The following is a 125,601-nucleotide window of genomic DNA, read 5'->3' as shown; positions in this document are numbered from 1 at the left end:
GCGCCGAACACCATGGAGACGAGCCGGTGCGGGAGATACGCGCCGCCTCCCCCTGCAGAGATGCAGCTCCAGATTAGCGCGCTCCCGGCTCGGCGGCTGCCTCCCCTCCCGCCCACCCCCGCCAGCCCCGCGCCGGGCCCCTGCGCCGGTCCCGGCGGGCTGCGAGCCCTTCTTCCCTCGCTTTGAGCCCTGAAGAAACCTTGTCATAGGCTCTTGTTCCCCGCCCCCGCCCCGGCCCTCGGCGACAGCCCCTGGATCCCCGATGCCAATGGGGCCAAATGGGGAGACTGTCCTCTCGCCCCAGCCTCCCTCCCAGGCTCAGGCCGACCGTTTGAAAACGCAGGAACAGGGGGATGGTGCCACCTGCTGGCCTCTGGGAAGAGGCCAGGGGAGGAAGGACCGTTGTGAGGCTCCTGCAGCTTCCCCCTCCATCTTCCATCCAGAGGGGTTGAGAATGGTCTGGGCGCTGGCGCCCAGCTGCCACCTTGGAGACTGCTTATAGCAGCAGCTGATAAGGAGAGGCAGGGACCAAAGTTCTCCCCTGCCCCCGGTAATTCCTGCCCCATCTTTTCCCAAGACCTCAAGTTCTCTAGTCTGAGAGGCACCGAAAGTATTGGGGTGGGGATGGCACCCTTAAAACCACAGAAATGGGAGCCGACTGGCAACTTCAAGCTACACCTTACAGCACCAGCTGCGCGGGAGGAGAGGAACAAAACGACTCCAGCGGTCCCCACGACCCAGGAGCCATTCCAGCAAATTTATGAAAAAAAATATTTTATTCAAAAACACTGTTTACACAAATGTGTAGCCTTTGTACAAATGCTTCCCGTCCCCACCTTCCTTGAGAGACGTTTCAACCTGGGACTCGTTCTGGGACTCCTTCCACTGTCAGCTGCCCTGGCTGCGTGTGGCAGCTTCAGAGGGAGGAGCATGTGAGGTTGGGAGCGAGGCCTTCGCAGACCACAGCCAGTTATGCAACTGCGATGAGGCCTATTCCAGGTTCCACCTCCCAGCAGAGTGGGCCTCGAACAGCTTTTACCCCGCCCTCCAAACTCCACAGGTGAGCTGCAAGCCCCTGGTGCTGCCTCTTGCTGCAGGGATTTTCCAGGAGGGGTTAGGGGACCAACACTGCAAGTCCTGGGCCTCCTGTTCACCACATCCTCGACCAGTCCCTCCCCCACTCCCCACCCCCACCTCTTCCATAAGTAAGCAAGGTTGCAGATAGAGAGGTGAGGAAAGAAGGCTGGGGCCAGATGGAGGGAAGGGGATATGGGATGGAAAGAGCAGGAATGTGGGCAGCAGCATTATACACTTGAAGCTGGAGCCCCCTGGCTGGGGACCAAGAGGCCAAGAAACTCCATCCTCACAGCAGCTCTGATAGGCCCGACGCAAAAGACCCGTTTCTGCCGTGTTAGGGACATGACCGCGGATGGCCTAGATTAGCTCTCAGTTCACAAAAAGCCTGGAGTCCATAGTCATTAGATAAAGTATAAAATATCACTCAGAACTGGTCTCTTGATTCTTCCAACCTCCATCCTGAGGGGAAGAACCAAGAGACCAACACGTATGTTGCTCTGTACGAGAGCAGATGCACGTATATATATATATGCACACACACTTGGGAGGCAAAGCATCTAACTCAGGAGTAAAACTTGAGCTTAGAGACGTTACCTGTCTCCTTTCCCTTCTTGAATCATTCCATTCAAATAGCTACTGAGCAGACAAAGGCTCTGGCAGGAATAGGTTTGCCTGCCCCGCATACCTGCAACTACAGAAGCAGCTCAGTCTCTTCCACAACAGACAGACCCAGTGGGCTCTTGGAATGCCTCCATCTGAAGAAAAAGGCAGCCACATACCTAGGACTGCAAAGGCGAGGCAGGCACACCTTGTACACAAACGTGCGCATATGCATGTGGACACGTGCTGCCGGCAAAGGCATCAATATGCACAGCGATACAGAAACAAAATCACAATGAATATGAACCCTGCACGCTTCCAAAGAGAAGTGCAGGGTTCAAACAAACATTCACGAGAGCGAGCCTCTGGCAGAGGTGAAGAGCCCAGTAGGCGGGGAGAGGCGGGGGTCCAGACTGTCCATAGGGCGTCGTAAGAGTTCCTCCACATGCCGGGCCACATCCATGGTCTCATCCAGGTCGAATTCTCCATCCTGGTCGAGGACGGGGTCAGGGCTGGTAGAGAGAGAGGGACGTCAGAGGGAGCTGGCATGCCTCACAGCCCCAAGCTCCTGGGGGACAGCGTCCAGCCTGCTCCCCACTCAGACCAGAGGCTCATGGGAGCAGGACCCGCTCTGGCTAGACTCTCACACCCCAAGTTGAATAAGTCAGTCACTGGCTTGTCGGGAGACACCCCAGTTCTAGTCTCGTCGCTGACAACCTCATCGAGCGATCTCAGGGGAATGAGGTAGTTGGGTGAATGAGCTGCCCGTGAAACCCCAGGCACCATTCACTGAGCACCTATGAAGGCTTGGGCCTTCCAACCACGTTACACCAACCCTCACAGCCACCCATAAGGCAGGTATTTACTCCACTTTATAGAGGAAGAAACTGAGACTCAATCATGCTAGGAAACTTGTTCAGGGCCACCTGGTTGGCTGGTGGAGTCAGGATTGGAATTCCGGTCTTTGTGACTCCCAAGCCTGCGGTCGTCCTACGGCAGCAGGCCACCCACAGCTTGGAAGAGAATTAATTCTCTTCTCTGGGAACTCCAGAGAGGAGCAATTGACACCCTGTTCCCACACAGCTCCTAAGAACAACTACCCCATCCGTAGCTACCCTGTATCAAGCCCTTATAACAGTCTCATCTGTGCTAAATACTCTACCCGCACTCTCTCACTTAATCCTGACCCCAGTCCCACGTAGTAGGTCTTTTTGACTCCATTTTACAGATGAGGAGACTGAGCATCAGAGAGGCTCAGTAATTTCCCCAAGGTCACACAGCTAGTCAGCACCAGGGCAAGGACCCTGCTACGTGTAGTTTCAAAATGCTCTATGCTTTTCATTGGCTGATCTCACCCACCCTGCACCTGGGCATGTGCCAGAGCCCGGCCTGGCCTGGGTGGTCTCAGACCTAGAGGAGCTCTGGGTTCCTTGCCCACCAGCCCTCTGGTGCCCAGCCTGAGGCCAAGTGCCCAGTTCCTCCCCACGGAGCCCCAGGAGAACACAACCTACTTCTGTGGGTACATGTTATAATGAGCCTGGGGGCACACGGCTGGGGAGGGGGCCTGGTCCATGTAGGTGGCACTGCTCCCGGCAGAGTCCGCAGAGGCGCTCACAAACCTGCGAGAGGAAGCAGAGCACAGCCTCAGCGGCGAGGGGCTCGGGGGCCACCTTCGTGTCTTTTTCAGGTGCGGAAGGACAGAGTGCCCGCTGAGCCTGGGGCCCTGGCTGCAGGAGCGGGGCCCTGGGTACCGACGCCCTGGTGACCAAGCCCAGCTCCCTCCCCAGGAGGGGCGGCGGTGAGGGGTGAGGAGAGCCAGGTGCGGGGCGGGGGGGCGGGTGGTGAGAGGAGAAGAGAAGCAGCAGGAGACCAGAGCTGGACCCGGGACACTTACTCAGGGACCACTTGCTTGATCTGTGGCTTCACGTATCCGTCCACTGCTTTAGCTGCAGAGGGCGGGGGGAGAACAGTGATGAGAACTGAAGTCTCTGGGAGCTCCCAGGGGAGTGGAAACCCACCTATGCAGTCTGCCTCCCCCTACATTGCCATGCGGCCTCAGCAGGGATGAAATTTCCCACAGATTCCCAATAAACACCCGCTGACAATAAACACCACCCAGGCCCTGGCTTGTCTCATTTTGCTTCCTACCCTCAACTTGAGGGTAGGTTTGAGGGTGGAGAGTAGTGAGGGCAGCTGATCAAGATGGGAGTCATGCACTATCTGTGGGTTTGCATTACGGCTCCTCCCCCAGCACTGCAGCCTCTTCCTCCAAGGGCACAGAAGTGAGTCCCACTCAGTGTTTTGCTTTGCAGGGAAGAAAGCTGGGTCAGAGGTTTTGCTTTCCTTTTCTTCAGTTGTGAGCCCTGAAATCCTCTGCACGTGCCTTGCACCATCCCACCGACAAACACCCACAGGGGAAACGGCCCCTCGGCTCTTCTTGGGGCGTCCCCACTGCCTAGCCCCGGGAGTGTCTGGGCAGTACGCACCGAGCACAGGAGTATAGTACTTGGAGAAGACCTCATCCTTGGGCCGGTCAGGAAACACGTAGATGAGATAGCTCAGGTCCCCCAGCCGGTCGGCCAGGGACCGGATGGAGAAATCCCGCGTGGTGAACGGCTTCAGATTCCACAGGTTACGGTCAGCTGTGAAAAGGCCAAGCTCATTCCCACAACCCACCACCCTGGGGAGGAGGATCAGAGCTGTGGGGCTTCAGGGCAGGCTTGCAGAGACATCAGGACTTTTACTAGCCTGCACGGCGACCCCACCCCTGTGCTCCTCGGCATAGGGCAATGAAATGACCACGGGCAAGCAGATACCAACAAGGCTGGGTCAGGGCAGAGAAGGACTCGCCCGGCAGTTCTGGAGTCCAGGAGGCCAATGATTTTAGGTTCTCCCCAGTGGAAAACAACAGAGAGGGAAAGTGCTTCTGAGCAACACTCCTCCCACCCTCCAAGCTCAGTTCCCGTGTCTCCCACCGGATACCTTCTAAGGATGCAGGCCTGATGGAGGATAGGCAACGAGGAAATGGAAGACAGGGCCACTGGGGCTAGAGTGTGGGCACGTAGGGAACTCACGAGAGTCAAACTTCCAGGCAATGGTGATGCCCCCTATTTCTGAGTCGCTAAAGCGCAACAAGAAGGTGCCGTCGGGCTTGTTGATGAGCAGGTCATGGGCCTGTTGCTTATTCACAAAACCTAGGATGGCCCTGGGTGCATCAAGCATACAGTGTCACTGCTGGCAGCAGCCACTGTCCCCTGAGCCCATGACCTCCCAGACCCCATTCCTCTCACCCGTCATTCCAATGGGGCTTGTGATGTTTCTTCAGCACCTCCATGACCCCATCGAACCACTGCCAGAAGGTGTAGTTCCAGCCTGGCAAGTTCTCCTGAGAGTCCCCAGGAAACCCCCAGTCAGGGCTTGTGCCCCCGTCGTCACGGGTGGTTCAGGGAACACTCAGTGCCCTCTTGTCCTCACCCAGACCTTCTCCCAGTTCCTCATCCGACTTGCCCCACACTCCAGCAAACTGCCACAGCCCCTGCTCATATCCTAGGGAACCAGAGAGTACACTGGCCTCTTGCCTCGCAGACACAGGGGTCCGGGACAACCCCACGGGGTGGGGGCTGGAGGTGCAAAGAATTGTCCAAGCTGGGTGAGACCTCCAAAGTGATTCCTGCCCGGCCCCTTCACTTTACAGATGGGCAAAGCGCAGCACAGAGGAGGGAAGGGGCCTGGCCAGTTAGGTAACACATCGAAGGCTAGAGCCCAGGGACCCTGACGCCCAGCTCCGGGTTCCTTCCATCGTCCTGCTTCGGCTCTCATGGCTGCCTGCGTTCCTTGGGGTACTAGCCCCCGTCTCTCCTGGTTGTAGAAGAGGGGGGATGGGGGTAGAGGGGGGCCACTGACCAGGGGCAGTAACCTGTGCGTGAGGTGGGGGAAGGGTGGCAGGGTGGTCCCAGGCAGGCAGCGGGCGGCGTCCCTCACCCTGTTGAACTGGGACCAGGACACGGACATGCCGTTGTAGTCCTCGAGGTGGCTGCTACCGCTGTTGAAGAGCTTCTGCGCCAGGAACACGAGGTTCTCCTTGGTCAGGCCCCGGTTGCTCTGCACTTCGGCCTTGAATTTCATGTTGAGCGCCTCGCACAGCTGCGGCCACAGGACTTTGTCAGGCACTGCAAACGGCACCCTGCCCTGAAGGGGAGAGAAGAAAGGAAAAAAAGGCAGATTGAGGGAGTAGGAGATATTTACACACACACAGACACAGATACCAAGAGATAGAGGGGACTGAGAAAGGTCCAGAAAAGGGGACAAAAATGCAAGGGAAAGAAAGGCTGGGGGCAGGGGCAGAGGGGTGGGCATACAGGGATGGAGACCCAGACCAGGACCCTGGGGAGAGAGATCAGGGACCAGAACCCCAAGACCACGCTCACAGACCTAGGAGACCCCAGTCCCTTGACCCAGAGCCCAGACAGAGCCTAGGACATGCCGAGGGCAGGCTGTTCACACCAGCTGCCCCCGACCTCTGGTCTGGCCCTAGGGTTGGGGAAGACCACTCAGCAGGGGCCCTGGGGTTGGGGCTGACCCTGGGAAGCTCCGAGGGGCCGAGGTGAGGGTCTCATGGGGACTCACCGGCTCAGCAAAGGCATTGTCCCATAGCACGGTGGCAGTAGCATTGTGGTCCTGGCTGCCATGAACAATGACAACCACAGGAAGGGACAGGGTCTACGGGAATCCAGGGAATGAGGGGTGAGGGCATATGACCACCGTCTTGCCCTCCTCTTGGGGGAGACCCCCAACCCTCATTCCTCAAGCCCCTCCCAGCAAAACTAAACCAAAAACAAACAAAAAACACAACACACTTCTTCTTGGCCCATTGCCTAAACTCTGCGGGCTGGTGCGGGCTTAAAACCTCGCAAATGGACACCAGCAGGGTGACATTAGGTTTTCTGAGAGCATCACGGGGTAACTGGACTGAGCCTGTGTGAGGATTCAAGTCTCTGGCTTTCCCAAGCCAGCCGGGCAGCCCGCAAGGAGACGGGGAGCCGGGTCTCACCTTCACCTGAAACACAAGCTCATTGCTGCCAACACTGAACTGAGACTCAAACAGGACCGTGAACTTCTCCTCTGTCACGGACTCCGCGCCTCGCCGGTCAGCGCGCTTGATCCTCTTCAGCGACTGCCGGAGGTCAGAGGGGAACGAGGAGAAAGCCGCCGGTTAGAGGACTCGGCTCTGGGCAGGCCTCCCTCCGTGGGCGGGGCCCAGTCCTCACCATGTTCCTGAAGTGAGCGCTGAGGGTGCCTGTGGCCTGGTGATACTCCATCACACAACAGTTGTTCAAGATCTCTCCGCTGCACTCACTGCGAAGCAGGGAAGAACCCATCTCTACTGGGCCCAGGCCAGGAGCACCACCCTGTCTGCACCCTGGGCCCAGACTTCTCCAGAAAGCCCTGCCAGCAGCCCCTGCCCCTCCCCTAAGAGCATTTCTCCGAGTGTCCCCGGGCTCACTTTCTCATCAATCTGAGAGCACCTGAGCAAGGTCTCCAAGGGTGGGGCCTGTGTCTCTATCACTAAAACTCCTTGGGTATCAAGATTGATGTGGGGACTACTGAGCCCCCGAGCCACAGCTACTGAGCCCACGTGCCACGACTACTGAAGCAACGTGCCTAGAGCCCATGCTCCGCAGCAAAGAGAAGCCACCGCAATGAGAGGCCTGCGCACCGCAGCGAAGAGCAGCCCCTGCTCGCAGCGACAAGAGAAAGCCTGCGGGCAGCAACAAAGACCCAACGCAGCCAATAAATAAATAAATGAATGAATAAACAAATAAATAAATTTAAGATTGATGTGGGGGCCTTCGGCAGTTTCTAGCGCACCTGAGATAAAAATCATGACCACAGCCTACAAAGATTCCCGAGATCAACCCCTGCCCACCTCCCTGGCCTCACTCAGGACAAGCGAGCCCACTGCCTTGTCTGTTTGCTGAACACGTACGCTCAGTGCCTGCCTCGGGACTTCTGTACTTGCCCTTCCTATCTCCACAAACACTCTTTTTTTATTTTTTTTGCGGTACGCGGGCCTCTCATTGTTGTGGCCTCTCCCGTTGCGGAGCACAGGCTCCGGACGTGCAGGCTCAGCGGCCATGGCTCACGGGCCCAGCCGCTCTGCGGCACGCAGGATCCTCCCGGACTGGGGCACGAACCCGCATCCCCTGCATCGGCAGGCGGACTCTCAACCACTGCCCCACCAGGGAAGCCCTCCCCAAACACTCTTGACCTTCTCATTCAGGTCTCCACTCAAATATATCCTCAGAAAGGCCCTCCTTGACTACCCATGTACTGCAGGCGCTGTGATATTGCTTTATTTTAATTTTCTGTCTCGAGGTTGGGCAGGGACAGGACCAAGTTCTGTGTGGATCACAGCTGTGTCTCAGTGCTCAGCACAGGTCCTGGGACACCCAGCAGCGAAATCCTTTTTGATTTACTATGTGTGCGAAGTGTACGCCAGGACAGACAGAGTGAACTGGAGCGACACGGGGCCACATCGCAATGCAGGACAAAGGGTTTCGGAGGGGGAGGCCATGCTGTCCCCATCACCCAGGACGCCTGCTGTAGAACAGAGGCTGAGCTGAGGGAGGGGCAGACGGGAGCAGGGCAACGTACTTGCGGGTGTTCTCGTTCTTGAGCAGCGACTTGGCCTGCTGCTCACTGATGATGGTTGCCTTCACCTGGGGGGGGTTCATGTGCACGTTCAGCTTCCCGCCCACCAGCAGGCGCACGGTGGCTGCGAACTTGGTCTGGGTCTTCAGGACCTGAGGGGGCTGCTTCTCGATGATGAACGTGCTGCGGGGACACAAGTGACCAGGTGACGCCTCAGGGGACGGCGCTCCAGTCCCTCCCTCCGCGTGGCGAGGCCGCCTTGCGCGGGGCACAGCAGGCGAAGGAAGGGCTTGTGGCACAGCCCCCGGTCCCGGGGGGGCCACTGCGAGTCGGGGGAGCTGGCAGGAGGGGAGGCAGTGAGATGAACTCAACAGCTGAAATGGGGGGAACAAGCCCATACAGCGTCCACGAGAGAAACTGGGCAAGGTGAACCGCAAGAGGCCACAGCAACAGGCGACAGAGGGGGATGGGATGAGGGTGTGAGGCACAAACGGAAGGGTTCAAGCCAGAGCGCCCTGTCTGTAAAGACCCTGCTGCCCGCGACCCAGGCCAACCGGATGGGGCCTGGGCGAGGCCAAGAGGCAGCAATCACCTGGTCACCAGGGCTGAGATGATGTCTGTGATGGTGGCGTTGACCTCAGCCAGCATCTCCTCCACGGGGCCGGGGATGGGCAGCTGCTGGCAGAGGTGCTCAGCTCTGCGGATCTGCTGCCGGTTCTGCCAGATGATCTCCGCCAACTTCTCACACCTGCACGGGAGCCCCGAGGCCAAAGGGAAGGACAAAGCCTTCACCCCCTTCCTCCAGGCCAGGAGCCAGAAGGCTCCCAGGCTGCGGAGAAGGCCCAGACCCAGCTCCACCCCAGGAAGCCTCGGCGCCTTAGCCGCCCGGCCTGTCCACTGAGCAGAGCACGGCTGCCCTGCCTTCCAGAAACACAAAGAAACTCACAGGAGGAGCGACCCTGACTTGGATCCAACCAGCCTGAGCGTCGCTCTGCACACCTGGCCCCACCCCACTCCCTCACCCAGGGACGCCCCTCCCGGGGAAGGTGGCACAGGACGGGGGCACCAAAGTCTGCATCAGGAACCAGACCACTGGTGAAATGAGACCTGTGCCCCGACAGAGGGAGCCGGCTGCTCACGGAAACACAGGAGCAGGACAGCAGCCGGTGGCGCCACGCTGAGCCCCTGCCGCCCCCGCCTGGCCCCCCACACCCACTACCAGGATTGTAGCACGTCCAGGCTGCCCTCGGGGGGCCCTCCGTTCCCCGCCAGCTGCTGCCGCCGCTTCCACTGGATCAGCTCGTCATCCAGAATGATGGTCTGCTGCTTCCGCAGCAGCTGCAGGGTCTTCTGGTGCTTCTCGGCCAGCTCCTGCAGGGCGGGTGAGGGGAGCGGCCCTTCTGGGCTCTCAGAACACCCCGCAGGGCCTCCCCTCACCCCTTGCCGACCCGCTCTGCCCTGCGTGCCCACACAGAGGGGAAGGCTCTGGCCTCCTGCTCTGCTGGGTCCCGCTCTCCTCCTGGCTCTCTCCCTCCCTAAGGTCCACACCCGGGAGGGGAGGGATGCAGAGCCCACTCACCACGCGGTACTGCTGCAGTGTCTGGGCCTCGCGCTGCAGCCAGGCCTCCAGGGACACCTGCTTCTGCTGGAGGGCCGTCTCCCGGCTCAGACGCTCCTGGGGGTTCAGCTGGGCCAGCTGGGCAAACTGAGCTGGAGGAGGGGACAGGACACCCACGACCATGACCTCCCCGGGTCCAGCAGGGAGCCCGGCAGAACTGCACTCACCTGTTCTGGAGGCAAAACCCTGGAGGGGACACAGCTGACAAGTGGCCAGTCAGGGTTCCACAGCCATGGCGCCCAAAGATGAGTGGGCTCCGTCCCCTGGCCCCCCGACTCTGAGCTCCCCTTGGGGAGTGGGGAGACGGAAGCTAGGAGTACAGCTGAGGAGGAGCCAGCCCATGGCCTCCCTGCCCGCCCAGCCCTCCTCTCCCCACGCGGGGTCCGGCTTAGAGCCACCCTGCCTGGTCTGAAGTGTGTCCTCGCCGTTTAAAAGGCGGGTGAACTCGGACAAATCACCTCACTCTCCCATGCCTCAGCTTCCCCAGGTGTAAAATGGGAGAATCACGGCACCTGCCTCAGTGGCTGCTGTGACGTTAAATAAGCAATGATGCATTAAATACTCAGGAAGCTGCCTGGCACCATCAGCTCCAGGTGAGAGTCAGTCCTCACGGTCAGTGGGTTACAGGACGGGATTAAAGGCTGATGGAGCAGCTCTCAGGACAAAGCCGCATCGGGAAGGCCCTGCTCCGCGGGGCTGAGCGCAGCAGCCTCTCCTCGGGGAAGCGGGGGGGTGGGGGTAGGGGGGTGTTTCTCCAGGTGCTGAAGGGGCCTAACATGTTTGTCCAGGTTGGGTCACTGTGAGCTCAGCAGACCAGCCGGAAGAGGGAGGGAGACAGAGCGTCCAGGGCCACTGGGGACACGAAAGCAGCAAGATTCCCTCAAGAGAGGGAGGCAGCTTCTCTCCACACCAGCTGTCAGGCATCTCATCGATGGCAGGAATAAGGTAACGAGGCCTCACTGACGAGGCCTTTTCAAAAAATCTGTTATATAATACTTAAGACCTAGGCAAGTATTGATAGAAAGGACGATACAAGGAACACCTGTGTATCAAGAAGCCAGCTTAAGAAAGTAAACATTTCCACAGTTAAGCACCTGTACACCCTCCCCTGCCGGCATCCCCATCCCTCCCTCCACAGGCAATCACCATCCTAGATGCTGGCATTCCTACCCCCACCAATAGGCTTTTGGAACGTCCCACGGTCCTTACTGGGGCTGAGTCAAGAAGATGAGAGCGTCAGTCAGCAGGTCTTGGTCAAGTTCCTGGCAGGCCTCTGAGGGCCATGTCACACTGACCGAGGCCCTGCCCTACGGACGCACAAAAGCAACTAAGGACACACTAACGCAACCCTAGACAGCCAGGAAGGCCCAGAACTAGAAGAGAACTTAGAAACATGGCTCTCACATGACTGCGGGGGATGGAGCAGGTAAGGAACACAGCAGAAGAATCTGGAGAGCCACCTCGGGATCCTGCCGCCCACAGGGAGGTGGTGGGGATCCCAACACCAGGCCCAGCCTCCTTATGCAAGTGACCCACTTAGGTCTCTCCTGGCAAATTGGAGAAGCTTCTGGGAAGGACGCCAGGACACTTGAGGCAACTGTCTGCTCCACTGGAGGGAGCTGAGACTTCCCTTGCACACACGGATCAGTAGTCTGTGTTTCTGATGGGTGCACTTGATCAATGAGACTGAACTGACATTGCACGATGGGGACAAACCCAAACCAGAATCGAAACCCAACCTCACAAGTAGGAAACAGAAAACCCCAGAATAGGATCATCAATACTGTCAACCAGTCAACGGCCTTGGGTAGAAAGCATAGCCTGAAATGTCCTGCTCCCTAATGTAGCAGGAGGGCCTTCCTTTCTTTCGGGTCAGTCTGGGATGGATTCAGATCTGAAGAAGAGCTGCTAGAATTGTCCCCCAACATTTACTCAACAGCTGCTATCATTCAGGCAATGTGCTAGTCTCAGGGTACAGAAAACACTGACAGGGCAAGGTAGGAGGAAAGCTTAAGTAGTTAAATTAAAATAGAATCTTAAAAAAATTTAAACAATTAAAAGGAAGAACAGAGGAACAAATACTGAAAAGGGACAAAACAAAATAAATATTAACATGGGGACCTCAATTGCTATTACATTAAATATTAATGGACTAAACACCTTAATTAAAAGCAAAGATTGTCAGAATAAATAAAAAAGCTGGACTCAACTATATGCTGTCTACATTTCAAATTTTAAAAAGCATGGATAAAAATATGTTTCTATTTAAAAATAGAATAAGAAGGCTGGAGGAGTAATACTAGTATCTGATAAAGTAGACTTCAAGGCAAAGAGTGTTACCAGAGCTCAAGAAAGATATTCCATAAGTATTAAGGTGTCAATCAATCAGAATGATATAATAATTCTCAATGTATATGCATCTAATAACAAAGCTTCAAAAATACATAAAAGAAATATTTACATAAATAATTGGAAAATTACACAATACTATAGGAGATTTTGATACCTCTCTTTCAGCATCTGATAGAACAATTAGGCAAAAAAATCAATAAAGATATATCAGTGATTCTTAAAGTGTGAACCAGGGATCCCTGAAGGGTTCCTAAGACCCTTATAGGAGGTCCACCAAGCCAGAACTATTTTCATAAAGTCATAGGACCTTATTTACCTTTTTTTCTCTTATTCACTTATAAGCACACAGCAGAGTTTTCTAGAGGTTACAAGATATGTGATGTTACAACAGATTGAAAGCCAGCTCCAGCTATCTCCTATTAAGCCTAACATTAAAGAGATTTGCAAAAATGTAAAGCAATGCCACTCTACTCACTAAATTTGGTGTGGGTTTTTTTAACTTTATTATGTTAACATCATATATTATGTTATATATGTTAACATTATTGAATTTATTATTGCTATCTTAAAATAAAACAACTTCAGAACATACATTCAAGTCCACAAAATACCTTCACCAACACAGAGCATATGCTGGGGCATAGAACAAGTCTCAATACATTTACAAGAAGAGATCATATAGAGTATGTTCTCTGACAACAGTGGAATTTAACAATGAAATGAAAATGAAATCAATAATGATATGACATCTAGAAAAACACAAAATATTTGGAAATTAAACAATATACTTCTAAATAGTATATGGGTAAAATAATCAGAAGAGAAATTAGATAGTATTTCAAATCGAATGATAATGAGCATACAGCATATCCAAAATGATGAGATGCAGCTAAAGCACTGATGAGAGGGAAATTGATAGCTCTGAATATATACATTAGAAAAGAAGCAAGGTCTAAAATCAATGACCTATGGTTCTACCTTAGGACACCAAAAATAGAAGAGCGAAGGAAAAGGCAGTTTGATACTTCTTGTTCTCACTAGAATGGGGTGGTACAGCTCTGGGGTCAATTTGAAGTGAAGGAAGATGAGCCACATTTCAAGACTCTTAAAAGTGTACCTGGGGTGAATTTCTTCTGAGTTAATTTTTCTTTCCCTACACCCTTATCATGGCAGTCACTAGCAAGTTATAGACCTAGGAGACAGGAGAATTTTCCACTGTCACCTCCTCCTCCCATCTTTACCTCCTATTAGGCTCAAGAAGGGGTATTCCTGGAGTTCCACCTCTCCCCAGCCTGGTTCAACCAGGGGACTCCCAACCTAAGTCCTCCCTTTGACTGGGGAACACTTTGTCCATATTCATTCTTTCATTGATTCATTCATTGAAATATTCACTGAATATTGGTTAAAATATAGTGATTTTATGACATATCTCTAGTTAAGATCCAGTTCTGCAACTTGCAAGAAACCCAGGCCAGGGCTTCTCTGGTGGCACCGTTGTTAAGAATCCGCCTGCCAATGCGGGGGACATGGGTTCAAGCCCAAGCAACTAAGCCCATGCGCCACAACTACTGAACCTGCGCTCTAGAGCCCTTGAGCCACAACTACTGAGCCCGTGTGCCACAACTACTGAAGCCTGTGCACCTACAGCCCGTGCTCCACAACAAGAGAAGCCACTGCAATGAGAAGCCTGCGCACCACAACGAAGAGTAGCCCCACTCTCTGCAACTAGAGAAAAGCCCACGCGCAGCAACGAAGACCCAATGCAGCCAAAAATAAAGAAAATAAATTTAAAGAAACCCAAGCCAAATTACGTGTTCTCTTTGAACATCAGTTTTATCATCTGCAAAACAGGAATAATACAACTACCTATTTTTTAGGGCTGTTGTAAAGGTTGTAGTGAATAATGCATGCAAAGGTTTTAGCCTGGAGCTTGGCCCATAGCACGGGCTCCATCACTGGGAACGTTACTCCTCCCAAGCTTTGGATAAGGTTCTGGGGAGACAGACGTGGATCTAGCCCCAACCCTGCAGGAGTTCACAAAGTGGTCTCACTCCCGTCCCCCAGACACACGCTGCCCTCCTACAGCAGCCTTACCCTGGATCCTTAGGCTCTCTTGATACTGGATGATGAAGTACTCTTGAGTCTGCTGCAGCTTCTTCAGCTCATTCTCTGTGTCCTGTGTGACCAGTCGCAGCTCCTCAAGTGTCTGGTTGATCTGAAGGTGTTTCTGGGACATGGCATCAACCAGGATCCCAGAAGAAGAACTACCCTGGAGACATATCAGGGGAGAGTGTGGGCAGCAGTAAACTGGGCAGTGAGGATGGCAGAAAACCTCAGGCCCTGGGGAACGCCAATACTACAGACACCAGATGCCAGATCTAGAATAAGAAGGAAGGGTACTTTGAGTCAGAAGGAGAGTCATTTGCCAGAATGGGGGTAGAGGAAGAGAAACAGGTGACCTGGCAGACTATGGCATCTTCATAAAGCATGGAAGAAACTTCTATTGCAGTTCTAACCTCCACCAGAGTATCCCACCCAGGGTCCATCTGGGTTCTCTCTGGAGAGACTAGAATTCAACATGTCCCAGGAGTTACCTGGGTTTTCCTACTAATGATGATGACCCCTCATTTCACAGTCACTCATTGACCCAATGCCACCTGTGCTAGGTGCTGGCGACACAGTGGGGGACAAGGCTGTGTGAACACACATCATCTGTGTCCTCACTCGAGACCTTCTTGTGACTGAGGGAAGAGGGTGAACCGCTCACAGGTGGCATCCTGGAGACCCCAAGTGAAGTGACAGGGGAGGCATCCACAAGGGCTTTGTGGATCCAGTCATTGAACTGCCCTGGGTGGATCTATTCCTTCAACCAAGTCTTTAGGGCCTTTCCAATGACCTGCTCTCAGAATAAAATCCAAACTCCTTCCACACCCTCCACAGCCCTAGCCGATAGCCTCTGCCTACCCTACCCGCAGCACCACTGCTGCCCAAGCACACCCGCTGCTTTCTGTTCCTGAATACATAAGCGTGTTCCTGCCTCAGCGCCTTTGTATTTGTTGTTCCATCACCTGGAACATTCCGGCACCAAACCTTCCTGCGGGCGCTTCCACTGGCACCTTTTCAGAGTGACCCTCTCTGACGAGCCAATTTAAAATAGGACCTCCCTTACCGAAGGTGTCTTTTTCTTGCATGTTCTTTCTTTCTTTTTTCTTTTTTTTTTTTTGAGGTACGCGGGCCTCTCACTGTTGTGGCCTCTCCCATTGCGGAGCACAGGCTCCGGACGCGCAGGCTCAGCGGCCATGGCTCACGGGCCTAGCCGCTCCGCGGCATGTGGGATCCTCCCGGAACCGGGGCACGAACCCGCGTCCCCTACATCGGCAGGTGGACTCTCAACCACTGCGCCACCAGGGAAGCCCCTTTCTTTCTTTTTTTAAATTTATTTATTAATTTGTTTTTATTTTTGGCTGTGTTGGATCTTCGTTGCTGCTCATGGGCTTTCTCTAGTTGAGGCAAGCGGGGGCTACTCTTCCTTGCGGTATGCGGGCTTCTCATTGTCGTGGCTTCTCTTGTTGCAGAGCACGGGCTCTAGAGCGCAGGCTCAGTAGTTGTGGCTCACGGGCTTAGTTGTTCCGCGGCAGGTGGGATCTTCCCGGACCAGAGCTCGAACCCGTGTCCCCTGCATTGGCAGGCGGATTCTTAACCACTGCGCCACCAGGGAAGCCTGCATGTTCTTTCTTGTCTGCCTCCCTGTACTAGGATGTGAACTCCTTAAGGCCTAGGACCTTGTCTGTCTTGTGCACCACAAAATCCCCAAGGCCCAGGACACCAGAGGTGTTGAAGAACAGCTTGATGACTGGGAGAACACTTATTTCCCCCCAACCATGACCTGCATCGTAGGCATGTATTTCTTAATTGCAGCCGAACTCATTTGTACATTTACAGATAGCTCTGTAATTGCACCAAGTCAAGAGTTGTACCAGTTGACCCTCTGTGACCTGGCTTCTGCCCAGTTGGCTCCCTTCTCCCCAGTAGCACTGAACACTTAACAGTTCTTCGAATGTCATAAGGTGGCTCGCGCCTTCCTGCCCTCACATATACTGCTGTTATTTTTGACTAGAAAACTCATCCTGCCTCCTTCCTCCCTCTTTCCCCACTGTAGTTCGGGCATCCTTTTCCTCAGGACACCCTCCCCTCCACCAGCCAGCCTGCTCCAGTCTGAGTTGGATCCTTTTTCCAAAGAGGCCCGCTTCGCACTCAGCTGACACCTAAAGAATCTATCATCGCCTGAATTCCCTTTAGGTGGAGACCAGGACTTTATCTGTTTTTCCCGTCCTAGTCCAGTGTCAGATGCACAGCAAGACCTGAATAAATGTTTACTGAATGAACTCTCAAATTCTTGCAATCAGTCTCCACCACAAGTAAATAATAAATATGACTTCGCTCCAGGCACTAGTCTGTGGTCTTTACCTATGGGATATCATTTTATGCAATTCATTTTGCTTTATTGCAGATAATATACCATTTGTACCATTGTCCAAGCAATGTCTGATGCCTTTATGATTTCAGAACATGGGGGACGAGTCCCTGCTCTGCCTCGCTAGGCCTCGCTTCTCTGAGCTTGCCGGGTTACTTCTTCTGACATAGACCTCGGCTCTGCCTCCCCACATAGACCACACCGGAGGATATTTCTTCTTTTGTCTCCAGCCCCATTTATTGAATGACAAATCTTTCCCCTGGTGATGTGTAATGCCATCACTGACTGACATAGATTGCATCTCCTGACGTGTATGTGTGTTTTTAGGGCTTCCTTTTCTGTTTCATTTGTGTTTGTCCATCCTTTGCCCACATAGTATCACACAATAACCCTACAGGGTAGATACTGTGACTGTCCTCATTTATAATAGAAAAAGACAGCGGCTCAGAGAGGTTAAGTAACTTGCTTAAGTCACACAGCTAGTAAGTAGTAGAGCCAGGGACTGAAGCCGGGGAGTGGGGGTCGGGTGTCAGTCTACACCTGCATGGGATACTGCCTCTCACACTTGCCCAAGTCTTTTATTTCTTTGGTGCTTTCTCATGCCAGTGTTTATAAAACATATAAAAGCAGGTAGAAGGACTTCCCAAAACCTCTCCCCAAACCCATGGGACACTCACATTGTTGGCTTCTCGGACCAGCCTCTGTTCATTGTACAGAATATGGCGGATGCAGCGCACCAGCTCCATGGGGCAGTGGTCATACGTGTTCTGAAAGAGTCCAACAGCAGCTGTCAGTGGCCATCCTCTGCTCCCACCATGACCATTGCAGTGCCACACCCACCCCTTCCTCTCCTCCAGCCCCTGCCTCAGCTTCCCCTGGGAAGCCTCAGGAACTGTCACCAGAACCTCTATCTCTCCTGGACTTGATTTCCCCTAGCAGATCTTCATATTTGGTTTGCAGTGCATTAGAAACAGTTTACAAAGCACTTCCAATCTGCCATCGCCTTTGACTTGGACATCATAGAAACCCTATGACATAAGCAGAAACTGTTATCCTCATTTCACAGATGAGAAAACTGATGCTCAGAGAGATTAAGTACTTGTCCAGAGGCAAACGACTGAGCAGATGACTCATTAGGGCATCTAATGCCAAGGTCAAGGTACTTCCACTATAGTCCTGGCCCTGGGTTCCTATTTTGCTCCCCTTTTCCCACCAAGTTTCTCGTGTTTCCTGCCTCTTCTGGGATGGACTTTTTATTCTTCTGGCGCCCTGCTGCTGGTATTTAACAAGGGCTCTCCAAATATTCAAGTGAGTTCCAACAAATGCTCAACTACGATTACCACCCTCACCCCTTTCCTGCTGCCACCAAAACTCCCTCTCTCCCCTATATTCCTTCCCCCCCGCATCCTCAGGTGAAGGAGAAGCTACACCTTACATCCAAAACCTTAATTCAAGGCTCCAGGACAACTCTGTTCCTCTTGCACACGACTTCAGCAGCTCTTTGAAAAGCCTTTAAAAGAGCTGCAAGAGGGATGTGTGGCTGCCTCGTTGCCTCATTTCTAGAACCTGTCAGTATTCCTTTCTCTGACAACAGAATCTTGACTTGCTCTACCCCCATCCCTTCTGCTTGATCTGCCCAGAATGCAGTTTCACCCAGCCCCCTTCTCTTGGGGACAAACACGCCCCACCTCTTGCTTTATAATATGCTAAGGGGAATCTGACAGGTCTGATTTAGAAAGAGGGGGTGGGGGAAATCGAAGCACAGAAAGGTTGCCGATAAGTTCAGGGATATACGGTGAGTCAGTGGCCAAACCAGGAAAAAAACCAGGGGTTCTGGTGCTGGAAAGAGAAGGCGGACACCGCACCCTGCAGATGGCCCAGAGCTCATGCCCACCCGGAGCTTCGTGGCCCCAAGCTCATACCCACCTGGAGCTGCGTGGCGTAGTGCCCCAGCTTGATCTTCAGTAAGAACCCATCTTCCCCTACTTGGTGCTCAGCCTTCTTCTGCAGCTCCTGCACCAGGCCCTCCAGGAGCTGGGTGGCCTGGGGTCGGTCCTGGGGATTGTCCAGGTCGATGGCATCCCTTGGGGCAGGGCAGGAGAGAGAAGCCTACTATGACGCCTCCTTGGGCATGGAGGTCAGGCACCAAGAGGGACGTGGAAATCCAAGGCTCGTGCCCACAAGACTTGTTCCTGGCAGCTCCACAGGCACCAGAGTCTAGAAACATTCCCTCTCCAATCCCAGACCCCCATTTCCCTGTTCCCCTTTCCCAAGGACACCTTCCCTTCTGCACAGAGCGGGACAGACAGGACCAGAATCTCACCAAACCACAAAGAGGAGACCTAAAGGCCGAGGGGCCTGGATGGCGGCAGGCAGGGGCACCTACCACGGCTGGCTCTCGATCCACTGCGCTAAGTAATGCCGGACCTCGATGGGGAAGTGCTGCCCATACAGCACCTGCATCTGGCGAAGCGCATCTCCCTGCAGCTGTTGGGCCTGGATCCAGCCCGCCATGTCCGTTCACCTAGCGCGAGCAGAGGGCTGAAGAGGCGCCTCCTTGTTAGAGGCGAGGGCTGGGCCTGCCCCTGGCCCTGCCATGCCCACCCATCCCTGGACCGCGGTCAGGCCCGGCCCCTCCCCTCCCACAGACACGCTTTCCTGTGCGGGAAGAGAGAGGGTGCGGAGGGGAAGGCCGCCCTTCCCTCCAGCGAGGAACCCGCTGAGGCTTGGGGAGGGGCTCCCGAAAGGCAGGTGCCCTCCCCCTCTTCCTCTCCCCTCGCCCCACCGGGGCTTCCCCGGGGTGGGAACAGCTAGAAACTGAAAGAGAAACTTGATGGCGGAGGCCCACGGGCCCTCTGGGGAGGGCTGCAAGAATCCCCCCACCCTGCTTCGAACCCCGAGTCCCCATTTCTGGGAACGGGGGATATTCCAGCCCAACGTTTGGGCAAGCCACCGACGGTTCCCACCGGACGGCTCTGTCACCGTAAGCACGTGGCTGGGGTTAAGGAGAGAGGGCTGAGGAGACAGACACTCCCTCTCTTGGGCTGCGTCCCCCAGGCTGTGCCCCGAGGTCTCCCACTGTCCAGTCCGACAGCGCCCCCTGCCCTCTGCCGGCGAGGATGGCGTCCACCCTCGGCCCCCTCCCTGCATCAGCGTCCCGCGTCCCTCGTCTCTCGTCTGCGCTGCGCGCTGCGCCGAAACTCCCTCTCGGTCCCGGGGACCGTCCCCTGCACCCCTACGGCCGTCGGGCTCCGGGTCGCGCGGTGAGGGGGCCGGGGCAGCAGCCAGGGGCGCCCTCTGGGCGCGCGCCGCCGGGGACGCGCGGCCGGGCCACCCACCTGGTCGCGCAGAGCCGTCCGGCTGCGGGGCTGACGCTCGCTCCCGGCCCGGGCTCCTGGCGGCGGCGGAGGCGGTGGCGGCGGCTGTTACTACAGGAAGGAGCCGAGAGCAGCGATTTCCTCCTCAAAGGTCAGCTGCCTCTGATAGACCATACACAGCGCGCGAGCTCTCGCCAACACCCCTCCCAGCCTCGGTCGCTCCCTCCCTGCCTCCGCCCTTGGTGGCTAGTTCCCCGGCGAGTGCACAGCGGCGGCGGCCGCGGCCGGGCCCCAGGCAGCGAGGCGGGGCTGGCGCCGAGCACAGGAGCTGCCCCGATGGCCGGGTCACCCGGGAGTCCCAGCCAGCCCTCGCCGGCGGCCCCGCGGAGCTGCCGCGGACCGTGCTGAGCAAGAGGCGCAGGAGTGGCTGGAGGATGAGGGTGGGAGGGCTGGGAAATCCCGGGCTCCGGAAATCCCAAAGCAGGGCCTCAGTTTTCTCATCTGTAAAAAGGGAGGAGGGAAGGGTTGGAGCAGCCTTCCAGCCCGGGCGTTTGTCATCTTTTGAGTCTCTAGATTTAAAAAGTTTAGCGTGTGTGTGCGTGTGTGTTTGTGTGGGTTGGGGACACAACTTTTGTAATCTCAGAGACAAAGCGTATTGAGGGGAAAGACTGGGGATTCCAGAGAAGGCAGCTCACCCAGGGGGCCCCCACCGCCCCTCCTTCCATCACTCCCGCCACTGTGCACCCCCGCCTGCAGTAGAAAAAAGAACGAACCTTGGCAGGCAAATGTTTCAACCCCCTGAAATTATGCAGATAAGAAATGGGGTCCAGAGAGGGGAGGGGGCTCGCGTAGGGTCCCACAGTGGGCACAGGGCCTAGTCCGCAGCCTATGGTCCATACATGATCCTGCCTCTCCACTCACCCCAGCCCAGTCACATCTGAGGCTGGTCCTGTCTTCAGAAAGTCCAGGGAGGGGTGTCTTGAATCGTCACAAGCTTAGGACTGCCTATATGCCTTGACAGAGCAGGGAACACCTTCCCTGAGCCTTGCCTGGGTCCCAGCCCCCTCCCTGAGAGCCCCCCTAAGGGGCCTGTGGAGTTGGGCAAGGCTGCCCTGGAAGCCTTCCATTCCCTTTACCCAGCTTCCCTCTCCTCTGGGGCCACCCCCATGCCTGGCAGCTGGTACTGGCAGCACCAAGGGAGGGGCCAGTCTGGCAGCCCACTCAGGGCCGGCTGGGCCAAGACCTCATGTACTGGGGGCAATCATTCTCCTCTCCCTCCCTCCCTCCCACCCTAATTCCTTCTTGGACCTGCCCTTTTCTCTCCATTCCTTCCCCCCCTTCATGTGCCCCCCATCTTCTTACCGCTCACTACTGCCCCACTTTCATTCTTTCACTTCAGAGAAAACCCGAAGTTTAAGGCTGCAGAAGCTGGATTGTCTCCCCTTCCCACCCCCGACACACTTCCATGTGTGGTCACGGTCTCAGTTGGCAGGATCGCAAGGAAAGGAATTGAAAACTGTAAAGGGGTTCAAGGGATTGGGGAAAACTTGCTCTAGGGCGGAGGAAGCACAATCCTCTTCCTCTTTCCTTCCTCTACTCTGTGCAACGGATCCGGCAGGGGAGGGTCTGACACACAGCTAGGGGCTCACCTGGAGTGACAGCCGAGTGTCAGAGCTGGAAAAAAAAACGTAAAGATGATTTTACAAATGGGGAAACACAGGCTGGAGAGGGGAAGTGACCCGGTCAGTGTCACGAGGACACAGTGGGTGGGCCCGATGTGGCACCTGTGCCCTCCAGCCTCTCACTGTGAGCAGGTGGCTAAGTCAGTCAGTGGGAGCAGATTCCTTGAGTTTCCAAGTCCTCTGAGCCACGTCTGGAAGGCAGAGAACCACCCTTGCCATGCAACCGCATCTGGGCATCTGGAAAGGGTGGGATGGGGATGCCAGCTTCAGCGTGGGGGCCCTGCCTCCCCACTTCCAGGCAGTCGCCTCTCCAGCCTCCTCCCCAGGGCCTGCTGGGGCCTGCTGCTCCAGCTGACAGCCCTGCGCACCAAACATCTGGCTGGATGGGACTGGGCTTGGCTAGGGGGGTGGGTCCTCCTGGGTCCTAAAAAAAAGCTAGCATTGGGGTGCCCCTGAACAAAACTGGAGGGATTGGCCTAAAAGGGTGTGCCCCGGTGCCTTCAGAGCTCTCACATGCCCCCCTCTTCCCCTGTGTCCAGTGGCGACAGTTGTTTCCCTACACCTCTGGATCTCTCCCCATTTGGCCTCTCTGTGAGGCCCTGAATTTGGGTGTCCTTTGTTGCATGTTTCTTCCTCTTGCTTTTTGATTCTCCATTTGATTCTTTCTCTCTAAGTCTCTGTCTGGGTCTCTGTTTGATTCTGCCTGGATTGCTCTCCATTTCTTTGTGCCTCTGTTCTCCTTTTGAGATGCAGCGGGAGGGGAGGAGCTTTGGAGCTTTCCCAGGATGGGCAAAGGCCAACCAAGAGAGTGGGGGAGGGAAGGGTGTCAGCGTTAGGCTGGGGGCAGAGGTGACTGTGGTTAGGGCTCCGGATAACGCAACTACCCGGAACTGTCAAATTTGGGGTTTCTTTTTGCTTTCAGTCCCCTGGTTTGGTCTCTGCTATTTCCCACCACAAAGCAAAGCGCCCTGGTGGTTGGTTTTACGGGCCCAGACTACAGAGGAGAAAACTGAGGCATAGAGAATGGGGGGTTCAGGAAGATCAGAAACCTCCTCGCGTCTAGACTGAGCTGGGGTCCCAGGCTGCTGCCCCTAACTGCCTCTCATCCCCAATTCCAAGTCACAGCATTACATGGGGAATGAAGAAGGATTAAAAAAAATTCTCACAGGAAGACATTCCCCCAAAGAAGACTGGCTGCATTTTAATAGGAATCATAATAATCCCTAGCCTAGTGTGTAGTTCACACTCTATGCACATATCTTGAACTGAATCATGGCATATTCATGTACAAACGTGGTTGAACTCTTCAACTCAATTGATCTTTGCAACAGCCTTGAAGGTGGGCAGAACCAGAATTTTCCCCTTTGATTAGTCCAGGAAAGAGTCCTGTCCTCAGCAGTCTGGCCAGTAAATGCACAGCTGGCACCAGGATCCAAGTTGCCCGGCTCTGTGGGCAGGATCTCCGTCCAACCTCTTGTAATTTTCCCTAGCCCGAGCGCACACCATAGTCTTCACTGTAGCCCATGGTTGTTGTGTGGCACCTCCATCGCTACGCTCGTCCCTGCCCCTGCTCTGTTGAGTGAGGCAGTGTGACCTGTGTGTTACACAGAGGTGGGTTTGAGTTATACAGGAAGGGGACAAGGATCCCAAGTCCTGTTTCTGGCCCTTGGAGACCAGGTTAGCTGTGAAGGAGGCCCTGCTGATGCCCCTACCTTGGGGAGAACGGATTGAGGTCACCTTGATCTAACCGTCCCTGGGGGTGGGGGGAGATAGTACAGAGATGCCTTTGTCTCCTCTGCTCCAAGTCCCTTCTTCAAGGAGAGTTCCTGTTGTGTGGGAGCCAGAGGGGAGGTGGGGGGTGAAGAGCCTTCCCAGGAAAGCTAGAGGTGTTCCAGGAAGTATCTCTGCGCCCCAGCAGAGCGGGGACGGCCAAAGCTGAAGCCCGTGGGCTCCTAAGCGTACTGCTTCACCCCCGCCCTGCCTCTGTGGGGACCTTCCACCTCCTCTCCAGCCCCCACCCTTAAGGCTCCTGGAAGGGGGGACCGCAGGCCTGTGCTCAGCACATACCGCACCTCCGAGACCAGTGTCCCTGCCTCTCCCGGAATCTCCACACCCTGGTACCTCCCTATGGAAATGCCGCCCATTCCTGTCCCTGAAGACAGAGTGGTACCTAGGGAGGGTGTACGTGCGCCGTGAGGAATTCGGTGTGAATTCGGGTCCCGGGGTAGCCTGTCCACCCTTCCTGCCCCATCCCCTGCCCTCTACCACTCTTCAGGGAAGTCAACTTCCAGTGAAGTCACCAAGGGAACACGAGGCCTTCCAGCCTGCGGCATAGCGACTGTCCTCTGTTTCTGGGAACAGAGTGAAGGGAGGGGTGCGGGACTGACCCAGTGAGCGGGAGGGGGAAAGCTGGCCTTCCTTTGCCCAGCTGCCCTGTCCACCTGCCTTGGGAGAGAAGCTTGCAGGACAGGGAGAGGAGGGGGTGAAATGTCTGGGCTGAGCACACGTTCCCTAGTAAGGAAGGCAGAGAGGAGTCCACCTTCCTGGCAGCAGGGGTAGGCCCGGGAGAGAGGAGAGATGGGCCACGAGCACTGAGCTGGGCAGGTGATGGACCTGGTGACTGTCCTGAGCAGCCCTGGATCAGGCCTGGCTCCCATCCTCATTCCCAATAACTACCAGGCCCCTCTTCCCGCTGAGCTAGTTTCTCCTCCTTCCAGCCCAACAAGAAATCTTTTGTGTCTTAGCCTGCCCAGTATGGACCTCAAGCCCTCTGGGCATTATGTGAGAGAGGGGTTGTGCATCTCCTTCCCCCCCATCCCCCATCACTCTGACACTTTTCTTTGTTACGACCTGAGGAGGTTCCTTGCTCTCTAGCCCTCTTTCCCATTGTTCCAGTTTATTGCAGGCACAAACCCACCCACGTCTTCCCTGCCTGCTCCCAGCCTCCAGAATCAGCTCCCCAGCCCCAGAAGCCAGTGGGGTATATGAAGTCAAAATGACTGGCCCAATGCCCCATCCCCTCCTTATTGGCTACTGGCCTGGTCTTCATTTGCTGCTGTGATGGACCCCAAACACCAGCCTTCCCTTCACTCTGTGCTCCAGCCATGCAGTTCCCCCAACGCACTGACCTCTCTCAACTCCAAGCCTTTGCTGCCTCCGTTGCCTCTCCCTGGAAGGCCATTCCTCCCTTAGCCATCCGGTAACATCCTCCTCATCTTTCATAGGGTCAGTGTGGCAGAGGGGAAAACGCAGAGGTTCTGGCCATCAGACACTCAACAGAGAGGAAGGGCCTCAGAACGGAGGTTTGTCACAGCCAGTGGATCAGAGGGGGCTCTGTCGGTGCCAGGGCTTGATTCTGCCAGAGTGGGGGCAGCAAAAAGAGCTGAGTTAGATCACGTTCCAAATCCCAGCTTTGCCAACTTAGCGGCTGTGTGACCTGAAACTACTTTACTTCTTTGAAAGGCAGACCTGGCTCTGCTGTGTGACTCCAGGCCCATGAGTCTGCCTCTCTGAGCTGAGTGGCCTCTTTTGTAGAAGGACAGCAAGACTCACCTCCTCGGATTGCTGTGAAGACTTACTCACAGAGCCGAGTGCATAGTAAGTAGTTGCTCAGGGACCTTAGCCAGTATCTGCCCTCCTGGAGCTCCTCAATCCTGTATTGCAGGCCTCTTCTTATGGCTCTAACTAGTTGCCTAAAGCGCTGTGTCTTACTGCTTGGTTTGTCATAGTGGCTTCATAAATACTGTGGGATTAATGAAGCTCCCTAAAACAGCACAGGGCTTCCCCAAGCTCTGACAGCTCAGGGGTTCCCTTTCTCTAGTGCAGACCCCTGTTTCCCTTTCACACATCCTGACTCACAGCACCCAGAAGGCTCTCTCCTCTGCTGCCCTGGCCTCTGCCTGCTCTGGTCCTCCTGACCTGCTTTCCCACCCATGGCAGCAGTAGCCTCATCTTTGCCCGGTGCTGGGCTGACTTTTGAGTTCCTAACCCACCCGGCAAGTCAGGAAATTACTGGCTGGAGTGACACTCTGCTCCCTCGTATGTGTCAGCCCCACCCTCTCTGGACGCTACAGCATTGCCCCAGGACTCTGGATGGAAAGGGCACGATGACCCCGTCCCAGGAGGCGGGGGTTGGGGGTGGCGGTGCCTCGGGCTTTCCAGAGAGCCCTCCCTTTAACTCTGGCTGGAAGGGAGCCCAGACAGGTGAGGCACACAGGAGCAAGACAGGGAGTGCGAAAGATTCTCCAGGTCTGCAAGGACATTCACATCCCTCACCCACATCCCACATACCAACCACCACACCCGCTGCCAGCTCCCTCCTAGCCCAGCAAGATGGCTGCGGAAAAGAAAGAGAATACTCATTTATCAAGTGCCTTGCACAAGCCAGGCATGATGCTTTCACAAACGCTCTCTCTCTACTTTTTACTTTGAAAAAATGTTCATGTTCCCAGTGTTTTAATAGGTAGCATAAGACATGAGATAAAACTCAGAAGATTTAAAAGGATATACGGTGAATAGTCTCTCTCCTTTCCTGTTCCTCAGGTCCCTTCCACAAGGGCAACTACAGTTACTACAGTCTTGTGTGTACTCCCAGAAAGAGTCTATACGTTTACAAACATAACTTATACCTTCTATGAGTTACACATGAGGGAAACTGAGGCCCTCAGAGAAGTGTAGTACTTTGACTGAGGTCACACAGCAGCTAAAGTGGCAGAGCTGGGATTTGGAACCAGATTTCACTGTAAAACTCGGCTCTTTTCTCTGCCTGCGCTCTGGCAGAAGTAAGCCCTGGTACTGACAGAGCCCCCATGAACCACTAGCTATGACAAACCTCTATTCCGGGGCCTTGGAGATGTCTCTGCTTCCTGTCTGCTGAGAGCCGGCGGCTCCAGGGGCCTGTATTGACTTAATAGGGAGGAAGCACCCACCTATGGAAGAAGGAAAGTTCCCGCAGGTGTCCTTTTGTGGCTGCTGTGTGGTAGGGACCAATCTGATTCCCGAGGTACAGAGAGTTCTGGAGAGAGAAGCCACATGAGTGTCGGTCTCTGGCTAGAGGGGATCGTGGTTGTGGTTTCAGCTACGTTTCCAGAAAATATCCTCATGATCTCCCTGTGGCTGGGCAGGGCTGAGGCAGGATGGGAAGCATGGGGGCTGTTCTCTACGGAAGCCACGTGCTGTGGCATGTGAGCAAGGAGAGGAGGCTGGGGTCAGCCCCTGGTGCAGAGTAGAAGGGACGCCTGGACAGGGCTGCCCACCAGACTTCCAGGCTCTCCCTCAAGCCTCTCTCTCTCATGGGTCAGGCCAGGGTGGGCTAAGAGATGACCCCAACTCTCTGACCAGTGGACATCTCTGCATTTGCAACTATGTCTCTGGCAGCTTCCCATGTGGGCTCTCTGTAGAGTCTTTCTGGATCCTACCTTCCCATTCCGTTTCTTTCTTTCTAGGACTCCTTCTGTGTCACGTCTCAGTCTGCTGTCCCCTCAACTTAGGGGACTATGTCCCTGAGGCCCCGGGAGAGCCAGGAGACCCAGGTAGGGTCTCACCTTACGTGAATTGGAAGTAGGGAGAGGTAGGTGTTGGATGGGCCTTCCTCTCCCAGGTCGACAACATTCCTGTTCTGTGGAGGTAGTCACCAGAACATTCTGTCCTTGGTGTCTATGCACGCAGCCAGCCAGATCTAGCTGGGTGCCTAGTGGTCAGTCACAGATGTGCTATGAGATGTACCTGCCCCGCCCTCCCAGCATTCAGACTCGCACCCTGCTGCCACTGATGACCAGCAGCTAAGGCAACTGGATTGAGTCCTAGACCTGACCAGTCCTAGGAAGAGGGGTGTAAATCTTAGCTGTTACTAAAAACAAAATAATAGTTAACAGCCCTATAGTGCTTTACAGCATTCGAAGCACTTTACATGTACTAACTCACTTAATTTTCACAACAATGCTCTGAGGTAGGTCCTATTAATGTCACTATATTGCAATGAGGAAATCAAGGCAAAAAGCTTGCTCCAGGTTGCATGGCTCAAGGAGCTGACCATGAGTCTGGTTCTAGATTCTGTGCTTTTAATTACTATGCAGTCCTCCTGGTTTCCATTTCTATTCCTAGAGTGTAGGGTTTGTTCTTCAAATATTTATTGAGTGTCTGCTCCGGGCTGGGCACGGGGTGGGAGCATTTAAAGGTGAATGGGATATTGTGTGCCAGTGCGGGTAGAGAGACATGTAAACAAGAAATTGTCCTTCAGCACGAGAGGTGCCATAATAGGGGCATAAATGTGTGGTTGGAAACAGGGAGGGCGAGGTTCGTACTGCCTGGAGCAAGCGTCACCTAAGGGCACACACTGAGTGGCAGGAGGACATTCCAGGCAGAAGGAACGGCATGTGTGCAGGTATGAAAGTTTACAGGAAAGAGAAATGTGGTGTGCCTAAGTGTTGAAACCTCCTGGACAGTAACTGTCAGAGGGGTTGCCAGAGAGCTCAGGGCTGGTGCTTCCGTCCAGCTTCCTGCTCCAGCCTGTCCTCGTGCTCTGGCCTCCAAGCTCCCGGTACCTACTCTGTGCAAAGCACCGTGCCAGGTGTTGGCTCAGAATGTGGGATAAAAGCAGTAGCCTGGGTGGGGGAGAAAGAGTTTGTGATCAGCTGCAGACACAAAGATCTTTGTGGCTGGTGTTATTTTGGAGGTGAAGGGAAGGCTGCTGGGAAGAGCTGCTAAAGGTGGATTATGGGAGAACAAGAGGACTTGCAGATCTTGGTCATCTCTGGACAGGAAGATTTTCAGATTGTAGGGAAGGGACGCTCTGTGTGCATCTGTGGGGTCCTTCTTCTTTTGCCCCTGCAACTGGGTTTCTGGAGATCTGACATGTCTAGCTTTGGTGCTGGCCCTTGGAGGGTTGCCAGGGAAACCATTGGCCAGCTCCACAGATGTAGCGAGAGGAGAGTGGGTGACTCAGGCTGCCTTCTCAGACACTGCACCCCCTCCCCATTACATGGAAAAGGCCCTCAGAGACTCCCTTTCTTCTGGATCCTACAGAGCTGATCCTGCTTATTCTTCTTTCTCCAGATAGAGGAGAGAGTCCCTCCCGTAGCTCCACTGGTGGGAACTAGCAAGATTCCCCAGAGAGGGAAATGGTCTCAGACACCCCTGTCCCCCATAGATTCACTCTGGAACAGTGGATGGATCTACTCGGCAAGGGCCAGTTGTAAACTCCTGCTGTGTCCCTTCAGGCTTTCCTCTTGCTCTTCCGTGTGGTAAGCGGCAGAAGCCCAGGCTGAAACGCCCTCCAGGGAGCAAACCCGGGGCAATTATTGATGGGTCAGCGATGGACTTCTGACCTCAGCCTGGGAGGGACTGGACCCGAAACGCGGACCTCAGCCCGGGCGAAGGGAGGTGGGCGGGCGGCAGAGGGGGATGCCAATCAACAAGACCACAACAGTTGGGCCAGCAGACCCCACCCAAACAAAGCAGCATGTGCTCGCGGCCCGCGGACCCGGCCAGGGAGCCAAGCGGCAAAGCCGCCCCCGCTCCGCGAAGAGGGGCTGCGCGCGGCGCCGGCCCCACAGAGCGCGCTGAGGGGGTTCCGGGCCTCTCCAGGGCGGCCGCGGAGTGAGGCGGGGGGGCGAGGGACCACAGGGCTCGCGAGCGCGCGCCGGGCGGAACCAGGAAGCGGCGCGCGCTGGCGCGGGGCGCGCTCGAGGCTGCGGACGACGCGCGCGGCCGGGCCTCCGCGCGCGAGCGGCGCGCGCGCCCCCGTGGGCCCGGGCGAGAGGAGAGTCGGCGGCCGGAGCCGTCACCCCGGGCTGGACCGAGCGCAGGAAACTAAGCGCGGCGGTCCGGCCGAGGGAGGGAGCGAGCGAGCGAGCGGGCGGGCGACCCAGAGAGCGGACGGGAGGCAGCCGCTGGCGCCCGAGGGGCCAAGCGAGGTAGGAGCTGCGGGGCCAGCCCGGAGCTCGGGGCCCGCGGAGGGAGGCCGGGGAGCCGGCCCGGGCGGGGCCCCGCGCCCCGGCCGCCCAGACGCCCGGCAGGGCCGCGCTGCGCCGCCGCCATCGCTCCCTGGGCCGGGAGGACGGGCGCGGGGACCGCGCCGCTGGGTGAGGGGGGCCACGGGGGGCGAAGGCTGGGGGCGGGCGAGGGGCGTCGTGCGGAGGCTGCGGCGGGCCGGAAGGGGTAGAGGGCAGAGACCGTGCGTGCGCGTGTGTCGGGGTGGGCTGCCGTCGGCCCCCTCACACCTTCGTGTTGCAGTTCGGAATAGCGCCCGCCGGCTCCTCGCTTTTCTCCCTTTTTCAAAGGGAGAAAAGGGTGTCTGCGACTCCTAGGGGTGGGATGAGACCTGTGGTGCCCGGTGGGGTGGGGGGTTTTAGCCAGGCTTCAAGGAACAGCGCCTTATAAGGAGTCCAGACAACAAATACGAACGTTTCGATCAGGCTCGGGGGTGCAGAATCCCTCATCAGGGACCCGCCAGGCCCCGGCTTGTGCGTGTGGCTGTGGACGCAGTGCGTTCTTTTTTTCTAGCCAGGGATAAAGAGTTAAAAAGTGCTCCTGGTGTCGGGGGTAGATACGCAGCGTCGGAAGGGGAGTCGTTGTGTCACCAAAGCTGGTCTGAGGCTAAAGGAATCTGGCAAGATGGTCAGGCAGATCAAAGAGGAGAGAACTTGTGTGGAGCAAGAGGCGTTTGCAGACACTTGTAGCCAGCAGTGATGGAAAAGGCGAGGGAGAAAAACAAGCGCCAGCTTTTAGGAAGAGGAGCTTAATGAGAACCACAAGAATTTTAAGGGCAAAAAGAGATAGCGATCCTCTCTTTCCCAAAGAGCCATGCCAGATCTTTTTCTTCTAGACCCCTCTGATCCTGTCATTGTATGTGATACCGTCGTATCAAATAAATAGTGCTCAAAGTGGGTCGTAGAATGTTAGAGCTGGAAAGGACCGCGGCGGTAATGCTCCATTCTTTTATTGTACAAATGAGGAAACTGAGGCCAGATAGGTGGAGCGATTGGCCTGCTCCATTCACGCAGCTGTTTAGTACTTCAGAAACTGAAATGTCGGTCTGAAGACTCTCAGGTTAGTGCTTTTCCCGAAGCACAGAGAAGCAGTAGACATTTGCCTAAACACAGTTCCATAAATTGTCTCTGGAATGTCCTCGGGGAATGCCCCTTGAAAGGGCTAGTGTGTCACCAAATTATTAAACTGAGCTTAGGTCCTTTTTTCAGTCTTCAAATGGTGTTTATCATCCGCTTGTATCTTAGGTTTCCAAAGGGCTTGGATAGCCGCCTGGGCCATAATAAGCTTTCAGCTGTTGAGTATACTATCTCAATTTTGTTATCGTCCAATTAAGATAATAGAACCTTGCCTCTTTCCTCAACACTTTTCTGTTATTGTTTATTTGTTTATATTATGTTGGTTACATTGTTTATATTCATTGGCTGTAGTTCTTAGAAGAGGATGTATTTTATTTAGTGTGCCAGTCATTTTTTCTAATTTCATAACACTAGGAACATTAGATCAGTTCTGATGATATCAAATGGTGGAATTCTGTTGATTGACTTTATTTCAAGGCTTTGGGGTTTTTTTGTTTGTTTTGGTACCAATTTCCATCTCTTGGAAGATCACAGTTAGAATTGATATTGTAAATGGGAGAAGGGGGCTGCAGATTTTAAGAAAATTTATTATGTGACGGTTTGCGATGTCTGTTGGTCTAACCAAAACAGCACCACACCTTTGGTCAGGTAAGTGTTATCTAGTAGATTACTTGTTTTCTGTAGCCGTCGGAAGATGAAAATTTCAAGCATCTGGTTGAGACACAGGGAAGGAATGGAGAGATCTTTTTTTAAAAAGCAAAACATCAGAAAAAAACACAAGAGTTGATTTCTATCACAAGCAGTTTGGTTATTGCATAACTTGGAGCTAAACTGCACAGAATCTTTGCTGTATACCCGACTAAATAAATTATCCCCCCCTTCTCACTGGTCAGGATTCACATTTTTGCCCACAGGCTATTAGTATGGATTGTGTTAAGAAATTTAAGGTGTCTATGTTTCTTAAATGGATACTTCATGATATATATGATGGAAGGGGGAAAAAGTGTTATCCTTGTTTGGAGTGTTACAACATGTATATTTTGGTCAGCACTTCCTATTGTGCCCCAACTTCTCGTTTCATCTTCATTTTCTTGCTCTCAATTGATTTTTTAAAAAATTTTATTTACATATGCAAAAACCACATCAGGACTAGTAAAAAGCATCACTTGTTGCTCTTTGGGTACTTACGTCCATTTGTTTCAAGTTATATTGTTACGTTAAAATTATTTCAAATTATATTGAAATCATTTGTGATTTGTGTTAAGTATATGTTTATAAATGTGCTTGTGGTGGTTCATTTGGCTTATTTTTGTGTAGGTAATACAGGTAGTCTTATTATAAAAGCAAGGTGTTATAAATAGGTAAATAATACGCTCAAGATTAGATTGCAGGTTAAAGGTAGAATCAGAGGAAGCTTAACTCTTCTAGTGCCCTACAAACATGTATGTATCTCATGAACTATTCACAGATTTCTGGACTACCAGTGACACATATTTCCTCCCTTCTATTAGAGTGTAGATTACCACATTATACCTACAAACGGAAGCAGAAAACCTTCTGTTTTTTCTTAATGTGTTTTGAGCATTTGAAACTTATTCTTTTAAAAAGTTATGACATTCCTAGGTTACTGAGCTCTTCAGAAGAATATCCTTTTACTGCATATGATAAAGCGTCAAAATACCTTGACTCTGGCACTTCTTAATAAAAATAATGTTTAAAAGTTTGTTCGAAAGTATCACTGTCCCCAGTTTTGTGTGGTGTTTAAAGGAAAAGATTTTTCTTTAAATCTGAGCTTTGTTAATAGAACCGTTCTAAAATCAGAAGTATTTTTTTCCTCTGCAGTGTTGGAAACACAACAGTTTTATGCTTATTTCTAGGAATAAGAAAGTCAAATTTAACAATCTAGTTTCCATTGATTAGACAGTTTCTTGTACACTTAAATTGTGAGCGTCACAGTGATTAAATTTTTTAATTGCCTTCTGTTAATTGTCATGTCCTTATTTTAAGTCGCCTGTTTACATTGGATGTTTTCTTATTAGTGATGATCCTTTTACCATTAAAAAACCTAAGCCAGTTTGGAGAGGACTTTACATATCTAATGTGTTCTATTTTTACTAATCAAAGAGAGGAGTAATTTACACGTGTTCAACTTTTAGTTGAAGGAGACCCTCACTTTTGGTGATTTCAGGGTTTTAGATGACGTTTTATTGCTTTTGTTAGTTTGGTCACACCCGTGACTTCCTTGGAAGGTATCTTTGAAGTTTGGTTTCCTTTTTTTTAAAATGGTAATATTGGGGTGGGGGTGCTTCCTGTTTGTATTTTCAAAAGTAGGTCCACATGTTAACCTTCTCGTGGTGTCACATTTTTATCTTAAACATATAAAGACGAGCATCAGATGCCATGTGGTTTGTCTTTGACCCATTGTACTGCTCCATGACAGCTCTACCGAGTACCCAGTTGGAAAGGCAAGACATCCCAAATCTTCCCAGCTCCCTTCAAGGTTTAGCTGCCTTGGAAGGAATCTTAACTACCACGACAAAGGTGCAATTAACAGAAAAATGGGGCTGCTGCTTTCTGTTTTCCTCCCAGGTACCTAGAAAATGCACAGCACTGGGACTTACCTGGTGGTGCGGTGGTTAAGAATCCGCCTGCCAATGCAGGGGACACGGTTTCGAGCCCTGGTCTGGGAAGATCCCACATGCTGTGGAGCAACTAAGCCCGTGCACCACAGCTACTGAGCCTGCACTCTAGAGCCCTCATGCCATAACTACTGAAGTCCGTGCGCCTAGAGCCCGTGCGCCTAGAGCCCGTGCTCCGCAACAAGAGAAGCCATGGCAATGAGAAGCCCACGCACTGCAACGAAGAGTAGCCTCTGCTCGCCGCAACTAGAGAAAGCCCACACACAGCAACGAAGACCTAACACAGCTAAAAATAAATAAATAAAATAAATAATATAAATAAATAATATTTTTTTAAAAAATGCATAGCACTAAGATAGAGCAAAAACGTGTTACGTGTAGCTTGGAATGTCAGTGCCTTCAAGAGGGGTTGCCATAGGTTTATAAGATATAGCATCTATTTAGCAGTGACTATAGCCGTTTTTCTGACCTCACCTAAAAGGCACACAGAATATCATGGAGGAGTCAAATAAGCACAAGGAGAGATTCAGGGTATGGTGGTGGTAGAACTTTGGAGGAATCACCCTCAGCCATGAAACTCTTCCTAGACCCTCCTGGATAATTTTTACGTGGTAGGTCCCTTTTAATACAAATGTTGGGGTGAGAGTTATTTGGAGGCTTGCGGAGAAGAATATCCTTGAAAGGAGTACGGATAGTATTGTTTCAGTGATTGAAGCAAGTGACCTTTTCCTAGCCTTCAGCTAACTTTATTCTAGAAGTGTAATGACTAAATAGACTCCTAATTAAATTGGCATTCAAACATGTTTTCAGTGTAGGGGCAGTTTCTCTCTTGTAAATTTTCTTTTGGATCACATCACTAAAGGCAATACTGCATTAGCATGTTGCATAGTAACGCAGTTTGCAAATGAGGTTAATACGTAGAGTATCTTGACCTCCCATCCCTCCCCCCCCCACCCCATAGTCAAGAAAGGAGAAGTTATATGTCATATACTGGATATTTTCTTCATTGAGTTTATTTATAATAATTACCTCCATTTCTCATGTACTGTAGTACTATTAAGATGAAAAATACATATATTGATTGATAAAGAACATTTATCTTTTGGAAGCTAGCTTGCAAAAGCTAACAGTCATTCTCCATTTGTTCCTCCATTGCCTTTGGCACGCTGATTAACTCTTTAAAAAATTCGTTTCCAGATTTCTGTTATGAAGAGAAATATCTCCATATTCTATTCACTGCTAGTTTTTTGAGGTGCTTATGCTGACTCATTTTTTAATTATACTAAGATATAGAGTATGGTTTGAGAGCAGTAATGAGATTCTCAGAAGATATGAAAACTTCCCTTTCTGACTAGTTAGAGAAAGATTGGGGAAGACAAGGGGAAATACATCAATGAGCCAATCAATTATTGTTATTTGTTGGGATTAATTTGGTGACTAATATTTTCAACGCCCATCAGGCTAGTAAAAGTGGCTTTGGCTTTACCCTGCAATGATAACAGGACAAACTCAAGTTTTCTCTAATACTGCTTGTTTTTCCTAGTAGGGGATTTTTTTTGCATATGGGAAATCAAGCCAAAGCTACCAGTAACGGTCACATCCATGATTTGTATAAAAAACTATTTACCACCCTGGGCTATAGCTGTACTTACCGTAAGCTCATCTGGGAAGGTGTACTAATTATTTATATAATAATTATTATGCCATCTTTAAAAAAGTGATCAGAAAACTAATTTAAAAATACTTCAAATTATGCCCCAAACCTAAAAGTAGAAAGAGAATGAAAATAATACCTAACATCATTCACTTACAGTGTGCCAAGCAGACACTGTTATAAGCTCTTGCCATGTTTTAACTCATGATCCTCAGAGGGGTGGGTATTATCCTCAGTTGAAAGATGAAGAAGTGGCCAAAGAGAAGTTAAGTAATTTGTCCGAGGTCACATTGCTGCTAATGGCAGGGCTGGATCCAGACCCAGGCGGAGCTGATTCCAAAGGCTGCATTGCTACCCACTGCACTGCGAAGGAGAGCAGGCAACTGCAACTTCGCAGTGAGACATTTGATTTCTTTAGGGCTTATAGTTCTTTATTTGTGTTCCAAAATGCGCTCTTGTGTTTTTTTAATAGAAATTTTTTAATGTATATTTGGAAATTTTTTGAAGTTTATGATGGTGATGATAGGTGTTTTTCCAACTTATATATTCCTGACAGAAATTATATTAAAACAGAGAAAGTCTTAATTTAAAAATTTTTTTAATTTTATTTTTAAAATTATTTTATTATTTTTGGCTGTGTTGGGTCTTCATTGCTGCGCACGGGCTTTCTCTAGTTGCGGCAAGTGAGAGCTACTCTGTTGCGGTGTGCAGGCTTCTCGTTGCGGTGGCTTCTCTTGTTGCGGAGCATGGGCTCTAGGCGCGCAGGCTTCAGTAGTTGTGGCATGCAGGCTCAGTAGTTGTGGCTCGTGGGCTCTAGAGCTCAGGCTCAGTAGTTGTGGCGCATGGGCTTAGTTGCTCCGCGGCATGTGGGATCTTCCCGGACCAGGGCTGGAACCCGTGTCCCTTGCATTGGCAGGCGGATTCTTAACCACTGTGCCACCCGGGAAGTCCTGAGAAAGTTTTAATTTTAACTATAAGTTGTCCTTTGTTGTCCTACTAGCGTTACCATGTACATCACAGGAGAAGGGCTCTAAGCTGTCTCTTTGCCTTCTATTTATAAACAAAAGGATCTTCTTTGCCAGTGTGGTTTGAGACCTGCACGTTTGTTGACTGAGAATGCAGGTATCCAGCACATTTTATTTACAACTTTATTTTGAAGGGGTTTATGGTCCTGTTCTTGTTTTAAAGCTAGTAATTGTGATTTTTGAGCTAGAAGGACTTAAGAATTTTAATTTGGGGGGATAATTTTTAAGGCAACTGAATTTATTGTGTGTTTAGAGCCGTGGAAAGACCATTAGAAACTAGTCTCAGAAATGTATTCCTTTTCATATCTGATGCTTGTTTTCTATCAGCACTTTTCTTAGAGGTGGATTGTGACGTTAAGTCTTGGAGACAGAATTCACAACCCTAAAGTGCAGTGATTTGAATTTGAGAGATCAAGTCAGGGATGAAAAAACCTTCAATTTCCTGAGCAGAGAGTATGAACTTGCTCAAATAAACAGAGGATGTTAGCTTCCAGGGTTGTCAAACTGTCACCTTTGACCAGGGTTGAATTTTCTTTGAATGTTGACAAAAGTTACAATGTCAGTGGAAAAAGCTTAATGTGAAGTATCTATAACTCAGAATTTCCTTATGTTTGTGTCACTGAGATCCTATAATTAAAGGTGTTTTTTTTTTTTGTTTTTTAAATATATGTCTGATGAGTTTAAAAAGCCTTCAGTGGGAGTTTCCAGCCTTTAGGTGAGAGTCAATGAGAAAGTTTGTGAAAAAATATTTTGTATTGTCTAAAATTCAGAGCCTATAGCTGGCAGTAAATCGCTATGTTTTTGTAAAGAGTGGGATTTTTAAAAATCCAAACCTGGGGAAATGTTTTAAATAAACTATATTTTAAAATATCACTGTAGAGAAAGAAAGAAGAAGAAAGAAAGAAAGAAAAACTGTTCACTTAATCTGTTAAAGTACTAAAAATTGGGATTTATCAGGTTCGTAATATAGCATTCTACAGTATATTCATTAATGGTTTAAGCTAGGTAAAATATTCTCTCAGAAATAATGCTAATTCTATTTTTCCTTTTGTTTCATGTTTGTAAAAATCTTTTGGTCCTCTTTTAGGCTTGAAAAAAGTAGCAAACTATGTGTCTACAGAAATATATAGCTCTTTACAAAATGAAACAGTCACTTCAGCCTGTGGATTTATGTTTTTAGGATTTGTGATCTGTTTCTGGTAGAAAGTAAGAAAGAATGATAGCGAGAAATGGACTTTGTAGAGTCTTATTCCAAAAGGTATGGAAGGTCTAATACACAGGGATGCAGTGCAAATATTCCTCGTTCTTTTGTTGTTAATTTTTCAATTGTGTAACAGTATTTGGAGACCCTGAATGTGGGCATATTTTAAAGATGAGTTTTTCTTGAAGTGAATTTAAATATCAAGTAAAAATACTAAATTCACTGTAATGTGTATAGAGATTGGCCTTACTCCTTAACCATTGAAGGTATCAAAACAAAATAGAAAATATTTGGCTTCCTGAATGGTATGGCTGCAGTGAACATGCCGAGTTGGTCATGAAGCATAATCCTTTTCTTTTGCAATACCAGAGCAAAACACATAATTTTAAAGGAATGGATCCTTAGGATAACTTATTACCTTAAGCGCACATTTGAAATTTTGTTCCAGAAAAGTGACGTCAAAATTTATGATTTTGAATTTTTACTATCCAAGTGTGAGAGGTCTAGTTGGGACAGAACTGAACATTACATTCCAATTATATTGGTAAATTTGAACAGGAAAAATATAAAAGCAGTAGCTTTTATGAAGTAACTCATAAAAGAAATGTATATGTACATATAGGCATTAAGAATAGGCATTAAAAAAAGACTTCTTCTGGGTTGTGGGATTTTGGATGTATGTATACACTTCTTAGTGTATTCCCATTTTTCTGTAATAAATAGGTAATAATGAATAGGAAATACTTTTGTAATCAAGAAAAAAGTTATTTTTAATGAATGGGTAAAGAAAATGTGAGAGAGATCACATGGAATATTACTGAGCCATAAAAAGAAGGAAATCCATTGTGACAACGTGGATGAACCTTGAGGGCCTTATGCTGAGTGAAATAAGTCAGACGGAAAAAGACAATACCGTATGACCTCACTCACATGTGGAATCTAAAAAAACCCAACTCCAAAAACTGAGCAGATGGGTGGTTTCCAGGGGAGGACAGTGGGGAAATGGATGAGGCTGGTTAAATGGTACAGATTTCCAGTTATTAAGATGAATAAGTTCGGGGGATGTAATTTACAGCATGGTGACCGTAGTTAACAATGCTATTGATACATTGTATATTTTTTTTTTTTTGATACATTGTATATTTTAAGTTGCTAAGAGATAGATCTTTAAAGTTCTCACCAAATGCCAGTTGTAACTGTGTGAGTTGATGGATGTGTTAACTAACCTTATTGAGGTAATCATTTCACAATATATACTTATATCAAATCATTACATCTGCATCTTAAACTTATACAATGTTGTATGTCAACTATATCTCAATAAAGCTGGGGGAAAAGTTATTTTTTAAATGGCTTTTGTATATTGATTTATCTCAGAATGAGAAACCTGTTTTTGTTTTCAGTTAGTGTTTCCTTTTTAGGAGCAGAAAAACAAGTAGTTTGTGACGTTTATGTTAAATATTTGGCATGATATACTATTTTGGTATGATTATATGACATCTTTTTTTGATGAACGGTATTAAAATCATTTAAATTGTATTTAATGTTTTCAGAGTTAAAATAACTTGAGGACTAAGTTATTTCCTATATTTGGTGGAATGTTTCATATTTTTATATATAAGCTGATGGAGAATTATACTGTTTATAAATATAATAAATAAATTATATTATTTTACTTGTGTGTGTGCTCTGCTAGGTTACCATTCATTTCATATTGAAGGTGTTTGTTTTTATTCAACTTCTGGGAAAAAAATGGTCTCATTTAACTTCTTGCAACCCTGAACATTGTTATTTCAATATATTTTCTGCATTTGCTTTATTTATTTATTTATTTATTTATTTATGGCTGCGTTGGGTCTTCGTTGCTGCGTGTGGGCTTTCTCTAGTTGCCGCGAGCGGGGGCTACCCTTCATTGTGGTGCACAGGCTTCTCATTGCTGTGGCTTCTCTTGTTACAGAGCATGGGCTCTAGGCGCGCAGGCTTCAGTAGTTGTGGCATGCAGACTCAGTAGTTGTGGCGCATGGGCTTAGTTGTTCTGCGGCATGTGCGATCTTCCCAGACCAGGGATCAAACCCGTATCCGCTGCATTGGCAAGTGGATTCTTAACCACTGAGCCACCAAGGAAGTCCCTCCACATTTGCTTTTATACTGCTTTCTTGCTCATGATGATACCTACAAAGGTTGCTAGGTTTATAGATTTCTTTTTCTTGTAATTCCATTAGTCATGCTTAATGACTTCTCTGTGTTTATTATGACATTCATTTGGGAATATCTGGTAAAGTAAATCTCTGGTGAAAGACACTTTCTTTTGGGTATATGTCATTGCTAATACAAGAGACTGTGTTTTGCCTTAATTAAATTCAAATTAAATAGTTTCTTTGTAACTAAATCTAGTTTTAAAAGCACTTTAACATTTTAAGGAGTTTAAGGAAGAAAAATGAAAATAAATTACAAGTTGATGCTTTAGGAGAATTGTGGTACATAGCTCTGTAGGTCTTATTACTTTGCAACAAATAAAATTACAATCTTAAAAAAATATGTATTTTTGAGCCCAGCAGAACACCTACATATTTTATGTAAAACTCAACTCAGCAAAAATCTACCTTAACTTCGATTGTGCCTTGTAATTTATTGTAATGGAATTTCCTATAACAGAATTTTATTTTAAGTCAGTTTTGGGAATACTGAAACATAAAAGAGATCATATAGTACCTTTTGGTGTTTTTTAATCCTAAATCCATAAGTAGTTCATTCCAATTCATGAAGATAATAATAATAATTATTATTATTTTATTTATTTATTTTTTAAATAGAAGTTTTTATTTTATCTTTTTGGCCGAGCAGCATGTGGAATCTTAGTTCCCTGACCAGGGATTGAACCCACGCCCCCTGCAGTGGAGCTCAGAGTCTTAACCATTGGACCACCAAGGAAGTCTGATGATTATTATTTTTTGAAGATAATTATTTTTGTGTATTAAAGATAAAACTATAAACGTATATTGCCCAATATGCCTTCATAAATAAATCCTGTTGATTTTATTCTTTTTTGCTTATCACTTCTTACCTCCTCTGCCTCCTGAAAATGTGATAATCTCATTTAATCCAAAAGTATGTTTTCCTTTGGTTTCAGTTCATTTATAGTTGCTGATTTTCCCTGTAATCTCTTTTATCACTGTGATATTATTGTGACCAGTTAGAATAATCCCCTTCTTCCCTTATGTATCTGAATCATCTTCACCAAACCATGAGATATTTTAGAAATTATATAAACTGGGACCTCAAATTTAGCGTTATATATTTCACAATATGGCATCAGTAAATTATAGAATATTTTAAAATTAATATGTGAAATGATTTATTGCTTTCTTCATTTAGAACTAGTTACTTGATAGTGTTCTATCTAGCCTTTATTTGTTTTTGAGAACTTGGCTGTCCTCACAAAGGTAAGGCTTTTTCTAAGTCCATAAATCTTAAAATTATCTCAGTAAAGGAGCTCAAATGTATGTAAGATTCAAATGACTGTAAAAAATGATTACTTCTCTTAAAAGTTAACATTATAATTTTGTTTGAAGCTCTCTAATTCGCTTTTTGTTTCTTAGCTGCTAGAGGGCTTTTGGGGATTGTGAGCGTGTGTGTGTGTGTGTGTGTGTGTGTGTGTGTGTGTGTTTAAAAATACTTCCAAAGTGAGTAAAGAAATTTATTCCAAAATTTTACGGTAATTGGGCTACCAATCAAGGTAAGACTTCGTAAATACTAAGTAAATATTTACTGCTAATGCGCAGAGAGCTAATTAGCTAGTGAGCTAATACGTTTTTTAAGGCAGTTAGACAACAACTTGACCCATTAAATTATATACACCAGTGGTTCTTAACCATTTGTGGACTAAGAGACCTTTTGAGGTACTAATGAAACCATTGACTCTCTTCCCAGTAAAATATGCATACACATAAAAATCTGCATACATTTCAAGAGGTTCGTGGACTCAGGTTACAAACCTCTACTGTAAACAATCTCGCTGTTAACACAGATAATGGAGATGAGGGAGTATGGAGAAGAAATAACAAATAATCCAAATGTACTGTTAAAACGAACCTCTTATTTTGTTATCTGGGGACTCAGAAGGGGCTTGTTTCCCCAGGGAACTAATAAATACCAATTTACTTCAACATTCTTAAGGTGTGTATTCCATTGTGTAACCCTACTGTAATTTAGTTAATCCATTAATAATTGATAGTTGTTTCCAGTTTTTCACTTCTGTAAATAACACGGTAGTACAGATCCTTAGGCTGAGTGGGGTTTTTTCACATTTACCAGACCATCTCCTTAATATTAAGTTGTAGAAGTGGAGTTGCCGAGTCATTTGCATAGATAGTGCCAAACTGCCCTCCAAAAAGCCTATCCCAGTCTGCATGCCCACCAATAACTAGTGCATGAAGGGAATGGTCATTTTCCCACATCTGCCATTACTGAGTGTTGACAACCTTTCTCTCTTTGCTAGTCTCTCATATTTGTTTGTGTTTCTTTGATTTCTAGCAGTGCTTCACAAGTTCGCAGGCCATTTTGTCTCCTCTTTGTGATTTGCCTCTTTATATAATTGGCCTGTTTTTTTTAATTACATATGCTTGAGTTTTCCTCAGAGATCTTTCTGTCTTAACATATTATAAGTAATTTTCTCCGTTTTTTTTTTTGACTTGCAACTTAGTATACTATTTTTTTGCAGTACAAAAATGTTAAATTCTTAGGTAATCTAATTTAATAATCTTTTTTTCTCTGATCTGGCTATTAAGACATACTTAAAAAAACCATACCGACCAAAGATTATAAAATTTTCATTTGTATTTTCTTTTAGAATATTTTATGGTTCTATTTTTTTTTTCATTGTCTCTCAATCCATCTAGAATCTGTTACTGTGTAAGAAGTGAGGTGGGAATGTAGCTTTATTAGTTTTCCTGAAAATAACAATATTATTTATTGATCACTCACTCACTGTGTGCCAGCACTGAGCTAAATGTTTCATAGGTATTAACAGTTTCAACCTAAATCAATTTCAAGTGGCTCGCCAGTTATCTAGAAAAAATCCACCACTTTCCACCAGCTCCCTCTTTTCCCCATTGATAGGAAAATCCATCTTAATGTATACCAAGTCCTCATATATGTTCAGATCTGCTTCTTGTCTGTCCTTTTCCATAGATCAGTATGGCTCTGAATACACCACATTGTTTATTTGGATCACTAAAATTTTTTCAGAGAATAAATCAGAGAGGTCAGAATTCACATGGACTTCCTTTGAAATACGCACTGGGATAGGATCTTAATATGACTCAAAATGAATTTCACATTCTTTGAACAGATGGTGGATAATCACGGGTAGTTACATTAAAGAATCACTAGATTTAATCTTCTTAAACATACCTTTCTATAGAGATTATGTGACAGAATAGTAATTTTTAAAAACAATAAGCTGTATGCTTTCAACTCAAACAGTGTAATTTCATTCTGTTTCAGTAAGTGTAGTAAAACTATATATTTTAAGTTTTTTAATTTAAAAGCTTAGAATTGCTTTCAATATTTTTTCTTCTAAGCAAAGCATAGAAGGAAAGTTACAATTGTTACAGATAAGACACATATGAACTAGAATACTGTAAGAGTTATATAGGAACATGTGAAATATTTATGTTATAGACAAGCAGCTTGTCCAGTATAAATATAAATGTAATTTTCTAGAAGTAACCTTTAAAAAAGGTAAAAAGAAACAGGTGAAATCAATTTGAATAATATATTTTCTTTAACCCAGTATATCCAAAGTATTACCATTTCAACATGTAATCAATATATAAACTTCGGAAACATTTTACATTCCTTTTTTACTGCTGAGTCTTCAAAATCTGGTGTGTGTTTTACGTACACAGCATATCTCAATTTAGATGCAAAATTTTTACCAGAAATACATGAAGTGTTCAGTTTTCATAAAACTTTTAGTTGATAAAGTAGATTCACATACCCAGGTTGTTCCAAACGTACTTGAAAGTTTTCCAATAACCAAATTGAGCATCAATTTTAAGTTTACATTTAAGTTGATTAAAATGAAATAAAAATTTAGTTTCTCAGTCACACTAGCCACATTTCAAGTGCCCAGTAATAGCACGTGTGGCTTATAGCTATCCTATTGGACAGTGCAGTTACAGGGCTTCTAAAGAAGTAAAATAAAATACAGGCTGTCTCCTACTTTTAACATCTAGTTTACCTATAGCTCAAATACAGGTAGGATCTCTTGCCCTCTGGGAACTGCTCTACAAGGGATCAGAAGCTTTTCTTACCTGAAAGAAGATGATACCCCTAAAGCTTCCCACCAGACCCCACTCCCAAAATGCACACAGATGTACACAGACTTCTCTTTTTTTTTGGAAACCGCTGCACTGAGGCCAGTTGAAGCATTATCCACATGCTTGGAGGCCCTTTCTTTCGTTGGGAGTAGAAGAGCTGTTAGTGCTTTGTAGGAGCCGGGATGGGCAGGAGTAGAGGGATTACTTTGTTACTAATGGTATCCCTGACTAGACATTCTAACTTCTTTTCCTTCAGAAACAAAATTATAAAGGGTCATTAGGTTTTGTAGGATTGTAGATCAACTGGGGTTTGGGGGCTTACGTAGGAATTTTTCATCTCTTTATAACTTTGTTTCTGTGGGACAGTGTTTTGTGTCCCAAACAACAAATATGCAAATGCATTTTGGATTATGATTCCATTTGTAAGGTGACCAGGAAGAAGGTGTGGGGAAGAGGTTGGCAGTTGCCTTATTACAGAAGGTGCAGGCGTCTGAGTGTTGAACTTTGATGCATCAGCCTAAATTGTCTCTTGTCACCTATACGACCTTGCTTACTCCTCTGGAACTAAAACAACCCATAGTGTTTTAGGTATACCTGAACTATCAAAACCGCTTTTAGGCAGAGTTTTTTGTTACTTTGGGTTTTTTTTGGGGGGGTGGTGTATGTTGTTTTTGAAACTGAGTTTGCCTGTAAAAGAATCATATTCGTCTTTTGGTCTTAGCTACTATTCATTTTCATGTTGTACATAAAGTTGATGCTTGAAATTTGAGATCTAGTTACAGATGAAATTTTTCCTTTCAAAAGAGATTTCCCCCCTAATGTTAGTTTAACCTTAGGAGATACTTTACGGAGGGGAGTAATATTTAGTTATCATCGTGGGGCGATGGTAACTCCACCTTTATGTGGAAGACTGAACCAACAGCTTCAGAAGGCCAACTCAACCCTCTGATCGTCAGGCCTTCCTACTTAGTTTATCTTTTTTTTTTAAATTTATTTATTTGGCTGTGCCGGGTCTTAGTTGCGGCATACAAGATCTTCGTTGCTGCATGCGTGATATTTTTAGTTGCAGCATGCAGGCTCCTTTAGTTGTGGCATGTGGGATCTTTAGTTGCGGCATGGGGGATCTAGTTCCCTGACCAGGGATCGAACCTGGGCCCCCTGCATTGGGAGCGCGGAGTCTTAATCATTGGACCACCATAAACTACTTAGTTTATCTTAAATGTCTTTTTAGATCCCTGGTTCTAGAAGGAACCTTTGAAGAAATGGATAGAACTTCTGTGCTGCTTTGAATATTGGCAGACTCTAAGCTAAATGCAGTTGGGTTTTTAATGTTAAATAAAGCACTTAGTAGCTTTTACTCCCAGGTAGCCTTTAGGAGCCCCTTTATTTTATTTAATTTATTTATTTATTTATTTATTTGTGGTATGTGGGCCTCTCACTGTTGTGGCCTCTCCCGTTGCGGAGCACAGGCTCCGGACGCGCAGGCTCAGCGGCCATGGCTCACGGGCCCAGCCGCTCCGCGGCATGGGGGATCTTCCCGGACCAGGGCACGAACCTGTGTCCCCTGCATCGGAAGGCGGACTCTCAACCACTGCGCCACCAGGGAAGCCCCGCCCCTTTATTTTAATATGGTGTCCAAAGTAGGTTAATTGTAACTTAACACATCCTGGTATAGTTTACTGATTGTAAATTACTCCTCAATAAAATTGAGAATTATTTCCATAAAGGAAAAGTTCCTTTTTTCTCAAATATAATATGACAGCCTATTTTAGAATATTTAAAATATTTCCTTAAAGGTGAAAATTTAAGAGCGTATATAAAAACCGTTGTGCTCCAAGGGGAAATCTGACTCTTTTGTCTTAAAATTCATTATATTCATTACATTAAACAAAAGATTGTTGTGTTGAGTTGAGAAACAGTCAAGTATTTCAAAATATTTTTGTTATACCTAGGTTTTCACTGCGATGTATTTATTTTAGTAGAATTTGACATATATTTTATTCCATGGGAAAAAGAAGAAACTAAACATTTGCAAGCCATCTGCCACCTTGTGCTGCTATGCATTGGTGGGGAGAAACCTGAGTCCTATTATAAATTTTAAACTCTGTGCTCTATATTTTTAGTACCTTGTGGAAATTGAATCTGCAAATCGTCTCTGAGAGATAAATGATTTGATTTGATTGTGACAAGCATGAAAGTTATCCTCTCTATAAAACTATGTCTCCTGGGAAAAAGCTGGGCTAATACCGCACTGAAATGACCTTAACGGTGGAATCCTTGATTAGACCCGCATTGTTTTGCACGTACTATAGCTCCATAAAGATGATCGACGTCCATCAGGAATGAACAGATGTCCTGGCTTTATCAGAAATTGCTTTCACATTGCCAAGCCTTTCACAAAGCCAGTCATCACCCTTGTTAGTCTGATTTTGTTGAGATGCTTTTAAAACTTTTTTCCAAATATTGGTTTGAATGCACAGACTTTGCTGTTTACTTGTAAGATTCTATGTTAGTCAGGTATGGTGTCCTTCTCCCCTAACAGGGAAAAAAAAAAATTAAAAGCAAAAATAGAAAGTATAGCATAGTCTGTATTTACTTAAACTTTAAAGTATTTCATATCAGGTACTAGCATCTAAGTTCCATAAAAGACACATCTGTTTTGTTCACTGCTATATCCTCAGGAGCTAGAACAGAACCAGGCATATAACAGGTCCTCAACAAGTATTTGTTAAATAAATACGTATAGTTTCTATGAGTGGGTGGATGCACTTACTTTTGTTTATGGCAGGAAGATCCTCATCTCCGATAATACAGATTGGTTGATGTTGAAGATACCTTAATTCCATCTGTTCCCCTTTAATCTCAACATAGAGGGTGTCTCCAGAGACCACTTCAACCCTCAATAGGGCTGAAAGTCTATCTTTTACTGTGGAAGAAAGAAAAGAGAGGGGAAAACCAATTCTCTTTATTTCATTTGGATTTTGGAGTTAAGGAAGGAAGAAATTTGAGTTTACTAGGCAGGAACTGGCCTTTTTTCCCCATTTAAAAAAATTGTGTTTGTGTTACCATTTTAACCATTTTAAAGTGTACAGTTCGGTGACATTACTTAATGTCATCCCACATTGAAATGGTACCTGTTAAACAGTAACCCCCCATCCCCACTCTCCCTCAGACTCTGGTTACCACCATTCTTCTTTCTCTCTATGTAAGTGTGACTACTCTAGGTACTTGATATAAGTGGAATCATATAATATTTGGCCCTTTATTTCTGGCTTATTCTTTTTTAAAAAATTTTATTATTATTTATTTTATTTATTTATCTTTGGCTGCGTTGGGTCTTTGTTGCTGCGCTTGGGCTTTCTCTAGTTGCGGCGAGTGGGGACCACTCCTCGTTGCGGTCGCGGGTCTCTCATTGCAGTGGCCTCTCCTGTTGCAACTCTAGGCGCCCAGGCTTCAGGAGTTGTGGCTCACGTCTCCGGAGCACAGGCTCAGTAGCTGTGGCGCACAGGCCCAGCTGGCTGCTCTGCGGCAGACGGACACTCAACTGCTGCGCCACCAGGGAAGCCCTTTTTTTTTTTTTTTTTTAATATGACCCCTTTGCTTGGAGACTTGGCAATTTTTCTTTCCCCCGTTTTTTTAAGTTTTTCCTTTTGTACCTAGATCTAGCAAGTGATGCATACACAGTAAGTGTCCAAAGACAAGTTAATTCAGCAGCTTGTTGCATGCCACTAGGGGGTTATTAAAGCTTTGAAAATGTGATTCCTAATCTGTATGTCTGTAGGCTTATCTCCTCCAAGTCTTGCTGATAAACCTGCACTGACAATAATATCAGAGATTAGTCTTTCTCCATGTTTCATAAAGCAAATTGTTCTTCTTCTTATAGCCTGATTATGAACTGGAAAATTACTGGCACGTTGTTGTAATTGTTTATACAGGCATGAAGACAAACTACACAAGGACAATAGCTACATGAAAGGTTTTGATTGCAGCTTCATTAGGAAATTACATGCTCCTACTCATTTCTTTTCTCTCTTTTTCTATTCTCATTATATCTTCCTCCCTCCCTCTCTCCATCCCTTTCCTTCCCTTCTAGTCTGTCATCCCTCCTTTCATCTCTTTCTTCCTTTCTTTTTTCTTTCTTTTTCATTCTCATTTTCCTGAGTAGTTACTACAGAGACAACCTGAACCTAGGGTCCAAATATAATTAAAATAATTGTAGCTCTCTATCAGTCTACTTGGAGGGATGGGGGAAAAGAGAGTACGAGAACTAAATTTTTTTTTTTTAAAGATTGGAAACTAACTTGTTGAGGAAAAAGAAATATGCTGGGAGATCTAATTGATAAAGAAGCAAAGAGAAAGAGAGAGGGAGCATCTTGAAGGATGCTTTAAAAAGTAACCTGTGCAATTGAAATTTCAAGCAGAATCGTAATCCATGGACTATTTTAGGTCTATTGAACATAGGGTTGGTTCTCTCACTGTATCCCCTGCTGATTTGCACTGGGCAGATCATTTCTGCCTTCCCTGATTCCATTTCTCAACCTGTAAAATGGAGGGTCAACAATTAGATTCAGAATCACAAGACTTTGAGCCAAAGCCATGAGAACACGAAAGGTTCTTTTTTTTTTTTTTTGCCATATGCGGGCCTCTCACTGTTGTGGCCTCTCCCGTTGCGGAGCACAGGCTCCGGACGCGCAGGCTCAGCGGCCATGGCTCACGGGCGCAGCCGCTCCGCGGCATGTGGGATCTTCCCAGACCGGGGCACGAACCCGTGTCCCCTGCATGGGCAGGCAGACTCTCAACCACTGCGCCACCAGGGGAGCCCCACGAAAGGTACTTTTTAAATTCAGTTTTTATGATGTCTACAAATGCAGGTGTTAGTATGCCAGAGACAGAAGTTTTGGGGGGTTTTTTTGTAAATTTTTTTAAACATCTTTATTGGAGTATAATTGCTTTACAATGTTGTGTTAGTTTCTGCTGTATAACAAAGTGAATCAGCTATATGCACACGTATATCCCCATATCCCCTCCCTCTTGTGTCTCCCTCCCACCCTCCTTATCCCTCCCACCCTTTTAGGTGGTCGCAAAGCACCGAGCTGATCTCCCTGTGCTATGTGGCTGCTTCCCACTAGCTATCTATTTTACATTTGGTAGTGTACATATGTCAGTGCTACTCTCTCACTTCATCCCAGCTTACCTTTCCCCCTCCCCGTGTCCTCAAGTCCATTCTCTATGTCTGTGTCTTTATTCCTGTCCTGCCCCTAGGTTCATCAGAACCTTTTTTTTTTTTAGATTCCATATACATGTGTTAGCATACGGTATTTGTCTTTCTCTTTCTGACTTACTTCATTCTGTATGACAGACTCTAGGTCCATCCACCTCACTACAAATAACTCAATTTCATTTCTTTTTATGGCTGAGTAATATTCCATTGTATATATGTGCCACATCTTCTTTATCCATTCATCTGTCGATGGACACTTAGGTTGCTTCCATGTCCTGGTTATTGTAAATAGTGCTGCAATGAACATTGTGGTACATGACTCTTTCTGAATTATGGTTTTCTCAGGGTATATGCCCAGTAGTGGGATTGCTGGGTCATATGGTAGTTCTATTTTTAGTTTTTTAAGGAACCTCCATACTGTTCTCCATAGTGGCTGTATCAATTTACATTCCCACCAACAGTGCAAGAGAGTTCCCTTTTCTCCACACCCTCCCAGCATTTATTGTTTGCAAATTTTTTTGGTGATGCCATTCTGACTGGTGTGAGGTGATACCTCATTGTAGTTTTGATTTGCATTTCTCTAATGATTAGTGTTGTTGAGCATCCTTTCATGTGTTTGTTGGCAGTCTGTATATCTTTGGAGAAATGTCTATTTAGTTCTTCTGCCCATTTTTGGATTGGGTTGTTTGTTTTTTTGATATTGAGCTGCATGAACTGCTTGTATATTTTGGAGATTAATCTTTTGTCAGTTGCTTCGTTTGCAAATATTTTCTCCCATTCTGAGGGTTGTCTTTTGAGACAGAAGTACTGACAATGAAAAATTATCCAAAGCCAAGATTGGCTCCTGTTGGAGAGGTGGAAATGGTTGTAATGGAATTCAAGTAACCGCAGGACCCTGGGATTTCTGTATTTCAGAACATTAGGAGAATCTTCCAGTCCTTCCTGCTTAAATATGAATGGACGTAGATTGCCATTACTGCCTTGCCCCACTTCTCCTAGATTTAGATCACCGGTATTTATAAAGCTTACCAGTCACGAATAGATTCTTGCATTTCCCATTCCTTGCCATAGGGTCCTCTTTCAGTTCCATATGCTTCTATTGGCACTTACTTTGATTTTCTTTACAGCAGCAGCTGCTAATTAGTGACAGCTTTCGAGTGAGCAGCTTGTCATTTTTGGCAGGGGTAGGGGCCATCCATAGCAATTCAAGGCTATATTTTCATTTGCTAAATTTACTTTGCTACATGGAAATACATCTTGAATTAAAAAATAGTCTGTAGTCAGAGGTGGTTATATTTGCTGAAATATCTTCCTGAGTTGGCATTTGGTCCTGTAGTTGAAGAACTCTCAGGAGATAAAACATAGGTTCAGTGTCTGTCAGACCGATGCAATTAGTCCTGAGTCATCCTTCTAACGTTAATCAACATTCTGGATGTAGAAACTCATCGTCTTGTTTTGGCACAATAGTAAATCACTCTGGATTGTATTTGGTAGTATGCATGGTAACCGAAGGAGTGAATTGTTGGTAGACGTTGTGCTTCCGGTTTATACTCAACTTCTTTCTTGAGACATAATTAAGGGAAAGAAACAGTTTAGTTTGCATAAAGATGCTTTCTGTGGAATTTCAGCTCATATAAGCATCATCACATGTCATGTAATTCTCCTCTTTGAAATTGCTGCAAGGCCCTTTCTCACCTTCTGAGGTGGCCCACACTCTGTCTGTGGCGTGTGTTTCTCCCAAGGCCACTCTCGCCTTCTGAGATGGCCCATACTCTGTCTGTGGAGTATGTTTCTCTCTAAATAAATCCATTTCTTACCTATCACTTTGTCTCTCACTGAATTCTTTCTACAATGAGACATCAAGAACCTGAGCTTCGGGCTTCCCTGGTGGTGCAGCGGTTGAGAGCCCGCCTGCTGATGCAGAGGACACAGGTTCGTGTCCTGGTCCGGGAAGATCCCACCTGCCGCAGAGTGGCTGAGCCCATGAGCCATGGCCGCTGGGCCTGCGCGTCTGGAGCCTGTGCTCCGCAACGGGAGAGGCCACAACAGTGAGAGGCCTGCTTACTGCAAAAAAAAAAAAAAAAAAAGAACCTGAGCTTCATTAAGCCCTGAAACCAGGTGTGTGATCTCAGTTGGAAGACTGTGGGTTTTGGCCAGGTTCAAGTCTCGGCTGTGTGGGTTCAGGTCCCAATCTGAGGTGCACGGTTTCAGAAAGTTTCGTGACACTGTTGTCTGCTGTAATGCCAAAAAGTAGGAAACATACCTCATAAACATGATAAAAAGAAAGAAATTGCTGCAAGGAGGTTGTCAGCTCTGTTTTACAAACTTGTCACGATGTTTATGGAGCGGTACAGCTTGCAATTTGTATTTACCTTGATTAGCACCAATGATGAGTCAAAACCTCCGTCACAGTTTCTATAAAGTGTGATTCAGTACCATTATTCCTGTAATAAGGATTCAAGTTAATGACCTCCGCAGTGTTAAAAATAACATCTTGAAGGAAATAACTGACCTACCATTCATTTCCCCCAATTTAGGTTCTTTTTGTAACACGGAGGTCTACCAAAATTATATTTAATTTAACACACAGTTATTGACTAGCTACCATGTACCTATGCCAAGGAAATCAAAATGAATGAGACATGGTTCCTTCCCTGGTATAAGTTCTAGTCTAGTAGTTGAGCAGCAGCTAAATCAGAAATGCTTTGGTTCTTACACCCAGAATGGAGGATAAATTCTAATTCTAGAGAGGTAAAGAATTCCATCTTTTTAAAAACTGGATGATCAAGATGATAAAAGACATAGGATACAGGTATTGTGTTGATGTGTTATTTTTAGCTAAATGTTTTAAAGATTGTATGAGGCACCTTTCATAGGAGCACGGAATTGCCAGGTGTCCCTGCCCCAGATTTCCCCAAGACATATTGGACAACACTTAAATTCAGACGTCGTCTTCCCCATCAGAGTACCTCTCAGGGGCATGGCTTGGTAAACCCAAATGATCTCCTAACAGTCAACCAATATTTAATGGGCACTGTGCACAGTAACGTAGTTATTTCTGCATTTGTCATATTAGTGTTAGTTATCACAGGAAGTTATCATTTACATCTCTCTAGCTTATAATCACATCAGCATCAGGTAACTTGATGTTTAGTTATTGGTATCATGTGAACAGTTATCAAGATAACTGACTTCAGTGTCTTTTACTATCCTATCTTACCCACTAGAGTAGTTCACAAGTTGTTTTCACATTTGTATTAGTGATATTGTCCCTTTAATGAGAAATGTTTTCTGCCAGCACAAAACCTGAGTTTAGAATGATCTCTGATAAATACTGGTGATAGATAATAATGTATCTAATGGAAACCCAATAAGGAATTTGGGAACAAACATAACAAACGTAACCACTCCCTTCTCATAGGAAGTGTCACTGTGTTAATTCAGAACACAAGTGGTCAGGATCTAGGTTTGGGCCTCACTGGAGAATCACCGACCCCCAGAATGATTCTCGTTTTTCTCCTCCCACTCCCTTTTATAATCTAAAGCTTTTAGCTCATTTCTGATTGACTGAAGGTGAATCACCAAACCCCTAATATGGCTTCCTTTGGTTGTGTTTGAAGGTTTGTCATCTTGACGTGCTCTGACCTTTAGGGAAGGATGTCCCATTTAAAAACATTTTTGGATTGTCAGATAATTTTTGGTATCAGTGAGTTGCACTTTGTTCATTTACTTTGTAGCTTTTATTATAAAGCAGTCTTAAAACCACAGGTATCATGGTCAGGAAAAACTCATTTGGTTAGGTGAGGTTTTTAATAAATAAAGCACGGGGGTTGAGAGTGTGAGCGCTGGAAATGGGCAGCCTGGTGCTAATCCCAGCTCCTTCACTTACTTGCCACAGAACTTTGGGCAAATTTTCTAACTCTTAAGCCTGCTTCCTCTTGTATAGAATGGGGATAATAATCCTACTGCCTCATAGAGTTGTCATGGGGATTAAATGAGGATACATATGACATGCAGGCAACAGTCCATGACGTGTAAGAGTTCCTTGAATGTTTATTGTTACTACTGTTACTATTGTTACTATTACTACTGCTGCTAGTACTCCCTTTTTCTCCTTTCCCATGCTAATTCCTTTGCTGTTATTTAACATTTGGTGATTAAGTGTAGGAAAGGCTTAGAAATTTAATAGTTTGTTTTATTTCCAACATGAAACAGTTTCTGGTGTGGGTAGCAGTAGTTAATTTAGCATATATAACAAACTAATAAGTTTTTCCTTGAAACCCAAACTGTCTTCATTTCAAAGGAGGTATTCTCGGAGTGGGGTTACATACCCTCCATCATCAAAGCCTAGAATCTTTACAAGACTTTGTCTCACAAAAAGCTTTGTGTCTCTGTTGCCACCACAACCTGAAACTAACGAGTTAGAAACCACATAGAGCCCTATGACATGCTTCTGAAGGAGCCCTTACATTTTCTTGTAAGTTGCATGTAGATAGCTAAGCCAGGAACCGATCTGGTTGAGGAAACAAAAAGTTTTTGTTTTTCCTTCCCTCTCCACTTTTAAACTCAAAAGATCTAATTTTGTTGTCTCTGGGAAGATTAAATGCATCGATGCTCACTTAATTTAAAGAAGTCTGCGTGAGAATGCGGTGTTGTTTCTTTGGGGGTTAGGGGTCTTCAATATTGTTCCACAACTATTCAGGGTTACTACCTAAAGAAGATTTAAAATCATATTTTCTGTCTTCTTGCCCTTTTTGTTATAAGTTGTACAGTCTTTAAACCATGTCTAATCTAAGAAAATATATATCCCTGGTATATGTGCTTTTACTGATTGTCAGCCTTGAACCTGGCCAGTGCCTTCGCATGTTGGACAGGTGATTTGACTTTAGTTTGAGAAGAAGAAAGCTAAAGATTTATTTTTATATCAGTCAACTAGGGACCTTATATGTTGCCGTATTTATTATAGCCAAAATGCCACTTTATTTTTAGGTGGAGACTTCTGGAGCAGTAGTATAAAGGCTAGGATGGTTCCAATCCTGTACTTTTCCTCCTGTTTAAGTCCACATTAAATCCGGTAGTTCTTAAGAGTTCCACTGCTGTTTAAAGAGTGTAGTTCCACGTGATCTTATTGTCTTTAATTTAGTCAAGTGAGACACTACATTACACAGGTTCTGGGTCTCACATTTGCTTTGTTTTTCTTTGGAGCTTTACTGGAAACCGAATGCTATTGCGTTCTAGCTACAGAAGCAGGAGGGGAAGTTGGCAAGAATTAACTGCTTTCTGTTTGGTCTGTCTGTGGCAGCTGACCTTTTGGAAGGAAATCGCTGCTCTTTGCTTCTTCCTGTAACAGTGCAGCCTGTGAAAGAACGTCTACACAGAAGGGTTCTGTCGTTATCCTGGCTGGTGTCTTGGGGCATAAGCTGTTAGTTAAGAGGTGGGAGTCTTTCAGTGCAGTGTGTTGTAGGAACATGGACTCAAGTTCACGGAGCTAAGTTGTGTGTAGATATCCCAGTAGATAGATAGTGAGAGAGTATCTGTTTCCAGAAAAAGTAGTTTGTTTTAGCAAAACTAATTGTATTTTCTTGCCAAGTCCCAGTGTTAATGCTATGGGCAATTACTTTGTGTGCAATTTTAATTAATCTTAATGTTGAATGTCCTAATATCAGTATTATTTCTTTTACTAGATCCCCTTTTTTTCCTGAGAGGCCATTTTTGTTTTCCAAGACATGAGCTCTTATTTAAATGTCATTTCATCTCAGAATTAGAATTAACTTCTTACCACACCTGCTACCCATTGTTGGACCCACCTTTTCTGCAGGAGCTGTTTTACTTAGATAGAGTGAGTATTATACCGCACACATTGGCATTTTCTTCAGAAAGCTACAGTTGGGCTTCCAAATTGGAATATCCTCCAGTGAGCAGGCAAAGGAACTAGCTGATGAGCCATTTCTCTCTTAAAAGAAAAGATCTTAGTCTTCCGTTATTTTAACCAAAACATATTTAGGTTTCTTTTGTTTTTCAAAAGGACTTATATTCAAGTAAGTGTCTGTAAGCAAAAGTGAAGTTGATTATGATTATTGGTGAATGCAGAGAACACAGCTACCTGAAAAAGGGGCAAAATACTGTATTCTTCTGCATTTAGTTTGAGTTCAGTTTATAGACATGCTTTTCCAATGTATTATTGGTCTCTTTCCTAGATTTACTGTTAATAGTAAAGATTGTTGGGTGAGCGTTAGCGCTGATGTACATAAAATGTGTAGAGAGTAACCTTGGGCGAATTATCTAAAGTCTTCCCTTAGCAAGGTGGCCCTGTAGTGCTTCTTGTCTGTTCTTGGAACCTGGCCTGATTTGTTCAACCTTCCTGAGAGTACAAACCTTGCTTTGGCTTTAGGTATAGGTTCTGGCACAAAATAAGTTGATATCAACAAAACAGGAAGATTTCCCCCCAGTTCTGTTGGCCTTTGAGTAGGAGCAAAGTTAAGAACGGATGGCTAAGGCTTTCTGGGAGCTGATTTTGTAACCGTATCCTTCTAGAGGTCTTGAATTGTTACCCTTGAACTATCAAGGGCCTTCATCCAGGCCAGTTGTGTCCAGGTGTGTCATTAGGGGTAAGGGAAATACAGTTTTTAAAAAGGAATTCTTAAAAAAAAAATAATAATAAATAAATAAAATAAAAATTAAAAGGAATCCTTGCACTGCTGGGAGTGGTTTTCTGTGTATTTCATTCTATTTACTATCGGAACAAATTTGCAGGGACCGTTGCTTAGTCATGTCAAAGATGAAAAAGAGCCAGACATGAATCTAATAAGTATGTATTATTTCTTGCCTGGAAATATGACTTTCTCAAATATTCTTTTTTGTCTTTTCTATTTTCCATGTTTTTTTCAGAAATCACAAGAAAACCTCCTAGATTCAAACTCTACTCCCTCTGAGATCACTAATCTTCAACCTAGTCTAAGTTCTAGTTTACCCTTTTTTAATTTTTGGTATTCTGAACTTTTTGGTATGAACATCTTCAAACACTCACAAAATAAGAATAGTGTATAATGAATTTCCATAGATTCATCACTCAAGTTCAAAAATTACCAAAATTTTGTTAATTCTTTTTTATGTACTCCACATAAACACCTTTTTGTTTCTTCTGGACTTCAAAAAAATACTTCAAAATATATTTTTGTGCCACTTACTTTTATATTACTTCTAAAACAAGGGTTTATTAAACAAAAAAATAATATGAACAGTTATTGAGTGTAAGACATTGTAAAGGATTTAAATAAAATATAAATAGATGTCAAAATTACAAATTAAGCTTAGCTATTAATAGTCTTGAACCACTACTTGAAAACACATTGTTCTTATGTACCTGAAGGTGATAGAATTGCATTTCTTTCTTTTTTTTTTAAACATTTATAGTTTCTTTTATTTGTTTGTTTATTTATTTTGGCTGCGCTGGGTCTTAGTTGCCGGGTGTTCAGTTGCGGCATGTGGGATCTTTAGTTGTGGCATGCATGTGGGATCTAGTTCCCCGACCAGGGATCAAACCCGGGCCCTCTGCACTGGGAGCGCAGAGTCTTGCCCACTGGACCACCAGGGAAGTCCCGAATTGAATTTCTTTTTTAAGAAATGTATAAATATCTCCTGCGCTAGTTAAATCAAGACTACCTGATTTGTGCCATAAGCTGGATACTGTCATGATGGGAAATATTTCTTCCTACGTCTTTTGCATGTCCCTTTATGCTTTATTCCTGTGGAATAGTGAGCAGTGCCAATTGCCCATGATTATTAAATTTATATTTCAGGTTTTACATTTTAAACAAAATTTAATAAATCAAAAAGCTTTACAAAAAATTATACCAAAACTCCTCCATCTAAATGTAACAGCTGTTTATAGTTCTCTCTGACCTTTCTCTGGTATGTGTCCTCTAGCATACATACTGTGCACACTTTTCATTTAATATTCCTTTATTTATACTTTTGGAAAATATCTGTGGCCTTATATTTCAACATAGCCTTTATATTTCATTTAATTATTGCACAGTATTCCATCAGATTAATATGTTATAGTTTAACAAGCCTCTTATTTTGGACATTTAGGTTATTTCTAGTTTCTCATTATTGTGTTTAATACTGTCTAACTGTTGTCCCTAGGAGTTGACCTAGTGCTAGGTGCTCTTCAAAGCAAATTTTGCTAAGTGGAAATTTAATACTATAATTCTCAGTGATAAGAGGGAGTCTGTGAACTCTAATGAGGAAAATAATAGGAACGTGTGTAGATTTATTAATAAATTGCCTTTTAAACAAAACTTCAGAACAGAAGGGAAGGGATTATCTTTCATCTAAATGGTACAGAAACTCAGTATATTGTAATAGCTGAGGAATTTCTATTTCCTGAACTGTGGGATTCGATCTTTTTGAGAGACACAGTCTAAGATGAGTTGGTCTTAACAGTATAAATGGGTACAGATATAAACCTTCATTAGAGGGACTTCCCTGGCGGTCCAGTGGTTAAGACTCCACGTGTCCACTGCAGGGAACTCGGATTCGACCCCTGGTCAAGGAATTAAGATGCTGCATGCCGCGAGGCACGGCCTAAAAAATAAAAAAATTTCAAAAGGTAGAAAATAAAAACCCTTCATTCGAAATTCTGAGGCTGACATGGGGCTACATGGCAGCCTCAGATCATTTCTTACTTTTCTGTAATGCAGATGGCCATTGTTTGTGGGCTACAGTAAATGTTTTTCCTTCTCTGAAAAATGTTATTGATGTAGCTTCTTTCCAAGTGGGTCGTTCAAGTTGCTTAATAGATTTCAACACAGAGATAATGGTAATGCATACGCATTCAAGCTGCGGGCCAGTGTGTCATGAGGGAGCCCTTCCCCCTCCCCGCCTCCCTCTCCCTCTCCCTCTCCCTTCCTTTTTCCCGAAGTAATATGTAATGATTTTGCTGTGATGTAAAGATTTATGACTGATTGTCTTCCCAGAATGTTATCATCTCTATGTCGCCTGGCAAATTTTTCCTTGCTTGTTTCTTTGTGAGCCAAATACTTTTATTCTTTCTGTTCGCTTCCCATCTGTTTAATAATCTGCTTTTATTACAGAATTGCCTTCCTGATGGCTTATAACGTAGTGTTTAGAAATTTGTTTTTAGAGAGCAGATGGCTCCAGTGTTGACCTACTTCTAGACGGGATAGTTTTACTCTAACCTTACTTGATGTTAGGCCAATTTTACTATGAGCAGAATCTGAATCCTTTATTGCTACTATTTAATATGTTTCTGTCCCTCCAAGTTCCTACTGCTGGGTAATCACCACCACTGAAGAGATGTATTGACAGTAAAGCAGAAAACACAACCAGAGAACTTGCTTCTTTTATTCCATCCGAAGTCCTTTAGTCGTTAAATGGTGCTGATATGATGAACAGTTTTGAATCCTGGTTCCTTGCCAGATCAGATTTCTTTTCAGATCAGAAGCATTGTTTGCACATCTTCTGTTTCATCTGCCAACTAGCCCAAGCCTTGGCCCAAATCAGAGCCCTGCAATATTAGGTTTCTGATTCTAATTTCGTATTCATTTTCTTTCTTTAAGTTATGAAATATAACAGACATGCAGAAAAGTACAGAACATAATATGACAAACCACCACCACAAGTCCTCAAGACAGAGGCAGCATGGTGCAGTGTAGAGTACAGACTGGGGCCAGGGTGCCCAGATCCAGCCCAGATGGTACCCCTCAGCAGTGTGGGACCTGGCACAAATATTTTACCCCCCAAAGAAACCCATACCCATTAAAAGTCACTGCCCATCCCCTAGCCCTTGGCAGCCACCTGGCTGCTTTGTTTCTGTGGGTTTGCCTATGCCTATTCTGGGCATTTCCTATAAATGGAATTTACAATATGTGGCCTTTTATATCTGGCTTCTTTCACTTAGCATCATGTTTTCAAGGTTTACCCATATTGTAGCATGTATCAGTACTTCATGCCTTTTTTATGGCGAAATAATATTCCATTTAATCTATTTTATTTTTCCATTCATGTCCATATTATCCATTCATCCGTTGATGGACATTTGGGTTGTTTCTACCTTTTGGCTATTATGAATAATACTGTTATGAACATTTGTGTACAGGTTTTTGTGGACATATATTTTCAATTCTCTTAAGCATATACCTAGGCGTGGAACTGTTGGGTCATATAGTAACTCCATGTATAACCTCTTGAAGAACCTTCAGATGGTTTTCCAAAATTGTTACACCATTTTACAATCCTGTTTAATTTGCTGAGCCTCAATTTCCTCATCTGTAAAGTGGGAATAATAATAGAGCTACCTCATAGGATTTTTGTGAGGGTTAAATGGTAGACTCATAAAAGTACTCATTGTTATAAAATAATATAGCAAGTGTTCAGTAAATGATATTAAATGACAAATCTGGATGGTGGCTACTAACACTAATAAATGTTATTTTAAATCCGTTTTCATTCTTATTTCTGGAATTTATTAGATGAATCAAAATATTTGTTGCTAATAATTCATACTTTAATTAGTTAGAGTCAGGTGCATCCTTGGAAAGAATAGGAAAAGGCTTAGCTCCTGGCTGCCAGAAGAGCACATCAGAATGGATGTTTTCTTTTTGGAGTTTAGTATACTTATGGCAGCCTTGCTCTCCTTACACTACCCTTCACAATTCTTAATTCCCTCGTTCAGAGGTGAGGGAACAGTCTTCCCAGTGCCTTTCCACCAGCCTCCATCAGGTCTCACCTGTGGGAGTCCTGGTGCCAGTGAAATTGTTTAAGAAATGGGAATACCAGCTTTTAACAGGAAGGTAAAGTTTATGTGCAGGATATTGGTTAAGGGGAAAGATAGCAAGAGCTCTTTGTGGAACATTGACTTTGGGAAGGTACTTAATTGAAGTGAGTTAAAATTGGAGGTGGGGAGAAGGAAGCCACCTTTGTAAGTTTCAGGTTGTAAAAGTTAGGGAATTCCCTGGTGGTCCGGTGGTTAGAACTCTGCACTCCAACTGCTGAGGGCCCGGCATTCAGTCCCTGGTTGGGGAACTAAGATCCCACAAGCTGCACTGTGTGGCCAAAAAATTTTTTTAAATAAAAAAAAATATATATATTTTTTATCAGCATAGAAATGTATTTGAATTCAAAATAATATGGTTATATTTAGGGTAATATAATAATTATCTAAAGCACATATCATCGTAGGCTCTGAAACAGTTCTAAAGATGTCATTCTTTTGAAGTCAAAAAATATGTAGTAAGAATGTACAAGGAAGCAAAAATATAAAAAATAAGTTTGTTGAGTATTGGGAGTTGTTACAAGAGGGGCACACCAAGGTCATGTAACAGAGTCCAAATTACACAGCAGGCAGCAAGGAGTTCTCTTGCTTTATCAAGTTCTGGAAAATAAACCGGTAACCTCAGAATGCAAGAATACCACCACTGGCTTAACAGGACAAACTTTCTGAGGGACACAGGGAGTCATTCACTGTACTTCCCCTTTCTCTAACTCCTTTCCTCACACCGATTTCTTTTCTTTCCTCCAGGAGAGGTTTCATCCTGTGGAAAAAAAATTTGGTTTTATTTGTGAAGTGAAGTAAATAGTATCCTGATTGAAATAGGCAATGTTTTAGCTAATGATGGTCAGGAATCAAACTTCTGAAAAAGGTCAGTCAGCTAGCAGAGGCCATCAGTGGCTCGCAGGAAAAAAAAGAAAACCAGATAACATGTGCTTGCTAAATAGATAAGAAGAATAAGCAGTTAAAAATGGGGGGAAAGGGCTTCCCTGGTGGCGCAGTGGCTGAGAGTCCGCCTGCCGACGCAGGGGACGCGGGTTCGTGCCCCGGTCCGGGAAGATCCCACATGCCGCGGAGCGGCTGCGCCCGTGAGCCATGGCCGCTGAGCCTGCGCGTCCGGAGCCTGTGTTCCGCAACGGGAGAGACCACGGCGGTGAGAGGCCCGCGTAACAACAACAACAAAAAAAGGGTTTATTGTGAACTAGACAAACAAAAGCAGACAGGTGACCTTTGATTAAGCCCATTTACTTGTGGAGTGAGCTATAAGAGGCTCCAAGATAGAGTTTGGTTCCCAACAGTGTCCACAGCCAAAGGGCAAACTCAGAACGTCTCCTCCTCTCGTGGAAACTGGAACACGGATGAGAAGTCTTTTTTGGAGTAGCCCTTCGCACACATCATCCTGTAGATCTGATGGGCCTGACTGCCCAGAAGGATTGGGCTCTTCGTGCTGGTAGCAGAGTCTTGTGCTAATCCCAGATCCTTCGCCATGAGTGTTGTTCCAAATCCACCCTGATAGTTATTAGCTGAGGGAACTCCATCCATCACCCCAGGTACAGGATTATAGGTGTCACTTGACCAACATCGTCCTGAGCTCATATTTAGGATTTTAGCCAGGAGTTTTGGGTCAAGCCGTAACCTGATTCCCAGATTCATAGCTTCAGCAGTTCTGGTCATACTAAGAGCTAACAGCAAGTTGTTGCAGATCTTCGCAGCCTGCCCGGTCCCGACGGCTCCACAATGCACCACATTGGAGCCCATGTACCCCAGAAGCTCTTGGGCAGCAGCAAATTCTTCTTCGACTCCTCCCACCATAAACGTGAGGTTCCCAGACCGAGCAGCTCCCACACCACCAGAAACAGGGGCATCCGTGAAAACGGCTCCCATTTTCTCAGCTTCTTTGGCCAATTCTTTCGAAACCATAGGATCAGTAGTACTGGAACCTATTAATAGTGAGCCTTTCTTCACTTTTTTTTAGAATTCCATTTGCTCCAGAATAAGCTTCTATTGCATTGATGCTGGTGGGCAACACTGTAATAATTCTGTCAGCTTTTTCAGCTACATCTGCTGGGGAAGACACTACCTGTTCACCTGCATCTAGAAACTCTTTGCATGCATCAGGGAACACATCATAAATAACGAGTGGATAGCCATGTTTCATGAGATTTTTTGCCATTGGATTCCCCATGTTGCCTACTCCAGTGAATCCAACTGGAGTCTTAGAAGCCATTGACCTAGAACACAGCGCTGCAAGGCTGGCCACTGCCGGTTGCTGCCGGCGGCTCCAGTACCGGAAGCCGGAGGCGGCTCCACGGAGCCGTAAGGAGGCTGCCATGCTGCCCCCGCCCCGCCTCCCCACGGTGACCTCCATGGCTCCCAGCTCACCCACTGACTGCTGGGGTGCGTGGTGCGGCGGGCGGGGTCGGCTGCGGCGTGGGGCCGCATGCGCCAAAACTATATATTTTTTAAGAAGTAAGAATAAGATTGAGCATTTACTATGAGCCAGGCACCATTTTAAGCATTTACCCATGTTAACTCATTCTTATAGCGACCCCCTGAGAGACATAAGAATTATTATTCCCATTTTACAAATAAAGAAACTGAGGCCCAGAGAGGTTTAAGAGGTTAAATATTTTGTAAAGCTCTGTTTAGGAGCGTTTGCCATTATCTCCAGAACTTGAACCCCATTTTAGAGTCTTTGGCAGTGGTGATGGGATGGAGAATAGGAATTATAAAATGCTCTAAATTATATACATGAATCCAGCAGACCAAATCCCTGTACACATTTGAAACTCCCTACTCCCACCGCAAGCTAGAATTCATTCTTGCAGGTGGCAGGTATGCTTTGGGAACCTTGTGTTGTCCTGTCCTCTGCATTTCCTCCTTGACAGGTTAACGATAGCATTACTTGAGCCACAACATTCTAGAAGTCTTCAGAGTGAGTTTTTTTTTTTTAAACAAAGGTTTATATTTTACTTCTAAAAGGGAAAGCATCTAATAAAAAGGTATTTATTATTGGGACAAAATTATCGTTAAATCTCACCCACTCGTATCATTTATTTAACAGGTACTCATTTCTGCGGTTTTCAATAAGCCTGTAACATTATGAGCTATTAGACTTTGAAACCCTTTTTTTCAAATGCCTGAGGGTCTGCTTTATTTGGGACTCCTAGGATATATCCAGATATATGAGGTCAATGTAGATACCTTATGCTTTCAGAAAGTACAAGATTCTGCGTCCAAGGTGGTTTGGGGTTGTTTGGAATGCTTACGAACAGTTAAGAATGCAACTAACAAAGCTCAAATAGTTCTCATCTTTGGCTAAAAATAAGATTGTGAATCCATTTCCCAGTCTTTAAAGAAGCCCCTGTGATGATTTACCAAAGATACAAACCACTTCCCTTGTCAGAACATCACGCATTGAAGATGGAGGTGCCCGTAAATAAGCACAAGAGAGCGTGTACTGAGGACAGACACGCGTTCACTGCACGTGTGGGGTGGCTGGATGTACTAGTGGGAAAGGACAGGGAGTCAGCGGATACCAGGTGTAGGCTTTGCCTAATAATGTGTGTAGGACACGTGTGAAGTTTTGACGTGTATGAAGAAAAGCACTACTTAGATTCTAAGTTTTATTGATACAGTCAGTGGGGGGAAGTAGTTTTTTTCTAAACTGCATGTTTTAAATCGTTGCATGATAATCTCAGTAGGTCATCTCATATTCCATGTGTATATAAGTCTTAGTTTAAAAGTCAAATAAAAATGATTCTGTACTGTTCAGTGTATTTTTATTTTACATTTTTGACCATTGGTAGGCAAAATCTACTTTCCAGCTCTATCAAAGCATTTTTTGTAGTGAAATTATTACTGTATTTATCAAAATAAGGTGGTTACCACCTTATATTTGCCCGCTATTATCCTTCAAATGACATTTTAGAAAATAACTATTATGGCATGTTCATATTTAGAACCATAAAAAATATTCTGAAAACTTCTAAGAGCTTAGCATTCTACTCTTTTATAAAAACTAAGAACTAATATAAAACTTGACAAAACAGTGTGACGTTTATATAATACTCCTACCTATGTGGCATATCACCATAGTATTTCTTTCTTAAAACAATAATAGACTCCTGGAATTATGCTCAGACAGCATAACATATGAAATATTTACCAAATATTTGGTGTGTATTTTTTCACTCAGCCAATATTAAAGTATAAAGTTATACTTACATGGCATGCCACCATAATAGGTACTGGAGATACAGTGGTGAATAAACATGCTCCCTCACTTACTGTTCTCATTCAGTGGGGAAACAGACAAAAACAAATTAAGAAAAACTAAAAGGGAAAATTACAAATTGTGGGCTTCCCTGGTGGCGCAGTGGTTAAGAATCCGCCTGCTAGTGCAGGGGATACAGGTTCAAGCCCTGGTCTGGGAAGATCCCACATGCTGTGGAGCAACTAAGCCCGTGCACCATGACTACTGAGCCTGCTCTCTAGAACCCGCGAGCCACAACTACTGAGCCTATGTGCCACAAATACTGAGCCCATGTGCCACAACTACTGAAGCCCATGCTCTGCAACAAGAGAAGCCACCGCAATGAGAAGCCTGCGTACTGCAATGAAGAGTAGCCCCCGCTTGCTGCAACTAAAAAGAAAGCCCGCACATAGCAACAAAGACCCAATGCAGCCAAAAATTAATTATTTTAAAATTTCAAATTGTGCCATGTGTGATTAAGGGACAGATAGACCACTGACTCACCCAAATGATAAAATCTGTATCATTTTCTTGACTTGGTATTTCATACTGATATCTTGTTCCATGATGACTTTGAAAAGAGCTGATAGATTTGACTAAATTGTGTATATACATTTATTCATGCAACAACAAAAAATTTACTGAATGCTTATGTGCGGGGCACTGTTTTAGGACAAGAGAAAGAGCAGAAAACAAAACAAAGTCATTGTGTTCGTGGTGATTTCACCCTAGTGGGAAGTCATTAAACAAATATGTGATAAATGTCAGGAAGTGATAAATGATACCAAGAAAAATAAAGCAGACTGAGATGATAGGGAGTGAACAGAATACCATTTTATTTGGGTAGACTGAGGAGTCTCTTTGAAGATAAACATTTTCCCACAATCTTCCTTCTGTCTCTTGGGTCAATTTGGTTAATGAATGCAGGATGCAAGATAATTTTCGTATCTGTTGGTATCATTTACATACTCTTTACGAGAGCTATGGCGAGGTCCTGCTTCTTTCCAATTCCTTACCACTAAAAGAGATTAATACTACCTGAATTCTTTTCTTCACTCCTTGATCATTCTTGCCAAAGCACCTTCATCCATCCCGTCCATCCCTTTACCTTTTGTCCAAAAAACATGCTTTGGTATCGCTTCCAATTTTCCAAAATCTTGGGATATGATATGAGTCATTTGATTAGAAATTATGTTGTACAATTAAATGTCTTCCACATATTTGATTGTAATGTGGGATTACTTCTGGAGAGAGCTCTTTTATCCCAGTTTTTCTCCTAGTAAACCCTCAGCCATGAAATTTGATGTCCTGGGTGATCTTACAGTGATCCCAGCCTTAATGCTCAAAAGCCGTAAATTGTACACTGCTCAAGTGTTCTACAGCCTTGCACAAATCTAAAATAGGTAACTGGCACCCACCCCACACCTCATTGTTGGCTAACTAACTTGTCCCATAAATAGCTCTGTGTTATGCGATCAGACAACTACAACTAACAGAGAAGGGATTTTTGTTTCCTAACACACTCGCATGGTCTCTGGTATTCAACAAAATCAAGGTCTAATTCACCGTACCCTGACTGTAACACAGTTCTTAGGAGGATCGTGCAAATCAGTAGCCAGATAGTTTTGGATGGGATTCAAGATATCCCTGCCTTATACCACTTCCACAGTGTTAGAGCAAGATTCCGTTTTAGTCCCCTTTGTGTACATGAAAGTACTGTTGCTGTCACAATCTGGTTAATCCCAGAGAGTTTCTGCCAAATGAATTAAAAATTCTTAGGTGAGGGCTTCCCTGGTGGTGCAGTGGTTAAGAATCCACCTGCCAATGCAGGGGACACGGGTTCGAGCCCTGGTCCGGGAAGATCCCACATGCCGCGGAGCAACTAAGCCCGCGCGCCACAGCTACTGAGCCTGTGCTCTAGCGCCCGCGAGCCACAACTACTGAACCCTGCGTGCCTAGAGCCCGTGCTCCGCAACAGGAGAGGCCACTGTGGTGAGAAGCCCCTGCACAGCAAGGAAGAGTAGCCCCCGCTCACTGCAACGAGAGAAAGCCCGCGCGCAGCAACGAAGACCCAACACAGCCAAAATCAAAAAAAAAAATTCTTCGGCTTCCCTGGTGGCGCAGTGGTTGAGAGTCCGCCTGCTGATGCAGGGGACACGGGTTCGTGCCCCGGTCCGGGAAGATCCCACTTGCCGCGGAGTGGCTGGGCCCGTGAGCCATGGCCGCTGCGCCTGCGTGCCCGGAGCCGTGCTCCGCAACGGGAGAGGCCACAACAGTGAGAGGCCCGAGTACCGCAAAAAAAAAAAAAAAAAAAAAAAAATTATTAGGTGAGTCTGAGAAGGCATCATGGTAGTTTTATATTTTTATAAAACTTTTTGTGAAATCAACAGTGTGTTTTAAAAACCTACCCACCATTGCAATATAATGGTTCTTGCTTCTAACTCTTAGCTGGAATGTGTTGTTTTTATGTCTGAAAGATTTTTAAATGCTATAATTTTAACAGAACATTGCTTTGTAAATTCCTAAGCAGTAAATCAGAAGGTGAACCTTGGGGTTATTTTTCCAAATAAATCTGTGCCCTTTATGTGCAAACAATTACTGCTCAGGTAAATAGTGATAATGCATAGAGTTCCATCCGTGCCTTAGATATTATCGCTCTTCTTTTACTGGGCCTTTTTTAAAATGGCAATACGTTTACTGCATTTCTTAAAAGTCAAAATACCAAATCTAGAACAAGTGATTTTCTACAAAATCCCCGTGCTGCTTATTTATCATTACTGTTGAAATGCTGCTTACTGTGGCTTCAAGTTTGGAACACATGTAAAAGAAAGAACATGTCTGAGATATCAAAGCTATAGGCAGTTCTTCCCTTAATGCTGGATTTGTACTTTTGCTTGTAGGACTGCAGTACATTTTATAGTCAGAGCTTCATAAACACAGCTATATACCTTTCCATGGCCACACTGAATTTTGAAAACATTTTGAAGCTAAAATTCAGTTCAAGAACACTGATCTTTAGTCTGTCAAAAAGGGCTTAAATGCATTTATCTCTGGCCTTTATAATTGAGTATTTACTCTGATGGATTTAAAAGGAGAAGAAAAAAAGCTCATCCAAACCACTGATTGTTTAACAGATTGTAAACCATGGCTGTGTGGATACAAGCCCAGCAGCTCCAAGGAGATGCCCTTCATCAGATGCAAGCATTGTATGGTCAGCATTTCCCCATTGAGGTGCGGCATTACTTATCCCAGTGGATTGAAAGCCAAGCTTGGTAAGTGAACAAAGTTTTTTCCATCATATTTTGTGAAGCACAAGCATATTGAAGTTTTTGTTTTATATATAAATTTATTTATTTTATCTATTTATTTTTGGCTGCGTTGGGTCTTCGTTGCTGCGCATGGGCTTTCTCTATTTGCGGGGAGCGGGGGCTACTCTTCATTGCAGCGCATGGGCTTCTCATTGCAGTGGCTTCTCTTGCTGCGGAGCACGGGCTCTAGGCTCACGGGCTTCAGTAGTTGTGGCACTCGGGCTCAGTAGTTGTGGCGCACGGGATTAGTTGCTCTGCAGCATGTGGGATCTTCCCGGACCAGGGCTCAAACCCATGTTCCCTGCATTGGCAAGTGGATTCTTAACTACTGTGCCACCAGGGAAGCCCCATATTGAAGTTTGATTGGAAAGACAACATAGTGAATACTCTAAAAGTTGTACATTTATAAAGAAAATTATGGGACCCATGAAAAGGTATTTAATTCCATCTTAAAGATTAAGAAGATGGAATGGCTATTGGGATTTTAAAAAATAGGATTTGTTTCCTTTAATAGTAAATTTTGGCTAAAAGCATTAAAATATTGCGCTAATAAAGAACAGTTAGCAAATATGTCGTGAGTGCCCAGCAGTGTTGTAGTTAGTAGAGTTCATAGAAAACGTTGAAGCCCTTGTCCACAAAGAATTTAGTGTTTAATGGGGCAGATAAGGTATGCATATGCATACAATTTAATAAAGTGTATTGTTAACAAGTTTAACAATGGTGACTTTGGTATTTTCAAATGTATATGTTTATATATATATAGATATAGATATATAGATATAGATATAGATAAAGACTAAAAGACAATACACCAAAATGTTAACAATAATTATGTCTTAGTCGCAGATTTAACAACCATGTTTATTTTTCTTATTTCCCAAATTACTGTTTATATACCCAGGGGGAAAATTGTTTTTAAATTCTTTCAGAATTAGTACAGTGCAGTAGACTGACAACAGAGCTTTTTAATCAACAACGTTATTGCACACCAGGCAGCAGGCTGTCTGCTGTTCTGCTCAGGGCCTGGGCAGGTGTTGGTTCGTTACCAGTCTCAATCTGATCTGTCGTATTCATCAGATACTTCAGGCCTCCACCGTCATGGCCAGGAGAGCCGGGGTCCTCATTGACAGAGCCCTGGAGAAACCAGCCTTTATGTTACTATTTGAGGCGAGCTGTAAACCCATCGGTAATGTTGCCTCTGAATAATTGCAGTTGTGTGTTAGTAGCAGATTTCTGCTCAAAAGCTGGAGGGCACCAAAGGAGGGCAATTTTCTAGGCAATTAAAAAAAACCAGAACTCAGCCTCACGTAATTGAGAAAAAAAGGAGCGAACTATGAGCATGTCAGGTGTACCTCGTTTAGTGCTTTTCCATTTCATTTTCATTTTCTGTTAAAGATTTGGAGAGTTCAGAAAAACATTAGTAGGAAGTTTCTGTTGATCTAAAATTTCATTTAGTAAATTTCCCATGCAGTCTTCTTACTGAACAAATGTTAGGAGACTTATGTTGATATCAAGGAAAACCTGAATTTTATTCGGTTTTGGTTTTAAGAATATAAAGATTTTAATTAAAACATCTTCAGTTCTTCACATTTAAACTAAGAAAGTTCATATATATATGTAGTCTATATATATATACATATATACATATATATATATATATATATACATGGCAGAGAGTTAAGTTTTGAAGTACGAGAACCAGTAGTACTTGATTTCCATGAGTTGTGCTCAGAGACTGTCGCTTCTTAAGAGTGGAGCATTATTGCCAGTCGAAACAGAGGTGCAGGGCTGCCTTCATTCCTTCCAGGCGTTTATTCAGACATATTTAGTACACAGCACACACATATTTGAAATTTGGCTTTCTCCACTGCCTTCTCAAAAGTGCAGATTCGAGCATATTATTTGATGAAGTAATGTGTCAGTGTTTTGGTATACCTGTTTGTGCCCCCATTAGAAATTAGTTGCTAATGACTTCAGGGCTGTGTAGAGATGACAGAGCTGCTTAGCTATCACCAGATCTCCTGTTTGGCTCCAGACCCACCAGCAGTAATGAATGTTATTTCAACCTTACAACTGTTAGTTTTCTTCAGTGAGCCGAGTTAAGTAATTTAGTACTGCCCAATAGCAATTGTTACCTAAGTTGTTTAAAAAAAGAAAGAGAGGGGCTTCCCTGGTGGCGCAGTGGTTGAGAGTCCGCCTGCCAATGCAGGGGACGCGGGTTCGTGCCCCGGTCCGGGAAGATCCCACATGCCGCGGAGCGGCTGGGCCCATGAGCCATGGCCGCTGAGCCTGTGCGTACGGAGCCTGTGCTCCGCAAGGGGAGAGGCCACAACAGTGAGAGGCCCGTGTATCGCAAAAAAAAAAGAAAGAGAGTCAGGGATGAGGGGAAGAGTGGGGGAAGAAAGGGAGAGAGGGAGACCACCCAACCCCTGTCAACAGTTAAGTGGCTCTGAATTAATACGAAGCCCTGTTAGTGACTTCTGTGGTTCATTGGAGGAGTTAATGTTGCCTACATGTCCCAAATCTGCAACTATTGATGTAAATGTTTGACTTGTGTAAATACTTGTAGGCATCTTCTGTCTTAATATCCCATTTCTAGGGCTTCTTAGAAGTAATGATAAAGGTTGACTCACCTGCCTTTACTTAAGAAATACTCTCTGTGAAATTAGCAAGACGTAGAACAAGTCGAGGTTGGAAAAAACACATAGAGCATTCTTGACCCTGTGCCCCCTTACACCCATGAGGGGGTAACTATAAATAGGAAATTATCAGAGTCCCTATTTCCTCTAGAGTACACAAAGCACTTTCCTTTTCCCTTCATTCCTAGAAGCAAATAGCATAAGCACCAGAGCAAGTCAGTAGGAGAAAGAGCAGTACATTGCAAAGAAAAAAGAAAAGAAAATATACTATACATCCCACTTAGGTCATTAGTGGATTAGGAATAGGTTAATGTAGGTATCTAGTCAATTTGGATTGGACTGTTTCCTAGAATTTGCAGTGAGCATTATAAAGAAACTACTGTAGCCAAAGAAAAGGTGTGATGCGTTGAGGCTGCATTTATACAGGCTGTGTGCATGTATGTATACATATGTATGTAATTTCTTTCCCCTAGGGACTCAATAGATCTTGATAATCCACAGGAGAACATTAAGGCCACCCAGCTCCTGGAGGGCCTGGTGCAGGAGCTGCAGAAGAAGGCAGAGCACCAAGTGGGGGAAGATGGGTTCTTACTGAAGATCAAGCTGGGGCACTACGCCACGCAGCTCCAGGTGGGTGTGCTCTTGGGGCCTCGAGGCTCCAGGTGGGCATGAGCTCCAGGCCACGCAGCTCCAGGTGGATGTGAGCGCCAGGCCACACTTCATTCTCTTCCCTGCAGGGGCTCTTCCTTCATTCAGAGATTTTCTTTTTCTTCTTTAACCCAAGGTTGTTGAGTCACATGTGACATGTATAAAGTTCTTATTGTTTGGCTTTGTGGTTGTAGCTGCCTTTTTTAAACTCTTTATTTGAAAATAATTTCAAATGTATAGACAGTTATGAGATTGATACTAACCCCTACCTACACTCAGACTCACCTGTCGTTAACATGTGCTTTACTGTATTCTCCCTCTGCGTGTACGCGCGTGCCCACACACACGCGCACATATTTTCATCGCTTGAGAGTAAGTTACATGCATCACGTCCCTTTGTCCCTAAGTACTCCAGTGTGCGTTTTCTAAGAATATGCATCTTCTCTTATGTAGTTATAGTACAGTTATCAACTTCTGCAAATGTAACATCAATACAACACTTTTAGGTAATCTTATACCTTTATTTCCATTTTGTCCACTGACTTACTGATGTCGTTTAGGGCAGTTTTTTCCCCTCCAGCCCAGGATTCTGTTCAAGATCACATATTGCATCTAGTTGTCATGTCTCTTTAATCTCCTTTCATATGGAACCATTTGTCAATCTTTCTTTGTCCTTCATTACATTGACATTTTAAAATAATTCAGCTCCTCTATTTCTTAAGTACAAAATGGACCTTATTTGGGGTTTGTATGAAGTTTCCTCATGATTAGATTCAGGTTACACACCACTGATCAGAATTCTAAATAAGTAGCGTTGTGTCTTTCTCAGGGTATCACATCCAGAGGCGTACAACGTCCATCTTATCCTCATTGGTGGTAGTAATTTTGATTGCCCAGTCAAGGTGGTGTCCAGTTTCTCCTCTAATATGGCCTCTTTAAAATGTATTCTGTTTCCAAGCATGGTGCCCTTACTTTAAGCAAATTAAGATGCAATAAATAGAATAATTTTACCTTCTTCCTGTAATTGGGTTTCCCACAATGTGCTTTTCTTGTCCCCGTTGGCATTGGAGGAGTAGCTTTTCTCATGATTACACCATTGTGTAATCTTATGATCTGGCCCCCTGCTCTGAGGTACCGTTCGGCCCCATAGCATGGAGTGGAACAAAGTGATGTTTGCTCTTGGATTCTTTCAGAACACATACGATCGCTGCCCCATGGAGCTGGTCCGCTGCATCCGCCATATTCTGTACAATGAACAGAGGCTGGTCCGAGAAGCCAACAATGTGAGTGTCCCATGGGTTTGGGGAGAGGCATTGGGATGTCCTTTCTTGCCCAGCTCTTTCTGGACCCAGCTTTGTCAAGATGACTCGGTGTGCATCTGTTGGTGTCACTATAAACAGAGCATTGTCCTAAGAAGCCCAAAGGAAATAGAAGCCTGGTCTCTGATCTTAACTGACTTGTAACCTTGATGAGATCGCAACCACAAAGCAGTGTGAACAAGTGCAAAATAATTTTACCCCAACTGAACTATATTTGAGGAGAGGCGTGCTTATATTCAGGTGAGGTTACTTAAGAACAGCCTCTGCTCACCCCCCAACCCCCCAACCAGGGCAGTTCAGTGGCTGGATCCACAAAGCCCTTGTGGATACCCCCCCTGTCACTTCATTTGGGGTCTCCAGGACACCGCCTGTGAGTGGTTCACCCTCTTCCCTCAGTCACAAGAAGGTCTTGAGGGAGGACGCAGATGATGTGTGTTCCCACAGCCTTGTCCCCCACTGTGTCGCCAGCACCTAGCACAGGTGGCATTGGGTCAATGAGTGACTGTGAAATGAGGGGTCATCATCATTAGTAGGAAAACCCAGGTAACTCCTGGGACATGTTGAGTTCTAGTCTCTCCAGAGAGAACCCAGATGGACCCTGGGTGGGATACTCTGGTGGAGGTCAGAAGCTTTCTGCAATACTTTATGAAGATGCCGTAGTCTGCCAGGTCTTCTGTTGCTCCTCTTTTCCCACTCTACCCCAACTCTCACAAGTAACACTTGCAATTCTCTGACTGGAAGTTTAGCTTTTGGCATCTCAGCCCAGTTATAATGCGAGCATCGCCCTTTCCTTGGGACTATGGCCTAAGGCTTTCTCCCATCCTCCTGCCCAGCTCACTGCTGCCCACACTTTCTCCCTGATCTGTCTCCAGGGTAATTCTCCGGCTGGAAGTCTCGCTGATGCCATGTCCCAGAAACACCTTCAGATAAACCAGACATTTGAGGAGCTGCGACTGGTCACGCAAGACACAGAGAATGAGCTGAAGAAGCTGCAGCAGACTCAAGAGTACTTCATCATCCAGTATCAAGAGAGCCTGAGGATCCAGGGTGAGGCTGGTGTGGGAGGGCAGCGTGTGTCTGGGGGACGGGAATGAGGACTAGAAAGAAGCTGGTCGGGTTGGAAGAGAACCAGTTCTCCATTTAGAAGCGTTTACCTCTCTCTGGAGTAGCAGAGAATCATTTGCATTGAAGGCAGTGCAGGAGGCTGAGGCTTTGGAAGGGAAGAAGACAGGCGCTGGCCCTTGGAGAGCTTGGGGTCTCACTCTGACTACCCATATCCAAGGAGCTCCTGGGCTGTGAGCGAAGACATTTCCTCTTGTGGGAAGGAGCACACGGACTAAGGAAACAGTAGCAGACAGTACTTTATGTGGCAGACATTTTGTAAGTGATGCTTTATTGAAATGTTAACCTTTTTAAGCAGGGAGGGTATTAGGGCCACGGCGGGCTGTGTTTTACAGCCTTTTAATGTTGTTCTGTGTGGTTATTCAGAGAGGCCGTCCTGGGGCAGAGCAACTAGTGCATCTCAGTTAGCCCTTACAGACAAGGGCTCCCCTGCCTGCGGTAAATCCTGCTGGCACTTGGGTACAGAGTCAGAATTCAGTCTGGAGGGTGTGGAGCCCCACGAGCGCCCCCTATTGACCTTATAGAATTTGGCAGGGTGACTTTAACACAGGCATGCTTTGGAGATGCCAAGGGTTTGATTCCATAACCACTAAAATAAAGTGAATATTGCAATAAAGCAAGTCACATGAATTTTTTGGTTTCCCAGTGCATAGAAAAGTTATGTTTATCTAGACTGTAGTCTGAGTGTGCAATAGCATTATGTCTAAAAAAATGCGCATACCTTAATTTAAAAATATTTTATTGCTAAAAAATGCTAACCATCTGAGCCTTCAGCAAGCTGTAGTAGTAATATCAAAGATCACCATCACAAATATAGCAATAATGGAAAAGTTTGAAATATTGCGAGGATTACCAAAATGTGACACAGAGACAAGAAACAAGCAAATGCTGTTGGGAGGATGGCAGCCAGTAGACTTGCTCGACACAGGGTCACTAAAAGCCTTCAATTTATTTAAAAAAATAAAAATGCAGTACCTGTGAAGTGCAGTATATTGCAGCACAGTAAAATGAGGTGTACCTGTAGTTTCCTCTCCCTGGTTGCACGCCCAGTTCAAAATCTCAGAGAAGCTTTAGCTCAACCAAGCAGCCATGAAAATACACATGCGTACACGTACCAGGTGTTCCTCTACTGCCGTGCCTGTGGGCTCCATTTAGAACTGTATTAATACTATTTATTAACACTGTCCTCCCCAGTAGAATATAAATTTGTTGAGAAGGAACTATGTCTCTTATCTCTGTACCCTGAGATTAGCACAGCCCGAATCGTAGCAGCTGTTGAGTAAATGTTGGGGGGACAATTCTAGCAGCTCTTCTTCAGATCTGAATCCATCCCAGACTGACCCGAAAGAAAGGAAGGCCCTCCTGCTACATTAGGGAGCAGGACATTTCAGGCTATGCTTTCTACCCAAGGCCGTTGACTGGTTGACAGTATTGATGATCCTATTCTGGGGTTTTCTGTTCCCTACTTGTGAGGTTGGGTTTCGATTCTGGTTTGGGTCTGTCCCCATCGTGCAATGTCAGTTCAGTCTCATTGATCAAGTGCACCCATCAGAAACACAGACTACTGATCCGTGTGTGCAAGGGAAGTCTCAGCTCCCTCCAGTGGAGCAGACATTGCCTCAAGTGTCCTGGCGTCCTTCCCAGAAGCTTCTCCAATTTGCCAGGAGAGACCTAAGTGGGTCACTTGCATAAGGAGGCTGGGCCTGGTGTTGGGATCCCCACCACCTCCCTGTGGGCGGCAGGATCCCGACGTGGCTCTCCAGATTCTTCTGCTGTGTTCCTTACCTGCTCCGTCCCCCGCAGTCATGTGAGAGCCATGTTTCTAAGTTCCCTTCTAGTCCTGGGCCTTCCTTAGTTGCTTTTGTGCGTCCGTAGGGCAGGGCCTCGGTCAGTGTGACATGGCCCTCAGAGGCCTGCCAGGAACTTGACCAAGACCTGCTGACTGACGCTCTCATCTTCTTGACTCAGCCCCAGTAAGGACCGTGGGACGTTCCAAAAGCCTATTGGTGGGGGTAGGAATGCCAGCATCTAGGATGGTGATTGCCTGTGGAGGGAGGGATGGGGATGCCGGCAGGGGAGGGTGTACAGGTGCTTAACTGTGGAAATGTTTACTTTCTTAAGCTGGCTTCTTGATACACAGGTGTTCCTTGTATCGTCCTTTCTATCAATACTTGCCTAGGTCTTAAGTATTATATAACAGATTTTTTGAAAAGGCCTCGTCAGTGAGGCCTCGTTACCTTATTCCTGCCATCGATGAGATGCCTGACAGCTGGTGTGGAGAGAAGCTGCCTCCCTCTCTTGAGGGAATCTTGCTGCTTTCGTGTCCCCAGTGGCCCTGGACGCTCTGTCTCCCTCCCTCTTCCGGCTGGTCTGCTGAGCTCACAGTGACCCAACCTGGACAAACATGTTAGGCCCCTTCAGCACCTGGAGAAACACCCCCCTACCCCCACCCCCCCGCTTCCCCGAGGAGAGGCTGCTGCGCTCAGCCCCGCGGAGCAGGGCCTTCCCGATGCGGCTTTGTCCTGAGAGCTGCTCCATCAGCCTTTAATCCCGTCCTGTAACCCACTGACCGTGAGGACTGACTCTCACCTGGAGCTGATGGTGCCAGGCAGCTTCCTGAGTATTTAATGCATCATTGCTTATTTAACGTCACAGCAGCCACTGAGGCAGGTGCCGTGATTCTCCCATTTTACACCTGGGGAAGCTGAGGCATGGGAGAGTGAGGTGATTTGCCCGAGTTCACCCGCCTTTTAAACGGCGAGGACACACTTCAGACCAGGCAGGGTGGCTCTAAGCCGGACCCCACGTGGGGAGAGGAGGGCTGAGTGGGCAGGGAGGCCATGGGCTGGCTCCTCCTCAGCTGTACCCCGAGCTTCCGTCTCCCCACTCCCCAAGGGGAGCTCAGAGTCGGGGGGCCAGGGGACGGAGCCCACTCATCTTTGGGCGCCATGGCTGTGGAACCCTGACTGGCCACTTGTCAGCTGTGTCCCCTCCAGGGTTTTGCCTCCAGAACAGGTGAGTGCAGTTCTGCCGGGCTCCCAGCTGGACCCGGGGAGGTCATGGTCGTGGGTGTCCTGTCCCCTCCTCCAGCTCAGTTTGCCCAGCTGGCCCAGCTGAACCCCCAGGAGCGTCTGAGCCGGGAGACGGCCCTCCAGCAGAAGCAGGTGTCCCTGGAGGCCTGGCTGCAGCGCGAGGCCCAGACGCTGCAGCAGTACCGCGTGGTGAGTGGGCTCTGCGTCCCTCCCCTCCCGGGTGTGGACCTGAGGGAGGGAGAGAGCCAGGAGGAGAGCGGCAGGACCCAGCAGAGCAGGAGGCCAGAGCCTTCCCCCCTGTGTGGGCACGCAGGGCAGAGCGGGTCGGCAAGGGGTGAGGGGAGGCCCTGCGGGGTGTTCTGAGAGCCCAGAAGGGCCACTCCCCTCGCCCGCCCCACAGGAGCTGGCCGAGAAGCACCAGAAGACCCTGCAGCTGCTGCGGAAGCAGCAGACCATCATTCTGGATGACGAGCTGATCCAGTGGAAGCGGCGGCAGCAGCTGGCGGGGAACGGAGGGCCCCCCGAGGGCAGCCTGGACGTGCTACAATCCTGGTAGTGGGTGTGGGGGGCCAGGCGGGGGCGGCAGGGGCTCAGCGTGGCGCCACCGGCTGCTGTCCTGCTCCTGTGTTTCCGTGAGCAGCCGGCTCCCTCTGTCGGGGCACAGGTCTCATTTCACCAGTGGTCTGGTTCCTGATGCAGACTTTGGTGCCCCCGTCCTGTGCCACCTTCCCCGGGAGGGGCGTCCCTGGGTGAGGGAGTGGGGTGGGGCCAGGTGTGCAGAGCGACGCTCAGGCTGGTTGGATCCAAGTCAGGGTCGCTCCTCCTGTGAGTTTCTTTGTGTTTCTGGAAGGCAGGGCAGCCGTGCTCTGCTCAGTGGACAGGCCGGGCGGCTAAGGCGCCGAGGCTTCCTGGGGTGGAGCTGGGTCTGGGCCTTCTCCGCAGCCTGGGAGCCTTCTGGCTTCTGGCCTGGAGGAAGGGGGTGAAGGCTTTGTCCTTCCCTTTGGCCTCGGGGCTCCCGTGCAGGTGTGAGAAGTTGGCGGAGATCATCTGGCAGAACCGGCAGCAGATCCGCAGAGCTGAGCACCTCTGCCAGCAGCTGCCCATCCCCGGCCCCGTGGAGGAGATGCTGGCTGAGGTCAATGCCACCATCACAGACATCATCTCAGCCCTGGTGACCAGGTGATTGCTGCCTCTTGGCCACGCCCAGGCCCCATCCGGTTGGCCTGGGTCGCGGGCAGCAGGGTCTTTACAGACAGGGCGCTCTGGCTTGAACCCTTCCGTCTGTGCCTCACACCTTCATCCCATCCCCCTCTGTCGCCTGTTGCTGTGGCCTCTTGCGGTTCACCTTGCCCAGTTTCTCTCGTGGACGCTGTATGGGCTTGTTCCCCCCATTTCAGCTGTTGAGTTCATCTCACTGCCTCCCCTCCTGCCAGCTCCCCCGACTCGCAGTGGCCCCCCCGGGACCGGGGGCTGTGCCACAAGCCCTTCCTTCGCCTGCTGTGCCCCGCGCAAGGCGGCCTCGCCACGCGGAGGGAGGGACTGGAGCGCCGTCCCCTGAGGCGTCACCTGGTCACTTGTGTCCCCGCAGCACGTTCATCATCGAGAAGCAGCCCCCTCAGGTCCTGAAGACCCAGACCAAGTTCGCAGCCACCGTGCGCCTGCTGGTGGGCGGGAAGCTGAACGTGCACATGAACCCCCCCCCAGGTGAAGGCGACCATCATCAGTGAGCAGCAGGCCAAGTCGCTGCTCAAGAACGAGAACACCCGCAAGTACGTTGCCCTTGAAATAGGAAAGTGATCCCACCTTCTCGGAAGTTTCTAGGCCTGGCCGTTCCTTTGTAGGAGCCCCATTAGCTCTGTGTCCCCTTCCAGCTCTCAGAGAAACAGTAAGGGGGTTCTTCTGTGAAGAAAGTATGATTTAGTAGGGATATGTCTATAGGAAACTTCTTATGTGTTTTATGTACATTTATTTCTTAGATAGATTATACAGGCGAACCCCCATCTCCTCTTAAATGACTTAAGTTTTTTGACAACCTTCTTTATTTCCTCCCACCCCCAATGTGTTTTCTACCTTGTGTGTGCTGAGACCCTGTATGGGTTTAAAGTTGTCTGTCTGATTTGCAGTGATTACAGCGGAGAGATCTTGAACAACTGCTGTGTGATGGAGTATCACCAGGCCACGTGCACCCTCAGCGCTCACTTCAGGAACATGGTGAGGATGGGGAAGGAGGGTGAACGAATTTTCCCTAGCTGTTTGAGGGCTTTATCCTCTATTTTTCTCCTTTTCAGTCCCTGAAACGAATTAAGAGGTCTGACCGTCGTGGAGCGGAGTCGGTGACGGAAGAAAAATTTACAATCCTGTTTGAATCACAGTTCAGTGTTGGTGGAAATGAGCTGGTTTTTCAAGTCAAGGTGTGTGTGTGTGTGTGTGTGTGTGTGTACTTTATATCCCAAAAGAATTGTTTTGATCACAGAGTATCTTCTTGTGATAATTTTTTTAATTTAATTTTTATTTTATATTGGAGTATAGTTGATTTTCAATGTTGTGTTAGTTTCAGGTGTATCTTCTTGTGATTACTGGTGAACAGAAGTGAGGAGACCTCATCCTTAGGACTCTATCTCTTAGATTCTCTTAAGCCATGAACAAATAATAACGAAATGAAATAGCTGGAGATGTGGGCAGAAGCGAACCAAGAGAAACATCAGTCAGGATGGATTTGAGTACAGTTGTAGTAATTTTAGACATTCGTTACTTGCTCTTTTTCCCCGGAAATGTCTCCATTTTTCTCCTCTTTTCTCTCTTAGTCTCTAGCTTTGAGAAACTTACTCCATCCTTCAGAAATATCTAAGAAATACCTAAATACCAAAATGTCACACAGAAATGTCTCTTTTAAAAATATCTAAAATTTCTAAGCCTGTGCCAATGTGCAAAGTCTCATTATTCCTGGAGCCCTTCCTATTCTGTATTCAAGGGGGACATTTACTGAAACTTGTAGAGAGAATAAACGTGTTGTGATAGAAAAAAAGGGGAGGAGGGCGGAGCGTGTGGCTGCAGGAGCTTAGCCCTGCTCCTGTGTCTTTTTCAGACCCTGTCCCTCCCGGTGGTGGTGATCGTTCACGGCAGCCAGGACAACAATGCGACGGCCACTGTTCTCTGGGACAACGCTTTTGCAGAGCCTGTGAGTGTATTCTTTGGGCCCGTGGGTCTCAAGATTTTGATACTGTTGTCATGAATCTCTTTCAAGTCTCTTTATCCCCACCAAAAGGCATAGAAGAAAAATGCAGTTTTCCTTAGTGGGAGGCAGAATGGAGAGTATGTGGAAAGTAGAATGAGCAGGGCCTTGAAGAAAGGCCAGGGTTTCAATTCAAGCTCCACCACTTCCTCACTCTGTGACAACAGGAAATTCACTTGACCTCTCTGAGTCTAAATTTCCCATAAGTGTCTGCAACACAGGGAGAATAATGCTCCCGAGTGGTGTTTGGAAGATTCATTTAGGGGATAACCCAGAATGCTTGTCACATAGTCAGTGCTCTATAAATAGTATTTTGAATTGTGGGTGAAACCATGAATGGAATTTGGGACTCCCGGGTTTCTTCTAGAGGTTGTACCTCTCAGGAAGTCACTTAGCTTCGAAGTTGCTTCCTGTCCTCTTCCCTCCCATGACTGAGGGTGAGCTTTAATGTCCTTTCCAAATTTTAGATTCTGTGATTCATCCCAAGTCTCGTGAAGAATGAGATACTTTGTGTAAAGAAATAAATACGATTCTGCGGATTTACACACCCAGATGCTATCTGGTTACCACTCATGTGCTGCTTGATCATTTTCAAAACATTTCATAGGCAGAGTTCCATGTGTTGGCATATTTCCAGTAGAGATTAGGCCACAAAAGCATGATAAAAGGTTATACTTGTTATTTGGGACGTAAAAGTATGTCCTTCTCTAATGTGGCTCTAATGTGAAGAGTACAACTTGGCATTTTCAACAGGCCTCTTTAGAGAACAATATTTTTGCCGTAGGGGTGAGATTCTTAGCAGAAATTCTACGATGCTTGTGCTACAAACCCTGCGTTTGAGGCTCCTTTTAAAAAATACCTGCCTAAGGAGCTTGAAGACTTGATCCAAAAGAGGATTTGGGATGAACAATCAGTTGGAACAGGAGGACGACTGATTCACTGACTGACTAGACATTTAAACAAACAAATAAATAAATATATGTATAGAAATGTGTGTGTGTGTATATATAGGAAAGAATGAATGAATGAGAATCAAAAGACAAGGAAAAAATTAAAAAAATATAAGCCTCCTGGATAGGATTGCCGTGTCTGCTCTCATTTCCCTCCCTGTGCATCCACAGATCTCACTCCTCATGTAACTCTGGCACCTCCTGTGATATGTCATTCCTAAAGTATCTTGTCTAAATAAGTAAGCATTTTTAACATTTTTAGTTACGTTAATGACTAGTGTACATCTTATGCTGTTTTTTTATTTATTTACTTTTTTTTATTGAAGTATAGTCGATTTACAATGCTGTGTTAGTTTCTGGTGTACAGCAAAGTGATTCATATATATATATATGAATATATGTATATATATTATTTCACTTTGAGCTAGAGTTCTTGGCAGAAGGGGTCAAGGGCAAGGATGACACTTGTGCACACGCTGACACGTGAGCACACACTTATGGACACATGCACACATCCTCTCTCTACCTAGAGAACCAGTCTTGTAGATTTTGACTCCCTTTGAGTGTCAGAGCCAGACCTTGGTCATGTTCTGTTTTCGTGGCTGTTAGAAAGTAGGATTGGGCAGAAATAGAGACACAGATGTAGAGAACAAACGTATGGACACCACGAGGGGGGTAAGTGGGGGTGGGGGTGGGGGCGGGATGAACTGGGAGATTGGGATTGACATATATACACTAATACGTATAAAATAGGTAACTAATAAGAACCTGCTGTATAAATAAATAAATAAAATTCTAAATAAATAAATAAGGGAACGAGGAGAGAATGATTAAAAAAAAAAGAAAGTAGGATTGCACTGTACGTCCAGCAGCTCATTTACAGGACACCACAGATAGCCCGAGGTTACCTTCTAAGTTATGTGTGAAGGTAGTAAAATGGGGCCTTCCGAATTTCACAGAAACGCGCACCCCAGGGAAGCTTGCGTTTATCCTCAGGCTCAGAGACAAGTGTGTGTAACTCCATCCAGCCATCAGTGTTTTCCTTTTGCAGGTTGAGGGAATAAATCATGCAACTGTTTTCTCCTAAGGTTCTGGCTTCTCTCCCCACCAGGGCAGGGTGCCGTTTGCAGTGCCTGACAAAGTCCTGTGGCCGCAGCTGTGCGAGGCGCTCAACATGAAATTCAAGGCCGAAGTGCAGAGCAACCGGGGCCTGACCAAGGAGAACCTCGTGTTCCTGGCGCAGAAGCTCTTCAACAGCGGTAGCAGCCACCTCGAGGACTACAACGGCATGTCCGTGTCCTGGTCCCAGTTCAACAGGGTGAGGGACGCCGCCCGCTGCAGTTAGATCGGCCCCTGCAAACCAGATCCCTCAGGAGTCTCCCTGCCCTCGGCCCTCATTCCTCATGTCTCTAATACGACATGCCCGTGGTAGTAGGAAGCTTCTGAATAGCTGGACAACCACATACTTTTTTACGTAGAAAATTATGTTTGACTCTATCAGCAAATTGGGCCTTGCATGCGGCTAGTGCGTTTTCTTCCTTTGTAAAGGAAACAGCAAAGTAAACGGCAGCGTAACTCATGAGAAGTAAGGCTTTCGTGATGATGAAAACTCCGTGGCTCTGTCCCCTTGACTCTCTGATGTTCCTTGATGTGTAATGCAAAGTCAGGCTCCCGTGGGACCCTCAGCCTGCAAGAGAGGATGCTGATGAAGGAAACTTTGCCTCTAGCATCTGGTGGTTCAGATGTCACCCGTCACATCTCTGATCATAAACTGAACTTCCGTGTCTTTGCTTACGCCCCCCACCCTCACCGCACATGCCCTACTTCAGAGATCTCACAGTCTCTCAGTGGAACTCTTTTAAATGGTCGCATGCTAACCAGCTGGCTAACAGGTTCACTGGTGGTCAGAGGAGGTTTGATAGGGAAGCAGGAGGCCTAGGTGGTCTGTCTTTGCCATTGCAGTACGGCTCCTGCCTTCCACCGGAATCAGATCACTGCATTTTGCTGATAATTGTTGGTAACACCCGTATGATGGGGTGTTCTCTGTGGCCTCACGGTGTGATCTAATCCCATTCAGATTTACAGGTTTCTCCGAAGCTCCCAGGTGATGCTGCTGTTGCTGGTCACAGACCACACATCAAAACCAGCAAAGGACTAGTCAGCCTAGATACAGGGGAAAGTATGTGTAGCCAGGGTCCACTGGGTGTTGGTAATTGCTCTGTGGTGTTTTCCCCTTCTTCCGTCTTTTCCCCTCTATTCTGTTTTTGGGTTGTAGGACCATTTGGTCAAACTCAGGTAGGTGTGTATATTTGTATGATTCTGACAATGTAGATGTTGTTTTCCATTTAATTTTTCCAGTTAAAGTATATACAGGTAATAATATCCCAAGTGTTACTTTTGCCTTCTTGTGTTCATTGTCGTATCTCCAACCAGGAGAATTTACCAGGACGGAATTACACTTTCTGGCAGTGGTTTGATGGTGTGATGGAAGTGTTAAAAAAACATCTCAAGCCTCATTGGAATGATGGGTGAGAATCGTCATTTGTTAAGTCAGCAGTAGAGTAGTAGCAAGGTCTTTTTTCTGGCGTTAAAACATCACACTCTGCTTCTGCTCATTTGGCCTTTGTGATCCAGGGCTATCTTGGGTTTCGTGAACAAGCAACAGGCCCACGACCTACTCATTAACAAGCCTGACGGGACCTTCCTGCTGAGGTTCAGTGACTCTGAAATTGGTGGCATCACCATTGCTTGGAAGTTTGATTCTCGTGAGTGCCCCTCCCTTTTTAAGACACACCTTGGCTCTGGTTAGGTGCTTTTGTTGCAAAATTACTTTGACAATTTATTGAGTACTTATTATTCCTGGGCACGAGTACTAATTATGGGAAGCAGAAATGTATAACCATGCCACAGCTGCAGCTTGTGTAAAATCTTATTATGGGAAACACAATTACTAAGTTTGAGAAACACAGATGTACAACCCGACGTATGGCTACATGTGATGCAGTATCCTGTCCAAAATCTCAGCTGCTTCCCTTTTGAAATGTTTGCCTTCCTATTACTCAACCTTGAGCTTATTTCAGTAAAGAATTACTCTGTTGTTTGGAGTCATTAGAGTGGAAATAATGTGCTATTTTCATTATTCCTTTATCCTAACATAAGGATACTGCCATCGATCATTTCCATTCAAGAATATTAGTTCTTTTCCTCTGACCCTCACGGTAAGACAAGAGTAGCTTGCTAGTTTTTTGTGACTTAAAGATTTTAACAGCTTTTAATAACTCCCATGCACCCTCTGGCTATGGACACACTTCCTATCTCTTTTTCATACTTTTGTACAGGGAATCAGGGACTGGAGTCAGCAAGAAGTTTCTTCTAGGGAGGGACAGAATACTGTTTGAACTGGAAACTACCTGAGATCATTAGATCTCTAGGAAAGTGGTATATGTGTTACCTGCTTATCTACCGATGACTTTAAAAAACTGCTTAATTGGGCTTCCCTGGTGTCACAGTGGTTAAGAATCCACCTGCCGATGCAGGGGACATGGGTTCGAGCCCTGGTCCGGGAAGATCCCACATGCCGCGGAGCAACTAAGCCCATGCGCCACAACTACTGAGCCTGTGCTCTAGAGCCCACGAGCCACAACTACTGAAGCCCACGCGCCTAGAGCCCATGCTCTGCAACAAGAGAAGCCAGTGCAACGAGAAGCCCGCGCACCACAATGAAGAATAGACCCCGCTTTGCCGCAACTAGAGAAAGCCAGCATGCAGCAGCAAAGACTCAATGCAGCCAAAATTAACTAAATAAATAATATATAAATTTTTAAAAAACTACTTGATCTACAACCTATGGTAATTTTTTTTTTTTTTGCGGTACACGGGCCTCTCACTGTTGTGGCCTCTCCCGTTGCGGAGCACAGGCTCCGGACGCGCAGGCTCAGCGGCCATGGCTCATGGGCCCAGCCGCTCCACGGCATGTGGGATCTTCCCGGACCAGGGCATGAACCCGTGTCCCCTGCATCAGCAGGCAGACTCCCAACCACTGCGCCAACAGGGAAGCCCTATGGTAATTTTTAAATGGAGATTTTTATTGGGACAATTTTAATGGAGAGCTTTATTTGTAGTATATTTGGGTTTTAAGATTTCCTGTTCAGAAATCATATTTAGACTATGATTATTCTGTTTTTTGATCTAGAGGAAAGAATGTTTTGGAATCTGATGCCTTTTACCACCAGAGACTTCTCCATCCGGTCCCTGGCTGACCGCTTGGGAGACCTGAGTTACCTTATCTACGTGTTTCCTGACCGGCCAAAAGATGAAGTGTACTCCAAATATTACACCCCAGTTCCCTGCGAGCCTGCCACTGGTAACAATGTTCGCATTCTGATTTGGTTTCATTGTGATTTTGGTTTTGTTTTAGGTGTACGTGTGTGTCTGTGTGTGTCAGTCTGTCTGTCTGGCATGAAAATCTATGCAGTTAACACGCAGTTGTTGCTGTTTGAGCTCTGTCCAGGGCAGGTGTAAATCCTGGGCTATTTTCTTCAGTTACACAAAAAACACATCAGCCGCCAACCCCGAATATCAAACTGAAGGGAATAAATTCCTTTTAATACAAGCTTAGATCAAACAAAATTAGGAAGGTAAAATTTTGTTTTTCAAAACAGAGATGGTTTTATTGTTTTCTGAGAATAAAAGTATTATGTATTTATTGTAAAATTTCCAGAAAAGTATAGACAAGAAAATAGATATCACACAACATTTCTTATCTCATCAACGTAAACAGTTTAGTGAATGTTCTTCCAGTCGACTTAGATATGTATTCTGTCACTCAGTCACCAGAGGCTTATTAAGCACTTCCTGTGGGGGGTTGCAATCTAATAGCAGAAGGAAGACAATAAACAGGTAAACAAATAAATGTATCTAGTGATGGACACTGTGAAAACAACTAAGGTGAAGGGACAGAGAAGTGACGGGGGGTGTGTGTGTGGCACAGCACTTCACTCGAGTGGTCAGGGAAAGCTCCCCTGAGGAGGTGACATCAGAGTAGCCCTGAATGAAGTGAGGAAGCCACGCATAGATCTAGAGAGAACATTCTAGGCCGAGAGAACAAGAGCAGAAACCCTGAGGTGGGAGTGAGGTTGGCATGCTTAGAAAACCTCACGAGGGGGCTTCCCTGGTGGCACAGTGGTTAGGAATCCACCTGCCAATGCAGGGGACCCAGGTTTGAGCCCTGGTCCGGGAAGATCCCACACGCCACGGAGCTACTAAGCCCGTACGCCACAACTACTGAGCTTGCCCTCTAGAGCCCGCGAGCCGCAACTACCGAGCCCGTGTGCCACAACTATTGAAGCCCGTGCACCTAGAGCCTGTGCTCCGCAACAAGAGAAGCCACCGCAATAAGAGGCACGCACAGGACTTCCCTGGTGGTGCAGTGGTTAAGAATCCGCCTGCTGGTGCAGGGAACACAGGTTTGAGCCCTGGTCCGGGAAGATCCCACATGCCACAGAGCAACTAAGCCCGTACGCCACAACTACTGAGCTTGCCCTCTAGAGCCCGCAAGCCACAATTATTGAGCCCGTGTGCCACAACTACTGAAGGCCGTGCGCCTAGAGCCCGCGCTCTGCAACAAGAGAAGCCACCACGATGAGAAGCCTGCGTACCGCAACAAAAGAGTAGCCCCCTCTCGCCGCAACTAGAGAATGCCCATGCGCAGCAAGGAAGATGCAACTCAGACAAAAATAAATAATTAATTAATTAAAAAAAAAAGAAGCACGTGCACCCAACGAAGAGTAGCCCCTGCTCGCCGCAACTAGAGAAGCCCGTGCGCAGCAGCGAAGACCCAGCACAGCCAAAAATAAATAAATACATACATATATTTAAAAAAAAAACACTCATGAGGACCCGGGAGGCTGGAGCTGAATGAGCAGGGGAGAAATGGTGGGACATGAGGGCAGAGCAGTGGGAGGGACCAGATCATGTCGGGTTTGGGTTATAACCATACGTCGTCATTTGTAACCTGATTATTCTTTCACTTAAAAATATATCAGGCAGAGTTACAGGTTAGTAAATATAAACTTAAAGCATCATTTTAACAATTGCATAGAATTCCATTGTATGGTGATCCTATGTTGGTTATTTAAGATACTTAAAATTTAAGTTATTCACAGGTCTTTTTTTTTTGGTTAATATTGAGATAACCTGGTACATGCATCTTGTTCTACTGTTTCCTTAGGACAAATCCCTAAGGTAGAATTTGTGTCAAGGGGTATATACTTTTCAAGCATTTGGACACGTCTGTCCAGAGTTGTCCCCCAGAAAGTGGAATCCGTTTTCACTCCCACAGACGTCTTGTTTGAGTACCTGCTTCTCCATCCTCCTCCTGCCAGTGATAGTGTCTCTTCAGCAGTTTCATGTTTGCCAGTCTGATAGGCATAAAAATGATAATCTTAGTTCTTATTTTCATTTCGTTGATTCTAGGTAAGGTCGAAACATCTTTTCATATAAAGATAATAATAACAATAATAACTAGAATAATAATAGCAGCTAACATTTGTTGAATGCTTACTTGCATACCAGCCACTTTTCTGAGCACACTTCAAATAGTTTCTCATTTAATCCTCAAAACAGGTCTGTGAAGTAGGCACTGTCACCATCCCCATGTTACATTTGAGGAGCTGAGGCACAGAGGAGTGAAGTAAATTACCAGAGATATCACAGCTAGGAAGAGGCCGAGCCAGGGTTTGAGCTCAGTCTAGCCTGTACTTCTTAACCTCCACATTGTTGGCTACTTGTATTTTTTCTGTGAAGTACGTTCCTATTCCTTGCTCATTTTTCTTTTGGAGTTCCTTTTTTTCTTAAGAATATGCAAGTGTTTTTTTATATAGTAAATATAGCTTTTATTATTGTAGCAGAGATTTTCCTCAGTGTGTCATCGTTCTTTTAACATTTAGGTTTTATTTTGCTGAAGTGCAAAGACTTGTATTTTCTATATAGCCCAATCTATTGACCTTTTTCCTTTATAGATTCTGCTTTTTGTATCATGCCTTCCCACCTGGTTATATTTCTAGGTGGGGAAATAAGCCAAAATATTTTTAGACTTACGTGGTATTTCGGATTAAACCCACCACTGCTTCTTTTTGTTAGCACAACTAATCTAGATTTTTCAATCCTATTTTTACAACATTTCTTTGTTTTTTTATCTGTTCTGCCATTCTGTAAAGTTCTCTGTAGACCGTAAAGCACAAAAAGCCTATGAGATATTATGAAAAGGCAGCTCCTGACGTTCGAAGCCCCAGTAGAAGCAGCTCAGGATAACAAGCAATGTGTGACCCACGGAGCAATTCATTCTCTTGGGCTGAGTCATCCTTCTGACCTCAGCGGAATCTTCATTGTCTGATACAATTAAGCTTATACTTATTTCCATATTTACACACCCAGGAAACAAGACTTCATTCACCGACTTCAGACCATCACATTCCTACTACCTACTTAGCTGGATTTCCATAATCAGCCTTTTGAAAAGGTAACTCTAGCTTATCTGCTAGGTTATCCCTAGCCTGCCACGTCCCGGTGGGGATGCTGTGAAGAGTGAGACACAGCGGCAGCATTCTTTTTAACCAGCCACACAGCACAGACAGCACCCGCTGGGAGGCATGAGCATCCTATTACCCCTGAGTGCAGAAACCCCACGAAAAGAGCACGCAGACACCTGACAGAGTGACATTCCCTTTCCTAAAAGGGTAGAAGCTCAGAACTAGAGTAACTCCCGGGATCCTCAAGTCAAATTAATTCCCCTCTAATGCTTAGATTTTTCCACATGACCCCTAGCGAGTGCTGGTACACCTTCCACGTGAAAACCTCCAGTGATGAAGAAATCAGTTCTTCCCGAGACTGTTTCGGGGAGTTCCTGTGATGACAGCGTTCTTCCTTATTTGAATGAGAATTTGTCCTGTTGCAACCTCCTCCTGTTGGTCCTCGTTTTGTCCCCTGTCTTTCTGCATCTGCGACTTTAAACTTTTACGATATGTTTTCTTTTTACAGTTAGAATGCAGTTAATGTTTGATTTAGATTTGTATTGAAGCATATCTTTCCTGTGGTTTGAAGAATTAATTAACACATCCAGTCCAGCTTGGAAGCTGTCTTACCCTGCGGTGTCAGTATTGAGGCTTCTCAACTCTACTGGGTCTTCCTAACGGATTAAAAGATGTGCTTATACTGGATCCTAAGATAAAATGAGGCAGTTGTGTCACATCCTGAGAAAAGATGGGATTCTTAAGGGAGACTGCATTTTCATTTCATTTGAGAACTTTGGTTTTCATCACTCTTCCCCCTCGGCAGCTAAAGCAGTGGACGGATACGTGAAGCCACAGATCAAGCAAGTGGTCCCTGAGTAAGTGTCCCGGGTCCAGCTCTGGTCTCCTGCTGCTTCTCTTCTCCTCTCACCACCCGCCCCCCCGCCCCGCACCTGGCTCTCCTCACCCCTCACCGCCGCCCCTCCTGGGGAGGGAGCTGGGCTTGGTCACCAGGGCGTCGGTACCCAGGGCCCCGCTCCTGCAGCCAGGGCCCCAGGCTCAGCAGGCACTCTGTCCTTCCGCACCTGAAAAAGACACGAAGGTGGCCCCCGAGCCCCTCGCCGCTGAGGCTGTGCTCTGCTTCCTCTCGCAGGTTTGTGAGCGCCTCTGCGGACTCTGCCGGGAGCAGTGCCACCTACATGGACCAGGCCCCCTCCCCAGCCGTGTGCCCCCAGGCTCATTATAACATGTACCCACAGAAGTAGGTTGTGTTCTCCTGGGGCTCCGAGGGGAGGAACTGGGCACTTGGCCTCAGGCTGGGCACCAGAGGGCTGGTGGGCAAGGAACCCAGAGCTCCTCTAGGTCTGAGACCACCCAGGCCAGGCGGGGCTCTGGCACATGCCCAGGTGGGAGGGAGAGATTCAACCAGTAGGTGTTGGTAGTTTAGAGTGGGGTTGGGCAAATGGCACCTGCTCCCCTCTCTTAAAGTGGAGACTTTTCTGGCTCTGTATAAGGACCAGGTGGGGTTTAGGTGTGTGCGGGCAGCCAGTGTTAGGGGCAGGTAGGCTGGGTATTTTAGTCCGAGTCACTCTGTCCAACCAGCTAGCAAAGGACTCTGCCCCAGGGCTCAGGTCAGAGTGCTGCTTTCTTGCGAGGCCTGGGCCAAGGGTGCAGGCGGTCGGTCTTGAGCCGCTCACCTGGGGGGGTGCGGGGTGGACTCTGCTGCTCCTCATTGGCCTCTGGCAACCTTTCCCTTCCCGTAACCTCTCCCCTTTCCCTCCCAAGCCCTGACCCCGTCATTGACAATGATGGGGACTTTGATCTGGACGACACGATGGACGTGGCACGGCGCGTGGAGGAGCTCTTAGGCCGACCTATGGACAGTCAGTGGATCCCCCACGCACAGTCGTGACCCCCCATGGCCACCTCCAGCTCCTTCATCCTCGCCAGAGGAGTTACTTTTGTGGATGTTTTAATTCCATGAATCGCTTCGCTTTGGAAACAATACTCATAATGTGAAGTGTTACTACTAGTTGTGACTTTAGTGTTTCTGTGCATGGTGGCACCAGTGAAGGGAATGTGAGTGTGTGTGTGTGTGTGTGTGTGTGTGTGTGTGGGTGTGAGATTGCACGTTGGGCTGTTTCTCCCCCTTGCTGTCCGGAGCTTAGCTGCAGCAGTGGGGCCACAAACAGAGGCTGTGGTTGTTTTAACCTTGTGCCGAAAGGTAGTTAGTTCCATGAACCCTGGAACTTGGCCATGTGTTCTGAGGGTGGCTGAACTTGGACATGTGGCTGTTGAAGTGAGAGAAGGACAGAGGGAGGTGAAAGCACCTCGTGTCTGGTGAATCTTTGTCACTGTGTCTGCCAAGCCATTGATATATGAACATGATCGTTTCCACTTTTCTTCTGAAACGTAGAAGCTGCCTTTTCACAAAGAAAACCAGTCCTCCCTCCTTCCCTGTCCCCCAATCCCCATTTTCCTCGGTAGGGATGGGAGAAGGGGGGACATAGAGCAATCGCTGGGGCAAGGGAAGATGTGGGTTTTCCGATGGGTAGTGGCTTTTTAAATAACCCGTAACCCATCTAAATGTTCTCTGCCTCTCCCGCTGATTCCCAGCCCCCACGGAGTTGCCGCTTAGTTCCTATGTGTGTACGCATGTGCAGGCACGTTTGATGAGGTAGAGGAAAGAAAAGAGAGTCACATAACTAGAGCTTATAGTGTTGATGTCCTTTGTGTCGTGGCCAGAGTGGACTGCCCAGCCCCGGCTCGCAGGCGCTGAGAACGTTGCCTTGTTACCCGGGAGTGGCTGTCCAGTCTGCCTGTCCTTCCTCTGTGCTGGTAGAGGCACAAGCGAGGCTTTTCAAGGGCTTATTGATAACGGCATTTTGCAAAGGTTGAATGGTGTTTTTGTTTCCAAATTGGGACTTGTTTTTCCCTTCCCACCCTAATTTGACATCAGAATTCTTTCTTCCTGCATCAGGTCCTGTGCCACTGGGACGCAGGTCACCTCATTTCCCTTCACTGTCCGCACACAATGTCTTGGGGAGTGGGTGGCAGGAATGTGGGCTGAACCCAGGACCAGTGCGTTGCCACCCTGGTGCAGGGTGCTGGGTGTCGGCATTGGTAATTTGGGGAAATGCAGCCAGCGAGTTTGCTGAGAAGTTTGCTTTGCAAAAACAAGGCAAAACCAAAAATCCTCGGCGTAACTTTATCCAAAGTTTGTTCCATAGCTTTATACCAGAAGGAAGGAATGGGCCATGGCAGGCAGGTGGGAAGAGGGGGAAGCAGGTATAACTTTGGGGTTAGGCCTGTAAGGTCACCCCCAGCCCCCCCTCCAAAAGAAGGGCCTGCCCACACCCAGGAGAGAATGGCCCTAAAAACATTATTTTTATACATGTGAGTAAATAAACATATTTTTTTTACAAAAATAACTTCTGAATTTATCAGTGTTTTGATGTTAAAGGAAAATATTCCTCTGTAGTAAATTATTTATTGAAAGAGGACTTTTTACAAGCTGCTCTTTGCCCTAGCTTGGTTTCATACACTGATTTACTCTTCTGTGCTGGGCAGTAGACCGTCTCTGCCTCTGAGGAGCAGGCGGACTCCTCCCTGGATACCAGCCCCGACGCAGGGTGCTGCGAAGCCCCTTACGTCCCCTCAAGATTTGATGAAAATCCCCCCTGAGGTTGGGAGTGTTGGAGAAAGGTAGAAAGGAAGCCTGGCTGCTCCTGGACTCAAAGAGACCTCTCATGCCCGACACCGGGGCACCCTGAGTGCCGGCCCTGGTTGTCCCAGCAGCCCTGGGGGCAGGGATTGACACACTTTCAGATGAGGAGTGGGCCTAGCCACAGGCGTGCCGAGGGCAGAGCTCTCACTGCCTAGTTAGCACTGGGGTTGGGGGGACAGGTTCCCAAGCAAGTGGCTGCCCTGAGCCTGGGGTTCGCGCGCACGTCCAGTGGCTGAGCTGTCCTCCGTTCTCCTGAGGCTATGCCTGTAGATGGGAGAGATTTTTGACTGAAAGTTGCGCTCGCTCTCTGCATGTATCTTCTGTCTTCTCCCTGTTCTGCAAACCGCAAGGAGAGGTGACTGGCAAGTCCTGGCCACCTCAGCCTCTCACTCGCTCCCAGACACACATAGGCACGTCATCAAAATGTTTCAACGTGTGGTATGTGCGGGGCTTCGTAGGGGGTGGGAGGGAGACTAAAAGTGAATATAACTTAAAATGGAAACATACTTTTTATAATTTTTCTTTATAAAACTTTGTGAAATTATTTCAGATGCAGATTTTAGTGTTGATGCAGGTTAGTATAGAGGCACCAAAAAAGTATTGTTTACGATTTGTGTATTTTATGTTACAATAAATACTTCCTCTAAATGGACAGTATTGAGTCCTCTTTTTATTTTTTTTCCATCAGGTGGTGAGATAGAGTGGCTTTCATAGGGAAAAATTTGAAATCATCAGTGTGGCTCTGAAAAGAGGAACGAGTTGGGCATTGGCTGCCTCAGAGTGTCTGTGTCACCAGCTTTGATGGCAGATGGGCGCATTTCTTACCTTCCTGTTCACATGAGGTTTTGAAAATTAGAATGATAGTCTTTTATCTCCTATTCCTGTTAGAAAGTTCATCCTTAAAATTCAGCACATTTAGAGTGCCTGCCCTGAGCCAGGCTTGTGTATGGGATGAGAAATCATTCCTGCCCTCAAGAGGATTGCAGTCTGGGAATCCACACACCCTGGAGCCCGCGCCACAACTAGAGAGAGAAAACCCACACGCCACAATGAAGAGCCCACGCGCTGCAACAGAAGATCCCACATGCCTCAACGAAGATCCCGTGTGCCGCAACTAAGACCCAACGCAACCAAAAACATGGGAAAGACAGCTAACACAACCAATTATGATAGGATATTGGCTCCTGCTGCCTTAAACCTGTCCCAAGGCCATTATCAAATACAAAAGAACAGACAGGAAGGGCACCGAATAGCTGAGCTGACTCTTAAAGAACAATTAGGGGGACTTCCCTGGAGGAGGAAAGGAGGGAAGGGAGGGAGGGAGGAAGGAAGGAAGAAAAGAAAAGAAATGGGTAAAGATACAGCTGGGAGGAACTCTCTCAGGGTCAGAACAAATCGCAAATACTGACCTTTGAAACTATCCCTTCAAAGAAGCCTGAATTTTTTTTTTTTTTTTTTTTTTGCGGTAGGCGGGCCTCTCACTGTTGCAGCCTCTCCCGCCGCGGAGCACAGGGTCCGGACGCGCAGGCTCAGCGGCCATGGCTCACGGGCCCAGCCGCTCCGCGGCATGTGGGATCTTCCCAGACCGGTGCACGAACCCGAGTACCCTGCATCGGCAGGCAGACTCTCAACCACTGCGCCACCAGGGAAGCCCAGAAGCCTGAATTTGATTGGATCAATTTGTGGAGCCATTTATTCCCCCAGGGCGTTGTTGAAAAATATAGCAATCAGCCAGCAACTAGTGTAGTTTAACAGCTGGGTGTGGTCGGGGAAAGAGACAAGGAGAGATCTGTGCAAATCACTGTCTTGCTAGGGTGACTGTGGGCATAACTCCCCCCTAAGTAGCAATATCAGAGGCTTCACACTGTGTGTGTGGGTGGGCAGTGGGGAGCAGATAGACTCACTAACATAATCCTGCCACTCACTAAACAAGGAAACTGGTTTACTTGGACAAGAAACAAGGAATTGCTAAACTGGTTTCCAAGGTGGCTGCACCATTTTACATGAGGGTTCTGATTTCTCTACATTCTTGCCAACACTTGTTATTTTCTGACCTTTTGATTATAGCCATCCTAGTGGAGTGTGACATGACTTGAGTCAGTTTTAATTTGCATTTCTCTGATGACTAATGGTGTTGAGCAGCTTTATCAGAAGCCCTGGAAAATTCACAAATATATGGAAATTAGACAATACAGTCCTACATAACAAAATGAAAAACAAAAATGAAGTAGTCACACTTACCAATTTCAAAGCTTACTACAAAGAAACAGTAATCAACAAAGTGTGGTACTGGCATAAGGATAGACCTATAGATAAGTGGAATAGAATTCAGAGTCTAGAAAGAAACCAATGTGTCTATGGTCAACAAATTTTTGACAAGGGTGCCAAGACCATTCAATGGGAAAAGAATAGTCTTTTCAACAAATAGTGCTGGGACTACTGGATAGCCACAAGTGAAAGAATGAATTTGGAACCTTACCTTACATCATATATAAAAATTAAAAGTGGATCAAACATCTAAACGTAAGAGCTAAAGCTATATAAAACTCTAAGAAGAAAACAGAGCTTCATGATGGAGGATTTGGCAATGATTTCTTGGCCAAGACACCAGAAGCACAGGGAGCAGAAGATAAATTGGACTTCATCAAAATAAACTTTGGGGAATTCCCTGGTGGTCCAGTGGTTAGGACTCGGTGCTTTCATTGCAGTGGCCCAGGTTCAATCCCTGGCTGGGGAACTAAGGTCCTGCAAGCCGCGCCATAGTGCAGCCAAAAAAATAAAAAATAGAAAGACTTTTATGCTTCAAAAGACACTATAAACAGAGTGAAAAGGCAACCCACAGAATGGGAGAAAATATTTGCAAATCGTATGTCTGATGAGGGTTAATAGCCAGAATATATAAAGAACTCCTCAACAACAACAACAAATTTTAAATGGGAGCATGACATGAATAGACATTTTTCCAAAGAAGATATACAGGTGGACAAAAAGCACCGGAAAAGATGCTCAGTTGTAAGGGAAATGCAAATCAAAACCATGATGAGATACCACTTCTTACCCATCAGGTTGGCTATTATAAAAAAACAAAAACAGGGACTTCCCTGGTGGTACAGGGGTAAAGAATCCACCTTCCAGTGCAGGGGCGCGGGTTTGATTCCTGGTTGGGAAACTAAGGTCCCACATGCTGCGGGGCAACTAAGCCTGCATCTCAGAGAGCCCACATGCCGCAAACTACAGAGCCCACGTGCCCTGGGGCCCGTGGGCCACAAGTAGATAGAGAAAACCCACACGCCACAACTAGAGAGAAGCCCACGTGCTGCAACGAAAGATCTCGCATACTGCAACTAAGACCCGACACAGCCAAAAAAATTAAGAAAATAAATAAAATAAATATATTTTTTAAAGGCAGCCTTATTGAGCCATGTCAGAGATTTAAAAAACAAAACAAAACAGAAAACAGCCACTGTGGTAGGGGATGTGGAAAAATTGGAACCCTTGTACATTGAAGGCAGGCGTGTAAAATCGTGCAGCTGCTGTGAAAACAGTATGGTGGTTCCTCAAAAAATTAGACATATGAATTACCATATGATCTAGCCCTTCCCCGTCTGGGAATATACCCAAAAGAATTAAAAGGAGGGATTCAAACAGATATTTGTACACCCGTGTTCATAGCAGCATTGTTCATAATAGCCAAAAGGTAAAAACAGAAAAGTCCATCAATGAATGAATGGATAAATGTGGTGTATACATACAACGTATATTTCCTTCCTTAAAAAGGAAGGAAATTCTGACACATGCTACAACGCGGATGAATCTTAACCACGAAGACATTATGCTAGGTGAAATAAGACAGACACAAAAGGACAAATGTTGTAAGATTCCCCTTATATTAGGCACCTAGAGTAGTCAAATTCATAAAGACAGAAAATAGGATGGTGGTTGCCAAGGAATGGGGAGTTATTGTTTAATGAGTACAGAGTTTCAGTTTGGAAAGATGAAAAATTTTGGAGAGACACGATGGTGGTGGTTGCACAACAATGTGAATGTACCTAATGGCACTGAAGTGGATACTTAAATATGGTTAAAATGGTAACTCATATATGTTTTACCACAATAAAAAATGGATCAAAAAAATGGATCAGAGACCTAAATGTAAGAGCTAAGATTATAAAATTATTGGAAGAAAACATAAGGGTAAATCTTCATGACCTTGGATTTGACAATGAATTCTTAGATACAACACCAAAAGCACAAACAGCAAGAGAAAAAATAGGTGGCTGGACTTCATCAGAACTAAAAATTTTGTGCTTCAGAGGACACTATCAAGAAAATGAAAAATAACAAAAAGATGGGAGAAAATATTTGAAAATCATATATATCTGATAGGAGGCTTGTATGTAAAATATATAAAGAACTCTTACAACTTAATAATAAAAAGACAAGTAGTCCAATTAAAAAATGGGTAAAGAAGCTGAAACGACGTTTCTCCGAAAAAGTATACAGATGGCCAGTAAACACATGAAAAGATGCTCGACATCATTGGTCATCAGGAAAATGCAAAAACTGACTCAGATCACTTCACACCCCACTAAGATGACTATAATCAAAAGGTCAGATAATAACAAGTGTTGACAAGGATGTAGAGAAACTAGGACCCTCATATACTGGTGGTGGGAATGTAAAATAGTGACGCCACTTTGGAAACCAATTTAGCAGTTCCTTAAACAGTTAAACCGTTACTACAGGACCCTGACATTCCACTCAATGGAACGCAGTGAATCCCTTGCATTCCATTTTTATGCAAGAAAATACATGTCCACAGAAAAACTTGTACAAACATTCGTAACAGCATTTTACATAATTGCCAAAGAGTGGAAATGACCCAAGTGTCCATTAACCGATGAATGGATAAACAAATGTGATACATCCATACGATGAAACATTATTTGGCAATAATAAGGAATGAACTACTGGTACACAGTACCACATGGAAGAACCTTGAAAACATGCTAAGTGAAAGAAGCCAGACTCAAAAGACCACATCTTGGGCTTCCCTGGTGGCGCAGTGGTTGAGAGTCCGCCTGCCGATGCAGGGGACACGGGTTCGTGCCCTGGTCCGGGAAAATCCCACATGCCGCGGAGTGGCTGGGCCCGTGAGCCTATGGCCGCTGAGCCTGCGCGTCCGGAGCCTGTGCTCCGCAACGGGAGAGGCCACAACAGTGAGGCCCGCGTACCGCAAAAAAAAAAAAAAAAAGACCACATGTTATATGATTCCATTTACAATGAAATGTCCAGAATAGGGAAATGTATATAGAGAGAGAGTAGATTTGTGGTTGCTTAGGGCTGGGGGCAGGGAGGTGGGAAGGGATTGGGAGGTGATAGCTACAGGGCCTGGGATTGCTTCTGTGGTGACGAAAATGTTATAAAATTGACTGTTGGTGTTGCACATACCTATGAAGATACTAGAGACCACTGAATTGTATACTTTAAGAGCTCAGCTGTGAGAAGAAGAGAGACGGCAAGACGGAGAGGCAGGTGAGGGTGTAGGGAAAGGTTTCGGTGTCTGAGACCCTGGGTCAAGGGCACAGGTGGAGAGAGGGCTTAACCACGGACAGCAGAAGAACCTCATTCTGAGCACAGCTTCTCAAGCTTTTCAGTAGGATGGGGGAGCCGAGCTCCATCGGGCACCTTATTCCCAGTTGCAAAACTACCTCCTGGCATAAGGATGGGAGAAGTTTGTGTTTCCTCGCCATAAAGCCAATAAGCTAACACAGGTGGTGACCTCAATTACCAGGTAGTTATCTTGAGAACAGGTGTTAATGGGTTGTGTCTGCCTGGCTCTGGCTTTAAAAGGGAGTGAGACTCTTTTCTCTCTGCAGTCCCGGCAGATTGCCTGTGATGCTGCACACTCTGCTTTAATGTTTATTCAATAACAAAAGTATTTCCTTCCTCTACTACCTTGTGGAGACCAATTCTGGATTGGAAAACATTTTTGCTTTTTAACAGTTCTCAAGTTTGCACCTGCTCCAGGATGGGGTGCACCCCACTCCCGGCTCAAGCTGATACGAGTCTGAGGACCACGATACTCTGGCCCTAACTTCCCTCCACCTGCCAGCTTGGGCCAGCTCCCAGCACAGCGGCCCTTAGGCAACCTGCCCCTTTAAGAGCCCCCCCCTTCCCAGCTCCTCCCTCAGGCCCGGTGGCCGGATTTCCTGGTTCAGGCCCAGCCCTTTAAAGCTGTGGCTCTATCCTTCTGGCAGGTTGTGTACTGAGGCTGAGGGGGCTGCTGAGGGGGCCCTGGGTGCCAGGCGGAGGCACATGTGGGCTGTGACAGGTGCATGTGGGCTTCGGGGGCGCACAGGATGCTGGGACAGGGTGGATCCTGGACAAAGCAGAGCCTCTCGGTAGTGGGCCAGACGTGCCATCCGTTAAGTACCTGCTGTGTGCCAGGCACCATGCCATGCCTTTCCTGCACTTTCTGAGGGGTATTATTATTCCCATTTTACAGATCGGGGAAGGGAACGGAGCTCAGAGCAGCTGGCTGAGTTACCCAGGGCCAGACAGCTAACGAGGGGCAGAGCCAGGATCCAAACTCAGGTCAGTGTGACCCCAAAGCCCTGATGTTCTCTCCCCCGCATCACCTGCCTGACAGGTTTCACTTGGTGTTCCTGTGCGCGGGAGAGTGGGGGGGAGGAAATGGGTTTTCCCCCCTCCCCCTAGTGCCAGTACTTGGGGGCCTTCCTCCTGCCAGGAGCTGCTTGGAGATGCTGCTGCCGCTGCTGCCGTGCCTCGTGCTGTGCCTCCTGCTGCTGCCACTGGCCGTGCTCTGGCGGCGGCGGCCGTCCCAGGATGCCAGGCTGTCCTGGCTGGTCCATCTCCAGCACCGTGTGGCATGGGGGCCCCTGTGCTGGGCAGCCGCCTGGCAGCGGAAGAGCCTAGTGCGGAGCACGCTGCACGCGGGCCAGAGCCAGCAGCGGGCCCTGAGGCGGTGTCTGCAGGGAGCCCAGAGTCCCCGCTGTCCCCTCAGGGGGAGCACAGGTGTGTTTCCCAGGGTCTGGGGAGGTGGCCCAAAGAGAAAGAAACCCCATAGGACAGTCAGATTCCGGAACCTGAAGACCTCCCTTCCCCCTTCTACTGCCAACACAGAGGGACCTGACCCAGAGACCCTACCCAGGCCCGAGATTGTTCAAGATGAATTTTCCCATCCTGGGCCCTGACAGCCCCTCTTCCCCCAGGCCTATTCTGGGTTCCTTCCTCAGGGGCCTCACCAGTCTTACCTGAAACTCTTGGGAAACTCTGTGGCTTCATGAGGATTTTACGATGTCTTTGGGGCTACAGATATAGGCGTCTTCCGGAATCATCTCCCTCTGACCAAGGCCAGCCAGCTCCAGGAGGAAGAAAGTGGAGTGCAGCTCTTGCCTCCTACCTCAAACCAGTACCGTGGGGAGGTCTCTCTGCAGGTAAACTGGGAAGGCTGGAGCCCAACCCCGCCAGAGACCCCTAACTGCAGCCAAACCCTCCCATCAGAATGGGAAACAAACAAACAAAATACCTGGGGCCTCAGGGTCTGGCTCAGGCCCAGGGCCAATGACACTGCCTCTTGTCTCCCTCCAGGCCACCTTGCTGGGTCTGGCAGCCCTAAAGAAGACCTGCCCGGAAGTGCTGGCCCCAGAAGGCACGGCCCGTGTGACCCCTTCCTCCCCTTGGCCCTACCCGCTCCCTTGGCCTTGGCATGCCCTGGGCCAGTTGGGCCCTGCTGGAGCCAAGGACCCTAGGGCCCTGCTGCTGGAGGCACTGAGGTCCCCGGGCCTGCGGGCTCTGGAAGCTGGGACGGCGGTCGAGCTCCTAGACGTCTTCTTGGGCCTGGAGGCCGATGGCGAAGAGCTGGCTGAGGCATTAGCTGCTGGGAACCCAGGAGCATCTCTCCCCAGACGGGCAGCTGAGCTGCGGGAGGCCCTGGAGCAGGGACCCCGAGGACTGGCCCTTCGGCTCTGGCCAAAGCTTCAGGTGGTGGTGACTCTGGATGCAGGAGGCCAGGCGGAGGCTGTGGCTGCCCTGGGGGCCTTGTGGTGCCAAGGGCTAGCCTTCTTCTCACCTGCTTATGCTGCCTCTGGAGGTCAGCAAGACTCAAGGGTAGTGAGGTGAGGGCAGGGGGCAGAGGTCACACAGCTAGCTGCCGAGTCGCAAGCCCTATATAAGCATCTCATCTAATCCTGCCCAACCAGCAGCTCCATTTTACAGATGAAAAAACTGAGGCTCATAGAGGTTAAGAGACACACACATTTACACCACACCAGCATTTAATCACAGGTCCATCACCTCCAGAACCACCGCCCCTTCCCAATTAAGACCCTTAGAGGCAGAGGGCTGAGCCTGGGGGAGCCAGGAAGGGTGGAGTGGGAGGGCAGCAGTGGGATCGATGCTCAGAGGATTGGGGACTGGGATCCAGGGTGAGGGGCTATTGCCCAACGGTACCACCAGATGAAGAAGCCACTTGCTCCCCACAGGGGCGGTGGGCCTGAGTCTATGGCCAGAGCAGCCCCATGGCCTGTACCTTCTGCCCCCTGGAGGCCCCTTTATTGAGCTGCTCCCACTCAAGGAAGGAACCCGGGAAGAGGCTGCCCCCACTGTCCTACTGGCCGAAGCCCAGAAGGGCAAGGAGTACGAACTGGTGCTGACTGACCACACCAGCCTCACCAGGTGACCACCTGGCTGCCCACCCCCAGGCCACCTCAGGCCCTCTGGAACCCTGCTGAAAGCCAGGGGCATGTGCTAATGGGCCTTTGGGCCTGACCTCACCCCCACTTCTACTCTATCAGGTGCCGCCTGGGTGACGTGGTCCAGGTGGTTGGTGCCTACAATCAGTGTCCAGTCGTCAGGTTCATCTGCAGGTAAGTGACCCCCTGGGTGGCTGAGAGATCATCCTTTTGCCCTGGGTTCCTCTTCCTCCTGCTTCCTCCTCCCCAGGCTGGGCCAGACCCTGAGTGTTCGAGGCGAAGACACTGGTGAGGACGTGTTCTCTGAGGCCTTGGGCCGGGCGGTGGGGCAGTGGCCAGGGGCCAGGCTGTTGGACCATGGCTGTGTGGAGAGCAGCATTCTGGGTAAGCTTCTCCACTGGCTCCTGCCTCCCGTCCTTGGCTCGACTGTCCCCCAACCCATACCCATCCTGCTGGGAGATCTCTAGGAAAGAGAAAAGAGTTAGCCTGCTTTGCTGCTCCTAACAAAAGTCCTTCCCCATATCTAACTCCCATCCCTCCTGCTGCCTCTATCCATGTTCTCTCCATTCACCCCACTCCCTGCCAAGAAACTCCTTTTCTCCCCGCTGTGAACCTGGGAGTGGGGAAGAGCAGGTGGGGGCAGTAGGCTTCGGCTTTCGATGCTGCCCTGTTCACAAAAGCACGTGTCCACGATGCGGGGTTTGTCTACAGATTCCTCTGAGGGTTCTGCTCCCCACTATGAGGTGTTTGTGGCACTGAAGGGGCTAAGGAACTTGTCGGAGGAAAATCGAGACAAGGTACACGAGAGACAGGGACAGGGTACGACTGCATGTCCCTTTCACTCTGCACGCCCCCAGGTGCTGTGGGCACAGGGGAGAGATGGGGAGGAGGGGTGTGGGCGGGAGAACCTCCCTGGGGCTCTGGGAAGGGAGGGATGAGTCCCACGGACACACACGTATATGCACGGAACTGCTACCCACGCATTCCCTGGACACGGCCGTGCGTGCCTCACCACACGCCACCCAGCCCCACACCAGCCTCACGCAGGCCGTTCTGTTTCCAGCTTGACCACTGCCTTCAGGAAGCCTCAGCTCGCTACAAGTCCCTGCGGTTCCGGGGCAGCGTGGGCCCTGCCCGAGTCCACCTGGTGGGGTGGGGGGCCTTCAGAGAACTGCGGGCAGCCCTCGCTGCCTGCCCCTCAGCCCCCTTCCCTCCTGAGATGCCCCGGGTCCTCAAGCACAGGTACCTGGCCCAGTACCTGCAGAGGAGGGTGCTGTCCTGAGCTGAAGCCTGCCCACTGCCCTGTTCACCCTCACGGGCTGCCTCGCTCTTTCCTCTGGGGCCCCTCTGGATGGGGAGCCCTTGGCCAGGGTCTTCGAGTGTCAGCTGACGGTGGCCCATCAGAGCTGCTGGGCCTTAGGGAGGCCCGACCTAGTCTGTCAGTTCTGAGGAGTTGACTTCAGGGATAGAGCAGACACCAGCAGTGCCCCATCTGGAGCCCCCCGGCCCACCGTGGAAGTCCCTGGGGTTCCAGTCCACGCTGACAGTGCCTGTGTCTCTCAGCCCATGCACCAGGCAGGCTGGAAGTGTTGGGAGTTAATGCTCTCAGGAGTGACCCTCAGTCAGCAAAGGAACAGGAGCTGGTGATCGCAGACCTCAGCTTCTTCGTCCCTCAGTGGGACAACCTGAAGCGTATTCTGCATTGTCTCCCTCGGAGGGTCACCACCAGTTGCCCCCAGCGGTAACCCTCTCGTTAACAAAGTCCTTGGTTCTCCTTCTTTCCCTCCCGTCCCTACTCCCTTATGTGCTTTCTTGGATCACTGCCCAAATAAACCTCTTGCACCCAGAATCTTGGCTTGGGGTCTGCCTTTGGGGAAACCAGTGGTCCCATTCTCTCTGGTGCTGCTGCAGCCTGGGCTCCCCTCCCAGCTTCAGCTCTGGACACCAGGGCTTTCCCCACACTCCCCCTCTGGGCTGGGGCAGGCCCTGAGTGTGTGGGCCCGCAGAGCCCTCGGGGACCCCTACCACAGCCAAAGTCAACCCAGAAGACACAGAGCCCCTCGTCCTACCTCTCCCCATTCCAAGCTTTACTTAAATGCAGAGGGGCTGCTCCCCAACTCCCCTTGCCCTGGCTTAGCACGAGTCCCCTTCCTGGCCCAACACCCGCAAATCACTTCCATGGGCAGGCCCTGTACTGTAACTCATAAAGAATCAGAGCAGGAAGCGGCTCCAGAGACCATCGGGCTTAACCGTCCATCTTACCAGTGGGGAAACTGAGGCTTCGTGGGGTCGTGAGGTTTGCCCAAAGCCCCACAGCTCCTCCTAAGTACCTCGGCACCTGATCCCAGTCCGTGGCCAAGCCTCAGCTTCTGCCTCTGAGTTACCACTTCTAGATTCCATGCCCCACATCCAGGCCCCTGCCCCCTCCCACCCGTTCCCCCACCAGCCCACAACTCCTTCCTGCTCAAATCCTCCCACAGCGCCTTGGCGCCCGTGAGATCAAGACCAATCAGCTTAGCCAATAAGACCCTTTGACCCACCCTGGCCTCACTTACCTGTCCAGTCACCTCTCTCTTGTAAGAGAAGTGATCTGTGGACCACGCCTTACTTCCCGCGAGAAATAAGCGCTGTCATGTCTAGGTCTTTGTCCCTTCTTCAGAATGCCTTCTCCCCTGACCTTACTTGATGAAACCCACTTTTCATGCAAGGCTTTTTCAGAGGCCTTTCTCCACTGAGCTAGCCTTTTGCCGGGTCGCCTCCCCACCTGGACTTTGGAGCTCCTTGAAAACTGGGCTATATCCTATGCACACTGTCACTCCAGTGCCCAGAGCAGGGCCTGGCATGGAACTGGTGCTCAGTAGACAATGCCCTGGATAAGACATCAGCCTAGAGATGGCATGTGTCCTTCACCCCATGGTGGCTCTCTCCCTGCTGATGGTGGGATGGGACTCCATCCCTCCTGTCCAGGCAGCCCAGCCAGGTAGGAAGGAAGCTGGGGATGTTGAAGGATCTCACCAGGTTTTGCTGCTTTCCTCCCACTGCCCAGGGTTGGCTTTCAAGTTTCTCCATCTTGGAGGTTGGTGAAAGGGACAGAGGGAAGAAGAGAGACAGAGGGGAGGGAGAGCCAGCTAAGAAAGCTTTTCCGTGGAGGAAGAAGGCCCTGGAGCCTGAAGGCCCCAGGAGCAGTGACAGGAGGACGGGGGGAGAGGCCTGTTGCCTGGCTGCCCTCTCCCCCCACACACATCCTGTGGGGAGTGAGTCTCACGACTGCCTCCTTTCCTGCCCCTAATTAGCAGCTCCCCTGACACACTGTCCCACACCAGCATCCCAGGCAAGGCCTCTTTTGTGCTCCCAGATTCCTAGGTGCGAGTTGGCCTCATTAGTGCCCGGAGACCGCCCCATCTCCAGGGAGCAGGCGGGCAGACGGGGGCGGGGAGGTGGCCAGGAGCACAATGATCCACCTCCAGTCTCTGAGTGCCTTGGTGCCGTTCCTTGGGCCCAGCCTGGAGACGGCCCTCCTGCGGGAGGCTAATCTTAGATTTGCCATTGTCTGGCCCCAGAGTGGACGCAAGTGCCCATCTCTCCCCCGCCACCCCAGAGCACTATAAACCCCAGGACCCTGGTAGCGGGTTGCAGTTGACAGCCTCCAAGCTCCTGGCTATTTGGACGACTGCAGACGACACCTTTCCCGGCTACGCCACTCTGAGCTCCAGACACCATGAATACTCCTTCTACAAAGGTAAAGACCCGGGGACGGAGGGGTGACTCATTAGGCCAGGGGCAATGAGAGGGCCTGCTCAGGGAGCTGGAAGAAAGGTTGAAGGTGTCTAGCTCTTGGCCTTTTCCCATGCGGGTTCTGAGGCAGCGGACGGGGTGGACCCTTGGCCGAGTATCTGCCTTGGCTAACATTGCATTGTGCCGTGTTCTCCTAAGGGTTCATGTTTACTGAGCCTTCACTACGTATTAGGTGCTGTTTGCACCTGTCATCTCATTTCATCCTCCCAGAAGCCCTGCACAGTAGGAATTATTTAATACCCAGTTTACAGGTGAGGATGTTGTGCTCCCTGAGAGGGTAGGAAACTGGCCCAAAGCGACTGAGCTGTTTCCCCTGCAAGGGAGCGGCCGACAAGACAACAGCTTGGATCCTGCCAGTCCTTGATTTGCACGTGTTTGCCCACTGTGAGGGGGGAGGAGCGGATAAATAGGGCCTCTGTTTCCCTGAGCTAAGTTTCCACAAACGTCTGGGGCAGATTCAGACATGTCTGTTTTCAGGGGGAGTGGTCAGCGCTCTAATGGGTACCCAGAGGAGAGAGGGATTCATTCTGTCCAGGGGGTCTCCAAGGGTTTCCTGGAGGAGATCCTCTGCTAGGTCTTCAAGGACGAGTAGGTAAAGGAGCCAGACACGAGCCCTTCTCCAACAGAGCCCTTCAGACAGCTCTGCGCAGAGACAGGCAAGCTAAGCGACAGCGAGGGAGGAGCACAGGCCAGGAGGGGGCGTGAAGCCAGCTGTGCAGGGCCCGGGCGTAGGGGTTGGATGCGGGCGACCCTCAGCGCCCGGTCTCCGCCTCCCCAGGTCTCCTGGGCCACCGTGACGCTGCTGCTCCTGCTGCTGTTGCTGCCGCCTGCACTGCTGTCGCCCGGGGCGGCCGCGCAGCCTCCGCCCGACTGCTGCCGTCAGAAGACGTGCTCCTGCCGCCTCTACGAGCTACTGCACGGCGCGGGCAATCACGCGGCCGGCATCCTCACGCTGGGCAAGCGGCGGCCCGGGCCCCCGGGCCTCCAGGGCCGGTTGCAGCGCCTCCTGCAGGCCAGTGGCAACCACGCGGCCGGCATCCTGACCATGGGCCGCCGCGCAGGCGCAGAGGCAGCGCCGCGCCCCTGCCCCGAGCGCCGGTGTCCCGCTGAGGCCACCTCGTCTGTTGCGCCCGGGGGACGGTCCGGGGTCTGAGCCCTTGCTCAGGTCCTGTCCTGGCCCTACCCTGGCCCTGCCCTCTCCCCTCTGTCAGCCCGCCCGGTGTCAGCCCGCATTAAAAGGGCAATAAAGACGAGTCTCCCTCTGTTAGTGTGGCTGCTCTCCGTCCCGGTGCGGTCGCGTCCCGCCCTCCAGGGGGCGTGAGAGTCTTTCTAACTATAAAGAGCCAGAAAACCTGGAGGCTCGGGGAAACCTCAGCTTGGGCGTCTTTGAACCCGAAACACTCTCGGGCGGGGAGCTCCCAGAGCAAGGAACTGTGCAAGGCCCTGGGGTGCGGAGAGAACCGCATATGTGCGTGCTTGGAGGGGAGGATGGGGACACACACGTCCCTCAGTGCTCTACCAGTCATTCTGTATCGCAGGGCCTTTCCGGAGAGACGCAGAGGAGAGAAAAAGCAAGCAGAGGAGCGGAATCCGGCTGGGAAGGAGGGAGCTGCGCCTGCCGAAAAGGCAGGGAATCTGAGGTTCAACATAAATCTTCCAGAGAGCTGCAGCGTGGGGTAGAGAGTCTGGGGGAGCAGTGAGGCGTTGAAGGGGAGGCGGTTAGGCTTGTGCAGCCCAGATTGTGAAGACCCTCACAAGTCGTCAGGCTTTTCACTTTATTCTGTAGGTAGCTGAGAGTCAGGAGAAGTTCTTAAGTGGAGATGCGGCAAGATCTTCCTGCAATTAACCGAACACACCTGGTACAGGTTGAATTGTGTGCACACACACCCCCCCCCCTCCATTTACATGTTGAAGTCCTAACCCCCAGCACTTCAGAATGTAACCTTATTTGGAAATAGAGTCTTTGTGGACGTAATTAGTTAAAATGTGGTCATAACTGGAGTAGGGTGGGCCTCTAATCCAACATGATGTGTCCTTATATAAACGGGGAATTTGGGCACATGCACACAAGAAGAACCCACGTGAACATGAAGGCAGAGGTGGAGGGATGCATCTACAAGCCAAAAAAGGCCAACAACCCACCGGAAGCTAGAAAACAAGCATGGAGCAAATATTCCCCCACGGCCTTAAAAAGGAACCAACCCTGCAGTCATCTTGATCTTGGACTTCCAGCCTTCAGAACTGAGCCAAAAATTTCTGTTGTTTAAGCCACCCAGCTTATGGTACTTTGTTCCAGCAGCCCTAAGAAACTAACACCCAAAAGTAGAGATGTGGCACTTTTAAGCAATATATCATCCCAGATAATGCCCAGCTCAGACTCAGCGTGAGGGTGAGGAACACTGGCCTGCCCTCTCCCCAGCCCATCTTCCCTTTGTCACTGGCTTTGGCTGTCTTGTTCTGGCAAGCAGCCACCCCAAGCCACCACACTCAGCTGCCCGAGTAATTTTCTGCTTCCACAGTGAAAAAGTCCTGTGTCTGGTCTCACCTGGGTCCTTCTTGCTGCTGCACTTATTTCGTTTTGGAGAAGAACAAAATCCACCAGCGCACCTTTGGAGATTTACAAACTGACTGCCCAGCTTGAAACTATCTTTCTCAGCCCCAAACTTGCTTCCGGCCTCTCTTCCACCTAAATGGTAGCAGAGAGAAGGAGGGTTAAATCAGGATGATAGGAAGAGGGAGAATAGGGAGACAATTGCTCACCAACACATTGCGTGCCAAAGGTATGCATTATGCTATTAAATTCTCACAACCATACGAGGTAAAAATTATTAGCTGCATTTTACAGCTGATAGTGAGAGGCAAAGTCACACAGTAAGTGGCAGAGCTGGGATTTCTACCCAGTGGACTCCAAAGCTCTTTTCATCCACACTGCTGAGCTTAGAGGCAGAGCTCGCCAGGGTGCCCTACGCAGACTGAGGCACAGGTGAGGGTTAAGTAGTGCATTCTAGAATTTGAGTTTCCTGCCTTCCCATCGATCCTCCACCGGCAAAACTAGCCTCTTTAACACTTGCTGTCTCACACTGGAGCTCAGGGAGCTGGGGGTGCTGTGAAATACCCCAACTCCAGCAGGCGACGCTGTGAACCAGACAAGATTCCCAGGGTGGGCGGTGCGCGGGGAAGCCCGAGGGGCGGAGACACAAGGAGCAGCCAGGGAAACACGCGTGGGGGCGTGGCCACCCTGGAAGGTGGGCGTGTCTGTCATTCAAGCCCTGCCCCACCTCTTGGAGCCTCGGCTCCGGGTGGGCGTGTCCCGAATTCTCTGAGGGAGAGACACGCGTGGGCCGCTCCCCACCGGGAGGAGAGCAGCAGAGAGGGGTGAGGGTGCCTCTGGTGGCCCCTCCCCGTGCGGGGCCACGTGGCGGGCGCGGGCCGAGCCCGAGGGAAAGAACCTGGCCCGTCGGGAGGTGGGGGGGACCGAGGCGGCGCCGAGACGAGCGGAGAGCTGCTGGATTCGGAGCAGAGAGGCGGCGGCGGCGCCGAGAGGGAGGGGAGGAGGCAGGCGGGCGCATGGGGCGCCCCGGCCTCGCCGGCAGCGCGCCCCCTCCGGCCCGGCCGCGCTGAACGCCCCCCGGCGCCGCGCCTCGAGCCCGCGCCCCGAGGCCATGCCGGTCATGAAGGGGTTACTGGCCCCGCAGAACACCTTCCTGGACACCATCGCCACCCGCTTCGACCGCACGCGTGAGTGGGCCGGAGGCTGAGGCTGGGGGTTCGAGCTAGGGGTTAAGTCTCCTTCGGCGCTGCGGGTCTCCTGGATATGGTGAGAGAGACCCGAGGGGAGGAGAGAGAGTGGAGTTGAGGGTCTAGGAACTCCCAGAGCCAAGCCGCGGTAAAGGAACAGGGCTGGGGGCGCCCTGGGAGGGGAGGCGGGCGAGGACCAAGAGTGTGTGGGGGGCCAAGGTTGGGGTTGTGTGACTGGAAGCCGGAAAGGCTCTTTGTGCGGCAAAGCGGAGAAGAGTCCTTGGGAGCCGCCCACTCTCGGGCTGAGCGCTGCTGGAGGCGTGTGAGGGGGTATCCAAGACGCGGAGGTGGGACGAAATGGGCAGACGCTCTGGGGTCTACTCCCAGACGACTCCAGCATCCACTTCCCTCAGAAGCAAAAAGAGAGAGAGAAAAGATCAGACTTCGGCAGGACCTAGCTTGGATTGAGGTCACGCGCCCCCGAGCCGTAGAGCTTCTGTGTCTGAGGGAGGTGAGGCAGGAAGAGGGGGGTGGTCTGTGTGACACAGGGAACTGCCTACACCCCCATCCCAGCTTGGGTTCCAGGTTCAGCACCTTGGACAGCCACAGTCCTCCTTACCCGCCGCTTCTCCCGCCGTTCCCTTTTCCTACTTTGGTACTGAGAGATCTCCCCTTGCCCCCCTTGGGACACCCTGGCTGGGATCTGGCAGGTCGGGGGAGCGGTACCTGAGGGCGGAAACCGAGCCGCCGGGGCCCTACCCGCCTCCCCACCCCGCCCCCACACACACCTCCCTTGTTTCCATAGCGCCCATCACCCAGGCAACGGGCCTGGGATGGAAGAAGGAGGCTGCTTGCCCAGGGCCCAGCGCCTCCCAGGCTTCTGCAGTATCCCCATCAGTCGCTCCACCCCCAGACACTCAGCCCTCCTAGCGCCCCAGGACTGGTTGTGTCTCAGATCCCTTCCCTCAGCTGAGACTGTCCCTAGATGGCCCACAGAGCCCCCCTGAGGCCTCCCGCCCATTGGAGCTGGAGGGAGCCAGCTCAGGTTCTGTTGCTGGGGTTGCTGAAGCCACACCTTCATTGCTCAAGCCTGTCAGACTTTGAGCACTGGGACAGACCCTCTGAAATTAGCTAAGGGATGCTAAAAAGAGGACCTTTCCTGAAAGGCAGGGAATAAGGATGCTACTCATCACTGTCTTTTTCCCCCAACAAAGGAGGTTTGTGAGTTTGGATAACTCTGCCTTTGCGTCTCCTATCAATAAAATGGGCATGATCTCACCAGAATCTCTGCCCTGTTCACTCTCTAATAGGATGATAGGACAGTGGCTATGGATGTGCTTTGAAAGCTGGGCGAATGTGGGGCATCAGTTCACCTTCTCAGTGTAACACTTACTATGTGCCAGGACTTGTTCTTCCCAGGTAACTCATGTAACTCTCACACCAACCATGCAAGGAAGATATATTATCCCCCACTTTTCACATAAGGAAGCTGAGTCACAGAAGAGTTCATTAACTTGCCCAAGGTTACACAGTCAGTAAGTGGCAGAGGTGGGTGCTGGAGCCCATGCCCTTACCATGCTGTGCTGCCTCCTACGGTAACAGCTCACCAGCTTGAAGGCAGGAGGATGAACCTCATGACTTCTCGGGGTTCCTTTTCCAACCCCCTAGTAGCCCCTCTCCCAATCCTCCCACCCTTAAGTCCTTGTCCTTTTGCTCTATCTCTTCTTACTCTCATTTCAGAATATTCCAAAGGGGATCCAGGAATCACATGGGAGCCTGGGAAGTTTCTGGCTCTGGGATCTCTGACCACAGCTTGGGGGAGGTATGGCCCACCTGGAAGCTGAGCTCTCCTTCTGGCCTTGACCTGACCTTGACCTCTTCTTCCCACAGACGGCAACTTCCTGCTGGCCAACACACAGGGCCCACGGGGCTTTCCCATTGTCTACTGCTCCGACGGCTTCTGTGAGCTCACAGGCTACGGCCGCACTGAGGTCATGCAGAAAACCTGCAACTGCCGTTTCCTCTACGGTCCAGAGACCAGTGAGCCAGCCCTGCAGAGGCTGCACAAGGCCCTGGAGGGCCATCAGGAGCACCGGGCTGAAATCTGCTTCTACCGAAAGGATGGTGAGGGGGCCTAGCCTGCCCTGCAGTCCTGCCCAGACCACAGGCCTTAGCCAGAGTCCACTTGGCACAGTGGAAGCCTGGGTGCTGGTCCCCACACTGCCACAAGCTGACTGTGTGACACTGAGTGCATCCCCGACCCTCTCTGGGCCGTGGTTCTCCCATCAGGAAGGTGAAGGAGATAGCTGACATAATCTCTGGGCTTCTTCCCAGCACTAAACCTTGGCCAAGCCCTTTGACTATGCCCAGGAACCAAGGGGGATGAGAGAGAAAGAGATGCCATGGGCTGCTCACCCTCTTCCTCCATCTCTCCACACCTACAGGCTCAGCTTTTTGGTGCCTCCTGGACATGATGCCCATCAAGAATGAGATGGGGGAGGTTGTACTTTTCCTCTTTTCCTTCAAGGACATCACTCAGAGTGGAGGCCCAGGACTTGGCCCCCCAGGAGGCCACAGAGACAGTAATCATGGTAACTGCAAGTCTGGGGAGAAGGCATGAATGATCAGAAGTCCTTGCCCAGGGTCACAGAAGACCTCTCCCTACTCAGCCTCATGGGATGCGCCCCCACTTATCTCCGTACCCTTCTTCCCAACAGAAAAGTCCCTTGGTAGGAGGGGAGCCAGCTCGAGACTTCGATCCACCAGGAGGCAGAGCCATACTGTCCTACACCGACTGACTGGCCACTTTGGCCGCCGGGGCCAGGGAGGCATGAAAACCAATGTGAGTCCTATCTCCACCCCAGCATCTTCCAGCCGTGTTTCTGAGGCACCCTTGTTACTGTGTCCCTGTTTCTCTGTCTGTTTGATCTCCCTCCAGAGGCTTTTTCCTCTGTCCGTCCATTTCTCATGTACGGTTCTCTGCTCTATCCCATGTTCCCCCACATCTCCTTCCATCCCCATCTCCCTTGCTTCCTTGTGATTGCCAATACCCTGCTCTGATGATGTCACAAGGGGGGCACGAAATCACTAACTGTGGTTCCAGGGAGAAAGCCCCCACTGGGGGCCTGGCATCTAGCCCTGTGTACCACTCCTAGGACCCTGATGAAGCCACGGGTCTCCAACCATCTGTGCAGTGTGTTATGGCTACAGCGAGTGGGGCGCACCATGCCATCCTCCCCTCATCCCTGGGGTATACTCATCCTCCACTGCACCCCTAGAACCCAAGAGGAACTTGAAGGAGAAGCTAGTGACCTCTCGAGCCAGGGCTTGTGCCTGATTTGTCATAATCACCTTCTCAAGCAAGGTGAAGGTCAAGCCTTAGAAATACCTACCCCCGCAAAAAACATGATTGATTCAAAAGGGGGCCTGAGCAGTAAGTTGGCAGAGGAAGGAGGTGTCAGGTGCCAGCCCCGACCCCCTCTCCTGCACGTTCTAGCTCCTCTCGTGGTCACGCCTGCAGTGCCCACTCTCCCCTTCCCCACTCCTTACCTCTCCCTCCCCCCAACCTTGGCTCCTCTTTCCCCCGAGTGTCCCCAACCGCCACCCCTCTCCCCTTAGAACGTGTTTGAGCCAAAGCCATCAGTGCCCGAATACAAGGTGGCCTCCGTGGGGGGGTCCCGCTGCCTCCTCCTCCACTACAGCGTGCCCAAGGCCATCTGGGACGGCCTCATCCTCCTCGCCACCTTCTACGTTGCGGTCACCGTCCCCTACAATGTCTGCTTCTCGGATGATGACGACACCCCCATCACTTCCCGACACACCCTTGTCAGCGACATCGCCGTGGAGATGCTCTTCATCCTCGGTTAGATGCTCTGCCCCACGTACCCTGGCTGGTGGGCTGGAGGGACCCACTCATCCAAGCCTCGCTCCATCCTGGGCCTGCAGGACCCAGGCAGTCAGAGCCTACCCATTTCTGGGTCTTTTAGTCCTCGTGGTCCGTGAGCCCTGACCCCTGACCCCTGGAGACTTCAGCCTTTAGACCTCTCCTCCCTAAGGACCAGCCTGAAGCCCAATGCATCTTCCCCATTCCTGCGTCCACCTCCATTCTGAGTCTCTTGCCCTTGGCCAAGGCCCCCTAGTAACAGCCTCTTGCACCCCCAGATATCATCCTGAACTTCCGCACCACCTATGTGTCCCAGTCCGGCCAAGTGGTCTCTGCTCCTCGTTCTATTGGCCTCCACTATCTGGCCACCTGGTTCTTTGTTGACCTCATTGCCGCTCTGCCTTTTGACCTGCTTTACGTCTTCAACATCACCGTGGTAAGTGTTCCCTGTCCCACCTTGCAGCCTAGCTGCCCAACTTCAGCACAGCATCTCCCATTAAGGGACCCACCTCAGTCCTAGACTCAGTCATCTGCGAATATTTGTCAGGCATCTGTGATGGGCAGAGCCCAGCACTAGAAGCTGAGAAGGGTCCGAGAGGGTCTGTGCTCTTGGGGAGCTCAGCTCACAATCTCTGAGGGAAGCTGTGACAAATGAAAAGCTAAGTAGGGCTACCAAGGCGGCATTGGTCTGAAGCCAAATGAGTGGCACTTTTCACATTTCTATTTAACAAACAAAGGATGAGCATTTAGCTGTCTGCAAAGCACTGTGTGTGGCATGGTCACTGTGGAGAAAAGTGGTAAGAATTCAGCCTCTCGGTAGCTAAGCTGGTGGGAACAGCAGGAACAGAAGAGCTGAATGGAGTGCAAGATGGGACCAAGGTATTGCTGCGTGGGGGCTGGGCACGGAGCTAGCCGACCTTGGAGTTCCAGGCTGGAACGTGGGCTCCCGCAAAAATGATCTGAAATCTGGCCAGTGCCTAGGAAGCCAAAGCATGGCAGATGGGCAGAGGCTAGGGTGGTCTGGGAAGGGTTCCTGTGGGAGGAGGTGAGAGCAGAGCTAGACCTTAGACAGACTAGGACCTGACTGGCAGGAGACAAGAAGAGGGAGCATCTGGGGGGAGCATAGTAAGCCAGGACAGGGAGGTAGAGGCTGCGGAGTGGATTCGGAGGCGGAGAGTCCCAGGACCTTCATCCTCCCAGCTCCCCGGGGACTGCCTGGAGGCGCCCTAGGTGGTCAGCTCTGAACCTAGCTGGCAGATACTAGGTCTTCTCTGGCCCAGGGAGAGGGAGTCCCACCCTGTGTCCCCAGACCCCCTTGGTTGCTGAGTGGGGAGGTGGGGAGCAGTTTCCCTGTGTGCTCCTCTCCCTGCCACCCTCAGCTATAGCGGGAAGCCACCTACACGCAGCCGGATTTAACCAGCCGCCAACGGGCTGTGGGCCTCTTCTCCTGGCTGTGTACACGTGTGTGCACGCTCCCACACACGTGCATGTGGGTGTGTCTGCCCTGAGGCTCCAGCCATTCCAAGCAGGGCTCCCCACCCCTCCCCTGAGTGCACCCCCGGCCCCCTGGGTTTTGTGCCCACCAGGCAGTTCCCCCTCCTCTGGTACTTTCAGGACCACTTTACAGTTTACTAAGTTCTTCCACACATCATCACATATGAAGCTCACAGTAACCCTTCAGGGCCGATTCTCGTATCTCTCTTTCTCAGAGGCAGATGCAGAGGCTCAGAGAGGTTGAGTGGCTTGTTGAAGGTCACACAGCTAGCAGTGGCAGGCAGGAGACTGGAACCAGGTCTCTAGACTCCTGGTCTGGTATTCTTTCCAGCGTGCTACCCTGCTTCCTGGGAAACCAGGGTACCTGAGCGGATGGCCTGGCATGAGGGGAGAGGAGGAGCAATGTGGGGCTGGAGCGAGGCCGAGCAAAGACGGAGGAGAAGTGGGCACCGGCAGAGTTGTGGACTTGAAGGAGCCAGGCCTGAGACATTCTGGTCCAAGGAGAATGAGAGGAGGGCCCCAAGGGAGCGGGGCCCAGGGGCAGGTGACAAAGGGAAGCCTTGAAGAACTCAAGGTTGGAGTCAGGAGCTCTGGAAGCTGGGGGCAGGCATTAAGCCCTGGAGAGGGTCCATGTGGGGGAATCAAAGCCACCTCCTCTGCGACTCCCTTGCCTAAAATTAGAGAAAATGGCAGGCAGTGACTCAGGAGCTGTGTAGGGCCAGGGCTATGGGGGATGCTCCTGGAGGCCCCTGAAAGGACAGTGAAGGGCCTTCATACCGAGATCCCCAGACGCTGCCCCAGAGCCCCCAGCCCTAGCCCCCAAGCTGCCCCACCCAGAGTAGCAAGAAGATAAGCCCCCACCTGCTCATCATCTAAGACTGGAAGGCTAATCAAAGCACAACGAAAGCAGAGTGGTAACGTTAGCTAACGTTTACAGGACGCTTGCCAGGTGCCACTAGCTCCATCAACCCTCAGTGAACCCCACAGGGCCTGAGACCTCACAGCCCAAGCACCCTCATCCCTGCTCTCCTTCCCTCAACATTTCGGTGTGACCCTCTCATCTGCAGCTGACCCACAAGGGGCGAGGTCCCTAAACCTTCCCCTGTCCACAGCTGATTGTACCTAGGACACTGGGGACTTTGAGCACGGGCCAGAGATCTTTCTGTCTGTTGCCCCGCTTCTGACCCAGACTTGCCCTTTCACCAGCTGAGGTGCTAAGAGGCAGTAGAGCACAAAACGGACTTTGGTGTCATCTCAGATTTGAGTCTCAGCTCCATCATTTCCTTGATCTGTGACCTTGAGCAAGTAAGTAGTAGCCTCTCTGAGCCTTAGTTTACTCCTCTGCAATCTGGGAATGATGATGATAATTGGACTGAAGGCATACTTTTTGAATGAGGATTACAAATACTTAGCCCAGTGCCTGACACACGTAATACTTACTGTTAGCCATTATTAGTTTCAGTGTTACCCTCTCCCCCCTGCATTTCCTGGTCACCTTCTCAGCACAGCAGGGATACTTTTCCTGGGGCAGCTTCCCCTAGCTCCGGGGCATCTGGTGGCAAGGCGCTGGCAAGGGACGTGGGGTGCCGGCTGACAGTCTCCCCCATCGCACTCGCTCCCGCAGACGTCGCTGGTGCACCTGTTGAAGACAGTGCGGCTGCTGCGGCTGCTACGGCTGCTGCAGAAGCTGGAGCGGTACTCGCAGTGCAGTGCCGTGGTTCTCACGCTGCTCATGTCCATCTTTGCGCTCCTTGCCCACTGGATGGCCTGCGTCTGGTATGTCGTCGGGCGCCGGGAGATGGAGGCCAACGACCCGCTGCTCTGGGACATCGGTGAGCCATTGACCCCAGGCTTTCACTGACCACCCATCCACCTTCCCTGTCCACACAGGCCCCCAAGCTGACACCTCCACCAGGATCCCCACCCCCTACTCCACATTCCTCCACTCATCCGATAAACATGCACGAGCTCCTTGCCGGATCAGGCTTGGGAATACTGATTTGAAGCCATGGGCTCTGCCTTGGGGAGACTGACAGCATAGCAGGGGCGCAAGACCAGTGACAGGCAATCAAAATACAGTATGGGAAACACTCTGAAGGTGGGGAGGTGTTCTGGGCAGAGGCTAAGTACCCCTGACAGGACTCATCTGGTGGCTCCCCACTGCCCTCAAAGTCAAGTCCACCCTCAGTCCACACGGTACATGGGCCTGCAGCCCTCTCTACCCCTACCTGACTTCCCTTCCTCCGAGGCCCCCTCTGCTGCTGCCACCCTGGCCTCCCTCCAGCACCTGGATGTACTGCTTTCTCACTTTGGGCCTTGAACGTGTTTTCTTCTCTGGAATCCTCTCTCTTTTGTCTTCCCTCCCTTCTTCCTAAGCCACTTTTCTATCCTTGTGGTCTCAACTAAAATGCTCTATCTTAAGGGAGTCCTTCAGGAACCATACCCCCACCAAACTGGGTTGGCTCCCCCTAACCCATTATGATTCCCGAAGACATACTTCCTTTTTAGTAGCTGCTTTCCACCTGTAATGATTTATTTCATGTCTTTCCCCTCCAGACTGTAAGTTCCACCAGTGCAGGGAGCGTGTTTGGGTCAAGTCCCAGCACCCTGGGACACAGGAAGCGCTTAATAAACTATTAGGCACTAGAAGGGGCCCCTAAACAGTCAGCCGTGTAGGGAGTTGGTAGCCTTGAACTGCAACGGTAACCACTTCACCGTGGGGTGGCCGGGGCACGGGCTGCTCCTCGCATTTCTTGTGCAAACCTCCCCTCGCCTCTGTAAATACTCGACCAAGGTCAAGTGAAGGCAGTTCAAGGAAACCCCACCCTCCCCTGCTCGCGCAGCCGGGGCTCCTTGCATCCCTCCACCCCCTAGGCTGGTTGCACGAGCTGGGCAAGCGGCTGGAGGTGCCCTATGTCAACGGCTCTGCGGGTGGCCCGTCGCGGCGCAGCGCCTACATCGCTGCGCTCTACTTCACGCTGAGCAGCCTCACGAGCGTGGGCTTCGGCAACGTGTGCGCCAACACTGACGCCGAGAAGATCTTCTCCATCTGCACGATGCTCATAGGCGGTGAGGCCGGGCCTGCCAAGCCCCCGGGGTGGCCCTGCTAAGCCCAGCGTGTGGGTGGGGAAACTGAGGCCCAGGGAAGGCAAGGAGTCCACCCACGACCAGACACGCGTGCATTTATTCATAGGTGTTTGCTCAGCACCTGCTACGTGCTGGCCCTGGGGGGATGCCACAAACAGGAGGGTCTCTTGCAAAAGGAATGGGAAGCCCAAGTGCATGACTTCATGGGGCGGGCGGGCGGGCATGAGAGGAGCATCGAGTCTGACCCCTCTCAGGACCACCCTCTGTTCCCCGCCCCAACCCAGCACCTAGGCACGCAGGAGCCCACTGGTTCACCTGCCCCTCCCCCAGGAATCCCAAGACCCATCCAGGGCAGGGGGAGTTGCGGGGGGAGGAGGCCGGAGGGGTGGCCGCCCCTGACTGACTGCTGTGCGCCGCAGCGCTGATGCACGCAGTGGTGTTCGGGAACGTGACGGCCATCATCCAGCGCATGTACTCGCGCCGCTCCCTCTACCACAGCCGCATGAAGGACCTCAAGGACTTCATCCGCGTGCACCGCCTGCCCCGGCCGCTCAAGCAGCGCATGCTCGAGTACTTCCAGACCACGTGGACAGTCAACAGCGGCATCGACGCCAACGAGGTAGTGCGCGGGGCTCCCGGTGGTACCCAGCGCGCGGAGGTAAAGTGGGAAAGGGGTCGCTGCCTCTCAGCGTTTGGGATGGAGGCAAATGGGGTGCAGGGAGACGAGGTGCTGTTCACAAGGGCACGCACCCACCAGAATCCACATCCCTTTTCCTCTACACATGGCTAATGCCATGCTCCTTTCAGCCACCATCTTCGAGCACCTGCTTCCGGCCAGTCTCTGTGCTGGACACAGGGGGTTGCGGAACGATTACCCCCAGCCCTTGCCCTCGGGAAGGCACCCGTCTGGTGAGGGAGGCAGATGGGTAAACAAATAGTTACGCTGTGAATGGGACTGTACTGGAGGGACTTGGTGCAGTGGGTCCCTCATTGTGTCTGGGCCTAGAGGAGGCAGGGGAGGTGTCACAGAAGAGGCGACATCGTGAAGGACAAGAAGAAAATTGGCCTGGGGCCAGAAGGCCATTCCAGGCAGTAAGAGCAGTAGGAACACAGGTCTGGAAAGATTGACGCAAAAGAGCAGGGTGAACTGAAAATAGTTCAGCAAGCCTTCAGGAAAGGGTGTGTGCGCGCTGTGGAGGGGTGAGGGACAGAGGAGTGAAGAGACCAGGCCGGGGAGGCGGGCAGGCCCAGCTCATGCATGGCCTCGGATTTAGATTTTATCCTGCCACATTTTTAGGCTGGGGAGTGGCCTGCAGATCCAGGAGGTATTTCTGAGAGCAGGAGCCTTGGGACTTGGTGATGCGCTGGTTGCAGGAAAGGAGCTCAAAGTGATTCTCAGGTTTCTGGTTTTGGCCGAGGGTGGGATGGAGGCATTACAGGAGGAAGATTGGACTTAGGGGTGAAAGTGAGAGTCCAGGGTTGGGCCATGATGAGGGTGTGGTGCCTATGGGGGATCCAGGTGGAGGTTGCCCCGTGGGTAGTTGAAAATACAGGTCTGGACCCAGAGATAGGGCTCCGGGTTCACGGGGAGGTAGAAGTCCCGGCTGGTTGCCATGATGCAGGGAGAGTGTGGACAGTGAGAAGACAGCTGAGGAAGAGGAGCCTGGGGAAGAGAGGGGGACAAGAGGGAGAGGTAACCAAGCCAGGGTGGCCGAGGGGCTCCATAAGACGAGGATGGAACCAAACCATGAACGTTAAGTTTGGCTCCTGGGAGGTCATTGGTAAAATTCAAGGTCTAGTGTAACCCTGCGTTTTACAGATGGGGATACTGAGGCCCAGAGAGAGGAAATGGATTGCCCAAAGTCCACAGGGATTTATGCAGAGCTGATTTCTAGTCTCCTGACTTCCAGTTGAAGGCTGACCCACCAGGGATGGTCCTTGCATACATGGGGTTGAGTGACCAGGATGTATGAGTGACCAGTGTGTGTAGCTGTGAGCAGTGGACAGACAGGAGAAGACCTAGTCTCTGCCCCAGGACTTGGGTTGGGAGGTCCACACACAAGTCAAATTGAGGTGAGACACACAGAAGTCTTCCTAAAGGTCAGAAATGGGTAACTTGAGCTCTGTCCTTGGAGACAGCTCAGCATATCTGTAGAGCTCAAGTAGCAGCTTCAGGGGGATGGCCAGAATGACTTATGCCCCTTATGCAGTTACTGCGTGACTTCCCAGACGAGCTGAGAGCTGACATTGCTATGCACCTGAATCGGGACATCCTGCAGCTGCCGCTGTTTGGAGCAGCGAGCAGGGGCTGCCTGCGGGCCCTCTCCCTGCACATCAAGACCTCGTTCTGCGCTCCGGGCGAGTACCTGTTGCGCCGCGGGGATGCCCTGCAGGCGCACTACTATGTCTGCTCCGGCTCACTGGAGGTGCTCCGGGACAACATGGTGCTGGCCATCCTGGGTGAGGATCCCACCACCACCCTCTACCTACCCCAAAACCTTCCCACAGAGGCCTTGGGAGTAGCCAGGAATCTAGGGACTGGGTACTCTCTCTTGGTCCCCGCATCCTACCACCATCCCCTTTAGACCATACCCCTTGGGCTCTCCCCTACTCCCAGTGGCCATCCCTGAACCCATCAACCCTTCCCCAGTGACTGTCCCCCAAGTCAACTGATCCTTTCCCATTGCACCATCTCCAATTCCACTGACCCTTTTCCATCGACCCTTGACTCCATTGACTTCTACCCTTTAACTGACCCTTCTGGCCATTCTTTATTGATCATCCAATTCCATCAATCATTTCTCCAGCTTTACTGACATCCCCAATTGACTGTCTCCCAACTTCACCAGTCATTCTCCACTGACCTTCTGCCGACTCCATTATTTCCACCAATCCCATCGATTGACCCCGCTTCAGCCATCCTTCAAACACATTGACCATCCCTCATTACCACTAATATCCTCTTGGTCCCTCTGCCCCAGCTGTCTGTCCGCATCTCTTACCCACAGGAAAAGGAGACCTGATTGGGGCAGATATCCCTGAGCCAGGGCAGGAGCCTGGGTCAGGCACAGCTCCAAGCTGCGTGCTGAAGACCAGCGCCGACGTGAAGGCACTGACCTACTGTGGCCTGCAGCAACTGAGCAGCCGAGGGCTGGCTGAAGTCCTGAGGCTCTATCCTGAGTACGGGGCTGCCTTCAGGGCTGGCCTGCGCCGGGACCTCACCTTCAACCTGCGCCAGGGCTCTGACACCAATGTATGTAGACTCCCTATGGCCTCCTCCTCTCTGAGGTCGCCTCCTTCAAAGTAGACCACCCCCCAGCCCCAGAGAAAGCCTCACGAATTCCTTCCACCCTGAAAACATCACCTCTCAACTCCAGCCACCCCCTTCCATTGCCCCTTCCATGCTTAACATCTTCCAACCCACTGACCCTACTCCACTGGCCATTATCCAACCCCATGGACCATGGCTCACCACGTGTACTTCCAACTCTACTGACCCATCTCCTGTTGGCCCCGCTTCCGCCTCACTCCAGACTCCTCAAAGGACCCACCCCCCCACTTCGTGTGCTTCTCCTCCATCAGTTCCCTCCCTCTCTGGACTGGGCCTCATCCCCTGGGGCTTCCTCTTCTCCACTCACCAAATGTTTCCTGGGCCCGTTTTGGTTTAGGCTCTGGGCCAAGTCTGTAGTTTACACCTTAGACCTTGGTCTTTTACTGCTTTTCAGACTTATGTTGCCACTCAGGATTTCTCTGAGTCAGAGTTGGGGGTATCTCTGACTCAATTCCACAAAAAGGCCCCACATTCTCAAACCCCACGACACTGATGGGTGAGACTAGGAGGTGGTGCACCGGGGGAGCCGGGAGGTGTGAGTCAGCCTGAACCCCGCCCCCCCCACCCCCCATGTTCCTGCAGGGCCTCTGCCGCTTCTCCAGATCCCCTCGCCTCTCCCAGGTAACGCACTCTTCCTTGCATGGGAGAAGACGGGAGTGGGGGGCACCTTTCCTTGGCTGCTGTGCTCCAGGGTGAAGGGAGAGGGGATGGAGGGCGGCAACCGCCAGTGAAGGCTGTTGCTTACTGAAGGCGCCTGTTGGTCACTGCCCTGTGACATCAGCTGCCCCCTCTGCCCACAGACCCGCTCGGAAAGCCTGGGCTCCTCCTCAGACAAGACCCAGCCATCCGTCACAGAGGCTGAGGCTGGGGCCGAGCCTGGAGGTGGTCCCAGGCCCCGGCGGGCCCTCCTGCTGCCCAACCTCAGCCCAGCACGGCCCCGGGGCTCCCTGGTCAGCCTTTTGGGGGAGGAGCTGCCCCCATTCTCAGCCCTTGTCTCCTCTCCTTCCTTGTCCCCGACCCCTTCCCCTGCCCTGGCTGGCCGGGGCCACAGCCCCTCCCCTCGTGGCCTCCCCAGGGGCTCTGCTGCCTGGAAGCCCCCCCAGCTTCTCATTCCCCCACTGGGAACCTTTGGACCTCCGGACCTCAGTCCCCGGTGAGACGCCAGCCTCCCCTGCCTTCCCTATACCCCTGCTGGCTTCCAGAACCTTCTCTGGGCTCCGTCCCCAGCATTCTGACCAGTGCTCCTCCCCATGTGCCCACCCCGCCCTACCTGATCCACCGCAGCTTGCAACCCCACTCGTCTTTGACGGCTGCTCCTCCCCAGCTCCCTGGCACCGCAGCCCCTTTCACCCTCTGCCTGCTGTGCTCTGGCCCTTACCCTCTCCCTGTGGGACTGATGACCACTGCCTCCGTCCAGGATAGTGGATGGCATTGAGGACTCTGGCAGCACAGCAGAGGCCCCTACGTTCCGGTTCAGCAGGAGGCCTGAGCACCCTAGGCCTCACTCACAGGCCCCTCCTACAGGTAAGGGCCAGCAGTGGACTTCAACTCACGTCACCCATTCATCGGCCGTCCATCCATCCATCCCACATGTAGTAAGGGCTTACCAGCTGCCAGGTGCTGTGCTAGGAACACGCAGATGACCCAGACCTGGTCCACACTCCTAGCGAGCTTCCAGTCTAGTGGGGGAGACACCTGTGTACTCAGATAAACGATTCCAGAACAGGGTGCTAAGTGCCGTGACTGAGACAAAGAACAGGACTCTGAGGTAGGAGAGGAGGGAGCCTCTAACCCTGCCTCCTAGAGGAGGGGACACTAGAGGTGGGTCTTAAAGGGTGGGCAGGAGTTTGAGGGGTGGAGCAAGGCGGTTGGTGAAAGGTATAGAGGTATGACCAGAAGAGCAGTTGTGTTCAGATACCGAAGAGAAGGGACTTCCCTGGCAGTCCAGTGGTTAAGACTCCGCGCTCCCAATGCAGGGGGCACGGGTTCGATCCCTGGTCAGGGAACTAAGATCCCAATGCAGGGGGCATGCCACATGGTGCGGCCTAAAAAAAAAAACAAAACAAAACAGATAGCAAAGAGAAGCTCCATGCTTCTCCATGGGGTGGAGTGGGGAGGGGCTGGGGAAGTGATAGGGCCACGAAACCATCCTGAAGAGCTTGGGTTTCCCAGCATCCTGACCCCAGAACGTCCTCTCCCCTTGCCCTCTGCCTGCCCAGTGAAGGGCCCAGCCCAGGCTGTAGACTTGAGCTCCCTGTACTCACCCAGCATCCCTTCTCCCCACTCCATCTGCAGGGACCATGCCCAGCCGGGAAGTGGCCACTGAGGCCGAGGAGGTGAAGGAAAAGGTCTGCAGGCTGAACCAGGAGGTGGGTTGGGGCTGGCCCCTCCCCTCCAACCTTGGGATCAGAGATGTGCTTAGTATAGGAGCATTTCAAAGGGTTTGGAGCCAGAGTCCTGAATTTGGATATTCACACTAGCTGGGAGACCTTGGGCAAGTCCCACAATCACTCTGAACTTCAACTTCCTCATCTGAAAATGGGGAAATCAATACGTTCTTCCCAGAGTTGTTGTGAGGATGAGATGAGGGCGCATACATGCCTGGCCCAGTCCCTGGCACACCGTAAGTACTCAGGGACAGCTACTTCCATCCCTCCAACTGGCTCAGGTGGTCCAGCCAGAAAAGAGGGCCTCTCCTCCCTCCACCGCCATGGGATTTGCTCCTGCAGGGACCCTCCCCCCACTAAGTTACATGCTCCAGTCCTTTCCGGCCCTCTCCCCCCGACGAGTGGGGCAGAGGACTGGGAGGCTGAGCAGGCCTTCAACCCCAGGGAACCTGGACCCTCAGGTCTGAATCCTGGTCAGAAAGAGCCCTGATCCTGTTTGCCCAGGCTGTGCCTCCGCCTCCCCCTCAGGGATGTCAGAGCTGCGTCCACAAAGCAGCCAGGTCAAGCCCTTGCGCCCTCGGGAGTGCTCGGGGCCTTCCCTGGGTTCTGATAAAGAGCAGGCATCCCATGGGGCGCACCTGGGCTGGGGCGGGCCCTGAGGCTGGGGGCGGAGCTAGCCCCGGTTTGGCAGGATTCAAGGTCAGCCCTGCTTCCGCATGCGGTTCTTCTAGACCAGTGGTTCCCCAACTTGGGTGTCCATCAGTACCCAGAGAACCTGTTAAAATGCAGACTCCTGGGCTTCACCCAATCTGGAATGTCTGGGGTGGGGCCCAGAGATTGGCATTTTGACAAGCTTTTCAGTTCATTCTGTACTCCCTGAAATTTGAAAAACGCTGAATAGACACTTGAGCTCGTGTGGTGTATCACCTGAGAGTAAGCCTGCATCTGTCACTTCGCAGCTGTGCGGCCTCTTTGAGCACATTTTTCTACATCTTGTCAAAGTGTGTGTGGCGGGGAGTAGCAAGAGCTGTCGTCCCAAATCCTTTTTGGAAAGAGGCTGGGGTATTTACCTCTAGACAAAAATAACCCCTGTCCTGTCTTCTTCTCAGGGTGGCCATGAGCAGAGAGTGGGTACGAAAGAGCTTTGTAAACTGTGGAAGGGAGTGCACCTAGGAGGGTGGTGATTGTATGGCACCTGGGAGACAATGTGATGTGTTTTCAACAGATCTCCCGTCTCAACCGGGAAGTGTCTCAGCTTAGCCAGGAGCTTCGACACATGATGGACCTGCTACAGGCCAGGCTGGGTCCCCCAGGCCACCCAACAGTCTCGGCTTGGCCCCCAGATCCTCCTTGCCCACCACAGAGGCCTCCATGCATCTCTCCCTGTTTGTCCAGACCACTGCCTGGCCTCCAGGATACTACCCTCGCTGAGGTCCACTGCCCAGCCAGTGTGGGGACAGCAGAGATGGGGGCTGCCCCCCCCGACCTGAGACCCTCCATGCTATCCCCTTACCCCTCAGAGCCTGACCCTCTGAGACCCTCCCCAGTGCCAGAGGCCTTACCTCCGAACTCAAGCCTCATGAGGCACAGCTTCCGGTCCAGGTCAGACACGTTCCACTGACCCTGGCCACGGGCCCAGGCCCGTTTGGGGTGGGCACTGACGCCTGCCCTCCAGGGAGGGGCTGGGCCCCTTGGCCTCCTGCCTTGGGTTAGCAGCCACCAGATGGTCTGGTTGGCTCTGGATTCTCTGACCTTTTTAACAAAGCCTGGTCACTTCTGACCCTTTGCCTTTTCCAAACTCTCCTCTATTCTCCTCTGTGAGGGGAGCCACCTGAGGCCGTGGAACCCAACAGGCATGAGATGGACCGCAGTGCCCACTGAGCTGGGCAGATGAGATGTCTGGCTTTCTCCCCAGGACCTGGAGGCAGGTAGAGATGGGGGAGCAGAGAGGGGAAGGGAAAAGCCCCCAGATCCAGCCTGGGAAATGAAGACTGAGGCAAGAGCAGGCAGGATCTTGGTGTCTACAGCAAGAGGGATGGATTGCAGATTCCAGTGCAGAGGTAGCTTAGTGATACCGTGAGGTCTTTTGTCCCAGCCCCCAGGTCTCTGCTGGAGACTTTGAAAGCAATGTTGCTTCCAGAGGGGTAGGTTTGAGATCCTGGCTGGCATTTTTTTTTTTTTTTTTTTTTTTCGCTGTGCGGCGTGTGGGACCTTAGTTCCCCAACCAGGGATCGAACCCCGGGCCCTCAGCAGTGAAAGCTCCCAGTCCTAACCCCTGGACCACCAGGGAAGTCCCCTGGCTGACATTTGAGTAACCCAAGACTTCTTAGGCCTCCCACCATCAGCCCAAGCTGGAGGGGCTCACCTTCCCCACAGCTCACATAGGAAATGAACCGATGACCCCAGATATGCATTCTTTGACTCACAGCATTTTTTTCAAAATATGAATGAGTTGTCACACTGAAAATCAGGAGAGTTCACATAGAAATCCAGATATTCCAGCTTCTCTAAGCAAATTCGGGAGATCTGGCGACACTGGGCCAACGCCGCACCTGGTAATAATCAGCTGGTGTTGGGTGGCCACTGTCCTCTTTGGAAGAGACCTGCACTCTCCACTTCTTTGCAGTCCCCACATTCCTTGATCATCTCCTGACACCCAGCTAGCTTCCCTCATTTGAATTCTTTATCTGGTCTCTATGGGTATCTCAGTTTGCAATCCCTGCCTTAGAGTGTGCTCCCAGGTTCCTTTACCCCAGTGGGTGCCTTTTGGGCCCAGTAATGTCTATTTCTACCCCTGGGCCTGGGCCTGTCAACATCTTTGTTTCTGTCTCTCTGCAGGCCGACACTGAAAGTGGTCTCTTCTGCTGCCAGCAACTTGCAACAGTCCCAGCAGCACTCCTCCCCCTCCCCCACCCCCAGACCTCAGCCACGCCTGTTCTCCCCCTTCCAATATGGTCTCACTCAGGGCTCTGACTTCTTGAAAATTCACCCCGGTCTCCAGCTCTCCTTTACCACCCAACACCCTGGGCTCACTTTTGGATAGGAAATAAACTCTTTATTTTTGTAGTTTCTGGCTCTGGCTGTTTCTGGAGGTTGGTCTGATAGCCCCAGGGCTTTGGAGGAACCTACACAATAGTCACTCCCCCACAGTACCCCAGGGCCCTGTTGCTGTCTCTAGGAGGGCAAAGGTGCCAACCAATCCACTTGGTACCATGTTCACGCCACCAGAGGCCCCAGAGATGAGGCAGAAACCTTAATGAGTCACTATGGGCCCATTACACCCACCCTCCCCCCAACCTGGTCAAAGCCACAGATTCAGACACGGTATGTGGTAAGGGCCCTGACTCAGGTCCACCTCCAGTCCTGGAAAGGTGGCCCATGGGACTCCCCACCAATCCTGCATTAACCGATCCTCTACCTGTTGCAAGCTAGGTACAGCAGGGTCTGGAGGAAGCCCTTGTCACCAGCCAAGAACCTGCTAGGAATCCTGCTCTACCCCATCCCCTTTGCTCTCCTAAGGTCTCTCTTCTTTCTTAGCTTTCACTTCTCTGATGATCACTGCAGGGGTGGGTGTTATGGATGTTAGAAGGAGGTACCCTGGTGACCAGATGTGGGCAGCATTGTGGCAGGTTGTCCCAGACAGGTTGCAGGTCGATTCTCCAGCTCAGGCTCCAGAGTATGATGGGTGTTGGCTGGCGTCATAGCAACAAGGCCCACAGCTGTCTATAGGGTGAG

General features: G+C 49.0%; 5 protein-coding genes and 1 pseudogene across 18 annotated transcripts; 4 read left to right on the top strand and 2 right to left on the bottom strand.

Moving 5' to 3' along the window:
• Positions 1–757: 757 nt before the first annotated feature.
• LOC113613813 (signal transducer and activator of transcription 5A) lies at positions 758–20,458 on the bottom strand. Of its 4 annotated transcripts, none has more exons than XM_027094828.1 (19): positions 20,111–20,451; positions 19,159–19,313; positions 18,699–18,855; positions 17,450–17,539; positions 14,393–14,567; positions 9,908–10,038; positions 9,548–9,699; positions 8,921–9,076; positions 8,332–8,511; positions 6,945–7,032; positions 6,734–6,850; positions 6,304–6,396; positions 5,659–5,865; positions 4,968–5,062; positions 4,752–4,882; positions 4,164–4,319; positions 3,572–3,623; positions 3,189–3,296; positions 758–2,189 (listed from the first exon to the last, which is right to left on the bottom strand). In XM_027094828.1, the coding sequence occupies exons 2-19, from the start codon at positions 19,284–19,286 to the stop codon at positions 2,027–2,029; spliced, it is 2,379 nt and encodes a 792-aa protein (XP_026950629.1). In that variant the 5' UTR covers positions 19,287–19,313; positions 20,111–20,451; the 3' UTR covers positions 758–2,026. The 4 variants fall into 4 exon arrangements, with proteins under 4 accessions (XP_026950629.1, XP_026950626.1, XP_026950627.1 ...); XM_027094825.1 differs by having other exon boundaries at positions 6,728–6,850; positions 20,111–20,450; XM_027094826.1 differs by having other exon boundaries at positions 6,728–6,850; positions 19,159–19,296; positions 20,111–20,450.
• Positions 20,459–29,516: 9,058 nt separating this feature from the next.
• On the top strand, positions 29,517–92,088 carry STAT5B (signal transducer and activator of transcription 5B). The gene is given in 20 exon segments (XM_027094770.1): positions 29,517–29,684; positions 67,084–67,221; positions 70,370–70,526; positions 71,738–71,827; positions 72,736–72,910; positions 76,076–76,206; positions 76,418–76,569; positions 77,041–77,196; positions 77,606–77,711; positions 77,713–77,786; positions 78,141–78,228; positions 78,306–78,428; positions 79,103–79,195; positions 81,311–81,517; positions 82,633–82,727; positions 82,834–82,964; positions 84,392–84,562; positions 88,534–88,585; positions 88,861–88,968; positions 89,493–92,088. Coding segments are annotated over 19 exon segments (2,364 nt in total). The 5' UTR covers positions 29,517–29,684; positions 67,084–67,093; the 3' UTR covers positions 89,620–92,088.
• Positions 60,902–64,067, bottom strand: LOC113613786 (3-hydroxyisobutyrate dehydrogenase, mitochondrial pseudogene; annotated as a pseudogene).
• A 5,518-nt stretch (positions 92,089–97,606) lies between the features above and the next one.
• On the top strand, positions 97,607–103,862 carry GHDC (GH3 domain containing). 11 transcript variants are annotated; one of them, XM_027094368.1, is made up of 10 exons: positions 97,641–97,768; positions 97,943–98,031; positions 98,186–98,472; positions 98,773–98,894; positions 99,049–99,550; positions 99,942–100,134; positions 100,254–100,325; positions 100,402–100,535; positions 100,863–100,948; positions 101,215–102,000. In XM_027094368.1, the coding sequence occupies exons 3-10, from the start codon at positions 98,199–98,201 to the stop codon at positions 101,431–101,433; spliced, it is 1,602 nt and encodes a 533-aa protein (XP_026950169.1). In that variant the 5' UTR covers positions 97,641–97,768; positions 97,943–98,031; positions 98,186–98,198; the 3' UTR covers positions 101,434–102,000. The 11 variants fall into 11 exon arrangements, 9 of the variants coding, with proteins under 9 accessions (XP_026950174.1, XP_026950168.1, XP_026950169.1 ...); XM_027094369.1 differs by having other exon boundaries at positions 97,648–97,838; XM_027094370.1 differs by having other exon boundaries at positions 97,648–97,861.
• Positions 103,778–105,211, top strand: HCRT (hypocretin neuropeptide precursor). Its single transcript, XM_027094374.1, has 2 exons — positions 103,778–103,890; positions 104,725–105,211. The coding sequence occupies exons 1-2, from the start codon at positions 103,870–103,872 to the stop codon at positions 105,097–105,099; spliced, it is 396 nt and encodes a 131-aa protein (XP_026950175.1). The 5' UTR covers positions 103,778–103,869; the 3' UTR covers positions 105,100–105,211.
• A 2,337-nt stretch (positions 105,212–107,548) lies between these two features.
• On the top strand, positions 107,549–123,762 carry KCNH4 (potassium voltage-gated channel subfamily H member 4). Its single transcript, XM_027094546.1, has 16 exons — positions 107,549–107,684; positions 109,575–109,808; positions 110,129–110,275; positions 110,402–110,526; positions 111,303–111,546; positions 111,846–112,003; positions 114,686–114,893; positions 115,936–116,130; positions 116,568–116,767; positions 118,359–118,608; positions 119,157–119,401; positions 120,062–120,100; positions 120,280–120,632; positions 120,897–121,003; positions 121,775–121,848; positions 123,092–123,762. Exons 1-16 carry the CDS (start codon positions 107,609–107,611, stop codon positions 123,485–123,487), a joined length of 3,051 nt encoding a protein of 1,016 aa, XP_026950347.1. The 5' UTR covers positions 107,549–107,608; the 3' UTR covers positions 123,488–123,762.
• Positions 123,763–125,601: the final 1,839 nt, after the last annotated feature.

Source organism: Aethalodelphis obliquidens, unplaced genomic scaffold (genome assembly GCF_003676395.1).
Source record: "Aethalodelphis obliquidens isolate GAN/ISIS:26980383/991018 unplaced genomic scaffold, ASM367639v1 scaffold89, whole genome shotgun sequence".
Lineage (NCBI taxonomy): Eukaryota > Metazoa > Chordata > Mammalia > Artiodactyla > Delphinidae > Aethalodelphis > Aethalodelphis obliquidens.
Note: the sequence above shows the minus strand (reverse complement) of the source record. Positions and strands in the feature narration are given on the sequence as shown.

Excerpts from the sequence above, each read along its gene's own strand:
- LOC113613813 (XM_027094825.1), bottom strand. The coding sequence starts at position 19,286 with ATGGCGGGCTGGATCCAGGCCCAACAGCTGCAGGGAGATGCGCTTCGC. Across the intron at positions 5,063-5,658 it reads CCTGGTCCCAGTTCAACAGG|GAGAACTTGCCAGGCTGGAA; the intron begins GTGAGGGACGCC and ends GGGGACTCTCAG. Across the intron at positions 4,320-4,751 it reads TGCCTGGAAGTTTGACTCTC|CTGACCGTAACCTGTGGAAT; the intron begins GTGAGTTCCCTA and ends GCCTTTTCACAG.
- GHDC (XM_027094364.1), top strand. The coding sequence starts at position 98,055 with ATGTTCTCTCCCCCGCATCACCTGCCTGACAGGTTTCACTTGGTGTTC. Across the intron at positions 98,895-99,048 it reads GTGGGGAGGTCTCTCTGCAG|GCCACCTTGCTGGGTCTGGC; the intron begins GTAAACTGGGAA and ends GTCTCCCTCCAG. Across the intron at positions 100,326-100,401 it reads GTCGTCAGGTTCATCTGCAG|GCTGGGCCAGACCCTGAGTG; the intron begins GTAAGTGACCCC and ends CCTCCTCCCCAG.
- HCRT (XM_027094374.1), top strand. The coding sequence starts at position 103,870 with ATGAATACTCCTTCTACAAAG. Across the intron at positions 103,891-104,724 it reads TGAATACTCCTTCTACAAAG|GTCTCCTGGGCCACCGTGAC; the intron begins GTAAAGACCCGG and ends CCGCCTCCCCAG.
- KCNH4 (XM_027094546.1), top strand. The coding sequence starts at position 107,609 with ATGCCGGTCATGAAGGGGTTACTGGCCCCGCAGAACACCTTCCTGGAC. Across the intron at positions 111,547-111,845 it reads GGAGATGCTCTTCATCCTCG|ATATCATCCTGAACTTCCGC; the intron begins GTTAGATGCTCT and ends TTGCACCCCCAG. Across the intron at positions 120,101-120,279 it reads GATCCCCTCGCCTCTCCCAG|ACCCGCTCGGAAAGCCTGGG; the intron begins GTAACGCACTCT and ends CTCTGCCCACAG.